At 37.4% G+C, this 137,402-nt stretch overlaps 4 protein-coding genes across 4 annotated transcripts; 2 read left to right on the forward strand and 2 right to left on the reverse strand.

Annotated features, from left to right (window-relative positions):
- Positions 1–6,692: 6,692 nt before the first annotated feature.
- Positions 6,693–7,703, reverse strand: LOC139720938 (histamine H2 receptor-like). The gene has a single exon (XM_071632269.1). It carries the CDS (start codon positions 7,701–7,703, stop codon positions 6,693–6,695), a length of 1,011 nt encoding a protein of 336 aa, XP_071488370.1.
- Positions 7,704–18,598: 10,895 nt separating this feature from the next.
- Positions 18,599–19,624, reverse strand: LOC139720939 (trace amine-associated receptor 9-like). The gene has a single exon (XM_071632270.1). It carries the CDS (start codon positions 19,622–19,624, stop codon positions 18,599–18,601), a length of 1,026 nt encoding a protein of 341 aa, XP_071488371.1.
- A 14,147-nt stretch (positions 19,625–33,771) lies between these two features.
- Positions 33,772–52,875, forward strand: LOC139720940 (histone H4 transcription factor-like). Its single transcript, XM_071632271.1, has 11 exons — positions 33,772–33,885; positions 36,658–36,878; positions 37,543–37,766; positions 38,697–38,793; positions 41,327–41,479; positions 42,021–42,098; positions 42,747–42,867; positions 47,072–47,210; positions 49,136–49,260; positions 49,981–50,095; positions 52,222–52,875. Exons 2-11 carry the CDS (start codon positions 36,698–36,700, stop codon positions 52,873–52,875), a joined length of 1,887 nt encoding a protein of 628 aa, XP_071488372.1. The 5' UTR covers positions 33,772–33,885; positions 36,658–36,697.
- Positions 52,876–61,968: 9,093 nt separating this feature from the next.
- On the forward strand, positions 61,969–66,655 carry LOC139720959 (uncharacterized). The gene is made up of 2 exons (XM_071632288.1): positions 61,969–62,627; positions 64,257–66,655. Exons 1-2 carry the CDS (start codon positions 62,317–62,319, stop codon positions 64,690–64,692), a joined length of 747 nt encoding a protein of 248 aa, XP_071488389.1. The 5' UTR covers positions 61,969–62,316; the 3' UTR covers positions 64,693–66,655.
- Positions 66,656–137,402: the final 70,747 nt, after the last annotated feature.

Below are 137,402 nucleotides of genomic sequence, written 5' to 3' on the forward strand. Positions count from 1 at the left end.
CAGCTTATGCAGAGTGACACTTCCCGTGTTGAAATGAAGAAATGAATCATGAATGAATGTCGGTAAATGTATTGCACATTCGGATTCACGGTATTCTATTAACAGGAGGCCAGGAAACGAGGAGTGTTTTTGCTTTCCGCCATTGCCACAATCTAAATTATAGATTTATAATTCAGCAGCAATTCACTCCAGCAATATAAGGCAGAGCGTGTAGCTGTTGCTGTTAGCATATTAACAGCCTGTATTATGATTTCGTTCTTCTCCTGCTCATGCCTGTGTTAATTCTACATGTCATAGATTTCATGAAATGTTTACATCACGGAGCACGCATGAAGAGAGACAAAATCTAAGTGTTAACTCGTCGAGGCATTAGAATCCGATTTATTGCTTCTAGCTCCCACGTATGTCATATCATTTACTTCACTTTTATGGGAACTTATCAACAATTTCCCCTACAATTTCTGACTTCATTTTGTTTCTTCTTTTTAATATTTTAATCCAGGTGTTATGCTCCAAGGGATAGAAGTTGTAGTAGTAATATTAATAATGATAACAATAACAGCATTAATATGAATGGTAATATTGATATCAACGTTAACAATAATATTAATGCTGTTGGAACAACAATAATGATAATGATAACGATAATAATCATCATCATGAAAACGATAGCGGATATAATAGTAATTATGGTCTTCTTTATTCAGGGTAGGTTTTTCAGTGTTGACACTGTACTGCCAGAAGGCTCTACCAATATTATTACCCTGGATAGCGTTAACAGGTACTGATATTGAATTGAATTGAATTTATTTGATCGGCACAAAAAAAAAAAAACATCAAAGAATGACAATGATAAGCAATTATGACAATGATAACCAATAATGACAAAACACCGAGTAAAGGAATATAAGGAATACATAATATCTACATAATATCTGATAAGCTGAAGAGAAGCAGCCAACGAAGTTTCCTTAAAATCTGGCCGACACACGTAAACATTGGAAAAATGCCTTTATGGTAATCATTTTCATACTTATCTTCTTTTTTTTTTAAACAAAGACATGAACAAATAACAGATGTAAGAACAGAGCAAAAAAAGATAATCTACAGCAATGATACACGAACACTACATTTACATCACAGAGGCAGTTCAAAAACACAGTGAATTATAATCATTAGATGAGATAATGCCAGCCAAGTATGTTGAGAAGTTATGAATGATAATTCTGTATGAATTCTCCTTCAGTTTATGTTTGAATACATGAATAAAAGAGGTAGCTTTACAAACATCGTCTGGTCTTAAATTCCATAGGCGGACCTTCATAAAACACAGATTTCTGAAATAATGATGTTCTTCCTTTGGGCATTTGAAGATTCTCAGCGTTTCTGGTTGGGTAGGAATAAATGAAGAGTTTGTTCGCAAAAACCGATAAGTCCATTTTTGAAGATTTTGAAGTACGGTCTCTGTCATAAAGTACAAAATAATACCTTTTAAATGATATATTGGTCACTACATATAAAGGTACATTTTTGAAGTTATGGTCAAAAGAAGCAAAAATTTTCTTATTATTCTCTTTATTTTTCTTGACCTTTAATCGCAAATATCTCCATTTGGCAAATATGGACTTATCGGTTTTTGCGAACAAACTCTTCAAATATTGATATTGCAATCTAAAGTGAAATAATACAGCAGAGCCTGGGTACAAGCTTTCTGTGCCATAAAAACATGAGGCGAGAGGGCCACTCTCTAAAAAAAAATTGAGTGAAAATATTCACTCTTAAAGGAAAAAAAAAGTGTATTTAGAGTGGAATTGGAGTGAATTTTGAGTGAAAATGTTCATTTTCACTCGTTTATCAAGCAAAGTCTTATACATGTTTTTTTTTTCGTCTCGATGTACACACACATTATTGTTTTAATATCGACTTAGTTGTTCAATCAGACATACCTTTAAACAATATGTATTTAGTAGGCCCTATATTAGTATAGGTAAAGTTTGTTCTTATACCTATATTCCAGTATTCATTTAATAATGTTTTTACCGAGCATATAAGATATCATGATTATAAACGAACAAGTTTATACAACATGCTTACGAGATGACACAAACGCAAATGTTATGCGTTGACATTCCTCTTCGTCATGCATTGTGATTGCTGTACCGTTCAGTTACACATCTGAGTTGTTCGGTCACACATGCGTTTTAAACAATACATGTGTAATCATGATATTGACGCTATAATTTATAAAGTTTAGTCGTATACCTTTTTTTCCCCAGTATGTATTCATTTAATTGATCTGACCGATCATATAAGATGCATACAAATACGACCTATACATGGTATACCGTTGATGTACGTTTATGAAATGATACAAACAAAAAAACCTGTATAGAAGTACGATATAATGTATATGGTTATCCATCTTTATCATATACCATCGTGATTGCATTATGATTGCATTAGTTGCAATGATCTTTTTAGCCATGGAATGTCTGTGACTTTATCATAACACGCGTTCAGTTTGTATATTAATGAACAAAATGGTTTTTACACAACTGTAATATACGGACAATTTTAATTACCGTCGATTGTTCTTGGACAGTTATGTTAATTCATAAGTAAAGTGACGAAGGGTGACTATAGTCCTTTAATTATATATAAATAATGTATCAAATAGAAAGCAAATTAGAGAAAGGACATTTTGAGTAAAAGTGACAGAAAGGTGTGATAATGTGAGTAAAGCTATCACCTGATCACTGTCTTTCTCATGATTGTTATCATTATCGGTAATAGGCTTTACCAGTGGCGGATCCAGAGGGGGGCGCAACAGGCGCACGCCCCCCCCCCCCCTTTATTTTTCATAAAAAGCAAAAGAAATAAAAAGAAAAACAATGAAATGAAACCCGGAAGTGGCACCAGAAATATTAGTCACGCCCCCCCCCCCCCCCCCCCCTTTACAGAATTCCTGGATCCGCCCCTGTTCACTGTAAGGTTATTACCCAGTAGTGAGCTGGGATTTTAGGTCCAGTGATTTAATGTGTTTGTGTGTATTTGGAAGTACGCCAGAATACACTGAGCAGATTAACCTTGATATTGCTTGACATCTGTGTATGAAATCAAATCATGTAAACGAGAAAAATTCTCTCCGCTAGATCTAGCTGATGAAAGCTCTTTCTGATTTTTGCTTATCAGTCGAGAATAAAAATATCCATGGTTGACCTAAAAGCAAATCAAGCAATCAATCTATCAATCAATAAGAAAATGTGGAACATCTTGAATATAAAAATTATGACAGCTTTAAAAGAATTCCTTGTTATGCAAGAAGTAAGGTATCGCTTAAAAGGCATTATTTTGCTCTATCGGATGATGGACTACCTTTCTAGCTAGCGATCAAAATCTTCAAATACTACAATTATAAAAGTGCATTCAACATCCTGATTGAGTTTAAATAAAAAATAGTAGAGTAACATCAGACAAAGACTAAATTTAAAGTATCAGTAAAGTTGATCGACAACAAAGAAAGTTGTATGAATTTAAATTTGAAAAACATATTTTCATTCTAAAGTTGATATTGAGCGAACGCACATCATCAACGCAAACTTGAACTGAGCTGAACTGTATGCTCGCATGAGGTGTGTGTATGGTATCTATGATCGCAAACTTGATACTCTTCGAACGAGGATTGCGACAACCTGATTTGAACAATCCTTGTGTTTACGCATACACCGCATACGCATACAATAGTGCATTATGATGGGAGAAAATATTTACAAAATAATACCTCGTATATTGACCGCAATGATAAAGATTCCCCCCCCTCTCTCTCTCTCTCTCTCTCTCTCTCTCTTTCTCGTCTTTCAACGGAAATACTATTCTAATAAAAATATAATGCCGCATAGACTTAACTTTGTCGAGCAAACTGTGTTTGTTTTTTTCATCTCAATGTGGGCTAGCGTGGATGTTGTTCTTACATCAACTAAGTTGATCGATCAGACATGCGTTTTGAACAATTTAAGTGTATTTAGAATAAGGACACTTGTTAAAGTATTTTTTTCTAATACAGTGATCCCGTTATAAAGAACATGTACTGTAGTATAAACATCTCGTTACCATGCGGTAAAAATTAAGGTCTCAAAACAATATCATCTATGAATGTCTTAATGTTCGGCTTTCGTAAAATTTCGATATTACGAAAGAAAACTAGCGGACCTGAGAACTTCGTTACGAGATTTCCCTGTAAATTAACCATTATTTCTTTTGTTATGACACAGAATAAAAAAAAATCATATAAAAAAAGAACAATTTAACATGCTTGATATACCGTTCACTTGTTTACGAGATGATACAAACACAAACGTGTATATACAAGTAGGATATACAATGTATATGACTAGAGGCCTATCTGTCTCTGTGTATGTCATGCATTGTGGTTACCAAAAGTGCTGTAATCTATAACCGTGGAAGGCCCATGACTTCATACTTTAAAAGCGCATTCATAATAATTCTCCTGAAAAAAAAAAAATGAAGTGTGTCAAAAAAAACCGCTCTTAATACAAGGAAGGTTTTTAGTTATTTATTTTGTTAATGTAGGGAAGATTACTATCATAGGCCTATTGACGTTTGAATCATTGTGTAGGTGACAGTAAAGTGATACCAAAATATAGTCCCTGATAAGAAAAGATTATCACTGCTTTTATCACGATTATTTAATGGGTCTGCTGTAACTTCGTTATTCTCTAACAAGGCACTTTCAGTCCATGTTTGTGTAATGTCTTTGTTTGTATTTGAATGTACCTTTTATGTGTATTTTGTTATACGGTAATATCCAATGTACCATTGTGTATGATAAAGTAAAATAATCAACTAATCAATCAATCAATCAATCAATCAATTAATCAATCAATTAATTAATCAATCAATCAATCAATCAATTATTTATCAATTAATCACTCAATCATTAGTCAATCAAAAGAGAAACAAACCAATCAAATTTACAGTAACACGTAATACCCTGACACAGTGAGCAGATCAATATCAATCAATCAATCGATCAATCAATCAATCAATCAATTCATTAAATATTCAATGACAACAGAAACTAACCAAGCAAATTTACAGCAACACCATGATCCACTGAACGGATAATCAAAATGAGTGAATATACATGAACTCGCGAGGATATACCCGTTGGAAAAGTGTAAAGAAAGTATACCGTGTTGCAGTGTTCAGTATGGCGAGCTATCGAGACCGTCAACTTGCGAGAAATCGCGTGATTTCAGTGTATGAGTAAAGGCCTGTTACATCTTTCCGGGTAAGCTACACGGGCTTGTTGCGAGTAGGGATTTTCCAGCACGCAGGAAAATTTTCTGCAGGCATACAAGGATGTTGGCGAGTTCCATACTGGTAAATACTGCTAGACGCATGCTATATACCTGCTACTTGCGTGTATTCCGTGTGACCTGCGTGAGAGCGTTGAAACCAATCCATTTTCAGGTACGAGTGACATACGTGTACCTGCGTTACAGCTGCCAAGTACCTGCGTGGGAGTTGCCTGCGAGGTGATGCCGTTAAGGGCCTCTTACTGATGTTCTGCGTGCTCCTCTGCGGGCCAGCCTCCGCGACTCTACCGGAACGAGTTTTGAGCATGCTCAAGGCATTGTCACACCGTGTCTGGGGAAGCCTTGCGGGTTGACTCGCGGGGATTTTTTTTTTTTTTTTTTTGCTACCCAGATCTCCCAGCAGTTGGTCCGCACCTGGCAGTACCTTGCGAGTATCTCGCCCGTATAGTTGCCCGGAGGTGCGCACGCAAGTCCGATTTACCCCAGCCAAGTTTTGAGCATAACCACAACTTTTTTTTTTCCGGGATTGCCCGCAGAGGTCCACGCAGAACGCCAGTAGGATTCCCTTAGCGGCAGCACCTCGCAGGTAAATCCCACGCATTCGCATTCCTTCAGACTGCCGGGATTCCTTCACCGAGTTGTCACCCCTCACTCGCAACCGATGCGCCTGACACGCAGGTCACACAGAAGTAGAACGTAAATAGCACGGGTCCAGCAGGTAAGACGCATGCGAAACCTGCCCAAATCCTTGTCCGCCTGCAAAAAATTGTCCTGGGTGCTGGAAAATCCCCACATGCAACAAGCGACAGGGCCTAAACTTGGCTGGGGTTAAATAGGATTTGGGTGAAGAACTCCAGGTAATTACGGATGAGGTACGTGCTAGGTACTGCCATGTGCGGGTCATGTGCGGGGACCTCCGGGAAGTAAAAATTGTTCTTCGCAAGTCGCACGCAAGGTTTGCCCAGAAAGGTGTGACACGGCCTTAATGCGACTGTATTGCGAGTTCAACACGGGTTGTGGCGAGCTGCAAAGAGTAACCAAACTTTTTTTTTTTTTTTGTAGCCTACATGTTCAAACATTAAGGACATGCATGAGACTTCAAACAGATTTATAACTATACGCGCCGATCCACGTTGAGTTATCGCGAGTTTTCCCGAGTTACATAAAGAGGGTTACACGAGTTATCGCCTGTGCCTTTTTCAGGAAACTCACTTTAATTCGCATTTATGACTCGCCGCTACAAATTGGCTAAGTTATCTCTGCTTAGCTTGAATCAGTTGTTTACGTGAGGTCTCCCTCCCTCAACAACCCCCCCCCCCCAAGCGCTGTTACACATTTTTTTTTCAAGCTGAATTAATGGAGATTATGATTATTCTGCTCCAGATCGACTTTTATTTTGTTTCCATCGAGCCACTTGAAAAAGACTGGGAACATCTTCCTAAACGCCTTCCGAAAGAACGGATCTTTAGTGCTGTAGATGAAGGGGTTCGCTGCCGAGCTGATGTTTAGGAAGAAAAAGCTGATGTCGCTTCCGAGTAAGAAAGCAAGATGACTCACGTCAAAGAAATATTGGACTGCGCACCAAATCCATGATGAAAATAAGCTGACGCAGAAGATGACTACGAGAAATAGAATAGCGCGTATTGCTTTCACCTCTTGCTTGAACTTTGGTCCCGGAGGAGGGATGCCTATGGGGTGGTCATGAGCCGCCCTCTGGATTCGCCGCGCCTGGGATTTGGCGATTATGAGGATGCGGAGGTTGCAACTGCAGATGACGACGAGGCATATCATGGCAATGACAGCGCTGATGATGTTGAGGACGTCGACAAATATGCGGAGTGACTTACTGATCTCTCTGCTCTCTCCTCCTGTTGGCTCTTGCATGCCTAAAGTGCAATACGTAATTACGAATTGGACCCCGCTGAACGAAAGGGTAAGCATGAAACCGCGCATCAAATTAACCACCCACACAGCAACAATCACCATGACCACTCGTCTGGATGTAACCATGGAGACGTATCGCAGGGGTCGAGTTATGGCGACATATCTGTCTACATTCACCAGTACGATGACCACAAATGATACCCCAGTGAAGATTGAGGAGCACATTGTGAAATACACTGCATTTTCCAAAATGCACGTAGCTTGACTACGAACTATTCTGCTGAAGACTTCTACAGGTATGGCAACCAGACCCGCCAAGAGATCCGCTATGGCCAGACAAGCCAAGAGAAGGTAGCGTGGTTCCCTCAGCGTCGGTTCCCTTCGTATGGCGAGCATGACTAGAGCGTTGCCGATTACGATGACGATGACGAGAGGTGTGAAAGCGACAATCATCAGAGACCGATGGAGGGGCGTTTCCATCAGGGTGGAATATATGTGCTGTGGTGTAAAACTTGATGTGTTAGAAAATTCCATATTGTGTTCTCAGCAAACTCAAGGTCTCACCGTAACTCAGGATTTTTGTCTACAAGTTCATTTGAAGTATAATGGCATCGATAAAAATAACTGGGCTATTAGAGAAAAGAAAATGTTCCGCTTACAGATTTGTCGGTTTCTGTTCTTACCAAGCGGTTGCCTTCTACCAAACAAACCTGTTTGTCACAAGTTAGAGTCGTGATGTGACCTCCTATCCACATGATCCATGTAGCAGCCATATATCCATGAGTCCCTAGAGATTGTTTATACAGGCTCTTCCGATTACGAAAATCATTTGGAAAGCAACATTTTTTTTTGTCAGTCAAAGCACTTTCCGACTGGAGCAGAAACGAAATGAAGATGAAACCAAACCAAAATCTGTCACTGAGATCCAAAGACAGACATAATATCTTTTTATCAAAGAATCCCGCCTGCTTCTTGATTCTCGTCTAAAAGGGTATCAGTTTTGTTTTTTTCGCGTCATGTGAGCCAATTAATGTCAGAATAATACTGTATTCTGTCATTGCTTACCGTAATATAACTATAATCTCTAAAAGTTTGAAACCGGTTTGGAAGACCGGCTTTTCTCACGTACAAATTGTTTTTTATGGAATACTTCTGACCAAGTCTCTGCCGAAGCCAGTCGATAGTCCTGGTTATAGTTCGCAAGAAATTATCGTGCAGCGAATGAAGTGACCATCATTGAGCTTGACTGTGGAATATACAGATGAGCGGATTTATGGTCTCGGTATACCAGTGACTGAGGTATCGAAAAGAGGCTGAGTAGGTTGCTAGACTTTTGTGAACCAATCAGAACGCCTCTTGACAGAACACTAAATAATAAATGCATTAACAACGTTCCGCGTATGTCATGTACTACACCGCAGAGCCGGAGTGCAGGGTGTACTGTGTAGAGCTGTTCGGTTTGGGTGCAGTTTTTTTTTCTGTTTTTTCCAATGTCTATTCCAGACATAAGGGGGGTGTATGAGTCAGAGTCATGATGCAACAATGTTTTATACACTGCGGCGTTAAAATACACCTGATTCATTGCATATCCCATTGAAGCATCTGTTGTTTTTATTTTGGAAGTACCCCCTCCCCCTCCTCCTCCCCCCCCCCCCAGCTATGGCCGACATAAGTAACGGTGTTTTAAATAGAACAAGTCTACCCATGGTTATGAGACGATATTATGTTTTGTGTGATCGTTTAAGTATGGTATAAGTACTATAGGTGAGCCAGGCCTTATACCTCCTTGATGTGATGTAGCAGACAGAGTGCGGTAATCAAACCATGTAAATTATACTACTGTATTATACAGTGAACTACGTATAGTCGAATTCGCGTGAGAGAAAACTTATACCGGTAAATTAAAGTCCAAACATGTTAGTCATTCGCCATACGGCCATGTACTGTCAACCAGTTTTGTCCGATGATGTCTCTAGCTATGTGTGTGACTTTTGTGCACATTTGACTCATTGACACGGAAACTATCGGGTAAAAACGGTTGTGCCGATTGTCCAATTTGATGATTATCATGAATTTCGCTTGAATTCAACGCGTGAGTTGCAGTACATAAATTATTGTTGTTTTCTTAACCAGTCATACGTGGCAGAAACCACTTCTTTTTCTCTTTTTTTTTTTGGTGGTGGTGGTGGTTTTGTGCTGAATTTTTAGATCAATATTACTGTTCATTGTTAGTGTTTCATTGATGCAGTAAGAAAGAGAGAGAGAGAGAGAGAAAGAAAGAATCTCATATAGATTCGGGCCCTCTGTTCTTCATTCTTATATTTTTTTCTAATCGATACACAAATGTGCATGTTTTCGTTTAATATGATTTTTTTATTTCCCGAACCATGTGCTTCTTTTGAAGGCCTATTTTACCAATCATATGCGAAATGGTTTGCTGCGGTTAAACACCATTGGTCGCTTCTTCCTACAATTTTCATTCGTGAAAACTAAGTGCGTCTTTCTGGTTGCAACGCAGCAAAAATCAGTAAATTCAAACTTTTTCAAAGTTTTTACCTATAGCACATAGGGGCCTATACATACTATGCAAACCATCCATTTATGAAATTGAAAATCATAGCATGATATAGGCCCTATCTGTCACTTTTGTATACTCTCATGATTTATTTTTTGTTTGACACAATGTCGTCATCTTTGTGAATGTCTTTTATGATAGACGAATAATCGAACTTCGATTGACTGCACGCTCTATTTGAAAACTCATCTCTCAGCTGCGATATAATTCCTAAGAAGATAAGAGAAGAGAAGAAAAATTACAAAAACGAAGATGAAAGAGAAGAAGAACAAGAAGAACAAGCAGCAAAAAGGAGAATAAAAAGAAGAAGAATAAGAACAAAGAAACAGAAGAAAGCAGAGGTGCCGAAGAAACGACAGAGATGAAAGTGGATATCACCGCTCTTGCAGACTGCAAAGCAGTGCCGCGTCCAGGAGGCAGGAACCCATCAAAAAACACCAATACAAGTCGTGTAACAATTAGAATTGTTTCCACTACATGAATTATCACACTTGTCCAGGTGCGTGTAGTGTGTGTGTGCGCATGTGTGAGGGATTGTGTCAGATTTTTTTTTTTTTTTCTGCAGAACTACCCCCACAAGCATCTGCTTTTCGGTAGGTTCCCCTACACATAATCTTAATCGTCCAGAATGAATGTAACGCACTCTATATGGTCCTAGACTGATTTAAATTCATTTTGTGTCATGAAATATTATGTAAAGTGTCTATAGTTATACTGAATTTTTTTTTAAAAAGTACATGTTACTTATTTATTGATATCTGGCTGTATGTGTTTCAAATACAATAATGTATTATTTGTGTCGAAATCTAATACATGAAATCAAATAACACTCATTATTTATGTTAGGAATTTTATGAATTTTTACATCACGGAGCATGAACATGAATTTATGAAGAAAGCGTTATTTGTAGTAATAACTCTGCATATGGCCAGTAGAATCTGATATCTGGTGCAGTTCTCCCACTTGCGTGAGTCATTTTCTTCTCTTAATTAATGTCGAATAAACGAACCTTCAGAATACTGAACCTTCTTTTATTTTCGGATTCTTGAACCTTCGGAATAACGAACATCAAACATCTGTGAGAACCTAGTGTTAAATGTTTGTTTGTAAGCCTACAGTTTCTATAATGTTGTTCTGTGTATTTGAATGTATTTAATGAATTGTTGTAATGTCCAAAGTATCAAGAATCCCGATTGTTGACCAAAAAGTGAATCAGTCAATCAATCAGTAAGAAAACGTGGAATACCTTAAATCGTAACTTTGAGAATATTCCGTGTTATGTAAGAAGTTAAGTTTTCACAACAAATGTGTTATATTGCTCTGTTGTACTAACCTTTGAATGGTTAAAAATGACGATAACAATCAAAATCCTGAATCTTTTTTCCTCTTCTTCTTTAGAACACGCTGTCATTTTTTTTTTATATTTATTTATTTGTTTTAGGAATACGTGTTCGGTATACAACGTTAAGATTAAGAGCTTCATGTGTTGGTTTATTGGTGTTTTAATATATTCGTATATAAGATAGGGCCTCATCCATGTCAAGCTCTGCTTTTGATAACGGTCCACTGTATTTCTTTGTTCACATATGAATACGGCTTGCCTAAAGATGTTCCTTTAATTCATACATGTTATTAGATATGATGTTGTTAAGAAACTTACATTTTTTCTTGTATTGATTTGTATGTTTCACTCTCTTTTTTGTGCATACTCTGCATAATTTTCTTTTCATTTGTCATTGTGTTTAGAGAAAGAGTATGCAGAAATAAAATAAATCCAAACCAAACCAAACCAAACCAAATATCATACAGTTATTAAAGTGCCGTCAACACCTTGATTAAGACAAAATTAAAGAAATAATAAAGTAATATCAGATGAATAAAATCTAACAAGTTTCATTAACATTAATCGACATGAAAGAACGTTATGTGATTTTGAAATTGCACAGTTTTGCATTCTAAAGTACAATATGGAGCGAACGCAAAATATTGACGCAAACTGGAAAAAGTTGATGAGTAGGCCTATACCTCACATTTCAACCTTTGATTTGAATATAATTATGTCACATCTTTTTATATTTCGATAATCCCCGTAAAAGTCATGATTTCCTGGCTATTGGAAGAAAAATAAGATACTTATTTATTTTAACATGAACATGATCAATTATAACTTCAAGGACTCTCCCCTTTATCATTATCATTAAAATGAAATGCAATACTATGGATGGACTCAAACATTATTGCCAGATTTGTAAGCCTCATCACAACGTGAAAAAGCCCCCTCATCAACAAAATACTATAGATGTCAATTATTCATACCTTTAAAAAGACAGGAAGTTCCCCAACTATAAATCAAAATGGATGACTTCATGTTTTATTCCACACTACATGGAAGTATCTGCGCTACATTTTATGATTCTTTGTATTCCATGAACAGGAAGGAACATGGAGTATGGTGGTGTGTTTTTTTCCCGCCATTGCCACAGTTGTAAATAAATGGATAAGATCTATAATTCAACAGATATTCACTCTAGTGGGGGATGAAACGTAGAATAGCTTTTGCAGTCAACAGAAAATCAATCCCCTACTTTTGCATTTCTCGTGTACACATTAATGCTTCCATCATTTGCTTTCATTTTGACGTTTTCTGAACGTTCTTGAAACGTTCCAAGTTCGTTATTTGGACGTTATATCAAAACGTTTTCAGAACGTCTTTTTTCTGGAAGTGTTTCGACGTATTGAAATGTTTCAAATGGAAGTTATAAAAACGTTTTTTTTTTATGTTTAAAAAAGCAATAAAAAACTTTTTTTAAAGACCTGCAGAAAACCTTTTGGACAGTTTAGACGTCAGTAAAATCTTTTAAGAATATTCAAAAGGTTGTGTAGACGCCCAGAAAACCTTTGAGAACCGTCTAGAACGTCCATACAATCTTTTAAAGGGGAAAGCTAGTAACTGATCAGTGGGAATGCTGGGGATGATTGTTCCAATCCTTGTGGGGTTCATTTTAGAGTATACGTATATATCTATTGCTGTGTGAGAATTATTTGCTTCAGAATGGTCTCATATTCAAGTAATGTGCAGTTCAATGTTTCCCGGTTAGCATATACCTGTACAATGACGGGGCGATCGTTGATGTAACGATCGCCCCGTCACTGTACAGGCATTAGTTAATACAATACTTAATCGGGTACCACTTAATCGGGTACTCCGCTTAATCGACTTAAAACGATGCGTGTTATATTTACAGAAATAACCAAAGGGCTGAAATAGGCAGGGAACACCTTATGACGTGTAAGGTGACTATGCAATATTGTTGAGTTGATTTGAGTTTGTTTGAGTTAATTTGATTTATTGTTTCCTGCATTATCGTTGTACATGCACGGCATACATGTACTTGTGTGCACACATTAATTGTTAACATATTTTTCATAACATATGTTATTAACATATTGTGTTAATTACAAAGTACTTGTATCTCCGTTGGTTTTACAATATGTAACAGAAGGTTTCATCGATATACAATGAATGGCGCAAAAGTACTTCTGCTTAATTTATTTCCTTACGGGAGAGAGGGATAGCTTGCGTAGAGATAACATATAAGAAAGGTGAAAGGAAAGGAGAGGTCTATCTCACATCACTGACCATCGTGATTTAATTCTCTCTCAAACAGGGTTTGATTTTGTTTTCTTAAACAGAGAGTCAAATTAATGTTCAAAGCAAAGAACATATGGGGTGTATAACCAGCACTAATCAAGCATGTACGTTATACTGCATCCTTTAAATCTTTTGCACATTAGGTAATATGAGAGCAATATACAAATTGATCAACACTTTGTTTTTGGTAGTGATCTGTTATATGGCGAAAACGTTCGATTGCTTATACTACGTGTATCCATGTTTGTTCTACAGAGACTGTGAATCTGATACCCCGCCGGGTATTTAACGGTATCAGTACTTTCTAATATATCGTTTACTTTATTATTGATACTTTGTTTTTCAATTTTCGTTTTAGACCAAAGCGTTACGTTAGTTTGCTCACAATACAAAAACACACTATTGCTTTTTAACCATTCCTCTTTTAATCACATTAGAATAACTAAAGGTTTTATTGGATTTTTTTTTTTTAAATGAGACCATTTGTAAGCAATGCTGTATCATCCGCATATGTATACATAAGAGAATTAAATTTCACGATTGAAAATTTCAATTTCAAACTAACATTAATGTACAATCAAGAAATCATAGGGTCCAGAATAGACCCTTAGACCCGTGATTACATAACAACATGTGATTTGTATTTGGTCTGAAAGATACACAGTGCATTCTTTCATGAAAATGACATATAAATCAATCATACTCACAACTTGAAATTCCAAAATATTGTATTTTTTAGGTATGTAATTGTAAGGAATAACATCGAACGCCATTTTTTTCTTTACGCAAATTTGCTCCTATATAAGATATTCCTTATCATGCATATTCTCCAACAAATAATCCACTATATCTGTTTCACTTCACACTGTAGAGTGTGATGCAAAACTGCCAAACTGTGTTGAAATTTTAAAAAAATATATTTTCATTTAGATAATACACTGTATACAAATGTTTGCACCTACACGTACATTCTCTAGACCCCTGTCCGAAGCAAGAAGTACCTTAGGTCATTGTAAATGAATAATTATCATGCCTATCTTAACACTTCAACTCATCTGATTCCATTGATTTCATTGATTTGATTGATTTGGTATTTGATTGGCACATGCTCGGTCTACTTTTAACTTTGCAAGCCTTGTTGTTGGTCTGTATAGCTTCTCAATAATTCTGAATCTAAGCCTGATTGTTTGATAAGAGGATCAACTTGTGCATGTTTGAATAAATCCTGATCTCAACATTGGTCCAACAGATAAGAGTTTAATGCCCAGAAGTCGTTCTTACCGTGGGGTCCATGTTCGAAATTCGTTAAAAATTAACTTGAAAGTAATGTGTAATCTTAATCTTATAGGTAATACTTTCGAAATATTAATCTTAGGTCTGTGTTTCTAGTTATGTATATGTGACTCTTAATATGTATACGAAAATTGTGTATTATGCATGTGAGCGTCTATTTAAATATACTCTCCACATGGAATGTTCACTGATATAATGAACATTTATTTGTGCTTGTACTTGGTAACGAATCTTGAGTGTTTGGTGTTTTGTGTTAATTATATGATGTTCCGTTATAGCATTATTCTTCGTTGTTTTCATTTTTGATATTTAATTTCAACCCATTCTATAATACTTGCGTATTCTTATCATTATTTCGTGTTTATGATTGAATTGTGCACTTTTTTTTTCTTTGGGGGAATTTGTTCTGTATATGTTTTTATACTTTTAACTTTATTATTTGTGTTGTTTCGTTTGTACTTTGAAATCTTTAATTGTTATGATTTCTATGGACGGAACCATGGGAAACAGCTTATGCAGAGTTACACTCCCGTTTTGAAATGAAGAAATTAATCATAAATGAATGTCGGTAAATGTATTGGACTTTAGAATTCAGGCTGTAACAACAACAATAATGATAACGATAATAATATTAATTATGCTCTTCTTTACTCAGGGTAGCATTTTCAGTGTTGACTTTGTTCTGCCAGAATTCCCTGCCAATACCGTTATCCTGGATAGCGTTACCAGGTACTGATATTGAATTGAATTGAATTTATTTGTTCTGCATAAAAATGCCAAAGAATGACACTGATAATCAATGACAAACAAAGCACAGCATGAAGGTGGATATATGGAATACAATAAGCTGAAGGGAAGCAACCTTCGACGAATTAAAAATTTCTTTAAAATCTGGCCGACACCCAAAAACAATGAAAACATACCATTATCTTTGGTGGTAATCATTTTCATGTTTTGTTATACAAAGAGATGAACAAATATACAGACGTAAGTAGAGAACCAAAACACACACACACACACACACACACAAAAAAAAAATCAGCAATGACACACGAATTCTACATTTACATTACAGAGGAACAACAGAAACAAAGTGAATTATAACCATTAGATGAAAGAATGCCAGCCAACCATGTTTAGAAGTTATGATGGTAATTTTGTGTAAAATTCTCAAGAAGTTTACGTTTGAATACATTGAAAATGGTAGCTTTATTAATATCGTCTGTTACTGAATTCTATATTTCATGACCGGACGTAGATAAAACACAGATTTTTGAAAAATCTCAGCGTTTCTGGTTATTGATTGTATAGGGATGAATATTGCAATTTAAAGTGAAATAATGCAGAAGAAAATTGGGTAAAAGCTTTTTGTGCCATAAAAACATGAGACGAGAGGGCCACGGTGCCAGGATGATTTATTTTATTATCATTCAGTTCCGGTTACTTTATTTCGTGCTGTATAAATTCAACTGTCGATCGTGGTCAGAGAATCTGATGTAATTCACTCTTTCCATATTTGAAATAACATATTGTCCTTCGATTTCCCCTTTCTCTTCAAAGTAGATATTAATGCAATGACATTATTGTGCAGGTAGATATCAGGCAAACAAAATGAATTGCAAAATCACGTCTGGCAAACCGCACGTAAAGCTTTTAAGTTCTCTCTCTCTCTCTCTCTCTCTCTCTATTTTCTTAAGTTTTCTGTCTGTCAAGAAAAAAAATATCATCTTTACGATTGCAATAAAATATCTATGAAGCAAAGTGTACATGTTTTTTTTTCATCTCGATGTACGCACACATTATTGTTTTAATATCGACTAAATTATTCAATCAGATTATACCTTTTGAACAATATGTATTCAGTAGGCCCTATATTAGTATAGGTAAAGTCTGTTCTTATACTTTTATTCCTGTATTCATTTAATTGCTTTGACCGAGCATATAAGATAGAAATTATCATCATCATAAACGAACAAGTTTATACAACATGTTTACGAATTATAAAACGCAAAAGTTATGCAGGGTTATTCATCTTTGTCATGCATTGTGATTGCTATCTTTGCAGTAACACAACTAATTTGTTCAGTCAGACATGCGTTTTGAACAATACATGGGCATTCATGATATTGACGCTATATGAAGTTAATTCTTATACTTATTTTCGAATATGTATTTATTTAATTGCTCTGACCGAGCATATTAGATATAAACAAACACGACCCTATACATAGTATACCGTTGATGTATGTTTATGAAATGATACAAACACAAACCTGTATAGAAGTAGGATATAATTATGCATGGCTCTTTACCTTTATCATGCAATGTGATTGCAATGATCTGTATAACCATGGAAGGTCTATGACTTAATCATTAACAAGCGTTCAGTTTGTATATTAATGAACAAAATGATTTTTACACAACTGTAATATACAAATAATTTTTAATACCGTTGATTGTTTTTCTACAGTTATGCTAATCCATAAGTAAAGTGACAAAGGCTGTAGACCTATAATAAGCCAATTTGGGGTTCCAGTTTGAGCATAAGCAGATAAAGGTCATTCGTACCGAGAGACGGGTTGGTTTTTAATTTCACTGAGGTAAGCATTTGTAATGTTATGGTTATTCATGAAATCCATATAAATCTGCCAGTGCATCCACCTGACAGCTAGCCTGGTATTTGGCAATGTTAATAGAGAAAAAAAGAAGTTTGTTAATGTATTCAAAACAGCACAATGAAATGGATGTTTCCCAAAGTGTTGATTGACGAACCATTCTGGGCACTTCATATACACAGGTTCGTTCTTTGTTAGAATACGAGTTCAATAAATTGCTATGTTCGGCAAGTTCTGCACTATGTCGCTTTGAATTGAGTGAAGTGCCTAACTAACTGAGAAAAATGAAAGGTCATTAATTTTGTACCCATGTGCACATGAGCTATCTCCGAACTGGCTTATTTAATGTAAATAATTTGTGTATTTTAATAGAAAGCAAATTTCAGAAAGGACATCTTGAGTAAAAGCGACAGAAAGGTGTAATAATGTGAGAAAAGCTATCACTGCCTTTATCATGATTATTATCATGATCGTAAATAGGCTTTACTGTAAGATTATTATCCAGTAAAGAGCTGGGATGTTTAGTTCCAGTGTGTTTACTGTTTTTGTGTGTATTTGACTGCATTTTATGTGTATAATACTATGTTGTCTATACGTTTAAAGGGGATGGCTAGTAACTGATCAGTGGGAATCAGTGGGAATCAGTGGGAATGCTGGAGGATGATTGTTCCAATCCTTGTGGGATTCATTTAAGAGTACATTATATCTATTGTTGTGTGAAAATTATTTGCTTCAGAATGGTTTCATATTCAAGTAATGTGCAGCTTCATGTTTCCAGGTTAGCGTGCCTGGTCAGTGACGGGGCATTCAATCTGCACATTACTTGAATATGAGACCGTTCAGAAGCAAATAATTTTCACTCAACAGTAGATATATAATGTACTCTTAAATGAATCCCACAAGGATTGGAACAATCATCCCTCAGCATTCCCACTTATTCCCGCTGATCGGTTACTAGCCATCCCCTGTATCTACGCCATGATACACTGATCAGATAATCAAAGTGATTTAAAAACACAATCAATTAATAAATCAGTCAATCAGAAGAGAAACAAACCAAGCAAATTTACAGCAGCACCATATGACCCGCTGAACAGACAAGCAAAATGACATGATGCACCCATGAAGATAATATCCAAAAGAAATACAAAATATGTGACTTCAAACCCTTTGTGGAAGAGAGGTCCCCCACACCATCTTTTAATGGTGCTGACACATCACAATGTTCTTCAAGCTCAGTCAGTGTAGATTGTGATTATTCTCCTCTAGATCGACATTGACTTTGTTACCAGCGAGCCACTTGAAAAAGGAGGGGAACATCTTCCTAAACGCCTTCCGGAAGAAAGGATTTTTAGTGCTGTAGATGAAGGGGTTCGCTGCTGAACTGATGTTCAGGAAGAAAAAGCTGATGTCGTTTGTGAGTACGAAAGCAAGACGACTTACGTCAAAGAAATATTCGACGGTGAACCAAACGCATGTTGGAAATAAGCTGACGCAAAAGATGATCACCAGGAGTAGGATGGCGCGTATTGCTTTCACCTCTTGCTTGAGCTTTGGTCCCGGAGGAGGGATCCCCATGGGCGGATGAGGAGCGGCCATCTGGATGCGCCGCGCCTGGGATTTGGCGATGGAGAGAATCCGGAGGTTGCTGGCGATGACGACGAGGCTAAACATGACGATGAAAGCGCTTGTGAAGAGGCGGTGAACTTTTCTTGACGACCTCCTGTTCGGCTCTGCGGCGCAATACTCAACAACGGATTGGTCCTCGCTGGCGCCATAAGCAAACATGAAACCATACGTCAAACAACCCACCCACATCCAAACAATTACATTGACCACCCGTCTGGTTGTAACCATGGAGACGTATCGCAGAGGTCGAGTTATAGCGACATATCTGTCTACGTTCACCAGTACGATGACCCCAGAAGATACCCCGGTGAAGACGTAGGGCCACATTGTGAAATATACTACCGTTGCCTGAGTGCACGTAGCGTGACTTATTCGAACAAGTCTTCTGAAGACTTCTACAGGTATGGCAACCAGACCAGTCAGGAAGTCTGCGAGGGAAAGACAAGCTATGAGGAGGTTGCCTGGTTCCCTCAGCGTCGGTTCCCTCCGTATGGCGAGCATGACTAGAGCGTTGCCGATCACGATGACGATGGCGAGAGGTGTGAAAGCGACAGTCATCAGCGACCGATGGAGGGGAGTTCCTATTAGGGTGGAATCTACGTGCTCATCAGGTAAGCTTGTGGCGTTAAATTCCATACTGTGTTATACTACCAGTAAACAAAATGACTATTTGCAATCCACGACTCGATTTGTCTCAAGGGTCCTTTGGAGTATGCTGAACAATACCTGCGCTATTTAGTCCTTATAGAATTTCTGGCTCTTTTTTGTCTTATCAGATTTCCCGGTTTCTGCTTTTGCCATCCGCTTGCATTTTGCTAATCCAATCTTTTTTTGTTGTTGTAACAGTTAAGAGTGAAGATGTGATACCAGACATCAAGAACAATCGTTTGGGAAGGTGATTGATAGTCCTATACCTCGTGATTCTTACGCAGCACATACATGTACATCAAGACTTTCTACCAGTGTAGGCCCTACACCCTCTCATGGCAAACAAGAAAGCGAGCAACACATACTCTCAAGGGATGTCTTCTTAGGTCCTGGACATCCATCAGTCACAAGATATTGTTGATATTTCGTCTTATCCGATTACCAAAACGGTTCTGAAGAATTTTTTTTTCAAATTAAGTCACCTCATATCCCGAGTGGAGCAAAACGGAACTGAAGATACTATGTTGCGAACGAAATCTTTCACTGAGATCCGAAGCCACGCGCACTGAAGAATACCGCCTGCTCATTGATTCTCTGAATATATCAACAGTTTGTTCGCACAGTCGGGATCAACAGTATATGTACCGTATTTTACCATTGTTTGCCGTGATTTTTTTTTCATGGAATAATCTGAGGAAGCCTCTGATGAAGCCAGTTGATCGGTTTCTGGTTAACTGTTGTGGTTGTAGTTTAAAAGAAATCATTGTCTCCAAGCGAATGAAGTCAATATCTAACAGATGAAGGAATTCATGGTCAAGGTATATACAGTGGTAACGAAAAGAGATTAATTAGATTGCTGGAATTTTGTGAACCAATCAGAAAGTGCCGCACGCCTTTTTGACAAAACACTAAATAATAAATGCATCATTATTTCTTGAACACGTCCCGCATATTATGTCAAGTACAACTCAGAGCGTGACTGCATAGTGTTGTTTGGTTTTGGTGATTTTTTTTTTAATTATTAAAACGTGTATTTCAGACATGATGGGGGAAGGGGCTTCAGTATTATGCCGACAGAATGATTCATGCACTGGCACGCCACTTCTGAATGATTGCCTAACCCACTGAATCATCTGTTCCAATGGATCTCTCGGCAGAGTCTCCAGAAACAGGAAAAGTGCGTGGTAAACATCTAAAATAAAGCAGAAACCCAAGAAGAAAACCGCGGAAAAAAGATGAAAGCATGCTTCCCCAAATGACTTCTTCTATATGTCTTGCTTAGCCTGAATGTGAGAGGATTATATAAAATTGGTGTAAACAGCAAAAAGTTAACAATGTTTTTGCAAGAAACATACTGGACAAAAGATATGGAGACAATCACGTTTATCCAAAGTGAATGGAGAGGCAAATGCTTCTTTTCACATGGAACCAATCACTCTTGTGGTGTGGCGATTCTTATAGATAATAGATCTGACATTGAAATGATAAGATAGATTCACAAAATGATGGAAGAACTCTACTTTTAGATGCTAAGATAGACGGTTATGATGTTATCTTAGTAAATGTTTATGCACCGGCTAAAAAGGTGAATAGAAAAAGTTTCTTTGCGAAAATTGATAAATGGTTGAGTTATCATACTTCAGAAAATGAAGTCCATCGTTAGGTGGGGATATGAATTGCGTACTCGATATTAAGAAAGATGTGCGTGGTAGTCAAAGCTCGTATTATAAGACACCACAAAGTTTGCCCCAACTTTGTAAACGAAGAAAACTGATTGACGTGTGGAGAAATACTCATGCCGATATCAGACAATTTACTTGGAGAAATTTGTCATTAAATGTAACATCAAGACCTGACTACTGGTTAGTCAGTAAAAGTGCACAGGCAAAAGTTTTGTCAAATGATATAACACCGTGTTGTAAAGCTGATCATAATGCTATTTCTCTTAAGTTAAAGGTTTCAAATATCTCTAAAGGTCCAGGGTGTTGGAAAATGAGCACAGAAATACTAAAAGATGAAATATATCAACAAAAAATTAAATCTCTCATAGAAGTATTTCAGGTAATGCATGTTTTTCTTTTATAAAGGTATGGGAACTCATAAAGATTAAAGTACGTGAGTTCACGCAAAAGTTCTGCAAAGATAGAGCTTCCAGAAAGAAAGAAGCAAAAGTATGCTTAGAACAAAGATTCAGTGAACTTCAGAGAATGATTGATGTAGACAGTGATGTAAAGATACGGAAAGAGTATATTATGTTAAGAAAGAACTTGAACGGGTTAATGAAAGACAATGTAGAGGCGCAGCTGTTAGAGCAAGAGTTAGGTGGATGGAAAAAGCGGAAAAGTGTACGAAATATTTTCTAGGCTTAGAAAAATATAGATCAGAAAGAAAAGAGATAAACCAGTTATTTTCGGTATAGGAAAAGACAGATGTTTAACTGACCAAACAGAAATACAGCAAGAAATAGTGCAATTTCATTCACTGTTATATAAGAAATCTAATGTTGAAGAAAATAAGCAAAATCAGTTTATTAATTCAGTTCAAATTCCTACATTGAGTGAAGAGGGAAAAAACAAATGCGACCGTCTGCTAACAATTGCTGAATGCAAACGTGCGGTTTTTTCAATGAATAAAAATAAAGCATCCGGTTCTGACGGTATACCCATAGAATTTTACCAAACTTTTTGGGATGAAATTCAATTTGTGTTGCTGAATTTTCTTAATGAATGTTTCAAAAAGAAAGAAATGTCTGAAACTAAAAAAATGGACTCATAACATTGATTTATAAAAAAGGAGATCAGCGACATTTAGAAAATTGGAGACCAATCACACTGTTGAACTGCGACTGCAAGATAATTGCTGCAGTTTTAGCCACACGCTTGCAATCAGTGATTAGTGAAATAAGTAAACGAAGATCAAACTGGCTATATAAAAAATCGATTATCCGCTTTTAATATACAAATGACTAATGATATTATTGAATACATGAAAAGAAAAGGAATAGATAGTGTAATAATGATGGCAGATTTTTCAAAAGCTTTTGATGTAATTGATTTTGATTTTGTATTGTTGTGTTTAAACAAAGTCAATTTTGGTAACTTTTTCAGACATGGATAAAAATACTGTATACAGATATTCGCAGCTCAGTGTTAGTAAATGGCTGGATATCTGAGTCTTTCTTAATACAAAGAGGCATTAGACAAGGATGTCCACTTTCAGCTTTACTTTTTGTGCTTGCTGCAGAATTTATGTCGACCCGAATGAGAAATAATAAGTGTATAAATGGTATTTCTGTTTTAAAGATGGAGGAAAATGCTGAAGTAAAATTATTACAATATCCAGATGACACATTATTTTTTTGGTTCAGATAAACAATCATTAGAAATAGTAAATGAAGAGTTGGAATTATTTGGAAATGTGGCAGGACCAAAATTGAATAAGAGCAAAACATCAGTTATGTGGCTGGGAGCTGCCAAGTCAAAATGGTCACTCGATGATCTTGATTTAGTGTGGACAGACACACCCACAAAGTACTTAGGGTTTTATGTTTCACCTGATATGGATAAAGCACGCGTTTGGAATTGGGAGAACAAAATTACGAAATTGCAAAGACTTTTGGATAATTGGAGAAAAAGAAAACTTACTCTTTTTGGTAGATTGATTATTGTAAAAAAAAACCTTAGCTCTAAGTCAAATAGTTCATATACTTATGGTTGACACAGTTCCTGAGAAAATATTGAAAAGATTGAATAATTTGTTATACACTTTTATTTGGCAAACAAAAACTGAAAAAGTGAAACGGACTGTTATGATCAAAGAGTTTGAAAAAGGAGGTGTTAACATGATCGACCTTTCCAAGCAAAAACTCAGCTTCCGATTGAAATGGCTTGGACGCACTATAGGTGCAACGAAAGGAACATGGAGTAAAATGTGTTTTTATTGGTATAACTTTTTTGGTAGATTAGAATTGTTACTAAATTCCAACTTGGATTGTTTGAATATGAAAATGATAAGCAAAAATCAACTCCCATTGTTTTATATTGAAATATTAGAAGCTTGGGTAATCATAAAGAATAATATTTGTTTAAAATTTCAACCCATGGTACATGGAGTACAATATGAAATTTTATGGCATAATAAAGATGTAACTTTTCATAAAAATACTTTATTTTATGATGGTTGGTATCAAAGTGGAATTGTATTTTTTAATGACATATTCAAGAATGGTAATTTTATATCCATTCCAGAAATTCTGTCTCAACTTAAACGACAGAAAAGTAAGCAAACATTGATTTTTGATTATATGTTATTACGCCAGGCTATCCCAAAAGCATGGATAAGCAATTATACGGAATCATGTATAAAGTTTTATATTAGGTCATTAGAAATTCATAAAATAAGAATAGGAATAAGAAAGCAGAAAAGAAGTATTCAAGATGTTTCAACCAAACAATTTTACAAACTGTTGTGTACACATTCTCCCGATAATAACATGTTGTATAATTCATATACTGGGAAAAGATATTCGACTCATCATTTGACTGGATGAATACATTCAAAAGAAACTTGTGTTATTGTAAAGAAAACAAATTGAAAGAATCTAATTTTAAGATTTTGTATAATCTACTACCAGTAAAAAAGAATTTGTATAGATGGCACATCAAAAGAAATGGAAAGTGTGAGCATTGCGGTGTAGATGAAGATAATCTACATGCGTTTATTGAGTGTAAATTAGATAAAATTTTCTTTTCGTATCTAACACTTATAATCAAAATTATATATAATGTTGATTCTGAGATAACTGGAATGCATCTGTTAAAAGCCCATAAGGAGACTGAATTAAATGTGTTTTTGACAATTGCCTTTTGGTGTATTTATAGATATATACTGTTAAGAAATAAAACCGGAAAAGAATGTCGTGAAACTTATTTGCAACATTTGTTTGAAAGAGAAATTTGTAAAAGAAGAGAGGAAGATTTGAATAGTAAAAAAACACATTATAATTTACCAAAGCAAATGAAGTATATTGTGTAAATAGTTCGTGGTGTTTTGTTTTTTTTTACCTCAAGAATGTCCTTTGAAGCTCAGTGTATTTTATTTTTCAACATTTTGCATAGTGTGATATAAAATGTTGAATTATGGAGGCAATAAATACCCTGTTGGGGTCAAAAAAAAAAAAATCTGTTCCAGTGGAGGATCCCAAGGGGGGGGGGGGGGGGGATGGGCCCACGCCCCCTCTTAATTTCTTTTTTTGTTCACACAAAAGAAATACAGAAAAAAAAAACTGGGGAGGGGGGTTCTTGCGCCCCCTTTAATTTTGTAAACTTAGGCGCCTCCTCTTTACGGACTCGTATCCTGGATCCGCCCCTGTATTCTTATTATTTTGGAATCCCCTCCATTATGGCCGATATAAGTTACAATGTTTAAAAATATGTATATAGGTCTAAGTTATCAGTGATCATTTTGGTGTGAACAGGGAGGTCCTATTTACAGGCGAGCCATTTCTAGCATATTCAGTGTGTTTAATCCATGCAAATTATTACCGTTGCATTACATGACGGTGGCGCCACAGTGGGGGGGGGGGGGGGGGGGGGGGGGAGGGGGCGCTTCTGACTTTGGTGCCACTTCCGGGTTTCATCAGCTGACAATTAAGCAAAAGAAAAATACTTTATTAGCGCAAAAACAAAGCCTTACCGCCCCCCCCCCCCCCGGTTCCGCCGGCCCCTGCATTAGTGAGCATCATATAAGGCGAATTCGAGTGAGAAAAAATGACATACATTTTAGCACAGAAAAAAAATCCTTGTATCCGTGTAGAATCATTATTATAAAAACAAACAAACAAACAAAAACAGCATCGGCTGTGTATGCCGATAACATGCTTAGTTGAATATCAGAAGAAAAAAAATCAGATCCTGAATTTCGTTCAATTCAAAGCGTGAGTTGAAAATACACCAGTTTTGTTTTGTTAATCAACCTCTCTGAGCTCCCTGTTGTTCATGCATTTTTATTTTTTTTATAGTAATGTCATTGTTTCATTTGTTAAAACTGAGCACATCTTTTCTGGTTCTCAAAGGTGCAAAAATGAGTAATATGAAATTCATTGTTTCACAGTTGCAATAAAAAATAATTTGTTTATAATATCAATTATATATCAATATCAATTATCATACCATGATAAATTCGTGATTTCTGTTTATTCTAATAATGCATTTTGGTTTAACAAAAAGTCTTCGTCTCTCTTTCATAGTCAAAATGATCAATCTTTGTGTGTTTGGACGCTCATCTTTTTACTGAATAAGCGACTATAATAGCAACAATATTTTATGCCTATATTCCTGCGGAGAGAAGCGAAGGAGAATTACAAAAACGAAGGAGGAGAAGAAAAGAATTTAGAAAGTATAAAGTAGAAAAAAAGAAGAAACGAGAAGAAGAGGAAGAATCAAGAGAATGAGAAAAAGAGGAAGAAGAAAAAGAAAGAAGGAGTAGAAAGTAGAAGTGATGAATGGGGTGATTCTTTGCAAAACATCAGTGCCGCGCTCATGAAACGACAGGTGACCATGCAAGACTGGACCCTTTGCAGAGAAGGGGTACACGGAAGGCGCCACTGCACCGACCGGCATCCTCTCTCCGGTCGTCGTCGTCGTCGGTTGAAGCCAAAGCTAAAGAGCGTAGCTATCAAGCGCAAGCTAAGCCGCGCCGACTGACACAGCCCAGCCGGCTTCGTAGGTGCATGTTTGTCAAAAATTGGCACGACAAATGCTGGGACCAGATTTCCTCTGAGTTTTGCTTTGTTCGAACAAACTCTTTGCTCACCAGATAACGAGACGGCGAAGAGTAGACCATCTAGTTTGGTGAGTTCGCATGGAATGTTTTAGTGAAACGGGGGATATCACTACAGTCTGTGGGAAAAATCTTCGGTTGTATTCATTCAATTCCGCTTCAGTCCCATACATTCAATATTATGTGTGAGGCTTGTATCTGGGACTGGGTTCTGGCGTCGTGTTGTAGTGTACAGTAAATTACGTGTGTACATGTATGGTAGGGGTATGGTTGGGTGTTCATAATACCGGCCACCTAACGTTTTTCTATCAATAGAAACGTGAAAAATCTCACAATTTGCCTGAAATTTTACTCACGTGTGGAGAAAATCCTTCGGATTCACAAGCGCGCACTGAAAATGCGATCTGAGCCTATTAGAGGTACGCGCTCTAGATGGCGGCTTCGAACGCTTGGGGTGTCATTTTTTCCGCACTCAGTTGCCATGTTCATTTCAACCGACCGCCCTGACAATTTTTCGACAGGCCGCTGTTTTTTTCTAGCGGTCATTTTTTCCCCAATAATATTTGTTGAATCCTTAGATATTACTTTTGAAGGACTGTTTGATGAATTTGAATTGATTTTCATTAGGAGACTTTTCATCGTAATTGAAATAAATTAGATGAGTCGGTTTGTTTTTTCACATTCATTTCTCGTTTCTGCTTCAACTCGTACGGTCGTAGCGGGCGACAAAATAATTATGTCATGTGTATGTGTAACGTGTGTGCACGATCGTACAAGCGGCGGTGACAATTTTGTGGTCAAAATCGTCAAATGTATTACGGAAGGATACCCGACCGTACTCTAATCTACATCTAACAACAAGTCAGCAAAGGTATGCCTAGTTATATATGTAGGAATACACGATAAATCATATTCGATTTTGCTAAATTTCGTTAATTTAGAGGGAATACTTATTTGTTTTCGCCTCATTTTACTCGGTAGCGTGGCCCAGTGAAGAATCAAACACCGTTGCGCATAGTCCCATGCGTACATTTTCTTTCTGTACGCGCAATGCCATTATAGTGCGCGGTCGGTTGATATGGACCCAGTCGGTGTGTTGAACACCTACCATACCACCTATCGGCAGGGTACCTTCCCATCGGCACCCTGCGTATCATGGCTGTTTGCGTATAGAACGAAAAGGTACGCGCGGGATTAAATGTCATTAGCTATAATTTATAAAGACAATAAAAACGAAGAAATGAAAATCAAACTCGAACAAACCAAGCTAAAAATTACACATCCGCTCAGTAACTACGCATGGCTGTGAAATTCACGTGTATTACCTATATGCTGTGAAATTCACGTGTATTACCTATGCTGTGAAATTCATGTGTATTACCTATGGAGGGGAGGGGGTGCCGATCGCAAGGTACCCTTTTTGTAGCTGCGCGAAGAAAACGGAACGCACGCACTAAAATTGCGCTATTTTAAAACGGAGGTTCATAATCAACGAGACGGTCACAACATTCAAAACTGCAGTATCTATGGCATATTTGAGGTAAGAATTAGGCGGATTTGTGTTATATTTTTAGAATAAACAAGCTACAGATCCTTAGGGTGACGATAGGTGGTACCCCCAACCCTACATTGTACCTCATGTGTATACATACTCCGACAGCGTCTTCCACGCCACGTGCACGGGGCGGCGCGGCAACAACTACGCAGTACCAGTGTATATGTCATGATTGAAGGTACCACCTCTCGCCACCCTAAGGATCTCTAGATCATGTAGCTCGTTCATTTGCAAAGTATAAAACAAGTTTGTCCATAGTATAGTCTAGTTTTGCCTCAAATATGGCTAATACTAATAATATAATATGCCATACAGTTTCGAATCTCGTAACCGTCTTGTTCATTCCGAATCTCTATCGGTGATATAACGCCATAATAGTGTGTGCAATTTTCTTTGTGCAGCTTAAAAGTGTACAGTGAGATCAGCACCCCCTTCCTCTATGGGTAGTAGTACACATGAATTTCACGGTTATGCATCTTGTCGTTTTCGTAGCTGATGTGTACATTGTAATTGAACCGCGTTTAACTTTAGTTTGTTACTCAATGTTGTTGTTGTTTATGAATTTCTTCTTTGTTCTTGTTCATAGCTTGTATGGTGCTTAATCCCATGCATTGTACCTTTCCGTTCTATACGCTAACAGCCATGATACGCCGGGTGCTGATGTTAAGGTCCCCTGCTGATATGTGGTGCCCATTATACCATACCATGTCTACTGTGGGTATGAAAGCACTGTGTGGATAGTGCTAGGAAATTGCAATGCACTGTATACCAGCAAACACCAAGCTTTCTGGTCATGGCCAGAGCATTCAACGAAAAGAGTAAAAAGGAGAATTTTTGAGGAATTCAAAGCTTATTTGATGGTCAAAAGATTAGTTTTGAATTTTGAAATGACCGCGTATGTATGTGACCGTGCACCACAAAACAAACAAAAAGTCGCACACACTGATTTTGTGTGGAGACTGAAAATAGGTGAAATGGGTCAACCTAGCCCATCTTGTCTTCTTCTACATTATGTTCCAATTTGGGATCATAAAATGGGCAGGAAAGTGTGTTTTTTAGCAGTTTATCTTGAACTTTTTATGTAGAATAGTGTGATTACGCCATAACATAGGTGTGTTTTTAGAGTCCCCTTTTCATCTCTTAAAAACCTTGAACACACTCTTCACTTTAAACTCAAATAACTTTTGAAAGTTTATCTTGCACTTTTTTGGTAGAATACATGTAGTGTGATTAGGTGTGTTTTTAGCGTCCCCTTGTCATTTTTTAAAAACCTTGAACACACTCTTCACTTTAAACTCAAATAACTTTTGAAAGGATGATACTGCTTTGAAAGCTGGCATCAATTATGAACAGAATATGTTAATACGGCACTCTCAATTTCAGTTTAATCTAATAATCGCTTCATTGTTGTTACTCTGGTGATTTACATCCTGTTTTTTTGTTTTGTCCCATTCGTTGCACAGCCAGCACGGCTTGGTACAGATGTAGCGCTTGAATAGACACTGCACTTCAGAGCCTCTTTTCTCAGTTCACACTTTTCCTGAGTGTGTGTTTTCTTTCCCATATTTAGATAATAAAGTTAGGAGAGTCTGTGTGATTTGAGTTATATGTACATCATTTTAAAGTTTATAGTCTGCTCTTTTAGAATATGCTCTTAATTAAAATTTCATGTCTGGCGACTTTCTGTGCGTTTTGTGATGCAGGGTCACATATAATAGAACAAAGTAACACATAGTGGTCCTAATAAAAGGTTGGTCTCACCTTTTCTTGGGACCTCTTTGTTTTTGGATTTCTCTTTGTTTTTTTCTTCTCCTTCTTTGTCATTTTCAGGTGAAATATATGTTTTAATATAAAGAGGGCAGACAAACAGATGAGGGTGACTGTCTTTAATGGTGAGGACAGACTTAGTATGTATGTACAGTGTACTCTACATTTCTGTCTTTCTTTTTTTATTTGCTGTAATACAACATGCAGAGATCCAGGAAGAGTGCTCATTGGACATCATGGATTCAGAAGTGATGCGGGAAGGCCGTCTGCTCGACATTGTCGACGACCAGTGGCGGACGGACAAGCTGCCCAACGACGACATCGAGATCCCGCAGAACCACATGCCCAGTGAGGCGGAAGGGGCTAAGGAAGAGGGAGAGAAGGACATGGAAGACCGATGGACGGACCTGGCCCTGCACAACCTCAACACCTCACAGAGTTCAAATCAAGGAAACTGAACGACACGTGGCGAGGTGCGGGTCTTTCATCTTGCATCAATTTCCAAGACTTCCCTCCATGTGGACAGTGATTCCTTGCTTGGGCATCGTGGATATTTTACTTGATTCATGTAGTTGCAAAGTTTGGAGATAAGCCTGAAGAATTAGAAGATCAATAGATGGACCTGGCTCTACACAACCTCGACACTTCGCAGAGTTCAAATCAAGGAAACTGAACCACATGTGGCAAGGTGCGGGTCTTTCATCATGCATCAATTTCCAAGACCTCCTTCCATGTGGACAATAATTCCTCAACTTCTGCCGTGCATTGGCATCGTGGATATTTCACTTGATACATGTATCTGCACAATTTGGGGACAAGACTGAGGGTTAGAAGATTCAATGGATGGTCCTGTCACTGCACAATCTCATCACTTTGCAAAGATCAAAACTGATCCACATGTGGAGAGGTTTGCCAGTCATTCAACGAGCATCAATTTCCATGACCTCCCTCCGTTTGGACAATGATTCCTGGACGTCTGCCATACGTGGGCATTGCAGATCTTTCTGTAGATATTTGATGAATTTTGAGAAAAGACTTGGGATGAATGGCAAATATGAGGCTGACCGCATTGGAAATGTTTTCCAGTCAGCTCTCATGCTCTCATGTGGCCTACCGAATCAATGAGTGAAAGGTAGACATGCTGTCCTCGTCAGCTGCTTTGCATGTTTTGCTGTATGACATTATTTTTTTTGTTATATCTTGATGTATATATCTGTCATAATCATGTTGTACACTAAGGAGTAAAAACAAAACAAATGAAGAGTTTCTTCTCTTATTTCTAATGAGTGTCTTTTTTCTGTTGATTTTGTTCTTGTCAAAACCATTGGTGCTGTCAAAGGTTACATTGTTATCTGTATGTGTTCTCTGAATGGTTATACGGTGGAAAGTCAATATAAAGAGATCTTCATAACAGAATACACTGTAAGTGTACCTGATGTAACAAACTAATTTCTCTGATCCTAGTGAATTTATTTCCTTTGTTTTGTATTGTTTGTTGACTACTGATATATCAAAATATCTGATATAAAGAACAAATTGTCTTGGTTCCAAGGATCTCATTATAGTGAGTTTCCACTGTAACTGGTAATCAACAAGCAATGGAGATGGGATTTAGCAATGTACCAATGTGTGTGCGTGTGTGTGTGTGTGCGTGTGTGTGCGTGTGTGCACTTACCCATGGTGTAAAACGAGGACGCACATACGAACTTTACATTTAAACCGAGGACACACAGAGAACCGAGGACATCCTCGATACCCAGACCATTCCAAACGGTCTGCTTTTGCATGCTGTTGCATGTAGGGGTACATGTTTGTAGGTCCTTGATTAGCATTATTGTAATAAGTCCTTGGTTGGATGGTAATATACAAATGAGTCCTTGGTTGACAAGAGTCCTACTGACACACAGGTCCTTCGTTATGTGGTAAAATTCTTATGGTAAAACAGGTCTTCAGTTTCCACCAGAGACATGTGTGTGTGTGTGTGTGTGAGTGTGTATGTGTGATAATAGGAGCATTCTAATCTTACCACACATATTGTACTTGTCAGTTGACATAGTTACAGCCTGTAATTCAATCTCAAATTCAGTTTCAATTAAGTTGCATGATGAGGTGAAATCATTTTGCATAATGGAAGAATATAAGGATAAACTCATAAAGAAGTGTAAACAATCTCGGACAATACGTGTACATCAGTTTTATTATTGTCATGATAAAAGAGGAGAATGCAAGAGAAATTAATGGAACCCAACTTCTGTGATTTCAAGCATGAACAGGATACCTGGTAATAACAGAGACGTTTTATACGCACAACATATGAACAGTTGAAACAAAAAATAGGGTGCTTTTTCATTGAGGTTTTACAAGCATTATCAACGAGAGAAGAAAAATAGCAAAGGAACCTCATTTGCATAAGTTTCGATGATTAATTATATTTACTGTGAGAATGATTATTAATGCATTTAAAACTACAAAAAAAAAAAAATGAACAAAAACAAGCGACATCCTGGTCCTTACTTCTGTCATACACAAGGACCTAAAAACCACTGCAACTACCTCATAACAGATTTATCACCGTATCGGGGTACAAAACAAAAAGAAATACAAAGATTTGGGACCTGCAAAATAATCCGTAAGATTGTTTTATTGTATCTGACCTCTTCATAAGAACAAGGTTCCACTGTATGACAATGTGCTTGCTTTAGCAGCAGGGATGCGAAGTTCACAATTTTTTTATGAGTGAGATTTTCATGACTCGGCATCTCGGCGAGCGAATGTGCGCGCGAGCAAGGGTGTGGGAGGGGTTTTTCCCCCCTGTGGCCTCCTACGGTAGGGAGCTTTTTCAATTTTTAGCTCATAATGATGCGATCAGGTGCATACTTAAGTGACCATTTTTTACTTATTTTGAAAGACGAAAGGAAAATATACCTTCAATTACAACTATCATTTTTAATCTTTTGAGCTATGCTCATTACTATAGGCCCAAGTTGCAGACTTCGCCCGATGCGTGAGAAAAATGGGTGCCATGCGTGAGATCGGGAGACGGCCCTAAATGCTTGAGTCTCACGCAGAATGCGTGAGACTTGGTAGCTCTGTAGTACGTTGTAGTAAGCTTCAGTACTGAAAACTCATCCTACAGCAAGATTTTATGCCGGGATTTTTATACATAAAAATAAATAATCTAGAAACATGATGAAAGGCACATGTGAACATCTACTTCTCTGTGAAGAATAACCCAGAAAAACACAGACCTACAAACAAACAAAAATCACCATAATGCAAGTTCTTGAAACCCAACATGGAACACATTATCAATCACTGCATATCTCCCATGGATCTATACAGCTTTTCTTCTAGCTATCTGCTCATCATTTCACCTGGCCATTTTCTCAACATTTCACCTAAAAACCCTGGCACTACACCCAAACTACAGGCTAACAGCACAAATTTCTCCCATTGGGAGCAGTGATTTAAAAAAAAAATGTTTGAGTTATCACATTTGCTGCAATCTCATGTGTAGGTCAATTGTATCACAAAACGTCATACCATATGAAAATTTTGCAATAAAGTCTTAAATATTAGGAGATTTTCTCCCTTACCATAACTCGGACGGTTAGTCTAGAAACAATTTTATTTTAACTACTGTTCACATTTTGTATATTTATCAATACTTGACATTCATTATAATGATTAAATTTTTACATTGGTTTTTCCTATGCCTAACTCACATTTTAGAACTATTTTGAAGCACTATGGCGGGGATTTTGCTTGCAAATACTAAGTAGTAAATTATGCCTGAGAAGGTGTGATTGTCTTGGGTCAAGTTGTTTTGTTGTCGAGTTGCCAAAGCTCTCCCTACACGCGATACGTGTAGTGTAGTGTATAGCACGCACACCTCGGTTCAGCACGCACTACACTGACTACACTCTACCGTCATAGCACAATGTAAACTCGTCCCTCGATTTTGAGCGGTCTATTTGAGTGAACGCGATACAGCATTGACGCAGTGTGATTTTAATGTACACCAGCCAGTATACTGTATATTTCGTGTAGAGTCTACTTTCATTTTACCAATACACTGCACATCTGTACTAGAATGCGGGGATTCTGAGATGGGGTCCTGAGCTGGCTGAAGGCACGCTTCATAAACGTAAGTACATTCCCAGGATGCTCAATTTGTAAGATTAAATGTGTGAAAATCGGAGATTTTGGCCAAATCATGATATCGGTACCCTCTACTCTAGCTAGGCTCTGAGCTCTTGTTCTGCGTGTGCGGCTCCACTATGTGCAAAGTCTATGTAGGCCGGCTATGCTAGTATGGTCAGTATGGAGGTTGGAAGAAGTCCCGAGCTATGACGAAATGAGGTCATAAACTGAGGGTCATCGTCAGAACAAAGCAATTGATTGTAACATATCTTGAAAACACGTATAGATTAATTCCAGTATATAACGTTTACACTATAAAAAGCTTTTGTGTTTGTGGAAGAATCACAAGTATGTCATGCCATAAAACACCTGTCATGTGTGTACTTTGTAGTTAACAAATTTACAGCTATTTTTAGAACACAGTACTTCAAGGTCAAGGGTATAACTAAACATTCATAATCAAATTGACACAAAATCTGAAAGAAGAGCACAAATACTTTATTAATATGGTAGGCTGTCAGCTTTCATAATTCTTGAAATATTGCTCTGTGAAAAGTCTTTCAAAACACATATTTACATGCAGTGCAGTGAGGAAAATGAAGCAATTTATTGTTTTTATCAAATTTTGGATTAAATTTCAAGGTCATTTTTATGTAGTGTTTTGTGGTATATATTACTGAAATATGTATAACAGACTATCCCTAACGTTAGGCCCCTACTGCAAATATCACAGGTCTAGTGCTTTTCATCTTGAAAGGGTGGACATTTGAAATGTCCTCTAAACCCAATATGTGATATTACATGGGAATTTGGCCGTTTACGACCATTTTCTGTGGGGTAGATTTGCCATTGAACATTTCAGGAGCAAAATTTCTTTGGTAACCCAAGATAATGTTAGGTAAATGTCTATCAATATACAAAAATTGATGCTATTCCTAAGTGGGACGAAGGGTGATCCGTGACCTTGAATTTGGCACATTTTTCATTTTTGTCAACTTTGAGGGCACTCTCCGTAAAAAAGGTGATCATAAATGGGCTGATTTTTTTCAAAATTACTGAGCAAGTCAAAGCCTTCAACAGCATAATAGTTTAGAACCTAAGCTGATGAAATGTAGAAGATATTAGCTTTTAAATATGCGTTAAAATTTTCGAAATTAACATTTAACACCATTTTCGGTGACCTCGTGCACGTTAACGAAAAGTCAATTTCGCGTCTCAGTCAGTTTTTCTTGCAAAGACTATAAAGTTCTCTCAATTTCCAGATAATGAACACTTTTGCATGAATATCCATGCTAAAACAGTCAATCAAAAATGCCTAATTTTCTTTTAACTAATTTTTTGGAATGCGCATTGGTTGCTATGTGAGGCTGTATCTTAGCAACCAATTGACCTTGGGGCAAAATATTTTGGGATTTTCCGTCAGACACTTTGGGGAACATTTGGTGCGATTTTTCAGAAAATCGGAGGGGTCGGGTGACAACTTTTCTGAAAATTGGATGATTTGACGTGGATTGACCCTTAAATTAGATTAGATCTAGAGTCTAGGCTACTAGGATCTAGTCGAAGGACATTGGGAAGTCCTTCCAAGAATAAACGGTTGAAGAACAAAGGAAAAAATGGGAAAAACGTGAGAAAGGGAGGACGAACGTCACCGCACCAGCGACCCAACACGTACTGTGTCGTACATAGCCTTTTGTCAAGGCCCTCTCGCTGTAGTGGCAGGGATGCCAATTTCAATAAAATTCAATAAAAATCATGACTCGGCATCTCGGCGAGCGAATGTGTGCGCGAGCGAGGGTGTGGGAGGGGTTTTTCCCCCTGTGGCCTCCCACGGTAGGGAACTTTTTCAATTTTTAACTCTTAATGGTGCGATCAGGTGCATACTTAGTGACTATTTTTTACTCGTTTTGAAAGACAAAAAGAAAATATACAGTAATTGCAATTATAACTTTAATCTTTTGAGCTATGCTCATTATTATAGGCCCAAGTTGCCATTTTCCCGCGATGCGTGAGAAAAATGGGTGTCTTGAGTAAGATCGTGAGACGGCCCCTAAATGCTTGAGTCTCACGCAGAATGCGTGAGACTCATCTAGTGTGGCGTACGTATACTCTTATATACCCATACGTACAGTACTTATATGTGCAGGATTTCCTAGTGCGACGTGCGTAAATGTTTGGGACGAACATCTTCGCACATCTTGACTCTTGAGCGAGTGCTACATGTAGCTGACTGGTATTGACCCACAAAGGTACGTGAAAAATGCTGTTAGTTTTTGACCCATTTTATAAAACAAATGATGCACAGGATTATTTCGTGGCGTTAGTGGAGATGCAGCTCACTCTCGGGTATTTACAATGTAGTTCGCCTCGTGCATGTTTCACAATTGTAAATACCCTCGAGTGCGCTACATCTCCACTAACGCACTCTGTCCTGTGCATCATTTGTATACTAGCAAAAGAATCAAATTTTGGGTGCCGTCATACCACAATAGTAGCCCTAATTGAGGCCATTCTATCTCAGTTGCACAGAGGAATAAATGCATGGCTTCTTGGTGCACCGTCCACACGTGTGTATACAATGTCAAGTGCATGTCAAGTTGAACTAGATTCATGGACGTTTTGTTCCTGTGCTGTAAGTGTGAGATTGACTCCTGGGGACCATCTATTTAAAATTGACAAATGACTTTCATCAGTGCTTGTAACACTATCAATTTTTCATTTCTCTTAGCAATAATCAAGTGTTTTTTCTTTCTTCTCCCACTCCCCCCCCCCCCAGTGTTATAAGATTTAAAAAAAAAAAACAAAAAAAAAAACAAATGGCTCCCGTTCCGATGAAGGAACGCAAGAAGATGGAGCTGCAGTGTGAGTGGGGTAGCTGCCGGGAGAAGTTTGGCTCCAGCCAAGCCTTCACAGACCACCTCATCAAGCATGCGGAGGAGTTCATCGCGGGGCGGCTATCCATTGAGAACTGCCTGTCTGATACGGCGGATGATTCAGGTGAGGTGCAGAGGAGGTTTCCTTTTTAGAGGGTCTGTTATTTGTAAAATACCTCTGTCCTGTAGCGCATGATGTTCCCTGTGACATACAGGTTATGGATGATGTGTTTGTAATTTGTTTGTATGCCCACACATATAAAGCACAGTTAAGCAGGATGCAGGCATATCAGTAATGTACATGGTGCCAGATGATGAAAATGGGTCCACCGGTTTAGATCATTAAGTTCAATGTGAAGTATAATCAGTGTGGCGAGTTATTCTGCAGAATAATTGCATATCTCGCTTTAATGAAGATTTTAGATGTGGCTGCTGATGTAAAGATGTACGACGGCTATGTAAAGATGTACAAAGGCTAAGTTTGTGGTAGGCATTTCTTGTCTGTGCTGTTTGTTTAGTGGGAGTGGGGGGAGGGGAGAGTAAGGCATCATGATACAGTTTAGTACTGGCTTAAAATCTTTGTGAATGGATATATGGGAATGCATGAGTGCCCTTTCCGATGACTTTGTCCATAGCTGTACTCAATGATGACAAATTTAACAACTCCCGAAATTGTCTTTGGAAGTCTAGATTAAAAAAAATTAGGCTCACTTAACCTGTTCACTTTAGGAACCTTAGGGGTTGATATAGTACGGTGTATACAGTTTGCTGTAACTGCCTTGTCCTAGAGGAATACCAGTGCGAGTGGGCGGACTGCGGCCACGTGACGGAGGAAGGTTCCCCCGCCCTGCTGCGACACCTGCTCTTCCACGGCTACCACACGCGCATCAAGTGGCAAGGCACGGTGGAGCGTGAGCGCTGCAAGGTGGAGCCCTGCCAGCTGGAGTCCCACAGCCGTAACATCATCCCCGAGGTGCCCAACTCCTTCCGGTGCGGCTGGTGCGACTGCTCGGTGAGTTCTCGTGGTGCGGGCTGCGCCCCACGTGAGAGGGGTGGACAAGTGGGTGATGTTTCCCCTGTGCAGTTAAAAAGTGTTTGTACGAACGCATATACATGACACTGTGCGCTCTTCAAAAGGTAATAGTTGACAGTTTGCAAAGATGTGACACTTTAAGCCGTTGACGATGGACCGATTGTGCTACAACATGCATTTCCCATAGACACCTGCCCGAGTATACTTGCGACTCGATTCTCAATGGGTTAGCCATCATGCTACTGGCAACTCTTATTATAGCGAAGTCTTCAGAACAAGCAGTTTTCTTTTGTTGTATGACATTTCATGAAAGCAGAACAAATAAAGTTTATAAAGATAGATAGATATTTATATTGGGATTTGAATTTCTACTTTGCTGCGACAAAATTTTGTTGCAACAGAATTCGTTGTAACAGTGTTGGTTTGTGTTTAGGAGAGTTTCAATAATGATTTGCCCTTAAAAAAACAGCAACAAAAAACACACATACAAGCAGAACGAAACAAATGAACATGATAAAACAAATAGAATATTGTTTCTCTTGATATCTGTGGTTACTTGTTAGATGAAATGCAATATGACATTTTGAGGTGGTTTTACTGAGAGGGTTGATTGAAGAGGGTGCTGCCACTTCTCAGTGACAATAAGCACAACATGTGAGCCCTCAATGACGTAGTTAATGTCAAAGATTGGGTTTCACTTTCATGATAACATCTTTGAGATCTAGTTCTTCTTTCTCCTGTGCTACCTTCCGTTGAGGATTGTTCAGTGTAGATAATATGTACATTTATATTTAAGCTCCAGTTGCTCAAATGTGTGTAAGGATTTCCATCAACCTCCAAATGTAATTCACTTTATTTAAGTGTCTTTCTTTCTATCATATATTTTTCATCCAACCTTCTGCGATCCAGTTTATCACCAACAATCCGGACTACTTCTACTGCCATGTGGAGATGCATGGCAAAATGGCGGAATGCAGCAAGGGCGTTTACGCATGCCAGTGGACAGGTATTGTAGAAGTATTTTGTCGCATCATGTAATTGGCCATTGCATTCCGCAGATCTTTTGTGGTATCCCAAGTCACACTAAGTTGATAGCGGATGTTTTTGGGAGTATTTATTAAAAACAAAATCCAAAAACTGTGAAATGTACCTGAGATGAAAGGTGAGGTTTTGCAGCATTTATGGGATAGAATCTCAAACATGGCTGCAGTATACTTTCGGAATGCATTTGTACCAGCTGTGCTAAGTCCTGTTTAACGTGTTTTATAGTACAGATATTATGTACATAGTGCATCATGGCTTGCAAAGCATTTGCTTGATACAATTCTCTCAGAGAATTGATGTTTGTAAACTAATCTTTGCATGCATGTGAATTAACAATGTTATGCATGTTTATATAACATAATAAACAAATAGTGAATGGTCATGAGTGCAAAGTCTTGTTCCATTGCAAAGTCTTGTTCCATTGCACGAGTAAAGACCAAATGTGACCCGCTACAACAAAATGGTCCTAAAGTCGCGCACGGTCGAAGCCGTGAAAATCGAGTTTGAAGTCAGAGTATCAAAATTGGTCAAAACTTACGATTTTCTGATTTTGACATATTATTACAGTATGACATGTCTTCTATCATCTGTCGAATTTTTGAAGGAAAATGATGAAAGGAAAGACCAAAAAATAGCGTTTTTCTGGGCCATGTTTTTTTGGCGCTTCAACGAAGCAGAAACGGGTTCGAACATTTGGATTGAGCGCCACACGTAGCCTCCACCCCTAACAACAACCAGAGTGATCTCATTGGTCAGTTTGCTGCTTGCCGCTAACCGAAGCGTGAAGCTCGCACACTGCCCAGTCGACTGGTGCGTGCTAGCAGGGTGCGCTATGCATCCTGGTCACTGATTGGTCCGTGAGGAGACCGCCGACGTTGTGTTTGAATGAGCATTTCGGGGGTTGCTAGGGCTTACCTTCTATTGTCCGGAGGTGAATACTGACTTGCGTGTCCCTTGATTGTGATTGCTTCGCAAGGAGAACTTTTAGGGCGCTTTTCTCGAAACAGTGATTTCCCAGACGTCTCGACATGCTCTCTTTTAAACATTGATATCTCCGCAGCCGATTATTTTTATAAGATGTGTTATATATCAATTTAAAGCAGAAAGATTAGGGAATTGTGTCATGCAATTTTCAAATAATCCACCGCGCCCGACTTTAGGATCATTTTGTTGTAGCGGGTCACATATACTATTTGTTTTGTTTGTTGTCCACACTGCTTGTTGAATATAAAGTACAGAATGGCAACAAATTATATGTGGAAGGAGAATGGTTGTACGATTTTATTGCGGCACAGTGTTTGCAAAAGTGATCAGTTGAAATGACTATAAGATAGTCATGATCCGAACACAGTATGCCATGTAAATCAGTGACTTTAACCATGCAATGCACAAAATTACCTTAAAAATACAAATTGCACGGCTTAACAATGGGTGCGTTCGAGCACTCTAAAGCGAACCAAAGCGATCTGAACCAAAGCGTACCGTACCGAACTGTGCCAGATTTGAAGCGTTCAGCTCTCAGCTGTGTTGAGAGAGCGTACCTCATAAGTTATTTTCAGAAAAGGTCACGCATTTTGTAGCAAGAATGTCATTCACCTGGCGCTTAAACTACTTACAGCTGTCCCGAACAAAGAGAATGATGTCTTTGATTGTGACGTATGCGCATGATACGCGCATACTTTACAGCGAACTTTAGGAATGCTTTGGAGCACATCGGGAAGTGGTCCACTTTTGGCTCAGTACAGTACGTTACAGTACACTTTAGGAGAGCACTCAAACGCACCCAGTGACAGCATGCAATAATGCTTTTAATTGTATGTCTTGTGATGGGCAAGTGACTAGTTGGATGGCCAGAATCGTTATCGGGGTTGTATCATCATGCGTACTACAGTGGACTCTGGACCGGCAGTTTTCTTTCGTTATATCGAAATTTTGTTATAACTAAACAAAGAAACAATAAAAAAAAAAACCAAAGAGCCTGTAATGTTGCCTCCTGAATTTCTAGTTCGTTGTAACCGGAATTTCGTTATAGCTGTGTTTGTTATAACGGGACTGCACTGTATTACCTCTGCTAAGGAAGGAGGTTGTGTTTTTATCGGTGTTGGTTTGTTTGTCTGTTTGTGAAATAGCTTAAAAATTTGTTAGCAAATTTGAATGAAACTTGCAGGAAAAGGTGATAATGACACATGGAAGAGATAGTTAGATTTTGGTTGTGATCTTGGAACTTTTATGACCTTTTGAAGGATTTTTTTGTCAGATAGGATCAATGAACTTGGAGCTCAGATTGCGCATTTAATTTTTCTAATTACATGACAGTGTGTGCTCTTTCCTGAGAGGCGCTGTGCAGCTGGAAACTGATGATGCAAACAAAAGGATTCTGTTGGGAAAATTGGCAATTTTTAGCATGTGTGTATGGGTGGAAATGAGCGGTTCGATGGTAGTCTGTGCTCTGCAAGTGCTTTTCTAGTTTCGTTTGTGTTTTGTTTGTCTTCCAGATTGCCACTCAAAGACAAAAAACATATACAAGCTGAGGGAACACCTTCGTTGCCACTCCCAGGAGAAGCGCTTCGGGTGCTCCCAGTGTGGTGGACTCTTCAGCAACAGGACTAAGTTCTTCGACCACATCCGACGGCAAGGCATCCTTGATGGTAAAGTGGGTGGGGGCAGTAGGCGGGGACAGCGGGCAGGACAATGATTCGGCATGGATGTGGGCTGGGCAATGAGTGGGCGTGGTTATGGGCTGGGCAATAACTGGGCGTGGTTGTGGGCAGGGCAATAAGTGGGCGTGGTAGTGGGCAGGGGCACTGAGTGGGCGTGGTAGTGGGCAGGGCCGGCTGCATGCTATCATACCTTCAGGGCCATGGTGGCATAGTGCCGACTGCGTGCCATCATGCCCACTTGTAGTATGTGACTGTATACCGTATTGCTTGCAGCGATTCTGAATTTGGAGGAAAGAATCTGAATTTTGTACATTTCCAACTTCTTGTTTTAATAGGAGTTTTTTATTTTTTTTATTATTATTATTTTTTTTAAATAATTTTACTACACACTCATTTGGCAACTGCTCTTCCTTTGTTGCTTTTGAGCCAAATCATCTCCATCTTAAACAGGCTGGGAGGTCTACAGCTTGTATTCATATTCCCTGAGTAATATTGTGAGTGTGTATGTCTCCCTCTCTTGTTATCACAGAGCCCAACTACCAGTGCTCGCATTGCTCCAAAGTCTTTGCCTCGGAGAGGCTACTCAGGGATCATATGAGGCATCACGGTGAGTATTATATGTGCGCTATTTGTTTTATACTAATATTTAAGTCCACCAAGGATATTGCGTTTTTGCCAGCGTTGGTTTGTCTGTCTGTCTGTTAGTAGAATAACTAAAAAAGTTGTAATTTGTAATTTGAATGAAATTTGCAGGAAAGGAGTAGATGATTAAATTTCGGTAGTGATCCCCATAACCATGTGGATCCAGGATGCCTTCAAAAAAACTAAGGAGGACACCAAGAGGTTACATGCTTATTATAATTGCTAGAAGGCAGATTATTTATTCAGTATTCTCTGCATGCGCCTCTGCATCTGGAAAACTCTAGTCACATCAAAGAGGTTAGGCATAGTCTATGGTGCATCAATCTTGGCCTGTGATATTGCCCATCGTAGTAATGGCCAGCAGTGCTCCTTGTGATCACAGAAATTATGTATGTCGCCCTCTATAGGTAGTGAGTCTTTAGTCTCTGGTCACAATGCTCCTAAATGTGGACTCTCCTTTGTGCTTGTGAATGCAAGGCACTGAATTCAGAAATGGAAAGACAACTTGGTCTTTGTCTGTCTTTAATGCCTTAGGCTTTTTTTTTTTTTTTTACTGGAGTAGCACTGTTTTATCTATACATGTCATTCCTTTTTTGTGTACACGTCAACACAGTCAATCACTACAAGTGCCCATTCTGCGACATGACGTGTCCAGCGCCCTCAGTGTTGAAGAAGCATATTCAGTGGAGGCACTCGACTGACAGGCCTTTTTCTTGTGAGCTCTGCCCACACAGGTAAGAGGTGCCTTACCCACCTTTTTCTGATTGGCATAGCCCAGTATTAACAGTGTAATACATGTTGAAAGTTGGTCTGTTCCATTAAAGTTTGGGTGTGTTTGTAACGACACCTACAGGTATACACTGTCATAAAAAACAAAACAAAATATTAATGTCTGAAATTATGGTCAGTCTCCTCCTGTACCCCAAGTTTGATGGGTATATTGGGAGAAGCAATGAATAAAGTTTGAGATTGCTGTATATACACTATTACATTGACATGCAAGTATTTTCATCAAGGTTTCAGTTGCCATTGAAAAATCGATAAAGAATTTGATACCTACATGTATACCTCTTCAAAAAAAAAAAAAAAAAGAAAATGAGAAAGATTTAATGATAGAAAAGGTAGTGATGATTGACGCAGTATGATGCATGATCCTTTAAAATGCCAATGGGTGATTTCAAGTTTGGTGCTAGTGCTAGTACTAGTGCTAGTGCTAGCTCCCAAATAACTGCGTTAAATCGAGCTCCAACACTGGCGGTCAGATTAACGAAGCGATACCGATCAAAATTATCGATCCCAACACCGAGGTGCTAGCATAGCACCACCGCGCAGTCCGCGAGAATTGTGCGCCGATAAAAAATATCGCGCGTGATTACAGTCAAATATTAAAAGATGCAGCCGTGACTGCTTAGTTTTGGACACATAATGAGGAAGACTGATTAAAATACCACAAATTTCATCTCTTCTTGAAATCACAATTACCTTGATTTTGCTCCTAGGCTCAGATTTATATAGCCATGTCGAGAGCGTTCGTGTACGTTAACTCTTTATGTGCCACGGTGGAAACCCCCTGTGTGCCACATTATTCTGAGACAGGAAGGTAGTCATGCTTTGAGAAAGAATTCTGTTTTTCCAATTTGTATAATTTCAACAAACTTCTGTTAAGATGGGCATAATAGCAGGCAAAGTTAAAGAGGAATGCCAAGCTTTGTTTCGATATAAATGGTATGACGGATCTATTTTCAATTTTTCTTTTGAATGACCACATGCTACACTTCTGTAAATGCATGACTTTTGCACATGAAACCGTGACAGTAACTTAGAATGTACGAGCAAATCTAGTTGGGAACACCGCTTGATAGTCAATCACCACATAGAATGCAAGCCGTATATGAGAGGAACAAAAGCACGAGAAACGCTTTCATTGTGCCGCGGGATTAGCAGTGATTAGCCGATTTATCGATCGGTTTTGGCGGCTTTGTTTGTTGACCAGAATATGCGAAGTTGGCACGCCGTCGACTGAGTAGGAAGTGCGAACGTGGCACATAAAGAGTTAAGTGGGCGACTACTGCATTAGCATAGACTTTGCATGTAAAACGTGCATCTTATTATGGAAGTGAATGCGGGTCTCGCATGACAACGCTAGTAGTCAAGGCGCTAATTCCTGTAAGGGGCTTAATAAAGGAGTTCGTTCAACCCACCCCGCAGAAAAGGTTTGACCAGACAGGGTGGTAGATGGGACCTCCATGAACATCCCCAGGTAGTATGTGATTCCAAATTGTGGTATCAGTAGAATTTTACAGGCCACTTTTCATCATTATTTGTTGGAACAAACGTGAAAGAGTCTGCGCACGTCAAGACTATTACACGTACCACTAGCACTGCTACAGGCAACAGTGCCATTGGTGCGTGTAGTAGTCTTAGCGCACGCAGACTTTTTCTTCGACAAACAAGGGTTTTTGCCTGCAAACTAACTTTTCACGCCAAGCTGGGGTCGGCGTAGTGTATACTTTCTAGCCGTTTTTATTTTGTCTTTATTTCTCCGAGTTGAAGCAAGCCGAGTGAGAGCGCATATACCCAGTGATTGCGACGCTTGAACCGTTTTTCTTTTTTTTGTCGCAATCACTGGATATGTGCTAATAGCGCAATACAGTGGGCTTCTGCACAATACACAAGCTGCAACTCAGAGAAATAAAGACGAAATAAAAACGGCTAGAAACTAGACTAGGGTCGGTGACGCTTGTCGCTATTGGGGCACTCAAAATGACAAAATTATCACAGTTTTTGCATTTATTTCATGAAGAATTCATCAAAACTCCATAAAACTAGATATGTACATGTTGCTAGAGATGTCAGAAATACAGTAGGATATATTGTAAGGTATAATATTGTGCATGGTTACCATGGTAACTTGATGCCTACAGGTGAATGGCAACCCCCAAAATGCCCCCTACTGCTTCAAAATTTGATATTTTTTTTTATTTCATAGATGCAATAAAAAACATTTTTATTGATTATCGTTAAAAAAGTTTTCTCCTGTTGCCATGGCAACCAGTATTATCCAATCAGGATTCAGCTGTCAATAATTTAAAAACATAATTTAAAAAAGCTCGATAAGCATGTCCTTCCTTCTGCATAAGTGTACCACATAATATGTGAAGAATATATTGAAGCATTCTAAAGTTACAGCAAAATTTGTAAACTAAGGCATGATAAACGGCCATTGAAAGAAAGATATCATTTTCGAATAGTAAAATGCATGAAAAAGTTGCATCCGTCGTACTTTCAACACAAATTTGACTTCAAAGTATAGGCAAATGTAGGTTTTAGTAATGTGTGGACACAAATTTCCTTTAGAAATGTAGGTGAATACTGAGAGCAAAGCCAATTATATTCTAATGTTAGCTCTTTTGAGTTTTACAGAGCGACGGTTATTCGAAACAATCCTGGAAAAGAGCAGAGGAAAGCAATTGATTGTTCATGTTCTTAAAGGAAGTTTATTCAAGAATGCAGATAATGTCCTTTCCAAAGAAGGAATATACATGTACGCCGTATTATCCATCAAAGAATTAACCGTACTTTTGTGATCGTTAGCTATCGTAAAAAATAATAGAATAAAATGAAAAATCATGATATGTAAATTTGTATCAAAACGTGCAGTAATGAATTGATACTAAGGAGAGAATGAGGGAAAAATCTTGGGCGTCCTTTCTCTTTTATCCAGGCTTATTTTATAGTGTTGAGGTAGGTACTTTATAGATCCGATCTACAATGGGTGATGTGCACGAAAGGCAAAAGAAACAAAGAAACAAACTTGTCTAGATTCCAGATATTTTTTGGGGGGGTTACCAATCACCTGTAGGCATCCAGTTACCATGGTAACCATGCACAATATTATACCTTACAATGTATCCCATTGTATTGCTGACATCTTTAGCAACATGTACATATATAGTTTTATGGCGTTTTGATGAATTTGTCATGAAATAAATGCAAAAACTGTGATAATTTTGTCATTTTCAGTGCCCCAATGGCGACAAGCGTCACCGACCCTAGTCTAATTTCTAGCCGTTTTTATTTCGTCTTTATTTCTCTGAGTTGCAGCTGGTGTATTGTGCAGAAGCCCGCTGTATTGCGCTAAGCGGAGTGAGGGCGCATACCCAGTGATTGCGACAAAAAACAGTTCGGGCGTCACAATCACTGGGTATGCGCTCCCACTCGGCTTTGATGCAACTCGGATATTAAAATAAAGATGAAATAAAAACGGCTAGAAACTACACTACACCGACCCCAGCTTGGCATGAAAATTTAGTTTCCAGGCAAAAACCCTTGTTTGTCGAAGAAAAAGTCTGCGTATGCTAAGACTAGTACACGCACCACTGGCACTGGCTCATGTAGCAGTGCTAGTGGTGCGTGTAGTAGCCTTAGCGCGCGCAGACTCTTTTTTGAAGAATAAGGTCTTCTCGCAACTAAAGTGGCCTGTAAAATTTTATTGATACCACAATTTGGAATCACATACTACCTAGGGGTGTTCCAGAGGGTCCAACCGACCACCCCATGCAGTCAAACCTTTTCTGCGGGGTGGGTTGAACGAAGTCATTTTTTCTGGGTCCCTGCGCCTTGACTATAACACCAGCACCGAACTTGAAATGACGAAAATGATAATCCCTAGGGGTTAGTGTTAGTCAATGGGGAAAAAGCACGTAAATCGCTAACACAGATGGCGGAGCTCGGTTCAGCAGACGACATTCAACACCGAGCCCAGCACCAGCAACCGGAAATACGTCATAATTTTGAGGTCAACTCCCAACACCGATGTGAATTCAAGTTTGGTTATATCGCCGGTGCTAGTGCTGAGATGGCACTAGCACTAGCACTAGCACCGAGCTTGAAATCACCCATTGAGTGCCTAACCTGCTGTGTTGAACTTTTTTGCAGAGCAAAGACGCGGACCGACATGCGTCGCCATCTCGAGAGCCACAACGCAGAGGACGCCTACCAGTGTGATGTCGAAGACTGCCAGTTCGTCACAAAGTCGCTGAGTGCCTTGAGGGCGCACTTCAGACTTCGCCACGCGGTAAGAAGTCACCACACTGCTTTTAAAGTGGAAATTTTCACGGTGTTGACATTTTTGCGCATTTCGTGCAACCAGAAACTAGCGTGAAAATAAAAGTGCACAAATATTTTTGCTTGCCATACCTTTCAGGAGTTGATGTCTTGATTCGGCGGAATTAAAAAGACGCGAAACTCTTCTTATATGGCCAAGCACAAAAAAATTAGTTGCGCGAAAATATCCACTTTTTCAGTACTCCTTTTTTTTTTTTGGTGGTGGGGGGAAGGGGGGTGGTAGGAATCCCAGAGAAATGATTATGCGAGATTTACATACAAATAGCCTGTAATACAAAAATTTTGAGTGCCTAAGTAAATTGAATCACAGACACGCAGAAACTATGATAGTTTTAGAAAACCAAATGTCCAAGCCCCCTTTACAAATATCTTAATAAAATTTTGTACACTTTTAGTACAATTGAAATGCAGCTGAAGAGGTCTGAAGTAGTCTGATATTGGCGATAAAAATCAAAGAATTTTATCTGTTTGGGCAGGATGTATAATTATATGTCTGTGAAATTGTATTGTCAGATAACTCTTCACAAGAGTCACAGGTCAACCAGTGCGGTCTTTGTCTATGTTCTGATTATTCCTGTACAAATAACATTTCGTTTGAATTGACCTTGTTTGCCACACTGTCATGTTTAACCCATGGAGGACGAGTCTAGAGTATACACGGGCAGGTGTCTATTGGAAATGCATGTTGCAGCAAGATCAACCCATCCTCAATGGGTTAAAGTTGTCATGATGTCTCACTGTGAGATTGTCTTTGAAAAATAAGTGAGTCGATGTTCAGTTTTAATACCTAGCTGGTAGATAAATCTTCCTGATGAGTAAAGTGAAATTTGAAATGCCCCAAAAGTTCCTCAAATTGTGTTTGACATTTATCGACTCATCTACTCCCAAATTGATGGAATGGTAAAGTATGCTTGCTCCTTTTATGATGCAAAAGAAATGTGAACATGGACAGTGATAATACAACAAATGTGACTGTGCATCAAAAAACCAACAAAAAGTCACACCCCTTGATTTTACAAGAGGACTCTAAATAGGTGAAATGGGTCAACCCAGTCAATTTTTAGTTTTACATATTTTATGAAAGAGCTATTCTTCTTCTACATTATTCTTGAGTTTAGGATCATAAAAAAGAATGGGAAAATGGGTTTTCAGCAGTTTTTCAACAACTCCCTTTTTTGGTAGAGTAGTGTGATCAGGTGTGTCTTAGAGGCCCTTTTTTATTTCTTGAAAATCCTTTGCACGCTCTTTACTTTCAACTCTAATAACTTTTGAAAGGATATCCAGTAGTGCTACTGCTTTGAAAGTTTACATTGATCTTGGGAAGAATGTGTTAGATAGAGCATGCTCAATGTTAGCTCAATCTGATAATCCCTTCATTGTTGATGCTACCATGGTTTACATCCTGTCTTTTGTCCCTCTCATCACACAGCTTGCATGGCTTGGTAGAGATTAAGCGCTTGAATAGACCCTGTACTTCAGAGCCTCTTTTTTCAGTTCACACTATTCCAGAGTGTGTATTTTCTTCCCAGTATTTAGATAGGTTACAGGTTACATTTTAATCTTAGAGTCTGCTCTTCCAAAATTTAACTAAAAATTCATGTCTGGCAACTTTTTTGTTGGTTTTATGGTGCAGGGTCACAAATGATCAATTTTCTATTCATCAAAATGTCCTTGTCTTACTGTAGTGATGACTTCTTTTTCTAGTATTTGAAGAAAAAAAAAAACCTGTTATAGACAGAACAGGAAAGCAGAGAGATTTCTTTTGATAGCAATATTTTGCAAACAATTTCAATCTAATGTGCACTCCTTTACTCAAAGTTTGCAGCGTGCTTGTAGTATGACCTTTGACTTTTGACCTGCTCTGACCTATCACAGGAGATGGAGACCCAGCGCTACATGTGCCACGTCTGCGACAAGAAGTTTGCGCGAGGGAACAACCTGACCAAGCACCTCAAGGACAAGCACCGCTTCAAGTGGCCCTCGGGTCATGTGCGATTCAGGTCTGTTTTTCAAGCACAGCAGTACCTGCACTCAGCTGGCCAGGGGATCCCCTATGGAAACACACACTTACGGGACTAAAGCTCTTAGCTTAAAGTAGAAATGTTGTTTGCTGTTCTTCTGTTGAGATTTTGGAGCCGCTATGTCAAATCTGCATTTTTAATGTTATCATTATGTCTTCTTTTAGTGTGTTTCTGCACCCTCCCCCCCCCCCCAAAAAAAAGGTACAACAACCAAACGAAGATAACCTGTTTGTAACCTATAGTTGTTAATACAAGTACATCTTATATTTTTTATAAGTAATGAATAATCTGTCCAGTGATGATGGATATGAAGGTTATGAAAATCAAATTAGAAGTCATTGATTTAATATGGAACACTGAGTCATGTATTAACAATAACTATTTTCTGTCATTGTTTATGTTTTTATCTGATGGCGGGAACATAGACAAGTCGTCAATGATTGATTGATTGATTAAAAGGTCTTTATTCAAATAAAATCTGAGTCGGCGACTGAAAGTCGAATTACACAGATATACAGAGACTATGGTGTGCCTGTATTCACAGTTGTGGGATGACTTGATCCAATCTAGTCTTTTGCGAAGAAGTCATGGAAATCAAAGTTTGCTAGGGAAGGTAGTGGAAAGTCACCAAATGTTGCTGTAGAGAAATGACTCTTGATTATTTTGAGTTCTCCCCTCCTGCCTGACTGCTTCCATCAGATACAAAGAACATGAGGATGGCTACCTGCGGCTCCAGACGGTGCGCTATGAGAGCATCGAGCTCACCCAGCAGATTCTGCAGGAGAACCCCAGCTCCCCCCAGCAGCTCCCCACGGTACAAGAGGAGGATGGGGGAGGAGCATCACAGCAGCAGCAACAACAACAGCAGCAGCAGCAGCAACAGCAGCAGCAACAACAACAACAGCAACAACAACAGCAACAACAACCACAGCAACAACAACAGCAGCAGCAGGAGCAGCAACAACCGAAGGGGGCAGAGTCATCCACTGAGATGGAGAAGCAGGGGCTGGATCAAACTTCAAAGGTAATACTAGTGTGGGCCATGCCGTAGTATACTGAGTGTTTTTTAACCTGTTGAGGATGGGCTGGTTTTGCTACAGTACGCATTTCCCGTAGACCCCTTGCCGAGTATACTCAGGGCTCCTCCTCAACGGGTTATTTAAAGGACCTGGTAAGGTGGGGATGCAAGGTGACCACATTGCATAGATCTTCATCCACTGCCCACCAGGGCAGAGACTCCAACCCAAAGCACCTTTTGATCTCGAGATTCTCCCGCCTGAAACCCCTAGCAAACGGGAGATTCCAAGTTGATGTGTGCGAAGTGCGAAATTCTTAGGGTTCTAGATGCTCTCTGGTGCTTTTAAGGCTTATTTTTATGCCTCCGCAACGAAGTGGCCGGAGGCATTATGTTTTCGGGTCGTCCGTCCGTCCGTCCCGTTTTGTTTTTGTCGATATCTCAAGAACCGTGTGGTGGTGTTACATCAAACTTGGTATGAGGGTATATCCTTGGGGGATGATACTTTGTGTGGATTATAGGGTTACAGGGTCAAAGGTCAAAGGTCACAGGTTATTTTTGTGAAAAAAAATTGAAATTTCATGTTTTTCTCCATATCTCGCAAATGGTTCAAGGTATCTTCATGGAACTTAGTATATATGCTTGTACCGATGGGCAGTGATTATCTAGGGTTTTTAGGGGTCATGGGTCAAAGGTCAAGGTCAACTCCTCAAAATATCACTACTTTCCTTATATTTATGCATTGCCTGAAGGTTTGTTTGTTTGTTTTTTTTAACTTGATGTATACATGTATTACCCAATATATATTCTGTGGGAAGTTTTTTGCCAAAAGGTCAAAGGTCAAAAGGTCAAAGGTCAAGTGACAGTGCTGAATTGCACTTTTTCCTCCATATCTCAAAAGTAACTCAAGGTATCATCATGAACCTTACATATCTATGCATGTTCAACCTAACAGTGATTCTCTTTGGAACTGTGAGGTCAAAGGTCAAAGGCCAGGTTTAGATAATGCTATTTTCCCATTTGATACTGAAATTGTACTTTTTCTCAATACCTTGAAAAATTACTCAATGCATAAACTTATAAAAGGGTCAAAAGTCAAGTAAAAATCATCAGTTCCCCAAATACCTGCACTCTGACATTTTAATCATTCATCCAATTGAACCTAGTTCTAGGAAAGTGAACATTCAGCACATTTGTGTCAAACCTGTCATTTTAATATTTTGCCAATTGTTTGAAACTGTCATCACACATTGTCAAGACATTGTACTATAGACCTATTAGGAGAACCATGCATTATGGCGGAGGCATATCAGTCGCCGTAGCGATATATCTAGTTTCAACATACGATAGCAATAAGTAAGAAAGCCTTTCCAACGGGAGACACAGAGCCAGGGCGAGAGAAATTAGATCATAAGCGGGAGAAGGGGACATTTTGCAAAAATGGGTTTTCGGCAGGAGATCTCCCGTCGAAAACGGGAGAGTTGGAGTCTCTGCCAGGGTTTGTTAAAAACCCACAAACAGTGCATCAGAGTGTCCGCTCATCAGTATGGGTCAAATCCAGTCAAGATTCTGCGGGCGTGTGTGTATAGAGATCAATGTTAAAGCTGTACACAAGTCATTACAAAGATTTTTGAATGTATCCAAGCCGTTCTGTGGTTTCCCTCTATCATTACAGGGTTTAGTGATATCTTACCTCAGAGTGAGGTTATTATGGAATGGTGGTTAATGGGTATTATTCTTTGATATTGTTGTGGATAATGCTATGCTGATTATAGTTTGCATTTCACTAGTGTATGTGCAATTATTGCAGTTGCCATTGCCAAAATGTTTTTTACTATCAACATCATTAGTTTATCAGGATTTGATTTTGAAGTGAAGATTTACAAGATGAACATGTTTGCTTGCCACACCTTTCTTTATTTCAGTTAACTGCTGAAGATTCTACTAGCCCATCTGTGCCAAACTCGGACAATGTTCCATACGAACTTCAGTATCTGCAGGACGAACAGGGGCGCATCTACGTCGTCAACTGCACCGGTAACGTCCGGCACAAGAGACTGGAGCGTGGCGTCGAAGGACAGGATGGCGTGCTGCCGATGGAGGAGGTGTACCAGATTATGTACATGAACAAAGAGAGAAGCTCTCAAGCCACCGCACCAAGCCATGTGGACAGCGCGGTAGCTGGGGGCACGACAGCTGACGATAATGGTGTCACGACAGCTGACGATAATGCTGTCGCGAACAGTCCGGGTTACCAGACCGGAACAGTTGTTTTAGAAAGCGGCGGTCAGCCCATCTCACACAGACATGCCCAAGAAGAGGTCCGCGACGCATCTCCGGAAATGGCGCCAGTCCGCGCATTCCCGATCGAGCAGATGCAGAGCATCGACGAAGCGTCGGACCGTGAAAGCGGCGGGGAGCCAACCCCGAAGAAAGCGCGCTTCGAGTCCGAGAATGTTCTCCCGACGATCAGTGAGGACGAGCGACTAAGGAATCTCTTCCCTAGTCTGGAGGACGACAGAATGGCGATGGCAGTAGAGGCCATGACGAACTTATCGAGAGGCTTCACATCTCTCTAAAAGTCTGCCACTAGAGGGCTCTCTTCCCCCGTGTTCCTTGCCATCTTTCCAACAACATATTTTTTTGCAACTGATTTCGTGCAGCGCGAGTTGTTCCAGGGAAAATCGGTCCCAAATTCCAGTTGGATTGTCACGCGCAGTTGAATATCGCTCTTTTGCAACCAAACACGTCTTCCCAAAAAGACAGAAGTCTTGTTTTCACAATATATATGCGTCTTGATATTCCCATGACGTCGATGAAGTTGAAAAGCAAAGCAATCTCTTCTCTGTGACAAAATCAGAGCATGCGCCTTATTCATATGGATGTCTGTAAGGCAAACATTGTATTCAGGGGGTTACAATGTAAACTTTATACAATGTAATCTGTGGCATGGCATTTTGATAAGCAAGTACTGTATATGCTATATATTTAGCGAGCCCAAGTCTTTCACGAATTAGTACATTAGTGAAAGTTGTGATCGAGGAGTACTGTAATATCAACCCCTTGTTCATGTACTGAGTACTAGTACTCATTCATCCGGGATCAGAGTTAATCTCTTTGCGTGTTGTTAATTTTGCAAATACCACCCTATGCAAGTAATTTGTGAAAGGAAAAACCCTGCAAAATATATAGCATATACAGTATAGTGATTAAAGTAATGATGGAGTTTATCATGGTGGTCATGATGATAATAATGATTATGACACAACAAATCCAATAGCAAAATTTAAAAACAAATCAAAACAAATCAAAACAATTGTGAGTGCACTGAGGGCAGACCAGAATAGACTTTTGGAAAACAGCCTTTGCAGGAACCACCTATTTTGTTTCATTGGTGTGTGTTCATGTTCATTTCCAAGGCCATTGTGGGTGGATAGTCGGGTCTGTTTTAATGCATTGTTGGTCCTCCAAATATTTGTTTATGTAAAGTTTGAAAATATGGTGCTTGATTGGTAGGATTGATAGTTCTGCTTCAAGTGTCTGAAGGTGTACTTGAAGCCCAGATGTTATTTTGAGAAGTTCTCTTATGAATGCCATTCCTTTCGTTATGCCAAAATGATGGAAGAGATCATGTGGTATTAATTTAACCACAAGTAGGCTGGGGGGCTCCGAGGCCCCCGCCCCCTCGACATTCCGCGAGATCTTTGTCACCATCGCAAAAAGCTATCGCTGCAATGTTTCATTACTTTTTTCTTTCAAGTCTCGCGCATCTTTTGACACCAAATTTGTGATGTCTGGGTGGGCGGGTCCAAAGTTATGCATAAATATGTACATGTATGTCAGACCGAAAATTGCTCAAAAACATGAATTCATGGACAATTTCCATGCAAACTGTGCTGACAGGCAAATGTCATAAGTGCATGATTATTTGGGGGTTTTATTGATTAAAATCAATTAATAGCATATTTTCATGTTTGGAACAATGTCACTGACAACCCTTCGATGCTGAATATTGCCGGTTTTTTAATGACATATTTAGCAATGGTGCTTTACTAACTGCCCCATAGTGCTTACAGTATATACCTAATCACTTTACTGCCTATAAACATTTTAGGTTGATTTTCTGTAATGTGTCTGGCTAGTGGCCAGGTTTTTTCAGTTTCTGTGCAAGTTACTCGTAAAGAACTTTGGGAAAAATGTGACCCTGCATCACAAAACCCACAAAAAGTCACCAGATGTGGATTTTTAGTTAAGGACAGATTGTAAAAGAGCAGACTCTAAGCTTTAAGATGATGTATAACTCAATTCGAATGGACTCCCCTAACCTACCTAAATACTGGAATGAAAGCACACACTCTGGAAAAGTGTGAACTGAGAAAAGAGGCTCTGAAGTACAGGGTCTATTCACGCGCTTGTTCTTTCACCAAGCTGCGCTAGCTGTGCCATGAAAGGGACAAAACACAGGATGTCAACCACTGGAGCAACAACAATGAAAGGATTATCAGGTTAAACTGAAATCAAACATGTTCTATTAACACATTCTGTCCATGATTAATCCCAACTTTCAAAGCAGTAGCATTTTTCTTAAAAAAAGTTATTAGACTTGAAAGTGAAGAGTGTACAAAGGATTTCAAGAAATGAAAAGGGGCCTTTAATGCCTACCTGATCATTCTAAGGTAACCCCCAAAAAGGAGTTGTAGAAAAACTGCGGAAAACAGACTTTCCCATTCATGCTATGATTCCAAACTAAAGAATAATGTAGAAGAAAGATAGCTCTTTCAGAAAATATGAAAAACTCAAGATTGACTTAGTTGACCCATTTCACCTGTTTTGAGTCCTCGCGTAAAATCAAGGGGTGCGACTTTTTGTTTGTTTCTGATGCACGGTCACATATACATCAAAAGCAGAGAGTAGGGGAATTTAAACATATAAAACTAAGACAACTAACATGCCACAGCTTCATTAGGCCTTCTAGGTGGAGGGTCATATTTAGTGAGAATCAAGTTACTAGCTTGTTTTGGTTCGTTTCTTAGATCCAAGCTTATCATGTATGGACAAATATTGCACAAATCATATTTTATTTGAGATCATCCTAAACAACTCTCTATGACTTTTTGTGCTAATTATATTTTGTTTGTGTGCTGTAGTGTGTCCTGATATCTATGTATTCCTTATCATGTTGTTTTCATGGTGATTTTTGTAAGTGGAAAATGTCTGACTCAAAACTTAGTTTTAATGACTGACATTAAACTCAGTCTGAAATAATTACTGGTACTTGAGTGTGAATCATGCACATTGTACTATATGTGACCCTACATCGAAAAAACACCAAAAAGTCACCAGACATGGATTTTCAGTGAAGGGCAGATTCTGAAAGAGCAGCCTCTAAGCTAAAAACTGAATTTATATCTCAATATAAGTGGACTTTCCTAACCTACCCAAATAATGGAAGGAAAGTACACATTTTGGAAAAGTGTTTCATAATACTGAGAAAAGAGGCTCTGAAGTGCAGGGTCAAATCAAGCACTTAATCTTACTGTGCTGTGCTCTGTGCAAGTAATGGGACAAAAGATCACAGACAGGATGTAAACTCTGTAGGGCAGATTAAGCTGACATTTTCTTCACTTACTAGACACATTATTTCCATAACTAGTATACAGTATGTAGTAAATTTGAATTGCAGTAGTGCCATCTTTTCATAATTTGATAGAGTTGAAAGTGATGAGAGTATAGAGGGTTTTTAAAAAAGATGAAAAGAGGCCTGTGTAAAGACATTCCTAATTGTGCTGTTCTACCAAGAAGTGTAGAAAACTGCAAAAAAAAAAAAAATGAATAAATATCCATGTGTCTTGATCCCAAAATGTTCAATTTTGTAGAAGAATTGCTTTTTCAGGGAAAAAAAATGGAGATTGACTACTGGGCTGACCCATTTCACGTATTCTGAGTCCTCACATAAAATCAGGGCGTGCGACAATGATTTTGTTGGTTTTGTGATGCATGTTCACACAATTATGCTGTTATTAAAAGTACAACGTCTCTTCATGTTCAAAATTACTTTGCTGAATGGGGGTAAACCCAAACAAACAAAGATGGCAGGACACAGCTTGCCAGGGCCTACTTTTATATGTGACAATTTATTGAATAAGAACATGTTAAGGCTGAAATATTGATAGGCTTCCACTGACAAATATACTTGCCTCTTTATCAGTGTAGCCTACGAGCCCAATCTACCTGCAGGTACAACTTTTTGCATCTTTTGCTTGAGAGAAGCAATAGTATCAGTCAATGTTGATAGTTAAGGAGGTATCTCACTGAGCGACAAATGTTTGCAATTGTAGCTGATTTTAAGTTTCGTCAGGGTTCGTAAACAGTTGCAATGAAGTTCGTGAACAGTTCTCATTGTTGCAAGAGTTTTTCTTGTTGCGAAGAAATTTTGAAATCGTCACTCAGTGACACTGCTTAGGACGTTCTTGTGTGTTGGCGTGGCATAATTTTATGCTACAATATTGTATGAATTTGTTATTATTTATTGAATCTCAGTCTTGGGTGTGTGACTGATTGGTGATTGTAGAAGTGTTTAGAGAGGAAAAAAATCATTGTATGTTAACAAATTATGTCATGTGGAAATAAAGATTGCAATATCATTTTTTGAGAAACTACAGTACAAGTGTAATGCATCAAGCTGTCTTGTGTATAAACCTATTGAAGACTTTGTTTGCAAAAACCGATAAGTCCATTTTTGAAGATTTTGAAGTACGGTCTCTGTCATAAAGTACAAAATAATACCTTTTAAGTGATATATTGTTTACTACATATAAAGGTACATTTTTGAAGTTATGGTCAAAAGAAGCAAAAATTTTCTTATTATTCTCTTTATTTTTCTTGACCTTTAATCACAAATATCTCCATTTGACAAATATGGACTAATAAGTTTTTGCAAACAAACTCTTCTATTGTTCCATTGAGCTGTGTGCATTTTGTAGGGCATGGCATCGAATCATTGTTATTATTATTTATTTGACCAGGTAAAGAATGTGGGATACATATCATAAACATTACAAACGTGAAACAAAAACCAGAATAAACATTACAAAGGGATACTAGTACACTGTACTGTAGGCCTACATGTTACACGTAATGAAAATGAAACAAATGGAGACAAAATGAGCATCAGGGCACACAAAGGTAAAGACATTTACTATTTCCCGTAGGCGTGTTAGCACACACATGTTGCCCCTAAGAAACATTTAACAATCATTCAAAACTAAAAAGATTATCACTTGACCCCTGACCCCCACCCCTTGACCCCACGGCCCACATCAATCTTCAAAACGTGAAAAACAAGAAAATTCCAATATAATCATCCAACCATTGACTCCATGGCCCAGATCATGCCTTATGAATTAAATATGAATTATCATACAATAATACAGTATTAAATCCAATTCAACTAAATATTCATATGTTTACCAATTTCAAAAATTAAAAAAAAAATACAATTTCAACATTAATCTGGCAGATTCCTGGATTTTTACCCAACCCCTAACTCTATACCTTTGACCACATAAACACTCATCATCATCATCATCATCATCATCATCATCATCATTAAAAAAAAAAAATGCAGCGCATGCTTACAAATCAAAATCACAGTATTAAAAGCTAGAACTATCATTATAGATAACAAATATCCCTACTCGAGCAGTTCAGACTCATTGAAAGGAGAAAAGATTGAACCAGAGTGTGCAATACAATACAGTCACGTACACTATTAAGTTATGTAAACCAAGGTTTGTCACGTACCCAATCACGAAGGGCGTTTTGCACAAAACACGATACACATATAAATTCTCAATCCTTCTGTGTCTTTTGTTGTTTTGTTCTTTTTTTCTGCCATTTGATATTTTTTTTACTTGTTCTTTTCTAGGATCTGCAGGGGGCAAATTTGTGAGTTGAGGAAAAAGGACAGAGACTCACGTAGTGTTCAAATGACACTGTGTGGTCTGTTCATTAGTCTTCATTTGAATCCACAGGGTTACGATTGGTGAGATTTTTATTTCCTAGGTTCAGTAAGGATTATCAGGAAAAACAAGGGGGGGGGGGAGTTAATCTGCAACAAGAGGCAGGACATCAATGTCCAATCAGCTTTTAATATTGCCTCTATTATTACTGTTCAAAACATTTGTCCCCCCTCCCCCTCCCCCCCCCCCCCCCAAAAAAAAAGACAAGAAAATGAACAATATTCAAATGCAGCTAAGATTGCAAGCTTACGTGTGTGTATGTACCGGTATGCAGAGACTCGAACTCTCCCGTTTTCGACTGGAGATCTCCCGCCGAAAACCTATTTTTGCAAAATCTCCCGTTCTCCCGCTTGAGATTTAATTTTTCCCGCCCTGGCTCTTTGTCTCCCGTTGGAAAAGACTTCTTACTTATTTCTATCGTACTGTATATGTTGAAAAAATAAACCTTAGATATAGCACCAGAGAGCATCTATAACCCTAGGAACTTCGCGCTTCGCACACATCAAGTTGGAGTCTCCCGTTTGCTAGGGGTTTCAGGCGGGAGAATCTCCGGATCAGAAGGTGCTTTGGGTTTGAGTCTCTGGGTATGTATGTATGTTGGCATGTAGGCGCCCTATAGATGGATGTAAGTATGTATGTGCCTGTCAATGTGCAATTTGTCTGTCTTTGGATTGGTCGGGTAATCAAGAATATGATTTAAGTTATGATCAAAGTATTCCACATTTTCTTCTCATTCGCTTTGCTTTATAGCAGGTCTAATGGCAAACAAATTTACAAGAATGGTGTTTCCACGTTTTGCGACCAAGCTCTTCATATTGTGTCAAACACAGCACATAGTGGCAGCACCAGTCACGAGATCTACGGCCCTCAGAATCTAACATCCGCCCACTCAGAAACCTCGTTGAGTAGGCCTATTATTGTAATACATTAATAGGCCTACTATTATTACACTCTGGCTGCCTTACGTTTGATGTGTTTAACGTCCTCTTGTGTCATTCGTAGCATATGTTTCTATTCCCCGCTGACGTATGGCAGGCCTGGTGTATAGTAGGAAATAGATTGGTTGTGCGTTTTGCAGAGTGAAGACATAAAAACGGTATTGCCCCCCCCCCCCCCCAGCAATCATAATAAATCTTGAACATTGTACTGACGCGCGCAATAAATTGTAGGACCTACTTTACTTATACGAATGAGTGCATAACTTTCGTAACGAACGCTGAATTAGACTCAGTAAACGCTGTGCTTGTATAGTAATGTGACGCAATGTGACGGTTATCACGCACCACGACAAACAATCGAGTCATTTAACTCAGTATGGTGCAATATTGGATTTTTCCAGACATGTCGAGAATGCTCTGCATTGCTATCAAACAAAAACCCCGGTGTTGTTTACTCCCTTAAAAAGAAAAAAAGTTTTTATGGAAGCCTGTCAAGCCTACTCCTATCTTATTGATGCCCTTGGCGCAGAAAAGCAGCGCATTTTTATGGGATTTGTCACAATGATATCATACTTTGAAAGTAATATAATACAAAAATTCTTTTGATGCAATATATTCTGCTTACGTTGGTTAAGTGTCAGTACAGAACGTCAGAAATGAAACACTGTGAGATGGGACTGAAAGTTATCTCGGTCATAGGTCCTACTGTCAAATTCTATTCCCCGAAAATTGCTTGCAGACTTCCTTGTGTGTGACTTCCAGAGGGGGCGGATCCAGGAATTCCGTAAGGGGGGGGGGGGGGGGGGGGGGGGGCAAACAATATATCCGGTGTTTCCTCCAGGTTTCATCTCATTTGTTCTCTTTATTTAATTTGTTTTAACAACAAATATAGAGCGGGGCGCCCCCCTCTGGATCCGTCACTGCTTCCATGTTGGGCATCAGCTTTAGAACTATTCTCGTTCTTTCTACAAACTTCACATTCATTCTTCCGCCAGGGACTGTCTGGTCACATTTTGCATGCATTAAAATTGACTGTTTGATGTGTATAATTCAAGCCATGTTTAGACAGTAATAATTCACATAGAAAGACACCAGCAATGCGTCAGATCAATTTTAGCGTAAAAGAGTCATGTTATATATATATTGTGTAATGAAATCGAATTAAAATAATAATTTGGGTCTGCTACGATGTTTGTTTGTTACTTTGTACACTCCGTAATTAATTTTTAAAAAGGAAAGAAACGATAAATCATGAATGATTTACACAGGAATGACTACTGGTGTTTGACTGTTTTTTTTTTGGTAATCGATTGTATTAATGAACACTTCACATTGAAGAAAAGGCGTGTGCTCGTTTAGAGGGGGTGAGGTTTTTCATAGAATAAAATAATAATAGTAATATAATAATAATAATGATAATAATGATAATAATAATGATAATAATAATAAGGTCTTATTTACCCAGGGTAGTCTCTTCAGTGTTGCCACTGCTCTATCAGAGGGCCCAGCCATTATTATTACCCTAGCGTTGCCAGATACCCATTTATACACCTGGGTCGAGAGGGACATATGGGTAAAACATCTTGTCCAAGGACGTAAGCGCTGGATGGGCGGGATTCGAACTCGGGTCCTCCGATCGGGAGTCGGGAGTCTTATCCACTATGCCACAGCGCCCCCACAACTTTGAAGAACTGGAATGCATTATCGAAAGTTGATCATGCGTGAAAATTCACATCAATTTGTGTGATGTATGTTACCAACAAGCTCGACCTTACTCATACAGAGCTGAAAACGTTAACATTTGGACAATACGTAAATATTCTTCCGCAATGCGCAAGTGTAAACGGAGGGTGTTATTAATTTTGACAGTGATGGCGTGTTACCTATTTTTAACATGGCTCCATACTTCTGAGTGATTCCAATAAAATGTTATTTTTTCTGAGTGATTCCAATAGAAATAACTAACAAGGAATGACACGAAAGTAATTGTTTTCAAAGTTAGATTACATTTGACCTAGTGCTAGGTTTGTGAATACAGGTGTATATTGACAGAGCACAATGATATCAGTAATGAACGCGAAGTTAAAAAGTAATCAATCGGTACTGTGTCTGTATGTCTACCGTTGAATTAAGATTGGAAGTCACATGGAAATTGCTTCGTAATGTCTTGTGATGAAGGTGGAAGAAATATAAATAAGTCATCATGATGAATGTACTTTCCACAATCACTTAACTTTTATTAGAATACCTGGTACGTATCTATCTCCCTTCGACTGATTACTAGGGACAAAATTCCCGATTTCGACATCTAAACCAGACCGACGCCACATTACGAAAGGGAAATCCCCTCCGTGGAAGCATATCTATATTTAGTAACAGACAGATAATCATATTCTGCATGTCTCCCCCTAGCGACCAGAATGCATCCAGCGTCCAGCGTACATTCATGATCGACATTGCCCAAAATAGCTTGTTTACGTTCTATGCATATTTGGGACGATTTGCATTCACCATGGAAGTTGTTTACCAAATGGCGTGGTTACGCCTCCTTAGTAGGCGCTGATTGGTGAAGAGGTTGGTGACGTCATGATGAATACAATCAGCTGTGTGTACGTACGCGACGCACGCATCATAATACTCGCGAAATGCATGCATTGTGTACGTATTCACTGGCGCATTGCTCTTTCTGCGAATATTGCTTACGAGTTGATGAATCACACAAGCTGCGTCGTCATAAACTCCTTGCTGGTGCTGGAAAATCACGAGAACGAAAGATTTGTCAGAAGCTGAGTACCGTGACTTCAGGTGACTGCACCTTCTTTTTTGCTGTTAAAATTTAGACGGCCCACAACAACTACTAACTGTTCCACTACGTACTACACAGCCGACATTTCATTCCAATCCAAAGAACAAAGGAAGCTGCGGCTACGGCTTGCTGTTGACACTGCACTGCTGGGTCTACGTGGAACTTACCTTATCGGAAAGTAGCCTGTTTGCGCAAACACGAATCGTGGTCAGCTTTGGAGTTATTTTTCACATTCATGAGTTATTTTTCTGAAACATGAAGGACGAAATTGCAGCAGCCGTTGTATTTCTCACCCGCATCGTGAGGAGAAATACGAACTTGTCGACAGAACAGTTGGCGAAATTCTCCGAAACGTTAGCCCTCGCGTTGGTGGAACGATTCAGGAATCATTGGTACGAGGACAAGCCGTCGAAGGGGCAAGCGTATCGGTGCATCCGCCTCAGCCGGAACGAGCCGCGAGACAGCGTGATAGACAAGACGGCACGGGACTGTGGAATTCACTACAATAACCTGAACTTGCCCGCAGAACTCACATTATGGGTGGACCCTCGGGAAGTGAGCTGCAGGTAAGCTGGATTTTATCAAACTGAGAAGGTTCTAGAGTTTCTGCTTCAACGAGACGTAGAAATTTTACATGTCACTCACATTTGAATTTTACGTGTCCCCAACAAGCAAGGCAAGCAAGGTAAAATTTAAAAAAAAAAAAGCAAAAGCCAAACAGAATACTGTAAGTTATTCCCAAAACCTGACCCGAGCTGAGTGTGAGACCATGGCGTGCATGCATGCTCTCACTGACTGACACTGTGTTCCTGGATTTAAATATTAGACACACTATCTTAATGAATGAATGCAATGCCAAAAATTACATATAACGACAACAACATTAAAGAATGGAAATTATTTTAGGAGAAATTGGGAAACCAAGTGCCAGTGTGGATAGTTGTCCACAACTACAACACAGGTCTGTAGACCAATATCTCTTATAAGTCGGTTCTTCCTGATGTGATGAACATGAGTTTTCAAATTGGATTTGTAGGAACCCCTCTCCCAGAAAAAAAAAAAAAAATAGAAATGATTCACTTAAGAAACTAAGCTGTAAATATAACAACCCTACATTCTACTAGTCATTAACTTATGATTTAACTTGAGGTTGGCTACTCCTTATCAAAATGTGATTAAATCATTCAGATTTCAGAACAGCATGCAGTGGTTGTAACATATCTATTAAAACCTCACATACAAGTTGTACATGTAATTTATACTAGTGTGTTCATACTGCACCAGGATTAGAGTCTGATTCAAGTCTGGCATGAAGCTCACCACGAGGCAAAGCCAGCTACCTGCATGCTTCAAACAGACCTTTGCCCGGGCAGTACCTGCATTATGTTTACACACGACGGGTGTGAAGTGTGCAGACAAGACAAGACTTGCCCAATGAAGCATGGTCTAGAGAACAAATTGCACCATGTGCTCACACCCAAATTACCTGCATCCTGTGTAATGTGTACAACATAGAATACATGAGTACACAGTGTAGTGTTTTTGTAATTTCACTTGGCAGTATTCACTGTAAATGTTAGAAATCTTGGCAGAGTCTAATATTAAAATAATGTGAAGGAAAGTAAATTGAACCAAAAAACAAGCAAACAAACCACTGCCTGCTGTGATGTTAGCTGAACATATGTTACGTGACCCATTTGTTGATTACTTTTAGTACACAATGTGTCACTTTTCTGGTCAAGTGGTGTACATATATATTTAAGTTTTTTACATGCTTAATATGTACACAGTCTATGCATTTTATTACTTAAATGTGTACTTTGGTGTTTAATTTTACTACACTGCAAATCATGAACATTTGTGAATATGTTTGTACAGTTGTACCTACCCCCTTTTTTAAACTTGTACAGGAACAATTTTTGCAAGTTGTCATGAGGTCACTTTGTAGAAAAATCAGCAAGATGATAATTATAGATTTTGTACCAACAAACATTTGTAGATTGGAAAGAACTTGTCCAACTGTATCCGTAAGTACTCTGAAAATTTATTGTACAGTGTACATAGTACAGTACATAGTACAGACTGTATCGCATGCTACATACATGTATATTGTATTCAAGGTTGTGCACCATTATATAACAATACACAGATGCGTCAGTGTAGGCTATTAACTGTGTGCCTGTTTTTGCTTTCAGGTTTGGAGAAAGGGGAACAGTGTGTGAGGTAGCAAACTTTGCCCACCATACTCAAACGGACAATGGAAACCGGCCACTGACGCCAGCACCCGCCAACAATGGGAACCTTGTGCGCTGCGAGGACTCCCTCAGAGCGGACAATGAAAACAATTCCATTCCCAGCTTACACCACGTTCCGTCGCCCCCGACGAGCCCGCGTCCCATCAACGACAACCTGCGACTGGTTGCCAAGCCGTCGGTGCTCTCGTCCTCCTACTCGACGTCGCCGTCTCTACTGCAGCAGGCCTTCCCAAAGAACAGTTCGCAGGTCGTGTTCAATCGCAACGCGGCAAACATGCCCCGCATCGTGAGCCGACCCCAGAACCGAGTTTGGGTACGCCAAGCCAAGCCAGAACAGTACCGTTGGGTCAGCAAATCCATCGCTGCACGAGCGTAGCGGCCTTACAGTCTAAATGATGGTGCTATATTTTGATAACACGTCATCTTCCCGGAATTTAACACAATTTCCCTTTTTTAGACTTACATTTTTAGCTCTCTCTCTTTTTTTTTCATTTTCATTTTTTCTCAACCTGTCAAAAAGTGTGTGGTGTCTCAACTTGCAATTTTTATACCTGTTAATGGTCGAGTGGACTTGGTGCTCATTTACACTTTTCTATGGACACTTCATGTGCCAATACAAAGCAACACTTTTTTAAGCAGTGATGTGGGACAGTCTGTTTTTGTTGTTGTTTTTTGGGGGGGTTGTTTTTTAAAACTGGCTTGAATGTTTCGTATGCTTGTCTTTGGTTTTCACATCAAGTCTTCTACATGGTTGTCTAGGAAATTTGTGTTCAGTATAGGTTTCTTGGTTTTTTTTTTTCCGTGTATGGTCAATTTTCCTTATTTTTCAGTGACCAATAGGTATGAGTGATGATGCCAAAGTACTGAAATTGACTTGTTATGTTTGTAAATGTCTTATTCTTGTTGGAGATCATGCCAAAACCAAATGGATGTAGATTTGTAAAATACTGAAAATGATCATGACTGGAGAAATATTTATATGAACAAGAAAAAAACAAATAAAACACTCAAAACTGAATAATGAATTATTTCGTTGTTCAAACTGTGATTCTTAAATGCATATTCTCTCTTCACAAACATTCCAGTGAAATGTTGCAGTTAATGGCGCTGTGCTGCACCGACTTACATGTACAGTGTATCATGTATGACAACGAATCAAGTTTGACTTGTAGACTCTGCATGTTTGTAGGGGTACAAACATAATACAGTACAGTATCTACATTGTACTTGGTGACTTGCAGTGAAGTTCTACAGTGTATTTTATCTAAGTACCCAACAAGCAGATTTCAGGTACATGCATTTTGAATGATCATGATACATGTAGCTACTACATGTACAGTGTAATTCTACCTTTTCATATACAGTCAAAATTTGATATTTGGGAGTGATACTATGATAAGGAAGCTGAATGGAATGTATGCATGCATGTTCTGCATCTACAGTACATGCACAGTCTGTATTGTAAAACTGGACACACTCACACCATGAAACTTGCATGCATTGGAGCCGACAGCCTTTCTCACGGCATGAAACTTTTGTGAATTGCCGACCATGGAAAATAATTGGTATTTCTGCTTGTGTGTACACAAAACTTCTACTTCTTTTGCAAATCTTGGCTTCTCGAGAAATTCATGAAAATTTCATTCATGTGCAGAATTTCTGGTTTTATATTAACTAATACCTACAACTGTAGTGTACTCAACAGGTAGACAATGGAATTTACATTTATATGAATGGCATTCATCACATTCTTCGCATTTTTTTTCTCTAACTCAAATCATCAGGCATATGCCACTTGTAACTCCTGACTGAATTTGCAGCTGTAAGCTACTTTCAAATAAGATTCCTATCAAAGCATAGAATTCATCTACACGTGTAGGTAGGCCAATTGTGCCGAGTGCTAATTTCCAACATTTTAGAAGTGCATGCTGAACCCCAAAACTGAAACTTCTTTACAGTGTAAAAGGAAGTAAGTCCACTCATACTGTTCGAGCACACATTCACAGTCACAAACACACACACACAAAAGATGTGGACTTCCCTGCCAGACGTGTGTGTGTGTGTGTCTGTCTGTCTGCGTGTCTTGCTCTGTGTGTGTGTGTGTGTGTGTGTGTGTGTACATACAGTATGTTTGTGTGTGTTTAGGAAGGATGTGTCACTCATTGGCACTTTCTTTGCACATCCCTCGACACACACCCACACAATGAGCCTATTTTTGAGTCAAAGTCTGAAATGTGTCATGTTGACGGTGAATGTGCATTACAGTGCCAACAGATGTTATTGAAAATGGATAGTCTCACACGTCCAGACTTTGTTGATTCCATTCTATCCACTGGCTGCAATGAACTCCACACGGGTGGGGGTGGAGGGGGGGGGGGGGGGGCAACAAATAAACGCACTAACACACATTGATATGGGAATATGTTCAAAACCAGAGAAAAATTCAAATATACAACGATACCAATTGTGAACGTGTGTACCACATTTCACTGCGAACATGCCCGCATTATTCCATGAAAGATTATGCAGATCATCACTCACATGCTCCCAGCTGGTACTTTTAAAAGTTTCGCGACAGTTTTGGCTGAACATTCAGGATAAACGCTTATGTCTAAATATGTTTAACGGATGCCTGAATTTAAGACGGATGTCGTTAACAACCGTACGGTCACATACACTCATTAGTCAACGGCAATCTTGCCAAGGTGTAAAAAAGAAAATAAAAAAAGAAAGAAAGAAAGAAAGAGAGAAAGAAAGAAAGAAAGAAAGAGAAAGAAAGAAAGAAAAAGATGATGTAAAAGAAGAAGAAGATTTTTTCAGGAACTCCAAAAGCGCAGTATTTAGACCTACTTGGTCTGTACAGTTTTTACTTCGAAAGATGTTGGATTTGTAAAAGCGGGAAAAAATAAATGTTACGTTGATCGGCAGTAAAATCTATCACCAATCAATCTTTTCGTTCAGACTTCCCCAAGACTACTATTATGCAAATTGTAGAGAATTTTCGACTAATTCTGCCACCCCTATATACAGCTCACGCAGTTCACATAATATAGCGCCGTATGTTCATAATCTATCACTGGAGGAAAAAAAAATAGGGGGGGGGGGGTAGATAACTTAGCTATTATGTTCAAGATTGAACAGCCGTTATACATGTGATTGTAATGCATGCCATCGATTAATGTCCTCATTTCTCGTTGTTCTTTGTTCAGTGCCTGCTTAGGACGGGGGAATATCAGGGGCAGATCCAGGAATTCGGTAAAGAGGGGGTGCCTTTAGAAAATTAATGGGGGGGGGGGGGGGGGGCGCACGCACCCCGCGCCTTTAGAAAATTAAGGGGGGGGGGGGAGGGCGCACGCACCCCTCCCCCATTTTTTCCTTTTTATTTCTTTTGTTTTTAACAAAAAAATAAAGGGGGGGGGGGCGCCCGGTGCGCTCCCCCCTCGATCCGCCACTATTACAATAAGCGCTGAAAGATATATATACACTGATAGTTTGTCAAGTAACCTTCTGCTACTGTTTTTACACGATTTATCATCTTCCACGACGATTTGCATGCATTTGATATTATTGTATTGTGTTGAGCAAAGCATTGTTCAAGCTAGCTCCCCTTAAAGGTTGCACGGAATCATGTCTTAAAAAAGAAAGAAACAAACAAAACTGTGTAGGTCCCATGTGGTATGACAACATTTAATATTGATAAATATCATCTCCATTCTACTTACCAAAATGGCCCAGTGATTATGGAAGTGGTTTAGCCCGACAACCACACTCTTTAACAAAAAATTAGAGCTTTATGACTAAACCCACACAGACACAGACATACGCACACGCACACACACACACACACACACACACACACAAATGCACACACAAACTGGATGGATTGAATGAGATTTGATGGCAAAATTATGCATGCATCCTGCTTTGTTGATCTAATATGTCCATGTTAAAAACGACAAAACATCTCCCCCCCCCCCCCCCCACACACACACACACATCTTGAAGACAAGATAAATCATTATTTTGTAAAACAATGTCAGGGACGTTTCACAAAGTGATGAAATACTGCAATAACCAGATAGCATGTCGGACAGTGGTGTAGGCCTACAATGTATACTATTTAACGACACCACACCACTGATGTGTCATCCAATGGCAGCTGTCGAACCCTCGCCTGGTTGAATCGTTCTGGAATCTTCTTTAAATTTGACTGGCAGTACTACATCATTGATGTTGTAATACCCGTCTTTGATTACAAACTGCGGATGCCTCTTAATCACACAGCATGAATGGCTGAAGTAGGAATAGGCTCGCGACCGAACTGCGTTATACAGTTAATCTGTTAGTAAAGAACTGAAGTTATAATTGTGACAATAATATTTTCTATGCATGACACTCCTCATTTTCATGCCATATCGTGTGATATCCGCACATTTACACACCCACATAGTAAAAAAGAATACCAAAAAAAAAAAAAAAAACCATCAAACTGTATAGGACTATCGATCGTGGTGAGGAGCTAATAAATTTTGCTGCTGATCAATAAAAGGGTGGGTGAGTGCGTGTGTTGGAGCACAAACCTCCTATGTTTTCTCGAAATGACAAATACAAACATAAACGCTGACGTTTGAATTACTGACGTTAGTTTTGTTTTTACTTGGCTGTACTACAAAGGGGAGCATGGTCAGACAAAAAGAAACGGGTGCAGTTGAATATATACAGACAAGAATGCGTGCTATATACGCACGATATCTGTTTCTTGTTTTCCCGGCGCCTGTCTGTTGTACTTTAGAAGTGAAACACCGTATTCTGATGGTTATTATGCATAGGTCGCATGCGCGGAGGAAAGCACTTTCATTGAAGATTTTGACTCTGATGCCCTCAACTGATGTCATGTGCCAATCAAGACTTGACAAGAGAATCTACAAATTAAATGTTTATACTTCAGGGCCTACACTGCACTTATCTTTACATTGCCGTGTTGTAAATATTGTCTAATCTGCGCAAAGGACAGGGGCGGATCCAGGAATTCCGTAAAGAGGGGACGCGTTTACAAAATTAAATGGGGGGCGCACGCACCCCTCCCCCATTTTTTCTTTTTATTTCTTTTGTTTCAACAAAAAATAAAGGGGGGGGGGGGGCGTGCGCCGGTTGCGGTCCTCCCTGGATCCGCCCCAGAAGGACACTTATTTCAAAAGAATGACGTATCTAGCGCTTGAGCTTGTAAATTCCTAGGTATACAACATTATTTATTTCAAAAATGAAAGTCATATCAAACACAATAAAGAGAGTGAGAAATACAATGGTGGCTTTTTTATGTTCCTGCTCATTGTTGCTTATTGATCATGGTGCATGTTACGAAATGCACAATACACAAAACGATAAATAAAATGGATTATTAAAGAGCCTACACGCAACACACACACACACTATCATACACTGCTGCACATTGTAGCCACACAAAATGTGGCATAAAATGCGTGGAATTGGGAATATTCTGTTGGGAAAAAAACAACGCGCTGCCCTTATTGTTCACGAAGAGTATAGTATTTGGCAAAAAGCCATTTTCCGACCTGGCGAGTTCATTGCCAAGGCCAAAACACACAAAAGCAACACAACAATCACTGTACGTGCGAGTACGTATCGAATTACCATCGCAATATATTACATTCATGTATTTTATTGCTCCGCGTGGCGTACCTGCGTCCTTACGTTTGGGGAAAGAACCGATTTGAAGCGATTGCGAAATTTTTACTCCTAGTCTTCACGAAGTCCGGGAAAATGGCAGGAGGCAGAATTGATATTCAATGTATAGAATCGCAAAGACCTCTTGTTATTCTATATATAGGAATCAATATAATCAAACCTATAGGTGTAATACACATCTACGTGGAAAATGCTCAAACGTGATTCACCCTCATTATCCTTATTGTTATTCAATAAAGTGTGATTTTATATGCATTTTATATGGTAGTTCACACTATGCGATGGAAACGGAAAATGTGATAATTCGAAGGTCTTGACGTAAGGTTATTCTTCTTGATGGGTGGGACCAGCAATACTTTGCGGCTTGTTTTTATTTCCGTGGCGTGATGCAAGGAAAGTCCCGAATTGCATGTTGTAAGAACCAGCACAACTCAAACGCAGTATACAACGGCAAAAAAAAAAACAAAAAAAAAAAAAGAAGGAAAGGAAAAAGAAGAAGTCCTGCGTTATTAGCATCACGTTTGTTTGTACTTGCGTGCTGTGTGTGTGTGTGTGTGTTTGTTAGTAGGTTGTAAATCATTGATTATGCAATTGTTGAAAAGGACGCAATGTGTGTCACACAACCATGTATGCTATATTATTATGATTTGTTAAGCAGAAACTGGGTGATGTCCCATATTATCAATTTAGTATTTTGAATGTGTGTGTGCGTGTGTGTGTGTGTGTGTGTGTGTGTGTGTGTGTGTGTGTGTGTGTGTGTGTGTGTGTGAGTCTGTCTGTCTGTCTGTGTGCCTCGCCGATTGGGCGGGGGGGGGGGCAGTGATATTGAGAATGATTTGTTGAGCAATGCATTGTAGGCCTACTTTATTATCATGAGGACGCAAAAAGTCACACACTGTAGGTTATAACACCCCTTTTATGTCATGACCGTTGATTTTTTACAGAATCATTCCATTTTATGGTTTTTAGCTGAGTGTGCTTTCTTGCGTTTGTGTGTTTTCATGCGCAATGTTTGTGATGAGGATGTGTTTGTGTTTGACAGTATGTTTGTATGTATGTTTGCTATTACTCAAAACTTGTCATTACGCAATATTTCTTGGACGGACACCGTCACATGCGACCACCATTCTACTAAAAAAAATCCTGATCGCTCTGAGACGATATAATACTGTTTGTATATGCTGAAAACTACCTGGGAGGTGGAATGAGAATATTTTCATCTCCCTGCAACTACAGATACAGAACGCTATGCAATCTTTGGAATTGACAAAAGAGGCCTGTTAAGTCTGAGATCATGAACAACATTTTTTCTTGTCATAATTGTCAGAATTTGAGTTCTCTTGCAGGCAGGTATAGAGGGCCTAATAACATTTAAAATTGAATTTCTGTTCTTAATCGTATATTTTGATGTATTATCTGTTATCATGATTGTAGAATAAAAGCGAAGGTTATCCCCACTTCGCCTTTTAATGCTTTGGCAATGTCGCGCCAAAGATGCAATTGAAATCAGGAAACCCTATCATAGTAGACACAACCATCTTTTATTTTGTATTTTTAATCTATAAATCATACGTTTTTTTTTCTAATGCCAGTTATAGGTCTATACAGATTATGAAATATTATATCGCGAGAAAGAAAAAATACACCCACCAGCAGATATTATTATATAAAACAGAAAGATAATGTGTCCAGACAGCGCTTGCCAGAAATCTGGGAAGTTGGAGCGCTGTCACTCCAAGTGAGTTTTGAGAGGTAATAAAACCAGGAAAACGACTCGAGCTGTTTCCGGAGTGTTCCTTCTATATGGAGAGCTGATATTGAGGAAGATGTTATGATTCCAAGAAACACTCTATGTCGAGAGAGTGATTATTATGTTGTAATGTTTAGTCATGAGCTGCTTATAAGTGTGGTTTAACATGAAGCTTGGAAGATACAAAAACAACAACAAAACAAGCAGAAATCCCTATCATATCCCTTCATTAATTCTCTTTGATTATTGTTCGACACCACTAAATCGATACATTATTAGTCATTTTAATTATCAGAGACGAGATGAATGATATCAGCTGATAGATGTTCTTGATTTACCGCGTGATTCTCACTTCTCAAAATAAGGCACCAAAACTGAATTACACATCAGCCCATCCACTTTCTTCTTCATCCAATGTGTATAATTCACTTCTAAGGAGCTGTGACACGATAATTCCAGGTTGAAGCTGGAAAAGAGAAGATTATTAGCCTACATTGCTCGTTAACACAATAATATATGCACCTTCTTAATTCTGCATTATGACCGCACAAAACACAACAAGCATAGTAGTCCTATTCTTTTTCTTTTTTTCTTTTTTTTTCAATCAGGGATCGCAAATGTCGCTTGTATAATTATAGGCTCTTCAAATTTTGAAGCTATCAATTAAGCTATTATAAAAAAAAATCATTGAACCTTGTATGATGCGGGATTTGAAACGAACGCGACTTAATTCATTACGTAATCGTCACGTGCTGCCCATCTGTTTACAAGGAAAACGTGCTGGTTACCCACCAAAATAGCAATTTTAACACACGTACATTCACCACACACGCACACACCCACACCCACTTTTTTTTTCTCTCTCTCCCTCTTTGGCTCACCTCGTCTACCCCTTCTCATTCTCGTATGTCATTGGCAAAGCTCCGTACGGTCATTGTTTGTGGAAAAATAATCTCTTCCCATGTTCCCCCGTATGGGATAAAAGGCATGAAATTTGATCAATGAGCAGATGGTTGACGGCTTGGGTTGTGGCCAGTTCGTGCGTGAAATCCGCCAACACTGCCTTATGCTATAATGACCCGAAACACGTCTTTATTTCATTAGACAAAAATGATAAAATTACGAGAAATCATGATTCAGAGAAGGGGAAAAAAAGGAGAATTCCAAGAGTGTTTGAAGAAGAGGTGTTAAGAAAGAGGAAGAGGAAGATACAGGGGAAACTCGGTATAACGAACACTGCTATAACGAGATATCGGTTATAACGAGGAAATTTTCTCGGTCCCAAATTTCCTTCCACACAAGTCTACGTAAAATGCTACTCTTATAGCGAGATCGGCTATAACGAAATAACTGCTATAACGAGATGAATTTTGTGACTTCCAAACAAAGAAAAACATAGTAAATCAAATCTGCTATAGCGAGGTAAAGCAAAATGCCTTCGGTAAAGCTTTATGTCGCCTGTGCTATCATCTTCCGAGATTGTAAAGCTTGATGCGCCAAAAACTGTCTTGTACACACATACATGTAATCATTTTCTTCAGTGCACTCCAGCTAGCACTGCATGTTGTACGTGTGAAGTGTGTGTGTGCACGCACACTGATACATGCAGAAAATGTGGTGAGACGGCCATATGTATACATGACATCATCATGATGTTTAGCAGGTGTGAGGCAATCTGATGCTGTGATTGGCCTTCTACTTTAAGGAATTCCCCGTCTTCACACACACGCAGTCATAATGTACATACAGTATGTGTCACATACACACACAGCATTGTGCAGACCATTATTCAAGCTTTCCACACAACACACACCCATACGATAACCACATACCAATCCACAGACGATCTTGATACAATCGCAAGCTATATAAATTTACAAATTCAAACATCTACAATTAATAAGAAACACATTCTTGATATTGGATTTCCTTGTCGAAAAACATCTTCTTACCCATAAAGGTGAGTAATTCCCTCACACACAATATCAAGTTATCAGTATTGATTGAAATATGATGGGTAGTCCCACATGTGCAAATTAATGTCTTTATTTTATGCCTTCTTTTATGCCTACTGATATAACGAGATATCGGCTATAACGAGAAAATGACTCGGTCCCGACCATCTCGTTATATCGAGTTTCCACTGTAGTGATGTTTATCAAGACAGAAGATGGGGTGGGAGAGAAATAGATTAAAAAGAGACGAAAAGACTGTGTATTATGATCTTATAGATGGGAAAGTTGAGAAGAAAGCAAAATGAGGAAGATAAAGATAAGATTATTAAAAAAGAATATTGAAAACAAACAGAGGAAAGGGAATAAAGGGAATATTCGAAAAGAGAAGAAGATTCATTTTTTTTTTTTTTTTGCGTAGCAACATCAACTATAGGCCTAACTACAGTATCGTCATGAACCCCAAGTTGAGAGCCTTCAAAATAAAGGCTCTCAACTGGGGGAATCCGATTATGACTATTATGTGTTCATAATAACATGATCCGATTTTGTTTTGTTTTCTTTTGTTACGTCAATGACGGAATCACATTATACTGCAGCTTGACTATAGCACTCAAGACATTGACTGTAGACTTTCTCGCTTTCGCTTCCTCATTACAGATCAAACATCTTTCATCAATCATACTTGGTGTTGCTGTTTTCCTTCTTGCGCTTTCTCGGCCTCTATACTTCGTGTATATTAATATATTATGATTATGATATGCTTCCCATCAATGATTATGGCATTGTGAAGAGGAAATTTTGGAGGTTGCAACAATGATAAATATAGAATCAATGATATTGTAATGTTACATTAAGAAGCTCGCACGCTATATGAAAATTAAGATGATATAATATGATTGTTTTGGAATAGACTTGTTATTTGCTTTTTCAAGGGAAAACATAATTATGGGAAGGGGGTGGGTGGTAAGTTCCCTTTAGGAGGAGACTAGGTATATCTATAATTTCATCAGTGAAATCCATTCTACAGGAGAAATCTCATTTCAGCAATTATTGTGAGACATCATGAGGACTTGCCTGGATTTATTGCATTACAGGAAAGCCACCACCATCACTATCATCTTCATTGTCACCATTTTCTTTTCTTTTTTCATCATCACCCTTTCATCATCACAATCATAATCTACCATATCTTTATTAGTATTCAAGCACTAGAATATAAAACCTAATGTTCTACTAAACAAAATTCATATACAAATTATGCTCTTACCCCTCCCCGGTATAAGGTAAGTTTTCTGGGCTGCCACATATTCAAGCACTCTCTTATAGTATGACAGTCCTTCTCGTGTATAATTTCTTAATTCATTATTTCCAAATTTGATAATATATTAGTAATGGAATTAATGTACACATTTATTTTCTTTCTTTGAATCATATACGTTGCACTCCGTATATTGATGTTTTCTGAGATATTACTGAAAAGAAATTTAATTTATTAATGAAATTATGTTAAAGAAAATAAAATCGAACAAACAAACAAACAAACAAAAGCCCTCTTATAAAATTCTTCAGTTTTTTATACATATCTACCAAATGTAAGATATGTGATGCAGTGACGTCACTTAAAAATATATAGAAAGGATACTAATCAAGGAGGTGGATCCCACCTCCCTGCATGGTATAATACTAGTAGATTTTCAAAGAGAATTGTGACTGATATCAACTATTTCAAAATTCAGGGCATACTCAGTTTAGCATGCTGTAACTTTCTTGTTTAATGTTTGATTGATTTTAATGAAACTACTACTTTTCTTATTATTTGCTCTTGTCATTAAAGATCATTTGGGGGTGAGTTTTCGCTTTAAGCTTTTCTTTATACCACAAAGAATAACGAGTACTGTATGTAGATGAGCGATAATTATTGTGATTTGATATGCTTTTAAGCCAGCTGTGTAATCAAGTGCCATATCATGTTTAAAGTGTCAAAGATGATACCACGTCGTTTGCATGCTGATCTATAGCAGGAAAAAAAAAACCAATGGGCCTATACTCGTATTTCAGGATGGATAGCTAGATATAATTACTATACGATTATAACATTGACACTGCAACTGGTCGGATTTTCGACCACGATTTTGCATGTTCTTTTAACGATTCTCCACAAGTAAAATGAATACTCTGTGTATATACATAATGTAAACTAGTTATCTCTGATAGATGCTCGCTGATGTCAAGCCTTCGTTCCTGTGCTCGCATTGCATTCGCAATGCTTATTATAATTATGCTGTAGTGATATTTTTATATGGCAAACATGTTTATGGTCAAAGTTTTTGAAACAACAATAACAACACCAGCAACAAACAAACAAACAAACAAACAAACAAACACATTTATAAAGTGGGATACCTATCTTTATGACGCAATCTGCACGAAAACAATAACGTGTGTTATGGTAGCACCGTTTCATGTAGCTTTTGAGGAAATTTTCGGTTATAAATCATAATATATAAGAATATTAATGTATAAGTATGAGGGATGAGTATAATGATTTTTAACTAAATCAAAATGCGTATGTATGGGGCTTCAACATTACTTTTCTCTCCCACCCACCCTACACTGGAAAAACATCGGTGTTAGATTTAACACCATGGGTGTTATATAAATTCAACACCGATCAAGTGTTGATAGAGGACCACACCAACAGGTGTATAGAAAATGTATTGTGCTGGTGTTGAAAAGTGTTCACCTGGCACTTCGTTGTGTTAATTTGACACTGTATCTGGTGATATTTTTGACACTGTGCTGGTGTTAATGTCAATGGTATAACACCCGTCCAGCTTCAATAGGAAACCACACCAACTGGTGTTACTGTGGTGTAAATGTGTTTACACATTTTTTTTTTCAAAAATCAAGTACTTTTTCGGAAAATTCTTGATCGTCTTTTTGAAGTTCAAAATCAACAAGAAGTGCAGTTACTAAGAAACTCTTCAAAAAACAATTTCATATTTTGAAATGACACCCGGAGGTGTTAATCTAACACCATACAATTAATGAGCACCGAAAATTTACCACCAGCTCGGTGTTTCATAACACCGGACTTTTTGCAGTGTATAGTTTGTCTGTTTGTATGTTTGTCTGTACTATGTCGCTAACTCCTTGTCTCGCTCTAATGATATCCACGCAATGAATGAAGTGAAGAATCGGATAATCTCTGCTTCTGTGAGTATAAGATTTGTGGTTTGAGTGTAAAAAGGATTAATATTCCCCTGTCATTAAGAAGATCTATAACATAAATCTTGCTTTTCTAACATAAAATTATGTTATCAGGATCATTCAGCAACGTCCATAAACTTGATAGAAAAATACTGTCTATCACTCCGATCATATTCCAGGATGGAGCTTCCAGTATGTACATGGCGGAGGATGATACCCTCATTTGTGTTGAGACTGGGGGAGGAAATGTAATTACAGCAGGCTACGTGCGTATGGAATCAAATTTCTGTCCCAAACTGTTAAAAAAAATAACCCAAACGCTCAACCAAACTAAAGTTGAGTGTTTTCATCGTCATAAAGAAAAAAAAAATCCCCCAAATCATCACACCCAGGGTAGCTATATCTCTCGGTATTTATGATTATTATTTTCATCCACTTTTCTTGACTGTTAGCCTTGATTAAAGGTGCTCTTGCTGGTTTTAGGGTCGACACATCCCTCGCGAACGAAGCGAGCCGCACGCAGCCCGCCCAACCAGAGTGTCCCGCTTGGTGGGGCTTACCTCTCGCTGACGCTGCTTCTTCTCTCCTGACAATCCTCCTATCACTGCGCGTGTAACTAGTGCAGCCAGACAGCATTTAACAAAGGCTAAGTGTTAGTGTTTCGATGTGAGAGTTAATATGGGCAGACATCTTCCTTTGACTTTGATAAAGGAGGAAATCCCATCAATTTGATAGCAGCGTTTATTGAAGTTTAAGAAAAAAAGTGCAAGCGACTTTTTCCTTTATTTTTTTTTGTGTATGACACTCATAAAAAAGCACAGGAAAAAGCAAGCGCAGAGGAGAAGAAGAAAATAGAATAACAGACATTAATGCTATTAAGTCAGATACCGCATCAAGAGTTGGATGCAGCTGTGCCTTGCCCTTCCTATTCAAGTCATGTGCCATCATTATGTGTCGCAAAGTTCGATCCCCAAAAGAAAGTATAACATATCAAATCATATTTATGTGTGTGGCTTATTTGTGACTGGTAATGTCCACATTCGGGAGTTACCTCAGAAATATTACAGAAAAAGGATTAATTTTATTTTCTCCAATAACATTTTTGAACTGTGCGAAACTCTTTTTTTTTTTTTTTCATTCACAAACAATCGTTGAAATGTCTGTGCGTTTGTTAGTATATGTTTTCGTGCATTTGCGTGTAATCACTGGGGCTTTGTAATGTTTGTATGTATGGAAGTTTGTATGTGTGAATGTGTGTGTGTGTATTTGTGTGTAATTACCCGGCAGGAAGTCTGTTGATTAGGGCTGAAGTGTGAAGTAGAGATTTCCCAGGTACCAGTAAGCTGACTCAGTAACCGCTAGCCTCTACTCAAGGAAGTCATGTCGTTTCGGTTTGGGGTGAATGCAAGACCTCCACTTATCCCATTAGTAACCGAACTGCCCGAAACCGCCCGTCCGCGTTTTTACAGTTTCATGCTTTATCATTTTTATTGTTTTCATATAGAAAAATATGATTTTACGTAATTTGAAAGAGGTCAAAGGTCGACAAAAGTATGACAGAATTATTTCTGAAGCACAACACAGTCTCTTGGTAAAGACTTGTGAAATACGTGAAATAAATGTAACTTTTTATAGACAAAGATAAACATGCAGTGAGCTATCTTACATGATTTAGAAAGTTGTACAGAAATGATAGTAATATTTCTGTACATTCAAGGGAAGAATAGGCCATTATGTACGGAATCTTCAGTTGCTAAATGGATATAGGTATTAAAGGACAAGTTCACCTTCATAAACATAAGGATTGAGAAAATGCAACAATATTAGTAGAACACATCAGTGAAAGTTTGAGGAAAATTGGACAATCGATGCAAAAGTTATGAATTTTTTTAATTTTTGTGTTGGAACCGCTGGATGAGGAGACTACTACAGCTTGTGAGTCATATGCGTACAACAGTATAAAGAAAATATAAAAGAAAATTCAACATATTTTCACTTTTGTCGCATAATAAAAGAGCAATTGACTTGCCTCTTTCTAAAGGCAGGGGGAATAATATTACCCATAACATTTATCGGTAACGAGTCAGGGGAATGTGTACTTTTTTCAAAAGATGGAATTTTGTGAAATTCTCTTTATATTTTCCTTATATTGTTGTACGCATGTGGCATCTAAGTTATTCATACACTGCAGTAGTCTTCTCATCCAGCGGGTACTGCACAAAAACTTCAAAAATTCATAACTTTTGAACGGATTGTCTGATTTTCCTCAAACTTTCAATGATGTGTTCTACTAATATTGCTACATTCTCTCAATCCTTATGTTTATGAAGGTGAACTTGTCCTTTAAAGGCTGGGGTATATACATGTATACTTTTGTAGCATGATCCTTTGAAGTTGGAAAATAGTACTTACTATTAAGCAATAATGGCTACCCTAAATGAATAAGTATATCATCGCCATCATCGTTGCTATTATCATTATTGTTCTCATCATCAAAATTATGATGACGATAAAAATGGTAAGATTGATGACTGTAATGATATTGATAATGATCATAATAATAATGGTAATAATAGTTATTATTATTATAAATAATAATAATAATAATAATAATAATAATAATAGTGATAATAATAATAATAATAATAATCAAAATAATAAGAAGACTGATGGTAATGCTAATGCTATTATCAATACTAATACTAATACTCGATGTAAACGATACTTACAATCATAATCGACATGTTTGTTATATGGGATAAAAATCAATACGTCATTTATGACAATATTTCCAAGAGGACATTTAGATTCTCTAGTGAAGAACAAGACATGGAACTATGAAAAAAAAAACAACCAGAACAGCCAACAACTAACGACTGTCTTTGTATGGATAAAACTCCGAAACATCCGAGGAGCTTAGATTGGTAAGTCTATTTTTACATTAACCTACCACTTGCGTATTTGTCTGTTTGTTATGAAAATATAGCTTAATTTACTTGCGATAGTGTCGTCGGTGAAAACTCTGTTCTCTAGGGGAACTTATCATTTTACGCCTGCATGCATTATCAGGTACCCATCATTCACTGGTATCAAGAAGGACAATGTAAAAAAAAAAAGTCTTGTCTAATTTAAGGAAGACTACACCGCGCGGGATTTGAACCCGTGACTTTCTTATTACAAATCCTCGGCGCCATCCACTCTACCACGCGGTGCCCCAGGTTTGTATGTTTGTTTTCCAAAGTCGATGATACAATTAAAATCGAGGAAATTAATCCAGACACGTGATCTAAGATCTTTCCTTGAACTGCTTTTCCGAGAGCACCACTGGGTTTTTGAGGTCATCAAAGTAGAATACCCTTTTCCCATGTTTCCTGAAGGTATTTGGCGCTGCTTGGGGGAAATGACTCAAATAGTGAGGTCTTCATAATAGTTAAGGTCGTCAGGTCATCATAATAAGTCACTTGCTGTGTTTGTTTTCTTGGCACGTGACAGTGGCAAGCATCAGAACAGTCAAAGAAATAGCTAATTGGTCCCTCCAAAGTTAACCCTTCGACTACCAAGCACTCAACATGCCCCCTGATATAGTACAGAAAACTGACGTTTGATATAGTGATAGAATTAATGCTAATTGATAAAATAGGAAAATCTTTTGCGAAAGAAACGAGTTAATCTTAGAACTAGTCATGATGGTACTATACTAATTTGTAGTTGTATTTCTGCTCAAATATTTTGATAATGTTAACGTGACTTAACGTAGTATAGGCCTACATATTGCGCATCAGTTTCTCGTAATTTTGTTCAAGTATATTCATTTCCACGTCATGACTGTCGTAGAAAATAAAGCAAATAAAGCCAAACTAAGACTTGAAATTAATGACCGTAATAATGTAAGTTATGAGTTAGATATAATGATAATGGCAATGATATATCATGATACTAATAATAATCGTAATAGAAATTATGACGAAAATACCGTTAATGATAATATGTATGTTATCAAAGTCCTAACATTGTTATCTCAATGAAAATTATATTTACAACTATGATCATATTATCAAGTACCAATAATTAAAATGATAACAATGGAAGAGTTTGTTTGCAAAAACCGATAAGTCCATTTTTGAAGATTTTGAAGTACGGTCTCTGTCGTAAAGTACAAAATAATACCTTTTGAATGATATATTGGTCACTACATATAAAGGTACATTTTTGAAGTTATGGTCAAAAGAAGCAAACATTTTCTTATTATTCTCTTTATTTTTCTTGACCTTTAATCGCAAATATCTCCATTTGATGAATATGGACTTATCGGTTTTTGCAAACAAACTCTTCATTGGTGGAAATAATGACGTGCAAAGGCAAAACACTGACATGCTGACATATTTATGGTTTTAAGAAATGATGCAAACACAAAATGGCGGTTTTGCGTGTGTGTATGTTTCGTATGTTCTTTTATTCTTTGTACGGTGTATATTCATACTGTTGAATTAATTCATTTCAATCAAATTACAATTATTTTCATTTTTCTTCCACAGAACGCAACTTAATATATCTATAGATGATCATGAATATACGTATTGGTTGACTGCAAGATGAAATTAGAGATTGTTAAGAATAACAAAAATAAAGCAAGTAGCCTATAAAAACAGTTTCAATTCAAACGTATTACATCATCTGCACTATACCATTCGGTCCTGCACATTCCGAGATATATGTTCCGAAAACAAACAAACAAACAAACAAACAAACAAACAAACTGAGGGATCCACTAAAAACATGCAGTGCTTGTGTCTTGTGGACAACTCATGCAATTTTAACAAGCGTATCAACAACAGCAGCTAAGTGATACCAACGTCGATTTACTCCATTATCACCTGCAAAAGCGTCTTGATGAAGACTAATGAATTCGAACAGCTGTTGACGAGAGCGCTAGCTTGTTTTCAACGTAGGGCTAATCCAACTTACCACGCAATACTACCCGCATGGATTAGGTAGGCGATGATTTTAGGAACAAAGAATCTATCGAATGTTGTTAAATACAATATTTTGTTAATGATGTCTTTGTTAAACTTATCTCTATATTTGTCGTTGTTGTTTGTTTGGGTTTTTTTTTTTTTTTTTTGGTGGGGGGCTGCGGGGGAGGCAGTGGTGAATTTGGGCCTCTTGTAGATAGATAGATAGATAGATAGATAGATAGATAGATAGATAGAGAGATAGGTAGATAGATAGATAGATAGATAGATAGATAGATAGATATTGGTTTATTTCATCAAAAGAAAGATACATAGAGAGTTGGGAGCACAGAAAAAGGGAGGATTGTTACAAACATAACGGCCTAAACAATAATAAGATTTTTGCTGTTCTCTAGTGAAAACTCATGTAAATAAAACTCGCCAGCACTTATGCACGAGTGAATTCGTCTATTTTGCTATCTTATAGCACCAACTCTATAAGGATGACGTTAACGACAGAGATAGAGGAGTGGCACATAAAAGTATATTCTCTGTAATTCCCAAGAATCAGTACAGGACATATCGTATATAGTCAGTAGGTTAAGTGGAAAAGCATATAGGCTTAATACTGGAATACTGTCTATAGTATTATCCACATATATATATATATATATATATATATACATATGACATAATTATGTGATATATATTTCATATATTTATACATATATACCTGTGTTTATGTGTGCGTGTAGCCCTATAGAGTAATCTTCCTTTCAGAAAGATAAAGGGACATACTATGTTTATATATCATCTCTTCTTATATCTACCTCACTGTCTTGACAGTAATAATCGGTTTGACACTATTTTCTCCACTCCCTGCCATCTCTTTCCCTCTCTTATAGCTCTCATTTTGCTCCATGTGTTTTATTATCCATACATCCTGTTTTGCACCCTCATTATGTAACTGTACAACACGATCTCAAGGTGCTCCGTGCTTTTATACGGGGACATGTTGAGACATGCTCCCAAAGTTCGCCCAACATTTAATCCTGATTAACCGTAATGTCTTTACATGGGTGTTATAAAATCATGTAAGTTTCAGTATGATCCGTGATCATCCCTTTATCTTTTTTCTTTTCATCTGAAAGGCAGTGTTCAGTATTGTGCTGGCCTCAATGTTAGACAATGTCAAAACTTTGCTGACTTATCTGTAGGAAGGTGTTGACAGCATGTACAGAAAACAAAAAAACTTCAGCCAAACAGCGTACAGACGTTTTGTGAATTGTGCTCTCACTAATTTTAATGTCACTTGCACGCTAATAAAATCGTTTACAAATGTTTCATTCCTAACACGACCGTCAACGGAATATATTAGATAAATCCGTATCACAGATTTTGATTTTAGATATGATAGATTTTCAGTTCATTTATTTAAATCAAATTTTACAAAGTTTGCACGAAAAAAAAAGATACGTGATAAAGCCCATGCTGGCGGAATCATGAGAAGCATATAAATTAATATGCTTATTGAAATTCATGCTTTAGACAACAAGGGCATTGTGTATTGACTGTAGAAACACAACCCTTGCCGGCTAATTTAAGCATCATAATTAAACCCACTACTTTATGCATCATAATTATACCCACTTCAATATATTTATGTTAATATATTTTTATCTCCGAACTACAACTTTGTATACAATAGTGTATATATAGTCTTCATGGGAACTAGAACCAAACTCATGGTTTTCTTTTCGTAACTGAGTATTGCTCCCTCAAACTTGGGGAAAATTTTATGGATTATTTTTAGCGTGTAACGCCCTGAAGGATTCAAGAGTGTGTGTTAGTGGTAGTGTGTGTGCGTGTGTGTGTGTGTGTGTGTGTGTGTGTGTGTGTGTGTGTGTGTTTATTTCATATCGTTTTGTCAACAAACTCCAAAATGATAAATGTCGCTGGAACTCGTGGGAATGAAAGTAATTGGTCTCACTATAATAGAGTAGAATATCCTCTTCAGTTTATTACATCAACACGAGCTATATGATTCTAAAATTATCTGGCGGTTGTCTTTTTTCCCGAAGTTGTTTCTTCGAGTTCTATTTTCCTCGTTTCATCTTTATACTTTCGATAAGGATGAATGGCAGAACCATTGTTAACCCTCTTACACAAAAATACCATCGAAACTGTTGCTGGTAGTAACGATAAACTTAAGCAAACTCTTTTCATACACCATTTTTCGTGTAATGAGATTAATCATGTGGTCAATGATGTTCTTAACTCTCGCAAGTTAATATTTGATTTGACGTTCTCACAGTGTTTTGGTTTTGTTCGTGAGTTTTCTGACAAGGGAGAAACAGTAATGTATCCTTGTTAAGTATGCCGTCAAAATATCTCTGGAAATTTCGAGGATGAGTCATATATTGTGATAGGCATTTATACTTTCACCACTTGCACATTTAGACAGTTACAAGCAAAATCACTGACGAAGAATTCCAAGCAAGCGATATCCGGGTTGGCAGTTATGAAATATACCAGCCTCCTTGATACTTGGAACTTCATTCATAACTTTATCCTCTGTACATTTATTTGGTATGCATATTTAGTTCTTTCTTTTTCTCTCTAAGATGTACGCCTATAACTGTAAAGGGCAAGCACCCTCTATGTTCAATATCAGAGGTAAATACATAGAAAAAATCATACAAGGAAAATGGTACAAGTTTCCAGAAATGACATTTCATAATTTATATATATATATATATATATATATATATATATATATATATATATCATGAAGAGTTTGTTCGCAAACACCGATAAGTCCATATTTGCCAAATGGAGATATTTGCGATTAAAGGTCAAGAAAAATAAAGAGAATAATACGAAAATTTTTGCTTCTTTTGACCATAACTTCAAAAATGGACTTATCGGTATTTGCGAACAAACTCTTCATATATATATAGGTAACATTAAAGCGCACTCCATTCCAAGTTAAAAGTGACTAAAATATACGGAGGAATATCACACAATCAGAATGGTTGTATAGGCCCACAGAAATGTGATTCGCTGAAAACAAGTCAAAATTAAGAATTATGGAATATCCAAGATTCACATATCGACACCTAACAGTAATGAATGTTGGTTGCATACATATTTTTGATACATATATTTTCATCAAGAAGTCATGCGCTTAGACCTAACAATCTCCAACTAGTTTAATACAAAAAAAAAAAATGTTGACAGATTCATGTTCTTGGTTGATAGTAGTGAGTAAACTGCTGTCAGTATTCGTCCCTGGAAGTTGTGACCGTTATAGGTTGGTATAACACACAAAAAATACAATTATTATTTTGATACCAAGGAATGATGGAGGCTTTATTTTTCGTTTATTGGTTTATGTTCATTTACAAAAGAAGTATATAAAAATTAAGAAAGAAACTTGTCGAGGAGAGAGAATTAACGTTATGCTTAATGTTACGTCATCTTCATTAGAATATTGATTGTGATTGTTATTACTGTGGTGTCAAAACCTGTCAAACTGGAAAGTTCCTTATTATCTTTTGCAAAGCAAACTTTGACGATCCCTCTTAACTGTTTGTTTAACTCCCGTTTTAGCACAGCCAAAGTGGAAAAGAATCACGTGTTAATGTGCATAAACACAAAACTATAAAACATGAAAGTCAATGACGTATGACAACCGAAAGATATACATATGAAGAGTGTGTTCGCAAAAACCGATAAGTCCATCTTTGAAGATTTTGAAGTACGGTCTCTGTCATAAAGTACAAAATAATACCTTTCAAATGATACATCGTTCACTACAAATAAAGGTACATTTTTTGAAGTTATGGTCAAAAGAAGCAAAAAATTTCGTATTATTCTCTTTATTTTTCTTGACCTTTAATCGCATATATCTCCATTTGGCAAATATGGACTTATCGGTTTTTGCAAACAAACTCTTCATATATAATACATGTATTATATATATTATAGGAAATGTAAAAGGAGGCAAAGGAAGACAGAAAATAAATTTCCATATAAAAGTAAATTCCAAGAACAATAAATAGTACCGATTAATTCAAATTCAGCTCAATTGACAAAACATACATTTCACTTTCTTTTTTAACAGAAAATAAGGTAAACAAGGTAGTGTGAAATGAATAGAGTATACAGCAATAGTGAAACCTTATAGTAATTATACGTTGTCATGAATACTGAAGTAATCAAAGTGAAGTAAACAATATGCAATTTGCGAAAAATGGAGGGACCAACTTAAAAGACAAGTACCCACCTGATTGAACAGGGAGATAGAATGATATATATCAATATGCAAAGAGTTTTCATCAGATATGCAAGTCGAAAGTAAGACACATAATTATAGTATCGAGAAAAGAGTATCAAATTTGTCAATTTGGGGAGCTGCCAGAAAGGAAACATGTACTATTCCAAAACAAATTTGCATGACCTCACTGGTATTATTATATTATACCAATCACAGTATTTTTGTTGTTGTGTCGATCAGTTTCTGGCAAATAGGAAAAGTGGCACGTTGTATCGAAAGTACCAAAGGTTAGGTTTGTTATGCTTCGAGTGACAGTATTTTTGAAAACCATGTGAAATAGTTATTGTTAAATCTAACGTTTTATTTTGGTGGAGGAATGAGCCGATGAAGTAAGAGTAGATAATTATGATTTCGAGCAGAATGTAACAATAACAAGACATCAAAACTGTTTATCACGAGTTTTATATCGTGTTTCTTGAACCCAAAGATAACATGTAATAATGCAATGTAGTATCACATGAACTACATATTTTTTTATTGTGATACGGTAGAACAACGTATATCTATGTTCGAACAAGCAGGGAGATTTAAATAAAGTGGAATTGAACGTGTAGGTCTATCCCTTTCCGTTATCTGCCCTAACCCCACCCCCATCCCCCCCCAAAAAAAAAACAAAAACAAAAACAAAACAGCATAATCAAAACAACAAAAAACAAAATCGAAACCATAAAAACCAAACAGATTGCATTAACAGAACACAAAATAAGGCTTACCAAACATCAACAAATCAATTGTGGAAAAATACACTACTAGTATGTATAGATAAAGAAATATTTTGTAAGCGACCTTTCGCAAAATCGTCACTCATATCTCACCTCCTTTTGTCACATTTTATTGCTTTTCTTTGCCACAATGCAATATTTTTTCCCCAATTTGCCGTCATCAACTTCTCGTCAAACATCACTTCATTTTCTTCTTTTTGTCCCTTAAAGGGATGGTATAGTTTGGTTGAGATGGGGATTCAGGTTTTAACTTTTAGCAAAATAATTAGAAACCACTCATATAAAATATCAAAGAGCATACAATAATAATCTTATTCTCAGAGGGAAAAGATTACTTGATGAAAATTGCTTTAGAAATATTGTATAGGGCCTATGCTCTTTAATATTTCAGGGAAATGGTGTCCAATTATCTCGCAAAAGTTAGAATTTGAATCTCCATCTCAACCAAAACTATATCCCTTTAAAAGACCAATCTTCCTTCTCTGTTCTGGGCAAATTTGTTTGTTTTGTTATTTTGCTTTTAATCTATAAGAGTATATCTCTCATGTAATTTATTGCTTTACGTGCGGGGAAATGTACCTTACAAGCATTGCTTTTTAGCATTCCTCCCCATTTCCAGCATTTTCGTATGTTTTGCATATAATGGAATTTATGCACTCAGTTTCTGTAATAAAAAAATGTGTATAAGTTGCTGTTGGAAATAGAAAATTGAATGAATGAAATTTGAATCAAACTATACAATACATGATATTAATGATTACGAAAGAGTGTTAGAATACTAGTACACAAATTGCACTTCAAAGCAAAAAATAAATTATGATAATAATAACTATAAAAGTAGATGCAATGATGCATTTTATAGGCAAATAGTGCATGACCAGGCATTATTTGCTCTGCTTATTACCTTGAATATTCTTGTTTTGACAGCTGTATTACTGATATTGTGGGAATATATCTCGCGCTAATTCAATTTCAACGAAATTAGCATGCTGTAAAAACAATTCTTTTGAGTGCGCTTCATGTTTACACAATTGTTTTCATATCCCATATTTCCATGATTACAGTAAGTACTCTGTAAATCATATCTAACTATTCCGGCACCTGCGAGTTTCATTTCCTGTTTTTTGGTTGTTTTGTTTTTTGTTTTTTGTTTTGTTTTGTTTTTTGCTGTATGTGATAACATATGCCTATAATAATAAACTGATAATCCTCGTTGTACTGTCAATTCTTAAACGGTTGTTATTGTTGTTTTTTTCATTTATCAATATTATATAGCGCTTTATTTCCATCCAACAAAAGTAATACAAACACAACATATGGATGCATTTAATAAATCACATAGTTAAAAGTTGATTAGAAATATGAATTTACTACAAAATATATGAACAGTGAATAGAAACAATGCGTTACTTTACAATGGTGACAATAAGCATGGAGAGGATCTCCCTGCAAAAAGTAACTACAGCGATAGAAAAGTGAGATCTACTTAAAAGCAGAGCTTATAAAACGTGGATCACTCAAAATAAAATGCTGATGTTACATACCTGTATAACCAAAATTATCTACTTCTTTAGTTAGACCATGAATGTGTAACATCTTGCAGGTTATACGAAAATAAATTAAATATTATAATATTAAGTAGTTATAGAACTTGTTTAAAAGTATAAGGTTTGTTTCCCCATCCAAACATGAAGAAATCACAATTTTGACTTTTTTTCCCCACGGTCGTTCAAAAATCAATGAAGAAAAAAAAAAACGAAATTCAGAACAAAAAATGCATATCGAAATATTGAGCTGATTGGACCATTAGTGTGACCTTCCCTTCCATGTGAGTGCGGACGTTAGGCCAACTTTTGCTTTAAGTCAACTGGCAAATTATATCTTATATACACAATAAATGTTTTTCTCTTTTTTTTACCCAGAAAATTTTGCCCGAAACTTGATCTTGTCATCAAATGTTATGGCCATTTCCAACTTTTACAGGAAAATCCTGGAGCTGAAGGATAATTACACAAAGCAGCATACCATGTTTTTTCCAGGGTTACTTCTGTTTTTCAGTAAGCCGACAGGATGCACTGAACACTCAATGCTACAAAAATAATTCTTTGATGAGAGAACAGGCAGGAGACGAAGTTCCTGTTCGCTCAAATGTAATCTCCAGAGTTTTGATTACGATACCGTGGACGATCGATAGATATCAAAGTTTCCGCGCAGACGATAACCTTTCTACCAATACTGAAGTGTGTACAAATCAGTAAGGTCAGTTGATGTCAATTTTACACATTCAGAACTAACACACTCTTAAAAATGAAATGGAAAATCCAACACTTTGAATGCTTTCACTCCGCGAACCTTTTGTATATTATAAATGTTGAATCTAACACCCAAAATGCTAAATCTAACACTCAAAATGTTGGATTTAACATTTCAATTTAGCCCCCAAAAGAAATGAAATGGTAAATCCAACATTTGAAATGTTTTCCCTTCTCGAACCTTTTGTATTAATGTTAAATTCATAACTCTCAAAATGCTAAATCTAACATTAATATTGTTTGATTTAACATTTCATTTTTAGCCATAAAAAGAAATATGAAATAACAAATCCAACATTTTGAGCGTTATAAGTGTTAAGATGAATATTTACAAAAGGTTTGAGGAGTAATAACATTTGAAATGTTGGATTTGCCATTTCATTTTAGTGTGTGTGTGGATAGCACACTCCTTATTGTGTAGAAGCCCAAGTAGTATTTATTACTACAGTGTAAGTGTTAGTATTGATATAAGAGTAAGTGTAAGTATTATTTTGTGTTACTGTTAGTGATAGTATTGGTATTTGTGATAATGGAACTATTTGTCTTAGTATAAGTATTAGTATTAGGATTAGTATTAGTATAAGTACAAATATTAGTATCAATTAGTATAAGTATTAGTATTAGTATTAGTGTTAGTATTAGTATTAGTATTAGTATTAGTAATGTATTGGTATTGCCATTATACGATTTAGTGTTAGAATTAGTTATTAGTATTAGAGTTGGTATAATATACATAGCAGTTGCCGCGTTGCAGTAACAGTAACCACTTTAACGTTATTAACAACGCAAATGATACCAGTGTTAGTGATGACTTTGATATTGACAGAATTAAAAGCTACAATGACTATAAAGACCGCTATACATGTTTCGGTGTTACTGCCATTAGTAGTGTTATGACTGCCTTTTGAAGAACGTTTTTATTGTCAACATCACTAATGTATGATAGATAAAATTTATATATCAAGATCATAACCATACCAACGAAGATGAAAAGAGTATTCAATTCATAATGCTCATGTTTCCATGTTTTAGTGATTATCATGCACCTTCTCCCATTAAAGTGCATTGTAGGGTGTGGCATTAACCTCTTGGGACTTATTAAGTGTTGACATGCTTCGTTTTTCTCTCCTGTATCAGATTTTTGAGATGTATGTGGTGATGACAGGACTCCGGGTATAACTCAGAACGTCCCCGCATACATACATCATCACATGGCTTTCAAGCTTTACTCTGATATTATTGTTCTAGGCTGGTAAACGTCTGATACGGATCAGGTAGGTAGTTTGCACGTGACATTGACTCAAACATCAGGCATCGGTATGAACATTTTTCTTTCGAACCCCCAGAGGAAAGCGCAGAGCGGAAGCGGGGGTTTGGAAAATGGAAGGCGGGACGGGGCGGTGGGGGAAGGGGGGGGGGGGTCTGGGGATGGAGGGGTGACATCTTACTCATCTTGTTGATTTCCATCGCCTAAACGGAGCGGTTTCATTATTCGACACAGCTATAATAACGACCAAGTACCTGCAATATTTGGCTTGTTAGAGATATTTGGTTCCATGATTATCCCTATCATTTTTTTTTCAATTTAATTCAGTTTTTATTTTTCCATCCTGCAAGGAGTGAAACAAGATATGGTATAATATAAAGCATGCGTAAAACAATCACATTGTTTGATTTATTCTAATCAAATAAAAAAGAAATACAAAACAAAAAATGAATCGCAAAGTATGTAATAAGATAATGATATAAGTGGTATAACTAAGAACAACTATACATTTCTATGAATGATAACAATAAAGTAGGTATGGAAAAAGAGTGGTCCACTAAAAAGCTACGCATGGATCACTCAAAACATGATGTATACATCATCATTATTCAAACCATGATTATTTTGAAGAACAGAAAATACAATTTCAGTCAAATCTAACGATGTTCAAGTTGCAAGCACAATTTGCTGTGCCGTGTTTACCCAACGGAAAAATGGTGAAAAAAAAATCCCCACAAGAACAAAAACTAACACACAATAGCGGATATACACAAGCTATACACAGATGCGCGTGCATTGCCCACTCTCTTGACAAAGGAGAACGAAAAAAAAAAGCAGATGAATACGTACATACATAGACAAAGGACGCGACAAGGCAGATAACACAGTAATATTACAAGCGACAGAGAGGACAGAAGAAAGGAAAAGGAGCATAGAAGAATTTTGGAACACGCCACTCCATCACCGCGACACTTCATTCATCGTCATCCTTATCATTAGCATCGTCATTTTCATTATCATTCAGCGGTATCATCATTATCAGTGTCAGTTATGGTTGTCATCGTCATAATCTTTATTGCCATCATGAAGACTGCTACTGTTATCACCACCTTACAAACTTCTACAGTCATCATCATCATCATCATCATCAAATAAAGTTTGAATTTGAATTTGAATTTGAATCATCATCATCGTCGTAATCATCAAAATCATCTTATTCAACAATATTGTGATCTTGACCCCAATTACACATGTACATGTATAATTATTGTATTTTCATCTTTTTTATCATCCTCCTTGGAATTAACTTCATCAAATAAGCACGAAAAAAAATCCTCAATATTTTTTTTTAGACTAACGAACACATTTTTTTACCTTTAATATCTTAACCCGTTATGACCAACAGATGTTCGCGTAACACACATCTAACACCTTGTCTAATTCCCACAAGACACTGCATCTTGCCTATAAAGAATATTTGAGACTAATCTTTGACGCATTAATCACGTGATTCAATCATAATTACAAGAGTTTCCCCTTCTTCACCACCGTCTCTCACATCTTTGTCGGGATCATGAATTTCATCCACTCCTTTGCCGTCATCATCATCATCGTCGTCGTTGTCGCTGTCATCGTCTCCTGTGTTATTCTCGTGGGCGACAAAAGTACACGCCACCATGTTTTTTTTTCGGGATGATATGGGTATTAGCGTCAATCGTATCAATTTTAATGATAATGATCAGTAATGTCTGTTTATGTTATACCCACTCTAAACTTGGAAAGTCGTTTATTAAAGGAATGTCGTATTATACTGTTCACTGGGAAAGGAGGGTAGGTACGCACGTCACATCCCATGAGCGGAAGTGGTAACACGGATCCAACACCCGTTCACATGTGACGATTTCTCCTGTTTCCGTCTTCTGTCGAACCTGACTGCAATGTCATCGATAATCTGAAAAGGAAACTTTCGATGAGGAGGAATCACACGAAATGGAAGAGAATTCAGTGTTATTGTCCCAAACAACAACAGTCGCCGCAGTTATATTCCCCAGCCCGCACGTACACCAAATTTATGTTGGCACCAAGACAAGGAAATCAAAGTCTCACTGAGGTCACCAATCTTTAAACGTTATACGTTTACTGGTAGACATTACGGAGAAATGATATTTCATTTATAGGGGTAGCTGTCCTCATTTTGCAAAACTCGGAATGGTTTGGAAGGAAAGGGCTAACCACAACTTTAAATGCCAATTTGCGCTATTAAAGATAGACAAATAGTCGCACCATTTTCCTACCCTTACATTATCCTATCACTTTAATGCTTTCTTGAACAATATTTGAATTTCTAGCTAGAGTTTCCAGCGGCATGGTTCTGAACAGGATAAGTCCTGGATGGTATATTCGAACAAGTGTGTTCGTTGTTGTTGTTGTTGTTGTTGCTGCTGCAGAAAATCTTCCTCTCTCAATTTCTTTGCCTCTTTATCTGACTGTCTGTCTGTCTATCTGTTTGTCCATCTCTCCTCCTTCCTCCCTCCTTCCTTAAAGGCATAATTCACCCTTTGCAGATGAAACAAAAATCCAACATTAGTGCTCTAAAGTAGTTCTAAAATACTAGTTAGGGATAGAAAAAACCACTGTAAAAATTTGAATCCATATAATCAATACTTATGTTAAGTATTGTTAAATACACAAAGTGTGAACAATAGTTATAATAAAAATGTTTCCAGACTAAACTGTCTACAGTTACGGTTTATTGAGAAAAATACTGATATCTCCTTATACTTAAGGCTTTATGTCAAAAATTTCATATGATACAGATGTTTTGTGATACAACAGACCTACACATATACATCAAATGTGATATCTTGAACATTTTTAAAATCACTTTTCCCAAAGGTAAACAGGACCTTTAACTTTCCCATCCTTCCTCCCTTAATACCTCCCTTCTCCCCTCCATTCCCCCTCTCTCCTTCCCTCCCTTCCCCCTCGCTCTCCCTCCCTCCCCCTATAGCAGCTCTCCCTCCCTTTCTCTCTCTCCCACACTTCGGGAAGCCGCATTGATTTGTCCCGAAACACGAAAGGAATATATTCATCCGGACATGAACTTTAGTTTTCGATACGACACACTATTCACTATTGTATCTAGCTATACCATCAAAACTTGCCAAGAGGAAGCAAAACATGCTCTGAGCCAAAACTCAAGACTTAAGTCTTGGCTCAGAGAGTGTTGGGGTCCTCTTGAACAGTTTTGATAGCTGTCATGTGCACAGTCAGATGATAAGTGGTGCAAGGAAATATCACTTTCTCTCAGTTCAGTAGGTTCTAATATTAGTTAAGAACACACACAATATTTGTTATTATACATGATATATTTTGTTGGTCATTATCATTTGTGTTAACACTGTTATTGATGTCACCATTTGTTTTTCTTCTCCTAGTTCGTCTTCTGTACAATTACTATCATAATTGTTATCATCATTATCATCACTATCATCAGATGATCATTATCATCATCTATCTTCATGACTATTACCGTCATTATCATCATGACGACTAGTAGTAGTAATACATTTGTAATTTTATAATTTTTGATCTATTCTTGTAAACAGTTGTGTCATGTACGTCCTATCAAGGGTTACTGTTCGATATTCCGAAGGCTCGTTGATCCGAAAATGAAACAAAAAAAAAAAAATCTTTTGTTGATCTGAAAATAGAAAAAAAAAAGTTCGTTATTCGGAAGGCTCGAAACGTAATAATATAACAATGTGTGCACCTTCTTTTCATTTTCGGATTACGGTGACTGTTCATAGAGAGTTTCCCTGTATAATCCTGCCAAACACAACCATGGATGCGTTCGATACCATCTCCTCGCTATTGAGGCTCTAGTTTCCTCGATCTAGTGATTCGATATCAGTCTGTTTGTTTGTTTCTTTGTTGCGTGTTTTTAATCTGAGAACGTGGCTGGGTAGTAGCCCATATTCAGCTGCAGTAAAGCTGGTCCTCCGTAGGGTCCAGTACAGGTAGCTGTCCAGTTGGTTATGAGCAGGGAGGTGGGAAGAGATCCCACCTCCCTGTTATGAGGCAGGCCCACTTCACCAGGTTATGCACCCTTCTCTTTGCGATGAGTGAATGAAGCGGGCTCGAGTTGTGACTATCACACACGGGATCTCCATTTCATGTCCTATATACAAGGGACAAGTGTTTTGCCTCGTACTATATAGCGGGGACGGTATAAATATACATAAACATTGCTCATTTAGACTAGTGAATCGAACAGGAGTTGCTGTACAGCGCGGGAAAAATAAAATATCTCTCAGCATTGGTGACATTATCACTTAAGTAATAATTATAAGAGTCAAATGAATCAGACACTACAGAAAGGTAAAATAGTATGTGGCCCTGGTTTCCTCTCAGAATAGGTTTATATGGTCTTATTTACACAGGGTAGCCTCTTCAGTATCAGCTTTACTCCCAAGGGAGGGAGTGAGGGAGGATGACAACGTGTACACTTCTGTAAACGAAGTGGTTAGGCAGATAGATGGGGAAATAGATAAACAAGGAAATGAAATATATAGATAGATACATGGAGATATATATATATATATAAAGATGAACAGAGAGATTGTATGGAAAGAGAGAGAGAGGGAGAGAGAGAGAGAAAGAGGGAGAGATAGAAATAGATACATATCCTTGGATAATAAATTATAGATAAATAGCTCGACGGGGGGGGGGGCGGAGAGAAGATAATGCAACGTTCTGTGAGGAGAGGAAAATGTACGATTATAATTGACTACGGAAGACGTATGACGTCTAAAAACAGCAGCAAGGGGGGGGGGTGGTGTTTAACGTAATGATCATTCTTAAACTCCTAATAGCAGTCCGTGTGTGATTGCACAATAGTTTGGTCTGTCCAACATGTAATTGACTATGAGACATATCGACTGCATGCAGATAGATCCAAGTAGGGCCCTATACAGGAGCTAAAACGCACCTCCACGGCAAAACACAGCGGTGAGAACCAGTCGTAAACTCCCGAAACTTCCCGCGATGAAAACAATTGAACAGAGCCGTGTTGTGACGCGGTAGACGAGTGCTCTAATTCTATATCATTAGATAACGACAGTAGTTGTTTGTGGCCCGTTTACGATTGTATGCTAATGAACTAATCTGTTTTTGACTGACGCTGAATGGTTTGTATCTGGTAAACATGATTAGCAGCCATCCGGTATGGCCATATAGGTCTGATAACCCTTGTTGGACACAAGCCAAGGAGAGTTTTACTTCGTAGTATTCGTCGCTATCAAAACAACAGCAACAAACAAACTGAAATTACAAACTAAAATTCAAAACAAGAAACATCGATCGGATACGATATCAAACATTCAATAGATCAGCAAAAGAGAAAGAAAAGCATGATTTGTCTTCACAAGGACGTGCAATTAACAAGGCATTGCAATCTATATATTGCTGTAGTCAATATACGACAGAGGAAAATAAAATAGGCATCTTTCGATTGAAATTATCAGAAACACTCGTGAAATGTGGTTGTGTATGGAAGACAAAATATTTCTACTCCTAAATTTTCAGTCATAATCCTGCAAAGCTATAATAATACGCTGTCTCGCTTGCCATTTTAGTTTTAATCGCTTGCGATTTTAATTGCACGAAGCTACTAGTTCTGGAGGTGTATTGAATCAATGCCAGCATTCTTGTAAAGACTGATGTTTGGTGTCCCTTTTCAGGAGAATGAGAAAGTGAGCATTTATAAGGCGTGCATTTTATCACCCGCCCCCCCTTCCGAAAGACAAAAAAAAAAAGAAAAAAGAAAAAAAAAGAAGTGGTACAAAAGACGTCATAGATGCGCATCAGTGTGTACTCCACAACAAGGAAATGTACATCAATCAGAAACTCGGAGTTGGAATATATTGTCTTATATTTACATCACTTTTTCGATTGTATTCATAAGAGTGTGTTGCGAGTTGGTTCTTTCCCTCTGTCTGTCTGTCTGTCTGTCTGTCTCTCTTTTTTTCACTTTTTTTTTCTCTCTCTGTCTTTAGTGGGGCACCATCTTAATGGAGAATACCCGTGTTTCACTGATTCCCATCTGCAGGAGATCAACTGGAGAAAAAGTGTGCGTGGGTGAATATAGACCAAGGGCATCGAACTATTGTATAATAACGCAGAATAGCTTGTCCTTGTTGGGTTTATATCTGACATTCCCCTTTTGGAAAACAATGAATAGCCCAGTGGAAAACAGGATTTGGCTTCTTACACATTCTTTATTCTTTATGATTTTTTTATTATTATAATTTTTTTTTTACTATAACAGACACAATATCACTTTCAATTTGAAAGTTTCAGTACCATATTGTCCGGACGAGGCTATCGGTATATTTGTTTGTAATGAGTCTATTGTACAGGACAAAGATTCACGTATTCAGGGGAAGTATGTGCGTGCGTGTTTGTGTGTAAATATGTGCATTTAGGGCCTACATGTGTGTGATTGCATCTGCGTGTATTATATGTGCCTGCGTTGCAGGAGGGATATTTCATTTTCACACAGTCAGTCGCCTATAGGTAGACTGAACTATATGATTTAAACGCTCTGTTCCCATACCAAAGTGCGCAGCTTGACGAGAAAAGATAAGGAGACATTAGAAAGAATGTACTAATCTGATATTGCATAACCAGTTCGTTCAAACTGGAGTTGAAATAACCATTGAAATGTATTGAGTAAAAACAGGTGGATGTGGGGAGGTCGTTCCTGGTAAAATACCCCTGTGCTGCACATGTAGTGTACCCCGGCTGTATAGGGCCTGTAACTTTGTGCCACACTCTGGCCATAGAGCTACGACATGTTCTGGTTAGATTTATTGTCCACCACATATAGAGGCATAGAGTAGTCACGAGTGTATTCAGATACAGTATCTGTATGCTCTACAACAGCTGCACAGACGTATACCGCCCTCTTTGGTTTATGATCAGCTGATGATATGTCTGGAATACGAGCGTGCTTATTCCGGAAAACGCGCAGACGCACGTTGTGACGAACGCAAAATGTATTAGCTATCTGCACGGTCAAGTAAAGTTCGTAAAAACATTTGAGCAAACGACTGTCATTCACAAAGAGAGACATGTATTAGACAATTTTGACACACAGAGACACGTACACACAGACATACACAGGACTATTATATATCATACTATATATATATTACAATGAACATTTTTTTAAGTGTTGGGGCTATGGGCCGAGCGTGTGTGTGTGTGTGGGGGGGGGGGGGGTGAGGTTAAGGGTTAACTTAAAACTTTGGTTTGATAAATAAATTCATTGTGATCTTGTTGATTAACTGAGGTGACAATTCCTTTGATATAGTTTTATAATTTTCATAACTCATACATATATAAGTCTTTCAGCGTTTGAACTCGCATTCCCTTGACGTCACGTATCATTTCCTGATCGTTTCAGTTCAAAGTTCATGGTCGTGACTGTATTCACTCTACAGTTCCATGCAGTCGAATCTCATTCGATTCAGTATAGTTTAATTTGATATACATTGTAGTTCAGTTCAGTGCCGTTGAATTCAACTGAACTAGGTTTATTTTCCAGTTCACTTAAGTTCAATATATTTCACTTCACTTGTGTTCAGATCATTTAACTCTGGTTCATTGTAGGTCAGTTCAATTTAGTTCAGTCTATCTATTACAATTCAATCCAATTTAAATTAATTTAGCTGATTACACTTCAGTTCAATTTAGTGCAGTTCATTTCAAATGAATTTGGTCCACTTTCCAGTTCAAGTAAGTTCAATTTAATTCAGTTCACTCCTATTCAGTACACTTCACGTAATGTTTGGTTTATCTATTTATAAATAAACTATTGAACTATTGAACTATCTTAGGTCAATTAAATTTAGTTCAGTCTATTCTATTATAATTCAATTGACTCGTCACTGTTGGATAAGCAATTTGCAGTTGGCAGCTTTTTCTTTTCACTTCAATGCTGCTCAGTTCAATTCAGTTCAATTCAGTTCATTGTCCAGTTCAATTACGTTCAACATTATTACTTAACTTCTCTTCAGTTCACTTTACTTTGGTTCATTGTAGGTCAGCTCAATTTAAGTTCAATCTATTCAATTCTGTGCAGTTCAGTTTATAGTTCCTTTCATTTCATTAAAACTGAGATCAGTTTAGTTCAACCCGATATCAATAGGCCTTTTCTAGTTTTGTTCACATCAGGGCCCCATTTCATAAAAGAAGTTAGGATGGCAACTCTTGCTGGAATGGCAACTTCCAACGACAGCAGCCAATCAGGAAGCTGTATTCTTGTCGTTACTATGACAATTGCCATTCCAGCGAGAGTTGCTGTCATATCAATATTTTTTAATAAAATGGGGCCCAGGTCACATCAAATGAGCGAAATATTTCAAGATGTTAATTTGGCTAGCAAATTCACAACCAAAAATGGAGATGGGTACAGAACATATGGGACATTAACATGTCGCCCACTCAGCTACTTCTGAAAGGGCTCATAACAAGACGTTGCCGTTTTGATATGAATGATTCGTTACAACAAGACGTTGCCGTTTTGATATGACTGATTCGTTATACTAATGTTCTCCCACAATAACAAGGTCGTCCTAGAAGAACAACTATAAAGAGCTACAACCCTTTACATTATCGAGGCGATGTTTACAAATTCTTGATATTTTTCTACCCTTCGTTTTGTGGATTTAAGATTCAAACGGAAGTTGGCAGGAAGACGATCATCGGCGATTGGTTGAGAACAGGTCGCACGAGCAGCTTCCTTTGTTTGTCTGTGGTTTAGTTGGCCATTGTTCTCCTATGGCCACGTGGGCGGCTGGGTGTCACATGGTAATGTAGAAAAAGTTCATTGACCAAAAATTATGACGGGGATTCGGTCGTGATCAGAACAAGGGTTCATAATGATATTCATACACCATGTGAATATGAGATATCTAATGAGTTGTTGATCTTCTCTCGACATTTTCAGGTAGTAGAAACGGAATTCCACCTGAAGGAAATGAAAAATAATAATGTACTTTCAAGCTGTGCCCAACGAACTATTTTTTTCGCATATATAGAATAAGACTGCTTACGCATTTTTTTTTTTCTTTCAAGGGCAGGGAAATATCTATAAAACAAACAAGGGTGCTGCCAGACTATTCAGCTCAATAAAGTTTGTGACCCTTTTGTCTTTTGCAACCATGAAAATCAGATTCCTTTCATATGCTGGTATGTTGTTAGACCTTTCCTCAGAATAATAAAACTAGAAACTTCTTTACGGGGGGGGGGGAATAATATTATATCAAAATCGATTTCCAGTGAATTCATTCTGACCACACACAAAAATTAAAAGAGTAAAATAAATCGTTGTTCTCGATATAAGAGGGGAGCGGATCTCAAGTGAAGTTGGGAAAGGTTTTTTTTTTTTAAACTTTTGAGGTGTATTACCTTGAGATTACATCCATGACGTCGGGAGACACAATTCTTCAACCGTGCAAAATTTCGTGACGTCAGCAAAAGGGATATCCGACCTTTAAATTTTAGTATGTCACCTGAAATCTAGATGCGTAAGATGTTTATGGTAGCGAATATGAGCTGTGCCTGGAGATTGTAATCATGAAATATCATTTCTGATCAAAACCTCACTTCAACTGAATATACCGCGGTGACTAATGAATAATTACGAATCACTTTATCCCGATTTGTTTTACAACCATAATTTTCCCATACCGTATGAGAATTCGTTTGAGGAATCGTGTATACGCCAAAAAACTTCGAAAAATTGATTTGTTGTCCCTTGTGTTGTGCCGCACGAGTAGTATCCAAAATCAAGAAACATGAACAAATTTCACCAGTTTTAAGAAGCCTACACTGGCTTCCAGTGAAAAATCGGATTCAGTTTAAGATACTGTTATTAGCATTTGAGTGTTTCCATATGTTTGCTCCACATTATCTAAGGGAGCTACTTCAAATCTACACACCAGAGAGAAACCTACGATAAAAAAGTAAAGATTTGTTTGTTATTCCGAACAGAAAAACACAATTTTACGGAGAACGAACATTCGCTTTTAATGCCCCTACCTTATGGAATAATCTACCTCAGAAATTAAGACAACGCATTTGTTTACAGTTCAAGCAAACATGAAGCTCGGTACCATCACTGTAATTGGAATTGTATGTTTTTGTTGCAATCTTTTCATTTTTTGAGCGCATAGGGACATTTATTTATCACTATGTGTTATGCGCTATATCAGCACTGTCAATTGTTGTGTTATTTATAAAGGCGTAGCCATAATTATCAAACTGAAACTAATGACGGGAAGCCAAAGCAACAATAACAAATGACTCGAGAAATATGTAAGAAGAGAAAGCACGAAAGAGATAGAAACAACTCCAAACATAACACTACTACTATTAAAAAAATATATATATATATATATATATATATACATATCCAAAATTTAATGACACCTAGTCACCGGATTTCAAAATAGCAATATCAACTGTAATGCTCCATCATTTATTTAGCCCTTTTTATGACTGCTGGACTGACCTAGTTTTCTCCTTTTGTGCACAGATAAATTATTTCGAAGTGAAAGGAGCCTATAATCAGATAATTATTTCCGCCACTATACGAATTCAAACAACAAACTGTCTCATTGCACTTTTCTGTTTTGATTTTCACATCACAGTAGTCCTTAAACTATCTGAGTGCCACGTGTATTTCCTGGTCATCGGAATGTGTGTGAAATGCGAGCACATTTGTCTCATTTGCAGAGAAGGGGTTAATCAAGAATACCAAATTACAGAAACAAGATAGCCAAGAATAACAAGAATAAGAGAAAGTGATAACAGCAACAACAAAACCCCACTTCCCTTGCCTCGTTAATCAGATAAGCATCGCTTGAGATTAACAAAATGTTTATTTGAAACCGCGGAAAGGCGTGAAATTACGTTTGTTTACGGCATATGCATGCTATACGAGGACTATATTTGTAAGGGCAAAGTCCTATTTCACAACTAATGCTGTGGGAATTTGTTGTATATACTGCCAGACTATATAATTCTGCTGTAAATATGTTTCGCTGATCATTATGAAAGGTGACCGCAAACCATTAGATCTATGATGTACATGTTTATTTCCTCACGTAACAGAAATTTTATGTATGATTATAATACTATCTTCCGAAGGAATCACGTTCAATGTTAGAATAGATTTTAACTTTACTTGATAGTAATAGAAGAGAATAGAGATGAAGTATTCGAGTTTTATCACGTATTCGCTGAAAAGTGATGGTGATAACCGTGTCAAATGACAATAATGATAAAAAGGTAAAGTAGTAAAGAATTCTTCAATTATTCAATTATTCAAGTTTCAGTCTGGTGTTTAGGCCGACCTAAACAGGAAGACAGTGCTCTCGTTTATCAGTATATCATACAGTCACGACTACGGAAACTGTTTATTTATTTCTCTGTGCGTTTAACGAGGCCCCAATACTATGCTCGGCTTCCTGGGGATCGTCCTGTATGGTACTTTGATTTCTATTCCTTTTACTACATCTCTGTTCTCTGTCATTTCTCTGTCATAATTATTTCCTTACCTGTCATGTGCAAAATCAGCCATGAATAACAATGAACGATTTGTATTTTTATTTTTCAAAAGTGATTTCGTGTATTACTTGTACCATGCAGAAACAATAAAATGAAATAACATGAAATGAAATGGTATGAAACTTTATACGAATGTCGTTATTGGAGAGCTGTAGTACTACAACATTAATCAGATATGAATTTTTAATGCTTGTCTTTAACGTCAAAAACAATGGGAGATTAAATGGTAAATTACTCATTGTCGTACAGGTGAGATATTGTGATGGTATCAATATTTCATAGACACGCGAAGTGACTTGATTTGACGCAAAATAATTTTGCTTCAAGATTATTTATGTTCACCAACCTACGGCATTTTATCATCCTTCCTCGATCTCCAAATAGACTTTGGTCATTTTAATGACCTATTATCGGTGAAACACGAAGCGCTCACGGAGGAAAAGCGACCCAAGACTGCCTGTTTACTCTAATGAAACTCTCACGTCTCAGGTTCGCCATGAAGGCAATGCGCTATACGTCAGGCGACACGTCGTCCAAAGATAACAATTATCATATCGTCACTTCCGGTGTGCCGAGTAAGAACCATAGCAATTAATCTCTGACGTCGACAATGGCGAGGTCATGCCGGTCACCCCGACCACAGAGGACCACTCGGGTTGATGCTGTGACTGCAACTACACCACATGGACAGACATAAAGTGATGTCACACGATGACGGCTGACTAGCCTATAGGAAATACCATGTCGCAAAGTTCATACAGCTACGTCACTCTTGATATACCGGAAATGACATTTTACAAAGGGTAGATGATGGTGATGACTTTAAACTGTGACTTTACGTGACCTCCGATAAGACCCCGGAAGTAATAAATGTACCCTATCGTCAGACAGGACTAGGTATCATTTTACAGGTGTGACTGCGGTGAGCACGCGTTCGATTAACCCATAGCCTACGCAAATTTGTTATGCCACGGAGTAACTCGCAGGGAAGATTTATTCTTTTGAACGCAACTTGTCTTGTTAACTGCCTTTGAGAACTGTTAATATAGAATTGCTCATTTTAAATACCATTAACATGGCATGGCTCAATGTTAGCCAGAAGTAATCACAAGTGTGACCGTTTGGTTCAAATGATTATTTTGATCATTCCTCTAGATTTTGTCCTTTTTTCTCTTGCTTAGCATCTTATATACAAACATTACGAATCATTCGCGTTTTGTGTGTGTGTTTTTTTTTTTTTGTACATGGCATGAAATGTTTTAAACAGGAGATAATTTGACATAGTATTCGTAATTTTAAACAAGAAAAGAGTTGAATTTGAACAAAAAGATCAGAACACCAGGCATTGAAATGGGGCATTTTAAGCATTAAGTACGACAAAGTAATATACTTTTAATGTTCAACAAGTCGTCACGGAACAATTTATGGTGGTTTCAACCACATATGCGAGATATAGGAAATGATAAACCGCATCGACTCATTGTATTCCCCATCGGCCTTTCACAATTAACTATAACATTTTCTTTGAATAAGAATGAATATCCTGAAAACTTTTAGGTGACTTTCCTTAAACAATTATATACAAGCAACGATTTCATGGTACTGATTTTGTTTGAATGAAAACAATAGTCAATACAAGCAACATCAATGTGAACTACAAGAACACCAATTCCAACAGCAACAACAACATCATCAACAACAGCAACAACAACAACAATGACAACAACCAAAACAACAACAACATTATTTGTATATTCTTCTTTCGCACTGCCAGGTCATGCAGTCGGGCACACAATATTTCATCACCTGTTACAGGGTGCTGACATGGAGGTGACTTTTGGTGGGATAAGTCTCATGTGGATTTCTGGCAGGAATAGACTCGGATGTGATTAATGCGAACGTTCCAGACGAAACATTAAAGGAGCATGGGGAAGATAGTAGAGGGAAGGTCAATGTCAAAAGATATACACTGCATATACACTTTGATGTTAGATTTTATGATACATTCAAGACTGCCGAAATATAATTATATTATTATATCCATTTAACTTCCTGAAGGCATTCAATTCAATTCAATTCAATTCAAATGAAATTTTATTTCCGATAACACATGTTTATTTATCGAGACAGATTCAAAGAAAACAAAACGTACAATGTATTGCAACAAAAGAATATGTATATATTACAGAACTAATTGTTCAAAATAATTGCGTTAATGGGAAAGAGGGACCCACGTAAAAGACAAGCTTGTAGGAATTCTAGGCGGTGTTGAGAGTAAAACTTTGAAAAATAGGAAGAGCGCGAAATCTTAGGTTAAACCCAGTTAGAATATGGATACACTATATCTAAAAACAACAATAACAACAACAACGTGGACCACTGAAACGATTTCTTCTTTGAATAGAGATATACATATGAAGACATTTAATGCCTAATCTTATGTACGTTATAAATTCATACACGTGTCGTTCTATTTTCCTTGACTGTAAAACTAATGTTGGGCTTGAAATCCCTCAATCGAATAAACTTTATTATTGTAATATTTAAGATTATTAAAGGAAAAACGAAGATATATATAAGTATAAATCTCATTGTATAGATCTCATCGGGTTTCTTAAAATGCTATACCTTTCTTTTCATACATATGTGAAAACTGAAATTATATTTAAACCCATTCTTTTGATCATGATGTTTTGGACGTTTCTTTTTTTTCCTTCCCTCTAATTCCCCTACGTACCTTTTGACATTTTGTTTTTCATCACCGTTTCCTGGTTTTACGCGAAACTGAATTTCATATTTATTATTCATTCTCCATGAGGATTCTTTACATAAGACTGGGCTTAGTGTGTTGTTTCTCATGTTTATTTTACAAAAGTTATGACAACATTTGTAACACTGCCAGATGACTGCAACACGCACGTATTGTGAAAAAAAAAAGTAAGAGGAGATAAAAATGTGAGAATATAGACCCTAGCATGTAGATTCCTAGTGAGAAAATACAAAAACAACATGCATGGTGGAGCATTCGTGGAGTAAACTTGTAGGTATGTATGACCTCAGATTTAAGCACGGAGATTGAAGATGATATCACAGAGTAAAACAATTCACAGGGATGGAACGATTACATGTTGAAATTGATAGAAACTTGAATCATAAGACACTCAAAATTCCATAGACCTTCAGCTTCCCAAAATATTCCTCAGTTGGCAGATGGAACCATCGTAGGAATTTGATTGGTCCATTAAGTTGGTAGCGTATAGACCCTAACAGAACAGATGAACTCTGGCATCTTTGATCATAAAACCCTACTAGAAAGAACACAGTGTCCCATTGTGTTCACAGTGTGTTCACAGTGTGTCACAGTACCAGTGTGTTCACATAGTCGACTATGTATTAACGCTCGAATTTAACAGTGTGAAGATGATTTCACGCTGGAGTGTGGTTTTCACAAAGTGTTCACATAGTAATGCTTTGTTTCACACTGTGAATTGATGACTCACATTGTGTTCACACTGTTAAAACGCTCGAATTTAACAGTGTGAAGAGATTTCACACTGTGTACACACTATGTTTCACACTGTGTTTCTTGCACTGTGGGACGTGTGTTCTTTTTAGCAGGAAACGCCGTTATTCCCATGCCCTTTTTTATCTCTTCTAATGTATTGATTGTTGCATTACTAAAACTTTTTAAGCCTAAAGATCAAATCGTGGAACAAGATTACTTTAACAAAGATTCCTCTTAACAGCTCTTCGCAGTCGCCATATTTCCACGTAAATAAGGTTTGTCAACGTCTGTGAGTAACACTGATTTCTCACTAATCCTCTCTCCGGTAGACGACAGGGCACACCGCAGTCAAGGTGACAACAACAGGCAGATTCTCTTCGAAGGGACATCAAATTAAAGACTTAACTGGAAAACGTCCGTCTTAAACTTTTTGCCCCCTTCTCACGAGCTCTAATGAAGGTCTCTTATACTCGGCACTGCCAGCAAATCAGACCATCTAATTCTGATGCGAGGGCGCTTGCGCAGGCGACGCTGACAGTTAAAGGAGTCATGGTACAGTTTAATGCAGTAGCCCCTATACGATGCTTGCTTACAACCAGTACCAAGCACATGGAAACGTCTAGGATGATTTGATATTGATGCAGTATTTGACTTATCATTTCCCGTCCCCTTTTTATGTCGATCGATTCCACGAAGCCACATCTAGCATTTTTATAGATGCTCTTTTTATTTTGCCATCAGCGGCATTACACGGGCCTATATAACTTTTGTGATTTAGATTACACATGATATTTAGATTTTTTTTTTCATTTCTAGATAATGAAGTGTTTTGAACAAATTCCTTGGGGCAGTCGCAACACATCTGTACTGCATGGGGACAAACAAAAAATGAAAATAACGCAATTAGTGCGTTTACTTGGACACTTCTCGATTCACAAATAAACAACGCGTGACTTCCATCTGTCCACATCACGACAACATCGTAAACTATTAGCCTGTCCATTCGCTGCGATGGTGACGTGAAACCAGAAATCAGTCAGCAGTCAACAATGACGACACTATTAAACAGCTTCTATTCTCATTATTTTCAATTTCTATGACAAATGAAACAAAAATGGGAAAAATGAGCATAATCAGTCTGTTCACTCTAATGAAAAGTTTCTTCGTAACACTTCGGCAGGGGTTGTTTCTTCGGGCCCTGTCAAGCACAGTAACAAACAAGGAAACAAATAAACAAAGAAACAAACAAAGAAACAAACAAACAAACAAACAAAACAAAACAAAACATAAATATCAGAATCTAAATAAACCTCAGGGAATATTGCACGTTTGATGGTTGTAGAACAACTGACTGTATATTTGGCCTCTATCCCAGTCATCACGATATCTTATGCGGCGTTTTATATATTTTTTTTCCGTGAGAGAGAGAGAGAGAGAGAGAGAGAGAGAGAGATCTAAGAAAACTTTGTTATTCTCTCCTTTTAAAAAATTAAGAATGGAAGGGGGAGGGGCAGACAGGGATCAACTACTCTCAGTCTTATATGTTTGATAATATTCTTATCTGAGGCCCGATCGGCTAATCGGAGGCCTTTGGGAACACTTCCCAGAAGAGCGAAGACACCGCTAGTCCCAACTAAAAACTAGAGTTTCATGACTAATATACGTGAGGTAGGTATCTCACTGTATTTCTCGTGCATCTCGTTCTAGTTTTGTTGTTTTTGTTGTTTTTGTTGTTTTACTTTATGACTCCCGGAAAGCAGTGTGTGGTTAGAGGTGGGATGGTTATTTAAAAGGCTGGTATAGTTTTGGTTGAGATGGGGCTAAGATACCAAAAAACCTCTTTTGAAATATTAAAGAGCAGAAATTTTCTAGGAGGAATTCCAGGTTTATTTGACAAAAATTGGTTTCTAAAAGAAAGCAAGCAAACAAAGAGGTCCTTACAAAACCATTTTTTTGTGTGTGTCAGACAAACTTTGAATTCCTCTTAAAGAATTGTATGCATTTTGATATTTCATAAGTGGATTCTAGCTATCTCGCAAAAAAGAAAAAAGAAAAGAAAGATGAAATCTGAATCCTTTTAAAAACAAGAGTATAGATTTCTGAAGGAAAGTAACAGGTCATTTGGAGAGCTGGTACAATCAATGATTTGAGCACCAACAACGAAACCTGTGATGAAGTCAGCATTTCTGTCTGTCATCTACAGATTACACATTAGAGCTTTTAAAACAACTAAAGTATAACATAAATATATCTATGTATATGTACATGTATAAATGTATATGTAGATATATATATATATATATATATATATATATATATATATATATATATATATATATATATAATCAGTGATTCATTTAAATGTAATAAGTTTACAAGATTCTTTTACACTGTTGTCAAGGTTATTCCAAAGTTTGGGTCTCGAGAGGGTTACAATACATTTCCGGGTCACAGCTACACACAATGTATTTATTTTCATTTTTCTTATTTCCGAGTAATTTGTATTCAACGAAAAGCTTGTTTAAGGCCATCATCATCACCGTCGACTATACTACACAAAACGTTATAATGTCATTAGAAGGAGTTAAGCTTGGCAGGGCTAATTTCAGATTTTTCAAAACCCCAAACGCAGTCACAGGACAGCTCATCTTTTGAACCAGAGCCCGGCTTCCACTCTTTTTTTTTCTTAGAAGTCCTATTATTAGCGTAATGATATTTTGAGACTTAATTATCTTTCTGTGTGTGGGTAGTAGATGAGCGAGTTCCCGGAAGCTTCTCTTTTTCCAATAAGCGTTCTCCTGGATCCCGGAGAAGTGTCAGTACTCCTGACATGCTTCATGTCAAAATTTCGTGGTCAATCAAGATGATTAATGCTCTGGGGTTATCAAGTAGACTTAAAAAGAAGGAAAGAAGGGGGTGGGGCTCGTTGCCTTCCTTAGCATAAGTTCTGGATAGGAGAAAATGAGTGAACATAGTTGAGAAATTTGCGGGTGTAGAAAGGGACTTAATCAAATATTCTGATGTACAGGAAAACCAAATGTTGTCTGTTATTTCATTTCAGAATGCTTTACAATATATTATGTGAATGTATATAAATAAACATATCTACATAAACATATACATATGATTGCACTTAACTCATAAATATTTGTGTTATTGGTAATTACCATTTTGTTAATATTCACTACAAGACTTCGTTACAAACAAGAAAATGAAAGAAGGTTTAAGATGTAAGGGTACCAATTACAGTAGTCACGATGACTGTAAAAACTATTCTTATTAGAAGCACTGATGGTAAAACTAAACATTTCATACAAGTTACCATTCCAAATTTATCAAGTATTCATGTAGATTTTTAGTCCAGAATCACAGGAAAAGCAACGGTCTACCCTTTGTCATGTTTATATCAAATATGATGATCAGATGAACATTGTCACAGTCTACCTATCTTTATTCTTAATGTTTGTCAAGATATTTAACTAAATAAAAGGACAACTACCGCCTTTAATGTTTGATCTGTAGGGAGCAGATGGGGGCTGGAGGTTGATTAGGGTGCTTGATACCCCCTTTCCCCTTCTCAATGAGAGGGAGAGATTCGCTGCGAAGGTCTTTAAGGCTGAATCGTGTTTCCTTCAAACCATCATATCCTGGAGAACATCACCGCCGCGTCGATACAACCATGACCATCTATTTAAGTTCAAAAGTTAAGTTTGCGCCTTTGAGTTTCACTTGCATGTTTAATTTTGGAGAAAATTATATGGAACTTGTTCAAGAAATTACTAACTGCACGAAATACAAGATTTGCTATCAGAATATTTGATCATACTGCAATTACATATCTATATCTTAAATGATTTGAATCAGTCGTACTTCACCATTTTAACGAGGCTTTTCGAAAATTCTGCAAACAAAACAAAATCTATATGTTAGTAATATTTCATTATGCATGCAATCTCGATATCATATGTCATTCGAATGGATTACATCTGATTAGTGTATTTTCATTTTTATTGAGAAGATGAATTGATATGGAATGAACTTGTTATAATGAATGAGAAAGGTCTCCAAAGAAAATAAAAAGAAACAAAATAAATTAAATTAATAGTAGGTGGTCTCAGCTCAGCTGGTGATTGAACACGGATCACCTACTAACAGTCGTGTTAGTTTGTGTTGTAGCATCAAACTACGCATTTGTGGTCTTTGGAACTATTCTATCCAACCAGGCTATTTTAGTAGCTCTCGTCCAATACGACATAATCCTAACTAAAAATCAACATCCCTGAAATAATATATCATTTCCTGACGGTTTCTCACCTTATCAGCATTGTACCTATTATCATATAATTATATATTTTTGTTTCGTTCATGTGTCGTCTCGTTGGTAAACATTTAAATAAGTGTTCTCGTTGCGTTATGACCACACGCTACATGGTGTTTTGTATACCTGATGCACTCGGCATGACGAATCTGAAGCTAATTGCCTAATTTCCTTGTCGGTTGCTATAAATGTTTTCCGCCTCCCTGGGTCTCGTCATGTAAGAAGCCAGCCTCATACCCCGCAAACATGATTTCGCTGATGAACTGATAACAGGGGCATTAAGGGAAGTCATAACATACGCTGTGGATAAAAGAAATGTAGTATATTCGGTATATTCGTAATTAAAACTGCCATGACTGCATCAACGCGGCAAATAACAAAATATGCATTAATTTTGTTTGAAGTGATCACCGATGACAATGCATTCAATTGGGTTTGACAGATAAGAGGAATGACAAAATACAGCAAAAATAGCAAACTCAAAGCGGTTTCCTCTTAGTGCCATATGCTCCGCCTGACTAAATGAATTCAGTGCCCTTGTCAGGTTTGTGAAAAACCAGCTGACTGGTAAATTCTTTACCCCATATGCATCCCCACATCTATCACAAATTTCTCCCCCTTGTCTTTTTGTTTTTGTTTTTGTTTCTGCTTTGCTCGTCAGAAATGCGAAGACTTTTGTTTGCTTTTGTTTTGCTGGGTCATGACCCATTGTCATTGGGTCCCCCTCCCCCTCCTTACCAAAAAGTTATCTGCCCCTGTGCTGCATTTTGATTCTACATGCTTCCTTTGACAAGTTTGGAGCTCGTTTGGAATATTATATTTAAGACAGTGATAACATGTTTTGGAAAAAATTAATGCCTTTGAGCTGAAATTGCTACGACCTTTAAGCCATTACGAAGTAATAGCGGCATTGATAGTTGTTATCTAAGGTAGATCTCAGTCTCGTGTCTGTAATGGTGTCATTTGTGTTCGGTAAGATCGGTGGTTATACCTTGATCGCAGATAACTCACCCGCATCGGAGGCCACTATACACGCAAACTGTGATGAACTTCAATTGATTATCCAGGCTTATCGATTGACTGAAGATAGCTAGCTATCTATAGTGAGACATCTCAAGTAGTTGCTGTTTTGACGATAGCCTGGTAAACGTAGAACAGCTGGGATTTTTCCCAAAACTGTCCTTGCACTTTTATTTTATTTTCTTCTCTTTTTCTATTCAAATGAACCATTTTAAACTCTAACGGCCTCGAACTGCTTTTGTCATCCTTGGTTAACCGTTGAACGTTTCTGTATCTTTAAGTACAGCGCAGTCACGCTCCTATACGATCAGCAATCATCAAACCATCATAATTGGAAACCACAAAATGGCAGCTTAATTCAGTCTTCCGTCTGCCCCGAGTGAGTGTATGATCAACCTTCGATGAGGTAGAAAATTAAAGTGCAGTGCCACTTCATTTTCAAATTGGTTCTGAAAACTTGACTAAAATCAAACAAATTTTAATCGTATGCAACTCCCACGGAACGAGGAAGTCAAAGTGAATAATTCTGTTTTGTTTTGCTTCACATGTTTAGCAATCTGTGAGTACTGTGATACTGGTCGCTGCAGGATGATGCCACTTGGAATAGATGACAGTCACGTGTCAGAGTTTCCATTGTGCCTTCACACAAATCAAATCAATCTTATCATACATTGTAAGAATATCATTAAAACCGAAATATATACATATTTGTATATAATTATCTACATTATTATAATTTCATTTTTTTGGTGACATTCTATTTCAGTTATGTCAGTTCCTACCAATAGGCCTATACAATTGCAGGAAAACATTTTTGCACTTGCATAGTTATTCAAAACCAATGCAGCATGATAAAGGTAAAGGCGTAACAGAAACACAATGATAATAACACTGTGACTTTTGTAACTGTACTACACCAAAGTTGTTGATATTGCATGGAGATATATATATATATATATATATATATATATATATATATATATATGTGTGTATATATACACACACACATGAATATGAATTTATTTGCATCGAATGATTGTTGCGTGGTGATAACAAATAGTGTCGATGACTTTAATGGCCGAAAAGGATATTAGCATTTGCCTAATAATTAAAAAAACACACACACATACACAAAAAAAAAAGATTAATGTTCTCTGTTTTGTGCAAATTTTATGAAGAGTTGTTCGGCAACGACTTTATCACCTCATCTAACTCGCGTAATATTGAAGTAATGACAGCGTCACTGTTTCCAGAACTATTACTGCTTGTTATCATAGTCTTATTTGCTCAAATGCAGTCAGTGCAGTGAAGGAATAATGTAATAACAAAGTCAAGGGAATGTTCGTTTAAAGCAGAAGCAAACCCGACCCATTCAAAACTTGCGGAGTCTGCCAGCTTTGCAGACTGCATGAAATAAGATAAAATGGAATGAAATGAAAAATGTGTTAAAGAGCGACTCACAAGATTCCTTTCGGTCATATAACCTAACGTTATTTATATCGCCATATTTGACGCCATAATTATTCATTCACTCCGTCTCTGTAATTGAAAGATTTTCTGAAGATATAATCTCTTCCTGGCTCTACTGAAATTTTATTACCAGGAAAATTGCGTCGATGAAATATTCTCCCCCCACCCAAAAGTAAACACGTTCCAGAGTTTTAAAGAGTTGGTCTATTTCAGAGGTAAAGTATGTAATGGGGATTCAACTCAAGCGACGTTGTGGTCATGCGATCATGCTATAGCTGTTAAGAGGTTCTCGCCAACTTTTATGCTGATACTCAAAATGTTCTCCCTAAATGCTTTCCAGCCAACGTATCCTACCGTCAATAGGCCCTAATACGTCTTTGAATGTGTGTGTGTGTGTGTGTGTGTGTGCGTGCGTGTGTTTGCGAAGAAGACAACAGCAACAAAAGGTAAACAGTGAATCCATTCGCAAGCGTTGTAATCATTACTGACAGTCCATGAAAATTCATTATCGTCATTATTATTATATTATCTGCGCCAATTTATAGCCATTATATTCTTACTATGAAACATAATTATTTACGATTAAGAAATACTCTAAAAGCGCTTTCATTTCATTCCATTTTCATTTTATTTCATTTTATTTCATTTCGGACAGAAACATGCAAATTGATATGACATTTGCAAATAAAGAAAATTGGAAAAACAATTTACACAACTTGTAAATACGACAGTGATGTTATGCTATGTCAGGAAACATCATCTTAAATCCGGAAATGGTATATAGTAAATGGTACTGACTCTCATGATTGAAAAAAAAAAACACAACCAAGCCAACAACAACAAACAACGGCGGATTTTGATATTTCGAAATGATGTAACATTTCTCGCTATATATAAAACCATTCGCCTCCTATCAGACAGGGTCTTTTTGTTGCGTGACTTATCTGGCGAGCTTTTACATGTCAACTCTGATGGGTGCGTGTTCAGATTCACCGCTGCAGATAACCTTGGATGAATGAGTTATAGCAAAACTACTATAATAGCTCGAAGCCCAAAACCACTGGGCCGACAGAAAATAAAAGAGATTGGGAAGAGGGGGCGTGAGGGAGGGGGGTGGGGCGGGGTGGGATAGGGGATAATATTGAATAATGGTGAAAAAAAAATGAAAGGGAGAGAGATGGAAAGAGAGAGGGAGAAAGAGAGGGGAGAGAGAGGAGAGAACGAAGACAAAAGGGCGTTGTCTATACCATAAACTGAAACATGCATGTTACTATGTACATGGGTTGGTCAATATAAAAGTATGAAAGTGCCCATGGTAGTCAGAAACACTGAACAAATAAATATTGGTACACTGCATCAGTCTTTGTTGCCCCCCCCCCCATGATTAGTAGTTGAACAAGTCAGAGTGCTTACAAATTCGGAATGAAAAACGAAATACCAAATATTGCCCTTTTATCGTTACAAACAATATAATGCAGATGTGGACAAAAGTGGAAAGTGTATGGATAGCAAAACAAAACAAAAAACAAAAACAAAAAAAAAAAACAAAAAAACCCAAACATATCGCAGAACGAAGAAAATACCATCCCCCCCCCAAAAAAAAAGACAAGGGAGTGGGGTAAAATGATATCGTTTGCTGCTTACAAGGGGTGAGTTCTTAAAATGATAAGCAAGTAGTATAGGCCTGATCTGAATGAATGAATGAAAATGAAATGAAAGTAAAAAAAAAAGATAAATAAAGATGGAGACATACTTACTCTATCATCATATCAAAATAACTGTAATAAAGTAGCTGACATTCCTTTCTTTTCTTTTTTTTATTTTTTGGTCTTCTTATATTCTGCGACGTCTGCATTTCCCTACTTCATAATTTGTCATTACTTCCAATTGTAAATTTCATGTAAGAATTCATTTTGAATTAGCATCTGGCAATCTACGCCTACAAGCAATGCATCTATGTAGATTTTTCATATTCCAGATATCTTATCTTGTCTTATTTGTTGTATTCGGTAATTTACTCATTCACTTCTATTTTTATGTTTATATATAATAAAAAACAAACAAACAATTTGAAATGCTTACATACAGTGGAGAATGTTTTCGTTTGTTTGTTTGTTTGTTGTTGTTGTTGTTGTTGTTGTTGTTCTTTCTCTTGGGAGAAAAAAAAAACCACAGGCAATCTCTTCATGAAAACAGCCCCCAAGATTAGACGAACCTTGCTGCTGTGACGGCTTGAAAGAAGGCTAATCGGTAAAGCGCGTCTAATCTGGATGTTTTGATGGACAGGAAAGCGCGGAGGGTATGACATCACACCAGAGGCCGTGCCTCGTTTCCTGTTATTGGTGATTCGAGTGCGAGATTGCGGTCACGTGACCGCCTGGCTGAACTATTTTGCCCCGGTTAACTTCTAATAATAGTTTTTACCCGGATTGTTGCCCGCGGTGACGTTGGATTTATGCTTGACCGTTATCCGAGAAGTTGGTAAGGTGATCCACCAATAAAAATTACATGCGTAAAAAAAAAAATAGTTTATTCAGCATTCCAACGTTGTTTTGATATGTGACAGAACACTACCAAATAGGTGATTTGGCTGAAAATTAAAAGTTTCAAAATAAAAGAGAGTTTTGATTATGAATCTTTGATTTTCATTACGCATGCATGGATATACTGCGCTGTTCTGGAGCTCAAGCGATGTCTAAAATAGTAACACAATTTGCTTTTACATATCGGAACTTCAAAGCAGATATTTTCTATGTGTTTATCTGGAGACCAGTTTTCGGATCGTTTCGAACATGATTTTCAGAAATAGACTTGGAACAAAACATTATTTCACTTCATTATATGATATTAAATTTCAAGAAGAAGTAGGGGAGGAGGAGGAAAAGAAGAAGGAAACAAAAACTCACAAAAACAATGGATCGATGTTCAACTTTTCGCGACTTTGTGGTAAAAGATCGTAATATGACTTATGCATAGTTTTATAAAAATCAAAATTAATGAAGAGAAGATTGGACAAACATAAATGTACGTTTGAGAGCATGATGTTATGAACATCGGAGAAATCAAAACATCAATGTCAAGAAAACTCTGGGATGATTCATCAAACAACAGTTTGAAGTACCCCCCCCCCCCCACCACCAACAATAAAGAAAAGAAATGAAAAGAGACAAATCATACCTAATGCTGTACAAACAAATCGAAAATGTGATTTTTCTCAATAAAAATTACTATGCAAAAGATTCAATGGAGATATTGAATTTGGAAGTATTTGTGTGTGTGTGTGTGTGTGTGGGAGGGGGGGGGTATTGACATCTCATGACTGTGACACCATAATCATGTGACCTGGAATATTACAAGAAAGCGTACACGTGACACCCGGCCTGTCAGGTAAATTTTCTCTTTATTGATACTTGTCCAAGAATGTCGGAGGTTTCTCTCATTTTTAAGATTTTTTTTTTTAAAGATCATAATTCAGCAACTGAATTTCTACTGTCTTTTGTTTTCATAAAGCACAGGCTGAACTCGTTAATGGAAATATGGTAATATTTGTAATGCGAAATGTAATGTGATACAATCATGTATATGATATACATGAGTAAATTTAGCTCTTGGACGATGAAAACGAGTGATCACATGTATACTGCGTGCCACAAAATAAAAGCAGGAACTGAAACCAAATCAAAATATCGGATCATTTTTCTTTTGCTCTTGATCAGCTGATCCAGAAATAAATTCTTGTTTTTTGTTTCAACGACTTGATAACATCACGTCATGCACATCAAACAAAGTTAGCGCTATGAGGAAAATAATGTTTGAATTTTGCGTATATGTTTGAGTGTATGGCGACCACTTCATACAAGGAAACTTGTTCTACATGATGAGAAACTTGCTAGATTTTCAGACTAAATCGTCAAGGCCTTGAACATTCAATACACTTAAAATGAATGTCACCGATCTCAGCAGCCCGTCGAAAGCTCTCCTTCCCCTTACTCCACTTCTCCCCCCCCCTCCCCCCTCCCCCCCCCCACCACCCTTCCTGGGGGAGTGTAGGAGGGGAGGGGGAGTGGATATTGTTCGCCACATAGGAAAGAGTGCAGAATAATGGTTTTAGCCAGGCACAGCTTTAAAATGTTCTGCACTTACAGATTCTTATTCAGGCATGAGAAACTCATGTAACACATATCATCAGCAGCCAAACAAAAACAACAACAGCAACAAAAAAAGAAGCCAAAACTAAAAAAAAATATATGTATTATGTGAAGAATACATTGGAGTATAAATGAATGTTGTATTTGAGTCAAAATGATTTAACCTCCCTCAGTTAAGTCCCATGGTTCACTCATGATATTGCCAAGGGTGATGTCTTTTTATTTGTTAGCATATTCTTTAAAAATGCCCCAGTCTTGTACATCTACACCAGGTGATCGAAAAAACGTCAGAAAACAACAAAAACAAAAAATAAGTTGCATTTTTCAGCTTTGAGATAGTATGAATATATGTTTTGGGAAAAATACCATCATTAACCACCGTCATTAAGTCATCATTACAATCTAGCTTTCTTTAATATAGGATATTATCTCTTATTGTATACATTTTGTCTAGGCGCCCTAATTATAAGCTGTGCTGTGTTTATTTTTTCCTCCAACATTTCTCGTACGAACGCTTAACTCGGGTGCAGCTTTTAGGAAGCCAGCATGAATGAATTATGCCGACAGAGGGCGCAAGTACACACAGATTCACTCTAAACGCGGAAGTTCTCTTATAGTATACATAATATTAACATGTAAGCACAAAAATAGTTAAGATGTTTCCTAAAAGAGAATGCTGCGTTTATATTGTTTGACCTAAAGGAAAGAGAGAATCTACAATCTCTGTAGAAGTTACAGACAAAATAAAAAAAGATTGTTTATTTCGAAAATAATTGTAACATCAGTCATACACCGAGATGCATGCCAGTCATAATGCATAGGCCATAAGATTATGAATCTAACATTTTGCTTTGTATATAACTATGAAAGAAATTGTAAATATCCGTTTAGTATTTTTTAACATGTTATTCATATATATGTCATTACTCCTCCTTTATTATTCTTTCATATTATCTTTACAGTTTTTACAACTCATGCATCCTTTCTGCGTTATCGTTTATCAGAGATTTACAACTTCATTACATATACATGTCTATCGCATTTTAACAAATGAAAAAAAGAGAGCAAATGTTGGCATGCAGGTTTACAAACAGGATAACAGGATCATCGCATCTAAGTTGCATGATATTTGACTTCTACCGATAATACATTTTCTTTGAAAAAAAATGAAAGTGAATAAGGATTACGTAGCTTTGCTATTTTTGCGTCAATCTTAGAGGCTGTTCACAATGCAGTTGCTTGATTTTTTTACCAAGGAGCTATCACACACACCTCCTTGATTTTATTCTTGCTATACAAGCCAACATGGCCAACTTGCACGTTAAGTGTGAGTTCATCTAAAGTCTCAGTTCTCTTCTTAGCCACCACGTGATCACATGTTGGTGAGCATGACTTTGTTCCCTGAATGCCGGATTTCCCATACACAGGGAGTGTGTTCCCGCGCAGACGACCGTCTCGATCTCCAGTCGATTTTTTTTGGAGATTATACTGCCTCCTTTTTTTTTCTACTTTCGTCACGAGGAGTTTTTAAAAATAAGAATATTATGAAAAGTACCTATTTCAAACATTAAAGTGAACCCTATAATCCAAAAAGGGGTTGAAAGAATAATTGCAATTTCAACATCGAACAAAATAATTATTTTTAGATACATCATCATACCACTGTCATAATCCTTCGGGAAATGATACACAACCATATTCGTGAATATTTGAATTAAGAGAAATATATTGAAAATGTCAGGTTCGTCACCATTTTCAGAAATTATGATATATTTTTATTCTTTTTTGCGTTATTTGAAAGTAATGATGTTACACCCTCATGTCTCATTTCTTGCTCTACTCAGCACTCAATAGCAAAGTTTCCTTGCTTATCATTACACTTTGCAACTTATGCTTACAATCTCTTTGTTTCTGTCTAGCGTAGTCTACGGATGCTGGCAAATTCATCAAGGCTTACGAGGATAACTCATAAGTCTGTTTCGCCGAAAGCCCAATTACTTGGAAAGATTAATTAGCAAAATGAGCTCAGACAGTTTAGTTTATGTTTTCAACTCTTTCATCAAAGGCAGCAAGTGTTAATGCATCATTAAAGCTATGTTTAGGGTGTTAAAAAGTCATGGTGCTGAGTGAAATTTGATAGCTATACGTTGTCACTTATGGCCGGGTTGTAGTCTAGAGTGATGGCGAGCTAATGCGACCTTTCACTCGCATGAACTCGCGCGACAATTATTGCTGTGCGTTGACTTTTAGAAATCCTTTAACCCACTGACAACGGAAGCCTTGTGGGTAGTGTTCCAAAGTCTATTGGGGTTTCACAAGCATGGTGTGGAAATGGTTAAGAGGTATTGTTCCAGACAGTAACCCCGCCCTCTTCGGCGTGACTTCGCACTTCGTACCCGGATGTTAACACCTTGCCGTTAAGTCGATTAACACCTTTTTCTTCCGCGCTTATAAGATTTTCAACACGTATAATTATTTTTCATGATTTTCTTACCTCTTGACATTTCCGTGCGAATTCATCTACAGGACAAAGTTGATGTCAGTCTTGTTAAAATGATATGTTTGATGACAATTTCATCTGGCTGTATATACCTTTCATTCTCATAATTACGCTGTACTTCCGTAACTGGAAGTACACAGTTGAGCGACAATGACACCAACAAAACAACAATAACAGCAACGACGACGACAAAAACAACGACAACAACAATAACAACAACAACCAAATTCTTTCTATTTTGTGCGTATGAGTACGTAGTCCGATGTTCATCTTTTATTATTGTTCCGCTCGATTTACTTGACTATTCCTACAATGGAGTGTAGTCATAATCATGATAATCAAATTAAGCAAGATGATAGCGACTTCATTTATCGACACTATAATCACGATAATTACTTTATGCAAAAAGAAATATTGTGTAATCATTCTTGCTATTTTTCAGCATCATTAATCTCAATCCTCTTCACAAATTTGTTGCTATAATATATCTACATTATTATATAGTGAATTATTTCACATCTCATCTCTTTGATTTATGATAAAAACAACAACAAACGGGTATAGAGAATGCCTACTGCAAGCGAATGAGAAATTTCAACTGCCACTGCATAATGACGAGTATAATTCCCGAGTATACTCGGGCAGGTGTCTATGCTGGGAAATGCCTGTTGTAGCAAAATCAGTCCGTTCTCAAAGGGTTAACTTTAACTGTATTATGATGCGTAAAGATGTCTACGCCTAATAGCACTGATTTGGAAAAGAAAAACACATGTGAAACTTCAGAGTTTAGTGATTATCTTACTTTCAATGAAATCATCAATGATTGATTCTAATTTATACACGAAGTCAATTTGAAAGGGGAGGAGTTTTCGCGGTAAAAAGGAAAAAGAGCTCTGAACATCTTTCAACGCAACAACGCCTTGATAGATCATTATCCATAAACTGAGAGTAACTGGGCAATTTCCATGTTTAAACGATGAATAACTATCAATACAGCTGCTATTATAGCAAAGGCAGAACGAAAAATACGCGAGTGGCCGGGTTTCTGTACAAATAACGGACCGGAAACTTATGACTCCGAAAAGACTTAGCGTTAATCCGGAATGTTTGACGGATATAGGATATTCAGCAATCGCAGTGATAATCGGTATTGTTTGCCGCGTTTTTCTTTTCTTGTTTTTCTTTATCAACGAAACACTAGTCTCGTTGCCAAGAATTGAATACCTTAAAGATTTGGACTGCTATTTGTTGGCATTGTTGATATTATTGCCCTGAAGAGTTTCAACTCAATAATCATGCTATGACCTAAAGAGCCTGGTTTCGAGGGTCAATAATGTCGACAGAGTTCTGAATGAAGCAAGTCAATATCTCTTACACGTCAAACGTATGTACTGCTTGCCCGCTTTCAAGAAAAGAAGGTGGTTTAATGAGGTAGTTTAGTACTATGGGGAGAATTTGGGCACTAAACGTCAGTTTAGTACTATTTCAAACAACTGAAAGCAAACGTTGAATTTATGCCTCCAATTTCAACCAATTAATCTCGAGGATTCATCAAATCAGTATAATAACGCAAATATTTAATGAGAGGAAATGAAAAAAAGATGCTTGTTTCCGGAGCCGCACAATCTGGAGGTTCACCTTCTAAAGACTATCATTTTTGTGACGTTGCAATCAGGCAATATAGTATCACTAATCATAGAAATAAGATCACTTATTCTTCTATGCTATACTACTGCTTCTACTACTACAGTCCTATCATTATACTTTTACTTCAAATATGCATGAAATGACACAGCAGTGCTAATAATGTAAGCAGTACTAGAGTATCTAGATATAGAAGGTAAAAAAGGATAGAAGCTGTCTAAATCACTGATTCTAATAAAGAATACTCTAAAAATCATGATCAATGATTAAAAAAATGATCCTCTCAGTGATGTTGACTACACTCAGTATGAAATTCTATCATGTTTAGTTGAGCTATTTTTTCAAATTTCTATGACTTCTCTGTACACATTGAGTATTGGTTTATAGTCAGCATGGTAAATTGTTTTTGACTCGTGGCTGTCTATTCATCTGTACATAAAGTTACGAATCGTAATTTGTTTTTGTATAAAGTCACGAGTCGAAGTGCCAAATCAGCACAAAAATATCATCTACTCTGGGGGAAAATAGATATATACGTTTTGAGGGAAGGAATCGATTTGTTGAAGGATAGAGGGGGATTTTTCTCTCTTTTTTCCAGAGCTGTCACTTTGAAGACAAAGAGTATAAAACATCTTATTTGGCTCTCTATTTTTTTGTTTGTAACATAGCAGATTTGTTCAAATCCCCCGCATAATCTCTAAATCAGATACAAATTCGGTCAAGGCTGCGAGCGTCAACTTCTTTACAGAAGATCCGAATTATAACGCCTCCTGCTTAATAGTCATTGGCAAAGCTCCATTTGTCGCTTGCCACGTAGCGAAAATAATATCCATTGACATGAAGCAGGGAAAAAAACCCAGGAAGATGAAAGAAGAGAACAAATTACTGACGCTTATAAAAGAGAGAGGGTGAGGGAGAGGGAGAGAGACAGAGAGAGAGAGGGAGTGAGAAATAGAAGGATAGATAGATGCGAGAGTAATAATCGTAGTAGACGTAGTAGATAGATAGATAGATAGATAGATAGAGAGAGAGAGAGAGTGAGAGTATTGAACAGAGCATGCAGCTAGCGGCAGATGTATGATAGACGTAGACATGGGTGCCAAAATTCAGACGTCAGAAAAGGAGAAGGCAACATTTGAAGAGTTTGTTTGCAAAAACCGATAAGTCCATTTTTGAAGATTTTTAAGTACGGTTTCTGTCGTAAAGTACAAAATAATACCTTTTAAATGATATATTGGTCACTACATATAAAGGCACATTTTTGAAGTTATGGTCAAAAGAAGCAACAATTTTCTTATTATTCTCTTTATTTTTCTCGACCTTTAATCGCAAATATCTCCATTTGGCAAATATGGACATCGGTTTTTGCAAACAAACTCTTCATTTTTAGTTATCATTCATCGAGCAGATAGAGATCCATTTCCATAAAATAACAGCCTGATAGACTGAAGTGATAGAGCGAAGAAGATGACTGATTGTTTTTATCGATTGAACTATCGATAATGCCCAGAAAGTCTGTGAAATTAACACTTTTTCAAGTCTTCAAGTAATAGCATTGTCTCTTCAAATCACTTGCTTGGGCTAAATTTGCCTGTTTTAATCATTCAAAGCAGTGGAATGACATTCTTTGTATAGTCATGATAGTGGAGTTGAAATCACATTGAACACTGGCCAGTTTTGGTGTCAAAGGGAAATCATGGTTGAAAAATTATTGACCGAGAAAATAGATTTTGCAATATTAATGTGTAAAAAATAAACAAAACATAAACAACAAAAGAAAATGAGAGTTGATAGGCTATAGGAGACGATATTGCGACTAAATATTTCGTAGAATAGAATACATCAAATTACATCGTTATGAATTTAAATTCTGCTGAAATCTAAAATGAAGGAGTGAGGATACGAGGAGCGGCCACTTTAATGAAGTTCTCTCAAGACGCGGTTGTTGTTATTGCGCAATGTCTGCGCCGAAATGACGCGTGATGACCCGATTAGTAAACCAGCTACAAAGAGGGGACCGCACCCTTTCCTGCGAGTCATTAGCATCCAGGGTAGTTCAGAATAGGAGAGCTAAGTAATTGGTCAATTATTGAGCAAGTTCATCAGCTGTCTTGTGTTGCTGTTTCTGTTTCTATTTTTTTTCTTCACTCATAGCAGGTGATTTAATATGAACGCAACCAAAAATCAGCGCCCCTTTTTTTCTATATAATAGAGCTAAACTTTGCCACCGACCTTACCTCGAACTGCATTGCTGAAAATAAACCCATGTATTGTAAGCTGACACATTCATTCCCTCTCTCCCTCCGTCCCCCCTCTCTCTGTCAGTGTGTGTGTGTGTGTGTGTGTGTGTGTGTGTGTGTGTGCGTGTGTGTGTGTGCCTCTCCCCACCACCCCTTCCCTTCATTTGCAATCCCCCCTCTCTCCCCTCTCCACTCTTTATCCTGCAAGATCTCTTTCCTTCTCTAATTTGCTCTCTTTCTCTCATAATAATTGCCACGTTCCGCTACAGTAGCATCCATACAGGCGCATGCACATCTTTTTTTTTCTACCCTAGAAGTCTTATTATTGGGAGCGGCTGTTGCTCAGTGGTTAAGACCACGGACACTCAGTTATGGAGGTCCGTGGTTCGAGTCTCCAGACTGCAGCCGTTGTGCCCGTATACTTAGGCAAGAGGTTCATTTTCATTGCCACGGCTTTCGGTAGGGATTTAACCGTCAGTCACATGCTGGGTGCTTGCTTTGTAGCATTTACGGTTTCCTGAGCGGTCACGTAACGCAAATCAAAAATTGTAAGCCCTTTGCTAACATTTGCAGATGGAAAACAACAACAACAACAACAACAACAACAACAACAACAACAACAACAACAACAACAACAACAACAACAACTACTACTACTACTACTACTACTACTACTACTACTACTACTAAAGCAAAACTCAGCTTCGGTGCTTCAAAATAGTTCCAAAGTGCGAGTTAGGGATAAGAATAATTAACATGAAAATGATAATCAGTATAATCAATGTTAAGTATTGTTAAATATACAAAATGTGAACAATAGTTATTTAATCAAAAACCGATTCCAGACCTCTAAACCGTCAATGTTATTAGTGATATCTCCTTATATTTGGGGTTTTATTACGAAATTTTTGTACGGTATAGGGTGTATAGTGATACAACTGAAATCTGATACATTGTAATTTGAACATTTTTATTATTGTTATTATTATTATAATAATAATAATTATTATTATTAGTATTATTATTATTATTATTATTATTATTTTCATTATTATTATTATTATTATTATTATTATTATTATTATCATTATTATTATTATTATTATTATTATTATTATTATTATTATCATTATCATTATTATTATTATTATTATTATCATTATTATCATTATCATTATTGTTATCATGACTGTTCCCTATAACTTCAAATGGGTACCTGGTTACTTGTTGGACCTTTTAGCATTATATCCCTACCTTTTTTTTTTCGATGGTAGCAACCAGCACCTGATTACTTGCCTCAGGCATTTAAAATCAATGAAACTAACACTGATTAACGATTAGGCATTGTTGGTTTCCAATATACCAATTCCGAATAATTGTGGAAATAATATTTACACATTTCGGTGCTGATATTTGTCAGTTTCATGTGACGTTCAATGCTGAATAATTTAGTTTGCTGTTTCCTGACGTGCTATTTTTAAGTTGGAATAATAATATATCGTGATTATTAATCTCATTTTCTTGACTTTCATTTTCATGGATGCATTTTCAAAGTAGAAGTCAGAGAGAGAGAGAGAGAGAGAGAGAGGGAGAAGGGGTTGAGCGAGAGAAAAGTAAATCCCCAAATTCCATTAAAAGAGTACACATCGACACATTTTGGAAAGCATCCAGAATTAATTGGTTCGAAAAACTTTAAATATAATGTAAGATTCAATCACGTTTCGATGACATTGACCTGCTAAACAGGGTTTTTTTTTCTGTTTTATTTTATTTTCTTTCCCTTCACTGTTATTCTTTATTTTTTTATCGGACTCCACGTGGTTTTCGTTTGTCTCTTTTTGTTTCTCCTTTCATGCCTTTTGTAATCTCCTGTTGCACTAAATGTTTGTTTTCTTTGCATGCGTGCTGTTGTTGTTGTTTTTTTTTTTACTCTCTTTAGATAAATTAACGAGTTTGAAATCATCGCTATAATTCACGCCGTCCCCGTATCGGGTTTCCCGCGGGGAGCTAAGGGGATGACTACGCAGAGTTTTCGAGGGTAATTGAATTAGAGTTCCGTAAGTGGGTACGGCAGTAACCTACCCAAACGAGGGTCAGTTCACATAATGAACAGATCAAAATCTGTCACTCAGTTTCCGAACCATTTTGTCAAGTTAATTAAAAACATAAACATTAAAGCAAAGCCATCCGATCGCCTTTGCACGCGTTCATTACAAGCCATTTTTTGAAAATTATTTAACGCGTGACGTCTGACTCAACTTGACATTAGACACACGTTTAAGTCACATCAGAGGGATTTCTTCTGAATTTCCGAGCTGTGTTTTCGTTTATTGCCGATTGCTTCCATCTAATACAACATCTGACAGGCATACAACAAAAAGCAATCCCAACTAACCAACAAAACAAACAGAAGGTAGGGCCCATAATCTCAACAACGAATTTGTCATGAGAGGTTCCACACAGGTCTTCAAAACTTCGTTAAACTAACCTTAGTAAGTAACTTTTATATTACGAATTTTCTCAGACAGCAATCAAAACATGTGGAATGGTCTTAAGCTGGAGCTAAGGAAATGCCCCTCTCTTTCATAAATTACGTTTCAAAGAGAAATTTAAAGCAAAACGTATTCATTCCACACTTGCTATCAACATGATACCTGCGAATATCCCCTTCTTCGTGTTCTTTTTCATTATCATTTATATTTTGTTAAGTAAGAATTAGGTTTTGTGAACTTTCTTAGGATAAGCCACTGGCATTACTTTGGCCTTTGTCTGCCCCCCCCCCCCCCCCACACGTTTGATGCTATCCGGTTTTCTCCAGGTCCAGATTTGAATATGTTTTTGGGTGCTGTTCGTTATTCCGAAGGTTCGCTATTCCGAATGTTCGTTATTCCGAAGGGTCGTTAATCCGAAACACGTAAAGTCCCTATACCTAGAGGTTCGTTAATCCGAAAATGAAAAAGGGTTCGTTAATCCGAAAATTTGCGGCGTTATTCCGAAGGTTCGTTATTCCGAAGACTAGTTAATCTGTAAATGAAATTCGGAACAATGAACCTTCGGAATAACGAATCTTAGGAATAAAGAGCCTTCGGAATAACGAACTTTCGGAATAACGAGCTGTAACCATGTTTTTTACCTCTGTACCTTACCAGTTGTTGTATTTTTGTATGTTTTTTTTATCAAATGTAAAACAAATAAACTTGAACTTGAACTAGAACTATAGAACTATCTTACTTAACTTAACAAAACACTAATTGTATACATACTTAAAATCAAAATGCATATAAACTATCCTTCTCATTTTCTTTTTTAAAAGGTGTAACATGGCAACACAATGACGTCACGCCTAAAGAACAACATGCACGCAAGGGCAAGTCCAAGGATACTATGTAATGAAAGTCTTGTCAATGCCGTTGCCTTACACGCCTTCTGGTTATAGCCTTTCACAAGTCTTATGTGAATTTCCCCTTCGTATTCCACTTGTTTCTGAGAAATGACATAAGGACCCAGTTCAGTTATAATGGAATTTATATATTTTCATTCGTTCAGTTTTTTTTTCTTAAAAAAAAGCAGAGAGGGAAGTGATGAAATGACACTTATCTACACTGTAAAAACATCGGTGTTAGATTTAACACCATGGTGTTAAATTTAACACCGATACACCCACAGGTGTTGAAAATGCACTGTGATGGTGTTGAAAAGTGTTCACCTGACACTTCGTGGTGTTAATTTAACACTGTACCTGGTGTTATTTTGACACTGTACTGGTGTTCATTAAAAAATGACACCACATGGTGTTGATTTGATATTGCTGGTGTTAATATCAATGGTTTAACACGCGTCCAGCTTCAATAAGAGACCACATCAGCTGGTGTTACTGTGGTGTAAATTTATTTTCACATTTTTTCAAAAATCTAGTATTTTAATGTAAAATTCTTGATCGTCTTGTTTAAATTAAAAATCAACAAGGAGTGCAGTTACTAAGAAACTCTTTAAAAAAAAACAGATTTATATTTGGAAATGACACCCGGAGGTGTTAATTTACCACCATAAATGAGCACCGAAGATTTAACACCAGCTCGGTGTTCACTATTTAATACCGGACTTTTTGCAGTGTACTAAACAGGGGAGAGATCATGTGACTGATATACATGATATAGGAGATGTTCGCTCTTCCGAAAGTTCGTAAATCCAAAAATGAAATAAGCTTCGTTATTCCGAAGGTTCGTTAATTCGAAAATGGTATAAGGTTCGTTAATTCGAAAACGAAGGGTCTGTTATTCTGAAGGTTTGTTCACTGGCAAGTGGAAATAGGGTGCGTTATACCAACGAACCTTCGGAATAACGAACCTTCGGAATAATGAACCCATATTTCAATTTCGGATCAACGAACTTGTATTTTGGAATAACGAACTGTAACCGATTCCCCGCACTATGTGCTTAGTGTCGTTAGATGGCAACGTTGTTGTTGTTTATGTTGTTTATGTTGTTGTTGTTGTTGTTGTTGTTGTTGTTGTTGTTGTTTTAAGACTCCGGGTTTTGTTATGATTCATCACTTTTCTTTTTAATCTAGTCTTCCTAATATGAGCATATAAGGGCTACCAGGGCACACAAGTTTGCCTAAATTTGTTCGATAGAAGACGGCCAATGGACGACTTCTTCTATTCGTATTATCAGCTGTTTATGTTGTTTTGAGTTATCTTTTTCATAGTAAAGAGCGTGATCTCTAAAGCCCGCCGCACACTATACGACTCACGACTATTCGACAGACAAGCTTTGGATCTGAAATAAAAATCTGAAGTTTGTCAGTCGCACAGTCATGAGTCGTATGGTGTGCGGCGGGCTTGAGTCTCAGTACCGTTGTAAAATGCTTTCTTTCATAGAATGAAATTTATCTTGCTGATTTGTGGAGTTTCCCAAAACTGAACTCCTTCTTTTCATGTGATTGACACATACAATTATGTCAGCGTGACGTTAGCGACAAATAGGGAAGGGATAGGTAAAATTGTTACGGCTTTCATAGAATAATAAGTCAGTTTTGCCAACTTGCATTCCGATAGCAATTAACGCTTTGAATGTCTGAATACAGCTTCAATGTATTTTGTGTACACGCTTCCAGCTGTTTATGAATGGTTCATTGTGAACGTTTCGAGTTAGTATTGAAAATCCACCCACGTATGAACCTCAAGGACAAAAAAGGCGGGAAAACAGGAGGTGAGGCCTAAAATTGTGCTGGAACGCTGGATTATAATTTTGCTGGCTATCGCTTCTAAAATTACCCCAGCTGGCAGGGAATCAAAATACAAAAACTTGTCACTTTGTACGGTGGCACGTACTACAAACACACGCACACACACACACACACACACACACACACTCTCTCTCTCTTTCTCTCCCTCTCTTTTCTCTGTTTCCTCACACACACACGCACACACACACACACACACACACACACACACACACACACAATGGCTTCATACACACACGCACACACCCACGATTACACAAACACTTATTCGACGCAGTGCGTATTAAATTTAAAGGGATGATATGCGAAATGGTGGAGATGAGGATTGGACTTTTATCTTCTTCTTTTTTTTTGTAAGATACCAAGAAAGGACTTATAAAATAAAACAGAGCATACCATTCTAAGAGGAATTCAAAGTTTATTTGATGAAAATTGGTTTTTGAACGGCTGAGACATCCAAAATCACAGTAAAACAAGCGATCGCATTAAAAGGTGGGTCCCACCTTTTATTAGGATCACTCTGTTTTGTCTATCTCAGCCATATCCAACCAATTTCCATCAAATAAACACTGACTTCCTCCTGAAATTACATGCTCTTTCACATTTCAGAAAAGGTTTCTCATCCCCCCCCCCCCAAAAAAAAAAAAAAAAAATGTTAGAAACCTGAAGTTAGGTCTCAACGAAAACTATACGATCCCTTTAAACCAGGAAAAACAACGAGCAGAAAATTATCGGAGTGAGTGTATCGGGAGGGCTGAGGGACCGAGTGAGGGAGAGAAGGCATGAAAGGGGTCGATGATTATCACAATGACACTATATTTTTTGGTGATAAAAATGAACTTTACTTTTTTTTTTCGTTGACAATAATCACCCAAGGTTTCTTTTAAGTGACAGCATAACACTCTCAGCTTCGTTAAAGTTCGCCCACGCAACAACATTCAGTGTGCAAGCTGATAAATAAATCTTACAGATGAGATCGTCTGATAAATTGGGAAAAAGATTCCCTGTGCCGAGTTTGTGTCGACATCTATTAAATCTTCGGTGAGGATGAAGGTTGTAACATATCCTTCAAAGTTAATGTCAATGTCGGAGGGTTGTCACTAAAATTCAGTCAACAGCTTTCCCCTAGTAAACAACTTAGACCGAATCCTGAATACAATGTACTGTGCATGATCTCTTGTATGGTAGCACGTAAGAACAAAATAAGCAAACAACAGAAATGAAATGTATTTCTATTAATGATCATTACTTGCGGAAAAAATAAACGCAAACGTAGAATATTAATTGTCTTTTCGTTCTTTCTACTCCTCATTCTAGATTTTATTATTAGGTTTCAAAAAAGATTATCATAGATATATTTCTTTGAAGTTTCTTTGTTGTTCGCGTCATGTATTACTATATCATCTCTTTCTCTCTTTGTACACGAACGAATCGTAAGTATAGAAACACAGATATTATTATGATAAAAACGCATGATTGTACTATGTGTGTATGTGTGTGCGTGTGTGTGTATGTGCTTATGTTTGTGTGACATTGCTATTCAGCACAGGGGGATCAGAATCAGTCTTAACTATTTTTTTTTTTTGCATTTATACCAAAGGCAACTTAATGGTATGAGATATAGATGGCTTCTTCTCGTAAAGGTCCTGAAAAAAAGGTTGACGAAAATTACTACACTGTTCATGAAGGGTGATAACTGATTACGGACAGGATTCTGTCTGTGTTTTTCAGTGGAGGAGGTTTTAACATCGAACTTGTATATCTTATCGACATACGCAAATTACTTCAGTCAGGATGTTGCTACTTTCCGCGGAATCAAGATATCGGGGAAAAAGACAACAACAACAAACAAACACACAACCATAAAATAACCTAGGCCCTACTTGGGAATGGCCGATATTTTGTGTCGTTAGTGATCGAGAGAAAATTGATACAGTATCGTGACCTTACGATCGAGACTCGCGATAAGATCCGGGCTTTGATATGCAGGTAAAGTTTAGGGGAAAAAACAGGAAAAATTCAAGGACGAATGAACGGGCAAAGTATAGTGTCACGTGGTCTATAGTAGTTTCAAGGGGAACTTAACTTTACGTGCATGGTAGATGAATAGAAATAGGAAATAGCACAATAATTACATTTCTGCTTCCGAACGAGCCAAATAAAAAAAAAAAATAATAGCACGACCGACATGAAAGGTATGCCATACTACATTTGTATGTGCTTCATATTATTATTATTATTATGGTCGCAATTTAATCAACAAAACTTGAGATTACGATGTTGCCAAAATCAGATCACATTTGTTGAACAATTGCCTTGTGGATGGTATGAAAATTGTGTGAGATTTTGTTCTTGTCTACACTTCAGCAGCTTGCATTCCCCTATCCAAAGACTCATTATCGCTAAATCATTTAAACTTTGTTCTGATAAGAGTGCCAAAGATAATCATAATTTAAATTATGTCGGAAATACAATAGGCCTACTACAGCTATTCGTTCATTCAGATGTGTTACATTGGCCATTTGATGAACAATTAAGAAGATTGCTATTGCAATAACATTATTTAGTTGACTTTCTGGGTAGAGGAGAAATCAGATTATTTGATTATGTGCTTTTACATTTATTTTGATATTACCTATTGCAATAACAATTACATAATATTTGACTACTTTGAATCATCGTGCTGTCTTTTTTTTCTTAGGAAAAAATGACATAACTAAATTGGAATTTATAAGAATTAATGAGGGGAGGGAACGAGGGAACCTTTTAGAGATCCAAGGCATTCCTAGTAGGAAAAGATGCATACAAACTATTGTATCTAAAAGTTGCAAAATAAAGTGCAACGTATAATCATTTGTACTAAAAAGCTACCCCCACAAAAAACAATAACAAAAACATGAAAAAAAATGCCAAAACGAGACAAGCGAAATTACAGAATCAATAATGGCCTAATCCGATAATTATTACTGATCGAGTGTGAAAAAGGGGTTGTAATTACCCCACCCCCCCCAAAAAAAAAGAACAAAAAAAAAATTTAAACAAACACACACACAACACACACTCATCATGAACCTTGTTAACTTTATTATGCAGTTTCTTAAAATGGTAGTTTACGTACAGGATTCTCTGCAGAGAATCTTTTTTTTTAAACAAATAAATCTCTGAGGGCAGTCATCCTGTAAGACAAACTGCGGACACGAAGGGATCCTTCAAGATCTCCAAACAAAGGGCGCCCTCTTTTGTCCGTCTGTCTGTCACTCTCTGTATCTTTCTCTCTCTCTCTCTCTCTCTCTACATGATTATGATTGTGTGTACAATGTATGTTATATAATAGATACATTGATTCGTGTAGTATTGTAATACGTGTCTGCGCTCTGTTTGTCCAATGAGTACGGATGTATCTACTACCTATATATCAAATTAAGATAGCATTCAAATCATGGTACATGAGCTCGTTTTTACGCAAGCACGCGACTATAATACTTACAGGTAGTACCATCAGATGGTCAGCAGTACAAAAGCACAGCCTTGGAATCTCGCTGAAGACACGCGAAATCAAGACGTCCAATATCATCCCAATCTAAACAATTGAAAAGTTAGAAAGTTTACCGATCACCACGGGCAGAATGGTGTTTTATTATGTTGAAGTATGGGTGAATCTTTAATACGACACAGACATCAGTAAAATCATGGAATAAATAAATCATCAATCAATAACCACTCAGCACAGTCATCAATACACACTCAACCACAGTACGGGACATGTACACACATCACTCGATGATACCCCTTTAAGGCAATCAACAAAAACAGACAAAAGACACAGTATTCACAGAACAACACTAAAGAAAGTTAAATCACAAACTAGACACTTTGTGCATTTTTTATTTGAGCGAAAAAAAAAACACACACGAAAAATTGTATAGGGCCTACTCCATACACGGCACAGAAACAACAACAACAACAACAACAACACGAAATAAACTTTTGCCGTATGTTATTGTTTTGCTCAACGTTTCTAAGAGCTGTTGGTTTTAAGTGCAACTTTAACATCCTAACTTCTTCACACATGTATATTGTTGGCAAATCAAACTTACAGACAGGAACTACGGCTATACGCTATGAATGTTAATATTATCATTCATTTTTTGTTTTATCCCTCCTTTATCCCTGTACGCTCCAAATTTGTTTAGAAATGAAAGATATCATGTGGACGAGATGCGCCTATCCCTAATTGGACCGGATCCTAATTTTTCTTTACGCCTCCTATCTCATTCGGATTACGTTTTAGCGCGAAAATCCTCGCCACTTTTGCTCCATCCTGATCGCAAACAAAAGACGACCATTTAAATTATCACTCTCATTCCCCGTCCGCGAGGAAGCGCTCATTAAAGCGGAGCTTAACGACATTATTTCGCATTTTCTTAGCGGAATGGATTCATGATATGTTGCATTATCGTTTACTCTTGTCACTTACATTATTTGGGGAGGAAAGGGGAGGGGCTGATAAAGAGATAAGAGAGGAGAAGTCTTTTTTTTATTTCTATTTTTTTTTCAGCCCGAGCCAGAAAGTTATGCAGTAAAGCCCTCTATAGATAAACAAACTGTGTAAATAGCACTCGTTAAGACTGGTTATTCAAATCCACTTTACTTTTGATCGTGCGGCCGAACGATTTTTTTTTCTTTCCCATTTGGAGGCCTTGCATACAAAAGATTAAGCCGGCAAAGATATGCATCTGAGGGACAAGGGTTTACGAATTCGATCAAGATAATTATACACTTCTGCAATCCATGTTGATATTCAAAGTATCCAAAATTTATCATACTTAACTTTGAAACATTGATACAGAGCTGTTTCATTCCCCCTTCCTTGAAGGCACAACATACATTTTTTTTTTTGTCACCATAATATAAATGCAAATTATTTTCATTAACTTTTCTGATTGCAGATCGGAGTTCAGAGTTCAAAAGCCCTGTTTGTACTTGAAAAGGGGGCATTATGATTTTTGGACATACCTGTATCTCTTGCAGTACATGTATTACATAAAATGGTGATTTGAAATAGTTACATACACCATCGCTTGAGAAGAACCATAGCGGTTATATGAATGAAGTTATGATAAATTAATTAGTTGGGTAATGTTGATGCCAAAATCATCCTCTTATTCTCATAGAACTAGCATTTTAGAATGTAACTGTGTATTCTTTATTGGGAGGAGAAAGAGATGGACCTGGGGCCCCATCTCATACAAGATGTTAGGAGAGCAACTCTTGCTGGAATGGCAACTTCCAATAGCAACAGCCAATCAGGAAGCTGGATTCTTGTCGTTACCATAACAATTGTCATTTCAGCGAGAGTTGCTATCATATCAACTTTGTCTGAAATGGGGCACCTGGTTACACTTGTAAAATCTCTAAAAAAGCATAAATTCTGTAAATTTCAAGACACACATACACATACAACAAAAATACCTCATCTTCTGTATACACAGACACAGACACAAACACACACACACATACATGATAAACATACATACATACATACATAGATACATACATACACTAGTCCAACGCCTTTTGCTATGATTATACCTCTTCTACATTCCTATATACACTATAGCCCTTGTAACATGCATGGCAAATCCCTTGATACTGTAAACAACTGCAAAACAGTTGAGAAAATGCACAAAAAATGTGAACGAGATATATAATTTTTTTTTAATATGTTCCAAAATATATTTATTAACTCTGCTAAAAAAAAAGATAAAAATAACAAGCAAGTTACCAGCAAACTACACATACATTTAAAAACATGCAGCAAAAGGCTGGGTCTCGTTTCTTCAGATATACATAGTATAGATGCCTACCCGTCTTTTCACACTTTTGCACCTTTTTCTCTTTTTTTGCCATAATTATACTATATGGGCCCCAAGCACACCTCATTCTCAAACTTTGAAGCATAAAAGTATTGACAAATATTGCAAATTCCAAAAAATTAATACATCAAAAATTACGACATAGTATTCTCTTTTTTCAAAGATAGGATATCACTTGCATGAGCTAGTTTAGATTTCAAACATATGTAACATATATTGAATTTTTAATTTCCATACATCTATTATCATATCATTATAATCATTTTCCTCTGCTTCTACACTTACACGAGTCGATCTCAAAACAATAATAGTGTGGAGTTTATCAAAAGTCCGGACCACATATTTACAATTCATATCAGCATAAATCCAAACTTGGACCAATCAAATTCTCATGCATGATTGACACGGAGTTACCAGTATATGAGCCCTTCTTCTCAACAATCTGCACGTGGTCTTGGACAAGCTATTGCCGAATGATTCCACTTTGCTTGTCCTCAATAAATTTGTATGAGCGGAATTACAGACTCTTCACTGACATCTCAACCTAATAAGCCTTTGTTGATATGAATGTGATTGGGCAGATACAATGTACTGGTATATAAGATTGGTTTTTTTCACTCTTCTCAAAAACAAGTCGAATAATTGACACCTACAGGGCATGTTACTATTGGGTTTGGAATGAACCTATGTATCAAAACCTAACTGAATCTTGAAATAAGGGTGAATCCCCCACCCCTACTCTGAACCTGTGCTTATCTTGAGGCCTGCTATCTTGTACCCTTGCTGTGACTGGCGTCTGGAAAAACATGGGACAAATTTTAATGGAATGCTGAGATTCTGGAGAACTAAATCCCCCCAAAGTGGGAAATAATGGCAATTTCATCAGAATATAAGGAAATGATGGGTCTTGTCTAATCATCTATAATCCAATGCAAGGGGGAGCAATTTTCATTCAAGAGTTATTTTTGGTTTATGTTAGTTTGTATGGTATTTCTCTGGCAAAACTGTGAAAGTGCCTCAAGCTAAATAACCGTATTACAATGTACCTATTCCGGCTGTAAAATCGCACAATTTCAAGGCCATGATAGTGGAAATGTCTGGATTATAGACAATGTCTGCAGAGTTATGAGCAAAAATTACACAAGAGATGTGTATTGAAGCGCTAGCATTACAGAAAATGCTTGCATTAAAAAACAAACATTGTCACACACATACAACTGAAACAATTCTTATTCAAAGTCTTTTCAGTTACGACAAAAATTGTACAACAATCATAGATGTTTGTAGTAAAAACTTAATGTAACTTTCTTTTGCTTGCTGCATATTGGTGGAAGGAACATACTGTGGCAGTGTCTTGAACAAGTATGGCAAAGAATCAATAATGGCTGTTCACGAAAGTATCAAGCCCACGCAACATATGATGTTTAGATTTAAAGAGATTAGCTCATAGACATGAAAATACTGATTGTTTGAAACAGCCCTTCCTATGTATCTACCTACAGCTAGAAAAACAAAACAAACAAACAAACAAACAAACAAATGAACAAATAAACAAACAAAGAAGCCCTGTAAACATCAAAAAGAAGAAGAATGTGACAAATTTACACTATACATGAATCAGCCATCTCATGTCTTATGAAAGAATTGCAGTGGTTTTGTGGCAGTTACAGCAGTGATCAAAACTGGAACTATGGCTTTTCTTGACACTTGCATTTGGCAGCTACACACTGACAGGCAAGGTGCGTGTGAGCTTCAAAGGTGCTATTAAGTACATTTTATGTGACACAAAGAACTTTACAAAGAACCTACAAGTACACTGCAATACTGAGATAATGGCAGATTCTTCACAGAAGACAAATGACCCAGGTCTACTGCTACTACTACTACTACTACTACTACTACTACTACTACTACTTCTACTATTACTACTACTACTACTACTACTATGACTACTACTACTATTACTACTATTACTACTACCACTACTACATTTTCTTTGAAACCACAAATATAGCACTGCACATCTCTTCAAAAAGATTCAGTATAATATGTCTTTTGATTAGAAATCCCTTAGACTTAGGATTGTCTTCCAGTATTCATGATGGTTCAGATTTTGGTAGCTAGAGTAAAAAGCTTCCTTTCAGAACAGCCTCTACAGAGTCACTTGTATAGTCATGCGAATAAATAGCACACGCTTCATAGCCTCACTACAAGATTCAATTAATGCTTGTCTTCAGACCATCATCGCAAAAGGACTTTTGTAGGGATTTCTGCTTCTTGCCATTTCAAGGCTTTGAAAGAGACAATGGACTTCAAATGTGTAATCTTGATCATGTGAGTACTGGTATGTACACAATATTCTTTAATAAACTGATAATCTTCCCTTCCCATTTGCAAATGTTAAGAACATGATTGTAAAACCACAATTAGACCTAGGAGCAGCTTAGTCTAGGACAGTAACCCTGACAACAGCCTTTGATGAAGTATACAAAAAGACTTGTGCTATAAACTTATTACAAGTGTATATGTTAATGTTAACTTTAAATACTATAAAATGTAAAAAACCTTTCAGCCACGAACTATATATATAATGCACTTCAAGGGCATCTAAGTTTGTAAGACTGCAGACATGCACAACACTTTTGTGAGTGGTAAAATTCAAGATTGAACACCACAGCAATTCATAAAGACAGCTGCTGACTGCAAACTCTGTGTATCATAGGTAATGTCTACATGTATGATGCATTTGTAACTCTAAACCATAATTGTGATTACCAGCTAAAACACAAGTACCTGCACGTGAAAAACAGAACACTACGATAGGAGAGTAGCCGTATTAAAACTGGCAGAGCAACTCACTGCTGTGATTACTACAGTGACTACACACTAAATGTTATCGGGCGTGCAAAGATTCAAGTAACTTTGTTTCACGCCATTGTTTGTCAGAAATTCCGACATGTCTATGAAAATGGAAATAGCATTTCCATAGAGTTCAAATGCCCCACTGCAAGAAGTATGTTCATGAGGTGTTTATGTTTTGGTCCAGCAATTTTTTTTAAAACTTTTTTTTTCACCTCCATTTCCAGGGCACCGCTTTACGAAGAGTGTGAGTCCTGGCAAGTTGTCAGTCTCTGACAATTACCATACAGTTGTAGTATCAGTCAGTGATCATGCAGAGCTTCTCAGCCAATCAAAACCAAGGATTTTACTGAAATTGTCAGAGACTGACAACTTTCATGAAAAAACGGTGCCCAGATCTCCTTTTCTGAA

Source organism: Diadema antillarum, unplaced genomic scaffold, assembly GCF_040938485.1.
Source record: "Diadema antillarum isolate AM-2024a unplaced genomic scaffold, OU_Dant_1.0 scf00000135, whole genome shotgun sequence".
Classification (NCBI taxonomy): domain Eukaryota; kingdom Metazoa; phylum Echinodermata; class Echinoidea; order Diadematoida; family Diadematidae; genus Diadema; species Diadema antillarum.

What these genes read in the sequence shown, in the direction of transcription:
- LOC139720938 (XM_071632269.1), bottom strand. Translation starts at nt 7,703, where the DNA reads ATGGAAACGCCCCTCCATCGGTCTCTGATGATTGTCGCTTTCACACCT.
- LOC139720959 (XM_071632288.1), top strand. Translation starts at nt 62,317, where the DNA reads ATGAAGGACGAAATTGCAGCAGCCGTTGTATTTCTCACCCGCATCGTG. An exon ending in CCTCGGGAAGTGAGCTGCAG is followed by an intron (nt 62,628 to 64,256) that starts GTAAGCTGGATT and finishes TTTTGCTTTCAG; the next exon opens with GTTTGGAGAAAGGGGAACAG.
- LOC139720939 (XM_071632270.1), bottom strand. Translation starts at nt 19,624, where the DNA reads ATGGAATTTAACGCCACAAGCTTACCTGATGAGCACGTAGATTCCACC.
- LOC139720940 (XM_071632271.1), top strand. Translation starts at nt 36,698, where the DNA reads ATGGCTCCCGTTCCGATGAAGGAACGCAAGAAGATGGAGCTGCAGTGT. An exon ending in TTACGCATGCCAGTGGACAG is followed by an intron (nt 38,794 to 41,326) that starts GTATTGTAGAAG and finishes TTTGTCTTCCAG; the next exon opens with ATTGCCACTCAAAGACAAAA. An exon ending in GGATCATATGAGGCATCACG is followed by an intron (nt 42,099 to 42,746) that starts GTGAGTATTATA and finishes ACGTCAACACAG; the next exon opens with TCAATCACTACAAGTGCCCA.